At 41.0% G+C, this 139,079-nt stretch overlaps 15 protein-coding genes and 1 non-coding gene across 20 annotated transcripts in view; 5 read left to right on the top strand and 11 right to left on the bottom strand.

The window, feature by feature from the left end:
• The window catches only part of adnp2b (ADNP homeobox 2b), a 10,551-nt gene extending 3,470 nt beyond the window's left edge, over positions 1-7,081 (top strand). The window contains exons 3-4 of the mRNA XM_006787810.3: positions 3,022-3,126; positions 3,252-7,081. Coding sequence (XP_006787873.2) covers positions 3,022-3,126; positions 3,252-6,023 — 2,877 coding nt within the window. The 3' untranslated portion in view covers positions 6,024-7,081. The remainder of the gene's footprint in view (positions 1-3,021; positions 3,127-3,251) is intronic.
• Positions 7,082-7,258: 177 nt separating this feature from the next.
• ggcta (gamma-glutamylcyclotransferase a) lies at positions 7,259-11,479 on the bottom strand. The gene is made up of 4 exons (XM_006787811.3): positions 11,190-11,479; positions 9,015-9,160; positions 8,780-8,912; positions 7,259-7,746 (listed from the first exon to the last, which is right to left on the bottom strand). Exons 1-4 carry the CDS (start codon positions 11,454-11,456, stop codon positions 7,567-7,569), a joined length of 726 nt encoding a protein of 241 aa, XP_006787874.1. The 5' UTR covers positions 11,457-11,479; the 3' UTR covers positions 7,259-7,566.
• A 1,024-nt stretch (positions 11,480-12,503) lies between these two features.
• Positions 12,504-13,342, top strand: LOC148096743 (uncharacterized). Its single transcript, XM_087835362.1, has one exon. The coding sequence runs from the start codon at positions 12,556-12,558 to the stop codon at positions 13,255-13,257; it is 702 nt and encodes a 233-aa protein (XP_087691488.1). The 5' UTR covers positions 12,504-12,555; the 3' UTR covers positions 13,258-13,342.
• A 10,125-nt stretch (positions 13,343-23,467) lies between these two features.
• snrpd1 (small nuclear ribonucleoprotein D1 polypeptide) lies at positions 23,468-27,961 on the bottom strand. The gene is made up of 4 exons (XM_006787812.3): positions 27,825-27,961; positions 27,188-27,264; positions 25,265-25,456; positions 23,468-23,702 (listed from the first exon to the last, which is right to left on the bottom strand). Exons 1-4 carry the CDS (start codon positions 27,836-27,838, stop codon positions 23,626-23,628), a joined length of 360 nt encoding a protein of 119 aa, XP_006787875.1. The 5' UTR covers positions 27,839-27,961; the 3' UTR covers positions 23,468-23,625.
• A 204-nt stretch (positions 27,962-28,165) lies between these two features.
• Positions 28,166-51,506, bottom strand: LOC102793047 (ankyrin repeat and IBR domain-containing protein 1-like). 2 transcript variants are annotated; one of them, XM_006787813.2, is made up of 21 exons: positions 51,319-51,506; positions 47,408-47,743; positions 43,239-43,410; positions 42,982-43,113; positions 41,912-42,103; positions 39,696-39,813; positions 39,366-39,586; positions 38,693-38,781; positions 38,434-38,578; positions 38,100-38,260; positions 37,516-37,604; positions 37,140-37,270; positions 36,869-37,003; positions 35,478-35,564; positions 35,265-35,331; positions 34,888-35,033; positions 34,282-34,460; positions 34,029-34,080; positions 33,784-33,837; positions 33,512-33,635; positions 28,166-33,178 (listed from the first exon to the last, which is right to left on the bottom strand). In XM_006787813.2, the coding sequence occupies exons 2-21, from the start codon at positions 47,593-47,595 to the stop codon at positions 31,737-31,739; spliced, it is 3,924 nt and encodes a 1,307-aa protein (XP_006787876.1). In that variant the 5' UTR covers positions 47,596-47,743; positions 51,319-51,506; the 3' UTR covers positions 28,166-31,736. The 2 variants fall into 2 exon arrangements, with proteins under 2 accessions (XP_006787876.1, XP_006787877.1); XM_006787814.2 differs by having other exon boundaries at positions 28,166-33,175.
• A 2,396-nt stretch (positions 51,507-53,902) lies between these two features.
• On the bottom strand, positions 53,903-55,193 carry LOC148096742 (receptor-transporting protein 3-like). The gene is made up of 3 exons (XM_087835075.1): positions 55,117-55,193; positions 54,750-54,921; positions 53,903-54,281 (listed from the first exon to the last, which is right to left on the bottom strand). The coding sequence occupies exons 1-3, from the start codon at positions 55,190-55,192 to the stop codon at positions 53,933-53,935; spliced, it is 597 nt and encodes a 198-aa protein (XP_087691201.1). The 5' UTR covers position 55,193; the 3' UTR covers positions 53,903-53,932.
• A 1,732-nt stretch (positions 55,194-56,925) lies between these two features.
• LOC102793549 (receptor-transporting protein 3-like) lies at positions 56,926-58,207 on the bottom strand. The gene is made up of 3 exons (XM_035906599.2): positions 58,192-58,207; positions 57,832-58,003; positions 56,926-57,361 (listed from the first exon to the last, which is right to left on the bottom strand). Exons 1-3 carry the CDS (start codon positions 58,205-58,207, stop codon positions 57,001-57,003), a joined length of 549 nt encoding a protein of 182 aa, XP_035762492.2. The 3' UTR covers positions 56,926-57,000.
• A 300-nt stretch (positions 58,208-58,507) lies between these two features.
• Positions 58,508-59,700, bottom strand: LOC102793834 (receptor-transporting protein 4-like). The gene is made up of 3 exons (XM_006787816.3): positions 59,631-59,700; positions 59,338-59,509; positions 58,508-59,140 (listed from the first exon to the last, which is right to left on the bottom strand). Exons 1-3 carry the CDS (start codon positions 59,638-59,640, stop codon positions 58,786-58,788), a joined length of 537 nt encoding a protein of 178 aa, XP_006787879.2. The 5' UTR covers positions 59,641-59,700; the 3' UTR covers positions 58,508-58,785.
• Positions 59,701-62,865: 3,165 nt separating this feature from the next.
• Positions 62,866-64,779, bottom strand: LOC102794121 (receptor-transporting protein 3-like). The gene is made up of 3 exons (XM_006787817.3): positions 64,671-64,779; positions 64,166-64,337; positions 62,866-63,466 (listed from the first exon to the last, which is right to left on the bottom strand). The coding sequence occupies exons 1-3, from the start codon at positions 64,684-64,686 to the stop codon at positions 63,127-63,129; spliced, it is 528 nt and encodes a 175-aa protein (XP_006787880.1). The 5' UTR covers positions 64,687-64,779; the 3' UTR covers positions 62,866-63,126.
• An 8,765-nt stretch (positions 64,780-73,544) lies between these two features.
• sack1hb (scaffolding CK1 anchoring protein Hb) lies at positions 73,545-86,586 on the top strand. Of its 2 annotated transcripts, XM_006787819.3 has the most exons (8): positions 73,545-73,812; positions 79,419-79,610; positions 79,692-80,018; positions 80,897-81,061; positions 81,197-81,321; positions 81,405-81,962; positions 82,096-84,430; positions 84,906-86,586. In XM_006787819.3, exons 2-8 carry the CDS (start codon positions 79,488-79,490, stop codon positions 84,924-84,926), a joined length of 3,654 nt encoding a protein of 1,217 aa, XP_006787882.2. In that variant the 5' UTR covers positions 73,545-73,812; positions 79,419-79,487; the 3' UTR covers positions 84,927-86,586. The 2 variants fall into 2 exon arrangements, with proteins under 2 accessions (XP_006787882.2, XP_006787881.2); XM_006787818.3 differs by having other exon boundaries at positions 82,096-86,586.
• A 203-nt stretch (positions 86,587-86,789) lies between these two features.
• On the bottom strand, positions 86,790-90,202 carry si:ch211-199g17.9 (synaptonemal complex central element protein 1). Its single transcript, XM_006787820.3, has 9 exons — positions 90,062-90,202; positions 89,429-89,611; positions 88,103-88,177; positions 87,981-88,028; positions 87,814-87,868; positions 87,494-87,583; positions 87,347-87,410; positions 87,190-87,256; positions 86,790-87,079 (listed from the first exon to the last, which is right to left on the bottom strand). The coding sequence occupies exons 1-9, from the start codon at positions 90,075-90,077 to the stop codon at positions 86,979-86,981; spliced, it is 699 nt and encodes a 232-aa protein (XP_006787883.1). The 5' UTR covers positions 90,078-90,202; the 3' UTR covers positions 86,790-86,978.
• LOC118454011 (U8 small nucleolar RNA) lies at positions 88,306-88,438 on the bottom strand. The gene has a single exon (XR_004843541.2). It is a non-coding gene; the product is annotated as a U8 small nucleolar RNA (small nucleolar RNA).
• Positions 90,203-91,158: 956 nt separating the features above from the next.
• grinaa (glutamate receptor, ionotropic, N-methyl D-aspartate-associated protein 1a (glutamate binding)) lies at positions 91,159-106,657 on the bottom strand. Its single transcript, XM_087834689.1, has 7 exons — positions 106,511-106,657; positions 95,845-96,183; positions 95,496-95,614; positions 95,184-95,384; positions 94,662-94,790; positions 94,259-94,402; positions 91,159-92,908 (listed from the first exon to the last, which is right to left on the bottom strand). The coding sequence occupies exons 2-7, from the start codon at positions 96,146-96,148 to the stop codon at positions 92,759-92,761; spliced, it is 1,047 nt and encodes a 348-aa protein (XP_087690815.1). The 5' UTR covers positions 96,149-96,183; positions 106,511-106,657; the 3' UTR covers positions 91,159-92,758.
• Positions 106,658-107,276: 619 nt separating this feature from the next.
• Positions 107,277-116,481, bottom strand: mapk15 (mitogen-activated protein kinase 15). 2 transcript variants are annotated; one of them, XM_006787821.3, is made up of 15 exons: positions 116,233-116,481; positions 115,971-116,122; positions 114,340-114,438; positions 113,672-113,701; positions 113,081-113,171; positions 112,507-112,637; positions 111,975-112,138; positions 111,724-111,863; positions 111,577-111,634; positions 111,039-111,176; positions 110,725-110,830; positions 109,044-109,371; positions 108,735-108,865; positions 108,463-108,615; positions 107,278-108,260 (listed from the first exon to the last, which is right to left on the bottom strand). In XM_006787821.3, exons 2-15 carry the CDS (start codon positions 116,067-116,069, stop codon positions 108,066-108,068), a joined length of 1,863 nt encoding a protein of 620 aa, XP_006787884.1. In that variant the 5' UTR covers positions 116,070-116,122; positions 116,233-116,481; the 3' UTR covers positions 107,278-108,065. The 2 variants fall into 2 exon arrangements, with proteins under 2 accessions (XP_035762424.1, XP_006787884.1); XM_035906531.2 differs by lacking the exons at positions 115,971-116,122; positions 116,233-116,481 and having other exon boundaries at positions 107,277-108,260; positions 114,319-114,382.
• Positions 116,482-118,910: 2,429 nt separating this feature from the next.
• On the top strand, positions 118,911-123,514 carry stmnd1 (stathmin domain containing 1). Of its 2 annotated transcripts, none has more exons than XM_006787822.3 (5): positions 118,911-119,124; positions 120,072-120,231; positions 121,724-121,863; positions 122,584-122,715; positions 122,851-123,514. In XM_006787822.3, exons 1-5 carry the CDS (start codon positions 119,074-119,076, stop codon positions 123,232-123,234), a joined length of 867 nt encoding a protein of 288 aa, XP_006787885.2. In that variant the 5' UTR covers positions 118,911-119,073; the 3' UTR covers positions 123,235-123,514. The 2 variants fall into 2 exon arrangements, with proteins under 2 accessions (XP_006787885.2, XP_087691221.1); XM_087835095.1 differs by having other exon boundaries at positions 118,922-119,067.
• Positions 123,515-125,572: 2,058 nt separating this feature from the next.
• Positions 125,573-136,913, top strand: rbm24a (RNA binding motif protein 24a). The gene is made up of 4 exons (XM_006787823.2): positions 125,573-126,011; positions 127,184-127,307; positions 127,424-127,478; positions 134,321-136,913. Exons 1-4 carry the CDS (start codon positions 125,844-125,846, stop codon positions 134,676-134,678), a joined length of 705 nt encoding a protein of 234 aa, XP_006787886.1. The 5' UTR covers positions 125,573-125,843; the 3' UTR covers positions 134,679-136,913.
• Positions 136,914-139,079: the final 2,166 nt, after the last annotated feature.

Raw genomic sequence — 139,079 nt, 5'->3', positions numbered from 1 at the left:
CATGCAGCCTAGAGGCGCTGCACAGCCTAAAATCCTTTCATTTTCTCAAAAGTTGACAGCGCGCCTTATGTATGAATTCTGGTTGTGCTTGATGGCCGCGAACCGATTTTATGTGGTACACAGCGCTCAGCAATCTGTCAAAAAATGTTTTAGTACGACTTTGGTAAGCTACGGTGCTGCACCGCTTGATGGATTGTCAGAGCATTACGGCTACCGAGGAGCCTCGCGGAGTGATACGTGCTGTGCTTCAACGTAATATTACCGTATTGTGTATAAGGACCATAAATGGCACCTGTTAAGAGACGTGGTTACGAAGAGGATTTCAAACTCAATGCTGTCAGTCACACAGTAGAAGTTGGGAACAGAGCAGCTGTGAAATCTGTCTTTGTTACTATGCTCTGCGTCTTTTAGTTTACATTTTGACTGCACAATTGTGAGCTTTTTGTTATGCACAAAAACAACATTGCTTTCTTTTATTTATGGAGCATTAATATTTAATAAATGCTCATAATTTATTTTTGAGTAAATTTTATGTACATCTATGCTCTATGTTAATAAAAGTGCCTGTGTGACATCTGGGACACAGCTTTGACTAAGTACTCTGTTTTTGTTCTTACTTTATGGCTTTAAAAAAAATATCGAGATATATATCTTATATCGCCGTCCAGATAAAAAATATCGAGATATGAATTTTGGGTCATATCGCCCAGCCCTAGTTACAGCTATAGTTTCATATCCTCTTCACATAAGGAAGTACTGTCAACACGCAACTAGGCTGACCTTGTTGCTTATCAGAGAGCCAAAACAAACGGCAGACAGTACAAAAGGTTTGGGTTACAGCATTTTTCAGAGAACTTCATGCTTATTTCTCTAAGATGATGCCAACCTACATTAGGTATATATTCCAACAGCATGACTCTGCAGTATGAGTTCAGGAGCTAAAATGGCCTGCCTGCGCTCCAGAAATGTCACCCACTGCAGAGATCTTGTTGAAAAAGAGGTGGTAATATTGCATCAAGCAAGAATGAGGAAAATATGAAGCTGTTTGCCTCCTAAGTTCTCACATGTTTACAGGGTGTTGTGTAGTCCCAACTTCTCAAAATATTTTGCAAATGGGTTTTTTAATCCCAAACACTCATCCCATTCTGCTGCATCCACACAAACTCATCACTGATTCTGCTTTACAGCTTTACACTGTAAAGTGCAAATGGATCCAATCGTCATGATCTCACGTTTACATAAGAGTAGCACTCACAGGGAGACTGTATGATGCTTTGTTAAATACTAAACAAGTTGGCCATTTTTCACTGACTAGGCTAGACAGTTAAAAATCAAGATACTTTATTAACTATTAATTGCATCCATTATTGCAGTAACAGTTTACAAAACTAGCTTCAGCTGCTCCCTTGACACAAGGAATCATTTGTAATTCAGTAGTTCTGCTTGTCTCTGCTCTGACGATGGTGGTGCCTGGGCGTGACACAGTGGGACCACCTCATGAACATTAACATCCGAAAGCGGGCATCGCACCAATCATGGAGAAGAGCAAGGAGCGCGATTGCGATGGTATGGGCGCGTGGTCGGAAGTGACAAAAACTCGTTCCCAAGAACAGCACTGCGACTCGGCGACCAAGGGGCAGACCAAAAAGGTGATGGATGGACCGAATTAAAGACTATGTGAAGAAGATCGGCGCCAACCTGAACGATGCCCTTGACAGTGTCAAATGGAGGTGGCTTTGCAGAAAAGCGGACCCCGCAGAGCGGGAATAATGCTAGGAGGAAGAAAAAGAAGCTATTAGCTGTTTACTGTTAGCTTGCCAAGTCTGCAGCTTTTCCATCTTTTTTTTTTTTTGGCTCCAGAGAAACACTTCTGTTATGTTTTGTGTTCTTTTGCAGCGTTTTTCTATTTGCTGGTGGGTTTTTTTGTTTGTTTGTTTGTTTGTTTTTAAGTTGCAGTGTGTTTGGCCCCTCAGGGCACCGTATCTTCTGACACAAACTCGGATATAATTTTTGGTTCCTGGTGTAATTCTATAAATTAGGTTTTAACTATTAAAAAGTAATGACAGCTGCTTTAGGACAGAGAAGCTCTTAAAGAGTTTTTAGGCCTCAGAAACTGCTGCAGCTGGTGGCAGTGGCCTGGCTGGAGGTGTCATGTTTTCAGGTTTCCGTCTGCCCATCGGTCCTATTCTTGTGAACACGATACCTCAGACATGTCTTCAGGGAACTGCCTCTAAAATGAGTTGAAAGGATTCGCTTGAACTCGAGAACAAACTTTGTAAAAAAGGTCTTTGAGGATGCAAATGAGCATGATTGGTCTGCTTATAGATGAGGAAAAAGAGTTTGAGTTTTAACCTTAAAAACAAATCCGTTCATTTTGCTGTTTTTAGCAATTTGATGAGTAAAATATTTAAGTAATAAAAGCCTGCTTTAAAAAAATAAAAAAAGTCAGTTGAAAAAATATTTATATGACCGTTCTTGTGGTTTTCCTCTGGAGGGAAGGCCAAAACCCTCTCAGTGAGAGGCCCTGAACCTACATTTCACACTTCAGATGCTCAGTTTGTGACAATGATCTTTATCACCTTAAACCTCGAGTGACTGTAAAGATTGTCTTTGTTGCTGGGAGGAAGATGTGTAGAACATGAGGCTTACAATCTGTCATAGCTGTTTTCTGTCTGCTTTTTAAAAAAAAAAAAAAAAATACAGTTAAATCTCTTTAAAGTCTGTATTACTTTGTTTTACATGAGATGCAGGCTGAAGTGAAGGGTTGGTGGTTGGGGACACCATATCTAGGTTATTCTGTTGTTGTCATGGCAACAGGTGGGGTTGGGTGATGTGAGGTGGCCTGATAACTGTCAAGAGATGTCTGTGGTGTTGGGTAAGTGAGCAGGGTAATAATGAATTGGCATAAGTGCATTAGACTGAATTAACCTTCGCTAAACACAGCTGTAAATGGAAGTTGGTAAGCTGGAGTTTCACACAGTGCTTTTATTTTTATTTAAAATGTGTGTGTGTTCTGTGCAGGAAATAAATGAAAACTCTGAGAAAAACTCGGATGAAGATGATGCTTTTCAGGAAACTGAGTGGATGGATTTTGCGGAAGGATACTACAGCAGAATGCAAAAGAAGGTAAACCTGATATTTAAAAAAAAAAAAAAAAAAAAAAAAAAAAAAAAAAATTCTCATGCTGTGGATTCTTTAAAAGCACTTTTTTGCTTCCTCTTACGCTTTCATTGCCTTTTCTCCATCTTCAGTGGCCGTATCGGTCTCGATCTCTGTGCTGCAGCCTGTGCAAGTATTCTTCACAAAACATCTACAACTTCAGGAGCCATGTCTCCCGCTGCCACGGTTACGTCCAGTCCTTCTGTGCGCTGACACCCTGCTCACAGTGCGTCTTCATCGGCCACCCCAAGGTTGTGAAGAAGCACATGCTGTTCTTCCACGCCAAACTCCCTGTGTCAAACACCCAGATACCGCTGCAGAGGGAAACATCTTTACCCACCCATCGTGGAAACGAGAGGTATCAGTGTCGAAGATGTGCATTTCCCACCTCTTCTATCTTTGCAATGAAGAAGCACATTATTCTGAAGCACATGGAGAGTTTGGCAGAGCAGTACATCGGTTACAGGTTGCACCTTCAGGGGAATTCATCCGTCAAAGTGTATTGCTGCAAGATGTGCAAGGTGAACACTGGAACTCTAGACCAAATGTTGCATCACATGCTCATCGAGCCATCACATTATACAGTAAGCACACAAGTGCAGGTTCTGATTTATGAGAATAAGAACTACATTGTTAAACCGACTCCTAATGGGAATGGTTTGTTTGTGACATTCCCAAGTATTGCTCCCAAACCACAGCAACCTCAAATGCTCAATAGTAAATCTTTGGTCTTGCCAAGTAACGGCCAAGCTGCTGGGACTGTAGTGACATTACAGCAAGTACAAGGGACTGCAAACAGTACCACTCTGATCTGTGCCCCTGGAACAAACCAAGCTTTCCTGCCACCTCAGGCCTCAGCGCTAGTGCAGCTAGCTAGTGCTGAGGCTAAAGGTTTGCTTCAGCCCGGTGCCACGATAGCCCTCCGAAGTGCTTTGCCCCAAGGACCGCCTATGGTCCAGCTTCCCACAGTTTCTAATCTTGCTCTAAAACAGGTGCCAGTGACCTTATCTCCCGCTTCAGCGCCTCCTTCAGCTCCTGCTCATGCACAACAGACCCCACAAGCGCAGCAGATCCTCCTTCCGTCGGGACTGCAGGCGAACGTAGCAGCTGGACCTGGGACTGTACCCAAGCCTGCTGCAGTTACACACAGTTTAGCAACAAACCAAATCGGCCTACAAGGTACTATGTTGACTTCACAGTCTCTGCTGAGTCACCTGATCCCGACTGGCAACAAGGTGAACGGCATGCCCACCTACACTTTTGCTCCCCTGCAAGTAGCAGTGCCAGTCTCTCACAGCACAAGTACTGCCCTCAAGTCAGTTGAACAAATAAATTCCACGCCACAAACTAAGAAATGGATAACCTGTCCCCTCTGCAATGAACTCTTCCCTTCCAATGTCTTTGACATGCACACCGAGGTCGCCCACCAGACAAAATCTTCCTCGTCCAAGTCAGAAAGTGTAGCTGCGCGAGCTGCATTCCTGAAAAAAATGCCTGACAAAACTGTGAAATGTCTAACCTGCAAAATTCTACTATCAGAAAAGAGCGTCTTCCAGCACCTGCTGCATGGCTTGAATTGTTTGTACTGCTCAGCCTTGTTCTTCTCAATCAAACAGCTCATCGAACATGTAAAGCAGCACAATCCTACGAGCAAGGCATACTGTGATTTCCTGAGGCAGAAGTACAGAGTCTACTCAAAGGGTGCTGGAGGGATCCTGTTCCCTTATTTTGACGTTCACACCTCTGCGCCAAGAGAGATCCTTGGTGACGCAGAGGTCAAGCTCGCCTTGGTCACAAGTTCCCTAGATCTGATTTTCTTTAAGTTGCAGCCCAGCAACCACCCGGAAATCTGCTCCGTACCCGTCAAAGTCAACAGCTCCTACTGTCCCTTTTGTGATGAAAAGTTTCAGCAGGAGTCAGACTACTTGCAGCACCTGAAACAGAAGCACTTTGTAGCACCCACTATCCACGCTATTCTCAAGACGGAGGCTTTCAAGTGCATATACTGCAACGGCGTGTACACAGGAAAGGTCACCCAGCAGGCTGTGATGCTCCACATTCAGCGATGTCGTTGTTCACCCAAGCCACAACAACCACCCACACCTGCTGCAGCACCCCAGCCGCCACCAAAACCAGCTCAGCAGGTCAATCAGGCTTCCGGTCTCTACTTCCTTCAAGTACCACAAGGGCTGACTATGAAACAGACATTGACTCCAGCTCGTGTGACTCAAGCTCGCGTGGCTCCAGCTCGGGTTGCTCCAGCTCGCTTGATTCCTATCGTGCGCCCCACAGAGCCTCCGGAAACCGAAGCAGAGCTGCAGTCGAAGAGGAGACTGGAAGCTGCGTGGCGGGAGGTCCTCGAGGCCAACAAACGAGAGCGAGAGCAGAGGGCAGCCATGCGCAAGAAGCGAGAGCAGGAGAAGTTGTTGCCTCCACCAGAACCCGAAGTTCAGAGCGACACGACGGTCAAGCTGCTGCTGGAGCCCACCCCAACGGAGCGCCGCTGCAGCGAGGAGCGTAGAGACTTCATATCCAAATACTTCAACGTGAACCCGTACGCGACCAAAGCAGAGACCGAAGAGCTGTGCAAGAGGCTGTCTCTCACCAAGGCGGAGCTGGCGGCGCTCTTCAGCAAGAAACGCAGCAAGTGCATGAAGAGTCTCAAGAGGAACACTGCAGGCATCCTCCTCGGCTTCAACATGGCCGAACTGAGCAAACTCAAGCACAACCTGGTCATCCCGGAGCCGCAGCCTGCCGAATCAGCAGCTGACACGACAGAGGAGATGGAAAGCGGCGAAGACGCTCCAGAACCGATGGACGAAAGTGGAAATGAAAAAGTCACAGATGGGGAGCAGATGGAATGAGCTCAGAAGTGCGTGAAAGTGGAACCTGAAAAAGTGCAAATAAAAAATAAAATAATGCATTTAAAAGAAGAAAATAAGCTCATTAATAATGACCACGTTTGTGTTAACAGTCATCTGAGAGGTTGATCATGCATTGTAAATGGATGATGTATAACCTTACATAGAAGCTTACCTGTAACAGAGGGTGGTTTATTAATGTAGCCTTCATTATTAGTGCTTCGTTTGACTTCAGTACATCGTCAGTGGTCCATATTTTTCCACAGAAGTGCAAAGCCTTGTGGGAAAGCAGGTCCAAGTGTATTGTCTGATACATTGCATTTAGCTAGATACGATATCTCTTTCCACAATGGTTTCAACTTAAGTGCTTCTGCCTCTTTTTGCTGCTTTTTGCAATCATTATTTTTGTTCATTTGTATTTGGTGCACACCACAACACAAACAAGCTGATCAAACCAAGTTTTCCCTTTTCATGTTTATTTGTTTGCTTTAACCGGTTCTCACCTTTGCCTTTTGATTTTTGCCACTGGATCTTTTAAGATTACTCACTCCACTTGTCCCTCAACATTTATACAGTTTAAGGAGATTACTATCTTTTTTATTTTTTTTTCTCGCCCAGCTCACCAGCTCATGTGGACCTACTGAGATGAATGCTCATCTCACAGTGTGGAAGTTAATCTTTTAAAGAATGTATAAGTGTTTTGAGTTCTGAACTTGCTGTTGGCCATGTTCCCTGCATGAGCCTTTGTTTTACTTTCAGATTAAATTATAATTTGTGCCATTGTGAAGTCTGCGCATTTCCTCAGATTTGAGGAAATTGCTCGGGAGATTCAGCAGAACCTAGAACGTGTTAGTGGGTGTTCCCCACATCGGTTTTCTGTTTTGTTTTCTATATACTTGTATTTTCTATAAGTCCAAGAGTATAAATATATTGAAATATTGGGAGGCGTTAAAATAAATACATTGTCCAAAGCCACTGTGGTGTAAACAAAATAACACGGTTTCCTTTTACACGAATGGTCCATTTTTATTTTCATTTTGTAATAAAAATGTAATTTTTAATTAAGCTGTGTTAAAGCATCCCAAGGTATGTTTTTATTTTCCTTTTTTCCCCTGTGTGTAATTATAAACTGCAGGCCCCTCTTTCTTTTCCTTTTCTCACAGAAGTGAACAAACTGGTTTAAAGTCATAATACAGGCAGTGCATTATGTGTAATAAAAGGCGGACAAGTGTAGAGTCTTAAGGGTGTGTCATCAGTGTTTAATATACCCCAGAGGAACACTGTGGTAACAAGTGTCTGCGCTGCATATTTTTAGTCTTTGAAATGAAACACATTTTTCAACACAATCTATTTGCTCAGCGGTGATTAAGATGTTGTTTGTGCTGGGCTCAGCCAAACGTCTCGTTATTAAATTGCATGCATTATTGAGTTCTGTCCACACAGTGGTGCCACTTTCATAACATGAGAGAGTTATTTGTGAAACAAAAAACATTTTTCCCTGTCCTGTTAATTATATCTTAGTCTCAATCTTGTTATATAATGGTAATCATTTATAATCATGTTTGAGGTTAAAAGGTCCATAATCTGGACTGTTTAATCTCCGGTTCATGATCGTTGGAATTTGGTCCAGGATCGAGGGGCCGCTGTAGTTGTTGGTTTGAATGGCCTCCAGGCTCTTCTTGTACTCTACGGGGAGTCCGTTCTGCTCCGCGCCCAGACACACCACCTTACGTGAGACACAGAGCGTGATGCATACATGAGCAGATATTATGTTAAATATTATGTTTTCTTAAAAAAAAAAAGAAGAGAGAGAGTGTTGCATTGTGTTGCAATGTACAGTAGTTCTAACACTCCCTGGCCACTTTATTAGGTACACAAGTTCAGCTGCTAGTTAGTGCAAATCTCTAATCGCCCACCAATCTCATGGAAGCAACTCTGTGCTTTTACAGATGTAGACATGGTTGAAGATCAGAACAAGAAATATAAGTGATTTAAGTGACCCTGAACGTGTCGTGTTGGTGACAGATGGTCTGCTGATCTGGGATTTTCCCACATAAGCATCTCTACAGTTTACAGAGCATATTCTGCAAAAGAAGAAATTGAGACTGGGTGAAAATATCTTGTAGAGGTCAGAGGAGAATGAGGAAAATTAAACGTAATGAGTTGAACAACAGAATGCTGGGAAAACTGGCTTGGTCTGATCAGTCTGGAGTTCTGCTGCAGTGTTCAGATGGTAGGGTCAAAAATTAATGTAAAGAACATGAAAGCATGGATCCATCCACCCTTGTTTCAACAGTTCACGCTGGTACTAAGGGAGTGGGGGCTATTTTCTTTACACAGTTTGGCCTCTACTGAGCATTGTGTAATGCTACAGCCTACCTGAGTATTGCTGCCTAAGTACGTCGCCTTTATAACCACACTGTAGCCATCTTCTGATGGCAGCTTCCAGTAGGATAAGACACCACGTCACAAAGCTCAAATCATGTGCACTCAAATGACATCCACAGTCACCAGATCTCAGTCCAGTAATGCACTTTTTGGATGTGCAGCAACTGTCTGATGCTGTCATGTCAATATAGAGTAAAATCTCTGATGAATGTTTGCAGCACCTTGTTGAATCTGTGCTATGAATAATTAAAGCAGCTCTGAAGAAAAAAGGATGGTCCAACCTGGCACTAGTAAGGTGTACCTAATAAAGTGGTGGGTGAGTGTATCTTATTGCATTGCATACTCTAAGAATCAAGGTGTTTTCCTCGCACCTGTTTGTATTGAGGCGAGGGAGGACAGGCGTGGAAGTTGTTCATCTGATATGTCCTGCAGAGCACAGTCCCGTTATCAGTCTCCACTGAGACCTCCAGTGGAGAGTATACACCAGCATTCACTGATTCCTGGCTAAAGAAGAACAAAAATGTAAAAAAACAAAACAGTTGGTTAAAAGTACACAAATTAACTCAGAAATGGACCAATAGCTGCGTGTTCATGTGTGGCTCTCACTCATCAAGGCTTGAGAGGTGTTCGTTGTTCAAAGTCCAGATGACCCCCCACACTTCTGCGCCTGGATACGACTCAATGGTTGCCACGCCACCGTGCCAAGCATTGTCTATGTGTTCTTTCCACAGGCCAAAGTTCAGTTTGTAGTCCTATACACACACACACAGAACAATGCCCAGTCATTATGTGGAGATTTGCTACTTCTAATGCTCTTCATCTGAGTGGGAAACACTTTTCTTACCTTTAACATTATCTGCAGCTGGATACAAAGTAACAGCAATTCAACCAAGTCTCTTTGTTTTACTGTGATAATGTAAGAAGGGTGTTGTTTGTGATTTCAGCAGTGTCCCCCCCTCCCCGTGAGCTTGTTTTGCTGTTATACCAGAGTCAAACTGCAGTACACCCGAGTCCTGTTATTACAGCTGGCACATCAGAGGAGGAGGTAGAGCAGCAACCTTTATTGGGCCGATCTAAGATGCTAATGCAGGAGGGGGCTGACTCAGTTGTTTTCCATATCCTTCATTCCTTCAAGACTTTTGAGAAATAATAAATCGTCATTCAAACCGCTCGTTGACAAAGGAGGGTTGAAAATAACTAGTAAATATCTCCCTCTTGGTACAAACGTGGTTAATGTTTCAATTTGTTTTTGCTAGCTAATGATCTGACACACAAACAGGGGAGGTGCAACTCTCAGATGAACTCTGCTTCATCGGCAACCAGTCAAATCAATTATATAAACCACATTTAAAATTTTGGTATGATTTACGATAACTGTACTGTTTAATTTTCCATATAAACAAAAAGGAAGAAGGACTGCTACTGTTTACAGCTAAAGTATATAGTTTTTGATTTTATTATGAGCTCATCAGATTTCCTATAGTTTTGAATTTTCTAATTAATTTGAATTTTTATTCAGTTTAGTTTGGTTTTTTATTAGTTTCAGTGTCAGTTTTAGTCCTCCAGCATATGAAGGGTATGTGCTGGAGAAACAGAATAAAAACAGAACTTTTTCAAAGCAGTTGACTCACAGTCTTGTTGACATCCAAAGTCTCATCGGGCAAGGTGTAAATATAGATTTTTACTAAACTACAAACTACTCAAACTAGGGATATTTTCCTCTACGCTCTCTGTATTATTACTTATTATTATTTTGTTTGTTTTCCAAGTTAAACTTCAGTTTATTAATTTTTTCTACTTTTTATTATTGCTGAGCCAAAAAGTGATTTCCAATGTTTCTTTGTCTTTATTACATGTAATATTTTTGCTTATGTTGATAAATGCCCTTATGACTCAGCATTATTGTACCTACTCTGCGTCCTACATTATAATCAATCTAGTTCTTTTTTATCACTTAAAATATCTTTATTAAGCTGTTATACTACACTTATTGCAATTTCCGATTCCCTTGTGTCCATATCTCTTTAAAAAATAATGTAAAAAAGACTGATTAAACTGATAAATTAAGGCTATATTAACGTCACACTGAAAAACACCTGATTGTACCTTCTACCTAATAATGACTCGATATCATTCGTGAAACATTTTGGACAGGTTATAGACGCACAAATCACTTTTTGGACGACACCTCTGGCTAAAATACCCGAGGCCCTGCTGCGTTCACGTTGCCAGGGAACGAAGGTGATGTCAAAATCACTACACTGGAGGTGTTTGTATTAACCACGAGAACAGTTAAGACAGAGATTAATACGTTAACAATTTAACACACCGGCGATCGTGGCTCAAGAGTTGGGAGTTCGCCTTGTAATCGGAAGGTTGCCGGTTCGAGCCCCGGCTCGGACAGTCTCAGTCGTTGTGTCCTTGGGCAAGACACTTCACCACCTACCGCCTACTGGTGTAGTACTGGCGCAATATGGCAGCCTCGCTTCTGTCAGTCTGGCTACAACTGTAGCTTGCCTCCACCAGTGTGTGGATGACTGGGTGTGTAAAACTAGAGGGGACTAGTAAAAGCGCTATACAAATACAGGCCATTTACCATTTACAACCAAGCTAAAAATATGTTTATATTTGATGCAACCAAACAAGCCGCTTCATGGTCCCCGAATCTCTCATAATTTCTAAATGTTACAACCTCGACACAAACATTGCCAATAGGTGGTTTACAGAAGCAATAATTAAGACTAAATACAATAATAATAAAGCTGTTTTTATTGTACACACCTTCAGGCGACCGGTCTTATAAAATGTCGCCGACGGGTTAGCCAGCTGTAGTCTTTCTTTCAATAAGTTGCTTCCGAAGGCGAAATACAGGAAGAAACCAGCGGCTCCCGACATCTCCATCTTATTTCTTCTTGCAACCAATGTTGGTGTACCGGAGGTGTCCGTTGCACCTGCTTGCCCGGTGGACCCGCGCAGAGAATTACGTACGTAATTACATAATATATATTTTAAATGTAATCTTATTCCCAGTTTAACAATCTCATACATAAACTCTATATGCTTATGTTATATTATGAATGCATTATTCGCGCGTTCTTTATTTATATTTTAGAGTCATTTTATTACTTCCGGTTCAAGTAACCCCTCTCAGACACACAAACAACCACGCCACTATATTTAATGTTAATGCAGGTTTGTTATTGTCCATATTTAAGGGAGTTTTCTTTACGATGGGTATGATAAATGTTTTTTTATGATAAATTTGTTAATACTTTTAGCTAAATTTTTTATCCATAAATGTAAGTTTACTAACAAAACACCATATTTCTGTCATTTTTTTTAAGGATGTGGAAATGTACATTCAATCAATATCAGACTCCACCAACAAAAAGGCTCTCAAAACAATATATGTATGTGAATTTCTGCGTGTATTCTTATAATTGTTACCTTTTTCTTTTACCCCTGGCTTTTTGTGTTCATGTTCTGTTGTTTTGTATACTTCATCTGCTCGTATGTTGTATACTCATTGTTTGTTAAATAAAGTTAAAAATATATATATATATTTAATGTTAATTAATTGCATTAATTATTTTATTAATAGAGATTGACAGACCACGTGACTTTCGCGCATTGCATGCCGGGAACTCGTGGCAAAACAATCCAAGGGCCTTTCTCAATATGCGAACTTGTGCGTACTTGCGTTCTCGTGTACTCGTGATACGTCATCAGTCGGAGACCAAGTACTGTTCCAATTCAAAGTAGGCATCAAGCCGAGAACGGGTGGACTTCTGGAAGATGGCGGAGTGAGCAGTTCAACTTGAGTGGGCTCCGAGACGTTTCCTGAAAAGAACCTCCTTTATGTCTTGACCGCAATCAAGTGAACCGGAATTAGAAGCAGACTAGTTATACTTCATCTCTAAAACTCAAAAACTTCCTCCTTGTATTTCTCTCCGTCATTCTCGGCCACCTTCTCCGAAGCGGCGAAATGGCTAACATTAACAACGATCATGGTTACCACCTAGCGGCTCTTCGACAGGCGTGCGATGAAGAAGATATTGAATGGATGGAACAGCAACACGACTTATCACAAGACAGACCGCAAGATGATCGTCACCACACACCGGTTAAAAGTCCAAATCCTAAGAAAATGAAGGCTAACGAATCACAGACGCAAAACGAAGTTTCAAACACAGTTCTCCTGAACGCTATCCAAAAACTGGTATGTAAATTCGACGCCCAAAGTGAACATTTAAAGAATTATGAATTCCAGCTGCAAGAAAACACCGACGCTGTAAGAAAAGTAAAGGAGTCCGTGGATGCTAATACGGAAGCTGTTAAATCTGTGGTGGAAGATGTGAAATGTGTTAAAACGCAAATGGCGACGCTGAAAAAAGAGAATGAGGCTCTTCGTGAAATGTGTCTGGAGCATGCTAGATACAAACGGAGATGGTCTTTGCTGCTAACTGGCGTTCCCGAAAAGGAGGGGGAGAACACAAGAGAAGAGATAATCAGAATTCTGACCAAGATAATTCCTGCGAACGCCGAGCAGCTGTACAACACAGTGGATACAGTGCACCGGTTGGGTCAGAAGGGACGAGTTGGTGACAAACCCAGGCTGATCGTCATACAGTTTGCCATGAGAACCGTTCGAGACCTAGTGTGGAAGATGTCCAAGGACGCGAAGTTCTGCAAGGAGATGAAGATTCGGTTTAGAGAGGACTTTTGTAAAGAAGACAGAGACGCCCGCAAACGTCTGTGGCCGAGGGTGGAGGAGGCAAGAAGCAGAGGGCTCAAAGCTTTCCTGAAGGATGGATATGCTGTCATCGATGGTCGTCAAATCAAAGAATGAAAGAACTTTATAACGACCTAATTAAGAAGGTATGACTGTTCAACTAAATTTAAGCCGGTAACTTGTTCAATGGTCCTTAACTTTGACTGGGTTTATTAGTTAATAGGAGGTAAAACGTTCAATTGCCCTACTCTAGTTATTAAAGCACTCTTAAGCTATATTCAATGGTTCTTTCAATATTTTCTTTAAATGTTCGAGGTTTAAGAAATAACATAAAGCGTAAAGCGATTTTTCTTTTTTGTAAGGAACAGCCTAACACTAATTGTTTTTTATTTCAAGAGACACACAGCAGTAAAGATGATCATATATTTTGGAGAAAGCAGTGGGGAAGCGGTGATATTTATTTATCTCACGGTACCTCTCATTCAGCAGGAGTGGCTATTTTTCTACATCGTTTTAATGGAAGAGTTATTGATCATAAAGGTGATGAGGAAGGTCATTGGTTAATGGTTAACATAGAGTTGGATGATACTAAGTACATTTTAGTAAATGTTTATGGGTTCAACAATAGAGCTAAAAACCGGAAATTAATTTCTGATTTGAAAAAAATGATAGAAGAATGGAAAATCATTTATTCAATTGAAAAAGTTGTTGTTGCAGGTGATTTTAATATGGTACCAGATGAAAACCTGGATAGATTTCCAACTAAATATAACTCTTCTCATTTTAACCAAATAATAATGGATTTCTCCTGCACCCTCAACCTAATCGATATCTGGCGTAACTTAAACCCAGAAAAACTGCATTACACCTGGAGTAATTCTGAGCGCTCTCAATGCTCAAGACTAGATTATTGCTTAATAACTGGTAGTCTCTTCCCCCTATCATCCAACTGTAAGATTCTTCACTCCCCTGTTACTGATCATTGTGCCATAACACTTTCAATCTCCCCGGATAATGGATTATCAGAACCGAAGAACTCTCACTGGAAGTTTAACAGTAACCTCTTAAGAAGCTCATCTTTTTGTATAAAAATTAAATCCTTAATAGGAGAGGTTAAAGCAATGGAGGAGTTTTCCTCTATTAGTAAATGGGAATGGTTGAAGTTTAATGTCAGAAAAATTGCCAGTGAAGAAGGAAAATTAATGGCGAATAAAAGGAGACAGAAACAGGCAGAAATCACTGCAAAAATAAGTTCATTGTGCAATTTATCACATCTAACAGAGGAAAACTCTATAGAACTAAACCAGTTGCAGTACAAACTAGATGAACTTTATATAGACAAAGCAAAAGGTGCCTTCATTCGTTCAAGGGCTAAATGGATTGAGGAGGGGGAAAAGAATTCTTCTTATTTCTTTAACCTGGAGAAAACTAGACAAACAAAAAAAACTATAATGAAGTTACAAATTAACAATACCCTGACTGAAGACCAACAGACTATAAACAACTATATTACAGAGTTCTATTCAGCCCTCTACACTACAAATTATTCCAGTTCGGAGACTAATTCTTTTTTTAGCTCTATCCATGAAAAAATTCCTCAAATTGACACACACTTTAAAAATCTCAATGAGTCTGAAATCACTTTAGCTGAATTGGATACTGCTGTTTCCCAGATGGCGAGTGGTAAATCACCAGGTCCCGATGGAATCACGATTGAATTTTACAGATATTTCTGGAGTGACATTAAAGATTTATTACTAGAGGTATTTCATGAATGCATAAATGATCAGATGCTATCTCCAACTATGAAACGAGGAATCATTTCTTTACTTCCTAAACCAAACAAGGATTCTATCTTTTTGGATAACTGGAGACCTATCACACTTCTTTGTTGTGATTATAAATTATTAGCTCACGTCTATGCCAACAGATTAAAAACAGGAATAACTCAAATAATAGATGAGACACAGTCAGCCTTTATAAAAGGACGTCATATCCATCATCATACCCGTTTAGTATTAGATATGTTGGATTACAATCATTTAATTCCTCATGATAGCCTTATTTTATTTCTTGATTTCTTTAAAGCTTTTGATTCTTTGGAGCATAATTTTTTATTTAAAGCTCTGGAGGCTGTGGGTTTTGGTCCCAGATTTGTTAGTGTAGTGAAAATGTTGTACAGAGATATAACAAGTAGTATTGCTCTCAATCAAGGGTTTTCTAATAGTTTTAAAATTAACCGTGGCATTCGGCAGGGATGCCCTATTAGCCCGTTATTGTTTATTGTTGCAGCAGAAATGCTTGCCATTTATATCAAACTCTCTTCAGATCTGGAAGGCATAAACATTCTTGATAAAGAATTTAAAATTAGTCAATTTGCTGATGACACTGCCTTATTTCTAAGGAATGTAAATATGGTCTCTACTGCAATTAATAAAATCCTTTCATTCTCAAAAGCATCCGGCTTAACACTAAACCTTAAAAAATGTGAAATCCTAGCTGTGCACAGCTGTAATCAAAGTATTATTAACAATATTCCAGTAAAAGAGGAGGTAAAATACCTTGGTTTAATAATCAGTAAAAATACTAATGATCAAGAGAATAATAACATAACTCCTAGATTAAATGTAGTTAAAAAAATATTTAATCATTGGTTAACACGTGATTTATCCATATTAGGCCGTATCTTACTGTCTAAAGCAGAAGGACTTTCAAGACTCATATACCCCTGTTATTCAATTTTTACATCTCCTAAAATGATTAAACTGTCAAATTCTACTATATTCAGCTTTATCTGGAAGAATAAAACACATTATATACGCAAATCACAATTAGTTAAAGACTATGAAAATGGGGGCTTGAAAGCTTTAGACTTTGAATCCATTATTGCTGCATTCAGGCTCAGATGGATAAAAGACTGCATTTCCTATCCTCAATCTATGTGGTACCATATTCCAAACAAGCTCTTTAATAAGGTCGGGGGTTTAGATTTTTTGCTCAGATGTGATTATGAAATATCTAAGATTCCTCTTAAGTTGTCTAGTTTCTATAAGCAAGCTTTGAATTTTGGGAAACTAATTTTCACCCACAATTTTTCACCTCACAATTCTGTGTTGTGGAATAATAGGGTTATAGTCATCAATAAGAAGTCCTTATTTAAATCAGACTGGTATGATAGCGGTGTATGTTTTGTTGTTGATCTGCTTGATACAAACGGAAACTTGCTATCTTATGAAGAATTTATTGATAAGTATAAAATAGACGTTTCATCTAATAATTATAATAAGGTTTGTAAAGCACTACCCACACCGTTGTTAAATCTTATCGTAAATACTTTAAAGTATTCATTAATAAGAACATGCTTACCTTCACTGACGATAGGTAATACCTCAATAAAGGACAAACAATTTAATAATAAGTTAATCTCTAATACCTTTAAGCAAATAGTATTCTGCAACTACAATGTCAATGTCAGACATGATCTTGATAGCATGTTGAAAGAAAAGTCATTTTCTTTTTACCTAAAATACCCACTTGCGCCTAAAATGAAAGAAACACACTTCAGAATCATATCTGGCATTTATCCAGTTGGAGAATTCCTGTACAAAAGATTTAATTTTGAGGCCGACTCTTGTGCTTTCTGTTCTTCCAATCCAGAAACACTAGAGCATCTATTTTTCACTTGTCAGTATGTTACTGCTTTTTGGTTTGAAATACACTGTTGGGTTTCACTCAGAATTTCCAATATACCTTCCTTCACATCTAAGGATGTTCTTTACTTTATGGACAATCTGGATTCTGAAATCTCAGATGTTGTCAATTTTGTAATAGTGCTATGTAAATTTTTTATTCATTTATGTAAGTGGAAGAATGCCTCTCCTATGTTTGCCGTCTTCTTGAATTACTTTTGTCAGTATTTTAAGTCACTTAAGCTTATTTTGAATATGAATAAAAAAACTGCTGTACTATACTGTAAAATCACAAAATACTTGCTATTCTAATTTTCCTGCCTGTGTCAAATGGTCTATGTTCCTTACTACTTTATTTACCTTATTTAATTTTTATTTTCTTTTTATAAGTTTTCCTGTAAAGTTACAATGACTTGCTTCACCATCTTTATAATGTAAATTGTTACAATCCTGGTCTGTTTCCTTAACTTGTTTTGTATATGAAAATTTATTTCAATAAAAAAAAAAAAAAAAAAAAAAAAAAATCAAGCCGAGAACGCGAAAAAGTCCCGGATGTGTTCTCGCTCCGCCCATTTTATCGAGCATGCATCGGTGGTGACTTGTGTGGACTTGGTACAGCTAAATATCCCAGAATGCATTTCGTCCAAAACTCAAACGCGGCAATGGCGGACGAGCGGGTCTAAAAACTTTTAAATATTACTCTTTCTGGGTCACAAAATAAACTTTTAAGTTCTTTTCAAGCGAGAATGTAGCTGTGTAAACTTCGAATATCTGCTCAGTTTATCAAGATATCATATATTTCCAAACGAGGTCCGACGTTTTCGGAGATGTCTGTGACCCGCCAGCTCCATAGCAGACAGCGAGGTCGAGGATTATTACAGCCGGCGAGAACAGCCGACTCCCGGCAGATCGTTTTCAACCCCCCCGCGGTCTTTTCGCTACTCAGGTTAAACAAACCCCAAACCCCAGTAGTTGTCTATTGTATTGAGTGTCCACTAAAATAAAAATAATAATTAATAGAGATTTCACTACTGAGGTTAAACATGATATATAAGTCACTTAGATCACTTCTAAATGTTAATGTTTGGCTTATTTCGGCTTTTTATTTGTTCCTGAGTAAACCGGTTTGGCTGTGATTAAAGTTAAGCTTCATAACATATTACTCACAGTTAAATTAAGGACGGCAGTAAAAACTCCGGACCTGTGACATCATCAAGTACGCTGGTGTTCCAATTGTACAAATCGCGAGTCCGTGCTCGCATTCTCGGCGAGTCCGTACTCCCGTGCGTTCTCGGCGAGTACGTACCCGCCGAGAACGCGAGTACGTACTCGTGTACTTGAGAATTGAGAAAGGGCCCAAGTACCGCTGTCACTACCCGATCCGTACCGGAAACCCGATCGGTACCCCGCATGCGCGAAAGATGTCTACTTCCGGTCGTAGCGTTTTACGATAGTTATGGGTCAGAGTATCTGTTAAGATGTTAAGAATAATAAGTATATCTTAAAATGTTTGCAATAATGAAGCATTTCAGTACAATGTAGACAAAAACGAAAAATAAAAAGATAGTTACGGATCGGGACTCCCCGATCCTTACTGAGCATGTGCAAAGTCGGACCGTACAAATCGGGTCTACCCGATCCGTACGGCGCATGTGCAGGGGTTTTCTTCTTCTTCTGTTCGTTTAATAGCAGTTTACTCCACAGTGTACAAGGATACTGCCACCTGCTGACTGAGCGAATGAACCCTATTGTAAACTGAATTAGCGTCATTACAAACGTGTGTTTAATTTGATTTAGTGATAATCGAGTGTGTTTATGCTTGTCTGTGTGGAGAGGATTGTTGGAATAGTGATGATGATGTCCGCTATCACTGTCAGTTGTCAGTAAACACTTCATCTGGCTGCTGAATCTTCACGTGACATATTACAAAGTCTGTATTATTAACTCTGTAATTAGGCGCCATTCTTCTTATTTTACGGCGCTGTTATTCAATCGGGAAACGCTCTCTGTTCAGGAGAAAAGCATGAATTTGTTTGTATACGGATTATCCATTGTTTAAATGTCCCGGTAGTCGGAAAGGAGGCAGAGCTGCTGAGAAATGCTAGGAGCTAACTGGGCGCTAACCGTATCATTCAAATATATTGAATGTCGCAATGTTGGCAAAGAGAGGAAGTGACGTAAGATTTGCGCATGCGGGGTACCGATCGGGTTTCCGGTACGGATCGGGTAGTGACAACCGCATCAAATGCAAGCATTTGCAGCACCGCAAAACGTTCATCGCAATGTTTGTGTAACCTCTTACGTACAATTAGGTGTCTGGAAAGCCGGTTTATCCTGAAATGGGTCAAAGGTCAACTATTATCAAATTTATTTATTTATTTTTTCACAGAAATGTACAACAATTATGGCAATCTCTACAAAGATTCTATTTTCCCAACATGAAATAGTATCAGAACAGGCTGAATTCCAACATATAGAAGATAGATAATGAACAGGAAGTACAAACAACAACAAATAAATAAATAAAAACAAACCCCAAACAGAATAAAAGCAAACAAACAAAAAAACAAAACAAAAAAAACCCGCTATACCTTAGGGGTTTTCTAGCAGATCTAGTTCAATAATCACATGATTCAGAACCAGAGCTCGTTTTTTGTCCATAAATTTAACAGATGAGAGGAAGAGGCAGAGTTCTTTGTGAAAAGTAAATAAGGATGGCTTTGTTTTCAGAAAACGACATTTGTGAATGAAGAATTTGCCCATAATAATTATTACATTTAGAACATTTTCAAGCTTCTTTTCTTTTCTTAGAGAACCAAAGATAATATCATTTTTAGAAAATTCAAGTAAGTTTGGAATCTTTGGAAAGAGCCAGTAGTGCACATCGTTCCACAGGGCTTTACAGCAGGCACGTGCAGAGGGGGGGGCTAGAGGGGCTTGAGCACCCGCCCCTTTCCTGATGGGTGCCCAAAGTGCCCTTTTGTTGAGGAAACTTTAAAAAAAAAAAAAAAAAAGTATTTATTTTTTTTAATGTGTGTGTGCGTGCGGAGTCCTGTCTGTGCCCTCAACAATAATATTTAACTATTAATCACAGTTTTGCTGAATAAAAGGATCTGGCTTGCATCAGTCACATGATCACATTTAACCAATGATCGCCCTTGATGGCAGAACGCGCTGGTTACGAGCCGGGAACGAGCTCACAAAGAGCACGCGCATTTTTTGCGGTCCAGAGCTGTAGGAGAAACACAAGTTTACTCAGAGACACAGACTGACGCGACAAAACCAGTAAGTAGGTGTACAGCGTACACTGTAGTCTGTAGCACAGGAGTATTAGCTTATTATGTACACGTTGGTATGTTGAAACAAACAAGCGTGCTGCGTGTGCAACAGCGTGACAAACATTACCTGTCCTTTTATTAACTGCACAGGTAGTGCTGGTCATAGCTGCTGGCTATCTGTGTAAGGCTGTCATGGGTCTGTAGCTCTGCCCACCGTTTTAGGAAACATATTTAGTTTTAAAGTAAGTTTCCGGGCTTTTCCTGCCTTTCTGGAGGGATTATATTTCACTAAAAAACGATCTAATATGCATGTCCACATAATTATGCATTATTATAATTATAATATATTAAACACACGCTGTATTTTAAAGAACATACATTAAGAAGCAGATTATATTAGATTTATATTTTAAATAAGACAAAATTTGGTTCTTACAGCAGTAAAATTATTGTATCTCTACAGTTTAAAAATGTAATAAGCTTTCTGCCTGCACAGAGTGGATAGTGAAACAAATGGAATCATCATAATGACATTATTTCATATTTATTACTTCTCACTCCTCATTGCTTTATTATTGTAGCTCTAGTAATAAATAATAATGTAAGGATTCTGGATCAGCACCATGATGGCATGATAGTATATACAGTATTCTAAAGAAGGTCTAAAATGTCACTGTGTGTGCGTGCATGTGTGTGTTTTATTTAGATGGATTTAAAAAAATATATGTTACTCATGATATAACATTGTCCAGACATGCCTGGTAAGGACATGAGTAGGAAACAGTAGGAGCTGTGTGAGGCTACTAAAGGCAGTGCTATAACATTTTTCTGTCATCATTAAGTGCAAGAGTTGTTAGGTGTGTATAATTAAATTATAGTTTATTGCAATAGCAAGTTGTGTCTTGTTCTCAGATAGACAGCAAGTGGAGAGTGATATATGAAATAATGGGATGGAAGGAAGAAGAGAAGCAAAGAGTGATTCACAGGCAGAGCCTAAATTATTTCTCACAGTTTTTTGTTGCCTTATGGTTCCAAGCGCTGTCACCAATCTTTGCATTTTGTTATTATCTCATGACACTTGTTTAATCAGCTACCATCTCTCCTATGGACTTTTTAATGTCTACAGTCTCAGATCAACACAGCCCTGCCCTCCAGCACTATCCACAGCAACCCCTCTACAGCAACATTGTACCCATCAGGTAAAACATCGGCTACGTTTGCTTTGCCTTGTTGCCCATATTAGATTCTTGATGAATGTGTGTTGTTGTTATTCAGCCTGGTTCAATGTGCCCCTTTTTAACTTTGAGCACCCGCCCCTTTAAACCTCTCTGCATGGCCCTGAATGATGTTGTGTAGCAAGCAGGACAGACAGCGCACAATGTGCTTGGAAATAGCAGCCAATAAAGGTGTAGTTTATGTCTATGAACAGTGAACACCCGTGTGCACACCTCTGTGGATCAGCGCGCTTGTATTCAAAAGGTTTCCCCATGTAATGGTCTACTAGAGGATGTCGAGAGCCATAGCCCCGTCCCCCAGGGCATGAAGCAGGCATGGAGGAGATCCAGGCTCCAGACATCCAGAGGCCCCAGAGTGCGAGAGCCCAAGGAGGACCACCGGAGGGGCATTGTGCCACCCTCCTGAGAAGAGCTGAGGAGAGCCCCAGATGAGGGGTCACCCTGGCCAACAACAGCTTGTATGTTTAAGTTTTCAGATGTCGCAAAGTGCAACTTTTAGTGCTTATCTGATTTTGTCATCCACAGTCTATGACACCTCTCTGTTTTTTTTAGCTCAACTATGTTCTGGACATCAGCAGACCCAAAGATGAGCTGATTGTTGAAACGTCTTCTGGATGCCTCACGCGGGCAGATTTTTGGACACTGGGTTTAAACAAACAAATGGAATCGACTGTAAGTATTTTGTTTCTATGAATATGAAATAATAAAGTGTACATTCATTTTTTTGATTTTTTTCTGTTTCAGATTGGAAATGGCTGTTTTGAGCTTATCACTAAAATTGTTCAGTCAAAGGTACTGTATGATGTATATGAGGATTGTCAAGCTTTAATTTAAAGAGTTGTTTTAAATGTGCTGTTTTTACATTCTAGGGGATAAGCATTTACATAGAAAATCTGTATGTCACCCGGACTTGGCTTGCACCCTATGGCTGTGATCCATTGCAGTCCTTTCCTGTAAGTGTACCGTCCTTTAAAGAAACAAGCAAGTAATCAAAATGATTTTTTTTATAACTTTGGTGAGAGTTCATATACAGAATACTTAAAAATAAAATTCTGTTTCAGACTGATGCTCAGAGGATGGACATCATAGTTCTCCCTCTCTGGACACCTGGTCATTTCCAGTTGTGTGTAAGTCTTGTTTTTTGACACATACAAACTGTTAGAATTTTGCTGTGCCTGAGATGTATTCAAGCTTTTATGACGCAGTTTCAAAAGTCTTTGATTGTGATCGCTTGCAATGACATTGTTTTCAGGTTTGAAGTCATGGCTAACTGTCTCTTAGGTACTGAAGCCACCTAAAAGAGAAATCCTCTTTCTTGACCCATTATACACAAAGGCAGGATTTGGTGGCCAACAATATGTTTCACTTTTGAGGTCACATTTTTATAAGCATTTTTGGTTTGTTCCAGAGTTTTCAGGAACCTGTTCAGTGTTCCAGGTTAAGTGCATCCCAGATCATGTTCTGCTGATCTTGAGTGTTCACACATACAGTACACTCACATGCTTTTTTAAATAAACTATATCAGCATGATGCTTCAACATTTTATTCTATTTCTCATCTTCACATTCTGATCAAGTCAGTGATGCTGTCTTTAGATGAGTCAAAGGAGCTTGCAAAGAAAAGCGTCGGGACTTCTTGAAGTTGCTTGAAGACGTTTCACCTCTCATCCGAGAAGCTTCTTCAGTTCTAAGGTCAAATGGTGGGGAGTCCCAGATTTAAACTTAGTGGGAGTTTCCCCCCACAGAGGGACAAAAGGACCCCCTGATGATCCTCTAATCGCGTGAACCAAGGTGTGAAACTGGGTGTGGGTCCCAATCAGCCAGGGTTTCGGGTGAGCTCTTTGTGAAACCTGGCCCCACCTTATCATGCGAATTCCTGAGTTCAGATAGCCCAGGATGTGAGTGGGCGCAAACACGCTCAGACAAAAACTGGTTCACCCAAAAGACAAAACTGGTTTCGTTCCTCTCACAACATAACCTGTTGTGTTTTGAGTGCTTCAAATTAATGATCATGATTTTAACAGAAAATTAACAAAGTACAAAGAAACTTTATTCAACCTTGTAAATAAAGAACAAAAGTTTAACCTGAACCCCTGTCACACAGGTATCGTAATAATGCACTGGAGTCAAGTTTATCCTCTTAATGAGGAACATTTTTAATGTACAAAATAATGAAAAACACACTGAAATTCACAAATGGTTTCCTTTGAGCAAATTGTAGGGAAAAAAAAAAAAATTCCTGTACAAACAGTGGATGGTGAGATGCAGCTTTAAGGCCTTTGGATCATCTCCTTGGTCCACCCCGTCCTCTTCCTCTTCCTCTGCCACGTCCTCGTCCTCTGCCTCGCCCCCGTCCAGCCACTGAGGGGAGAGCAACAGATTTGTCACAAACATTCACCTACATGTGTTGAGTTGCTATGTTACTATAAACATAAGACAGGCTGTTCTATGTGCAGCTTAAAAATCGAATCTGTGCTACCCTATTCAATGTAAATCTGAGCATTAATCCTGATTTACTTCTGGTTTGAGTAATGTTTAATATATTTAATAGAAAGTGTAAACACATTGCTTTGAACAGGAGTAAGATTTCTTTGAGCAGCAGCATCATTTCAGGGTCTCACATTGCAACTAAACACTGTAGCATGGCTCTAAAGTACAGTAAGAGGAGTAAATATGAAGAACAAAACCAGGAGAACCAGTTTTCTGTCACATGTTTAAAGATGCACATGTATGTTGTTTAGTGTGGTAAATGGAAGATATTAGAGACTGAATAAAGGCCACATGTCTGTGGTGAGTATAAACTCAGCCATACTGACCGGTGTTTGGTGTTTAACCCCCAATAAATCCATCATCCTTATATCTCCAATCTAATTTTATAAGTTTATCAGTATCAACTTTGTGTCTGGTCATCTCATGCTGTGAAGACAAACTCACACAAACCCTGCTGAAACTCACACCAGCGATAACTCAGCACAAATCAATTTCCATTTCTTAAGGTGACTGTATAACAGCCTGTATCTGACTTTTTCTGGGCTTGATGCTCACGTAACTACAGCAGGACAGAGTGCACAACAGGCCTGAGTACAAAAAGCCCTGTTAAAGATCACTTAGATACCACTATTTAAAACTGCATCAACTCTGAAAAACTTCCTGTACACAAATTTAAAAAACACAGGCCCTGAAAATATAAACTTAATACTGCAGAAGTGAACAAATGTGATCACTGAAACAACCCTGAGCACCCAAGTGATTTCTAAGTGGGCTGTTTAACCACATGCTGATGTGGAAGAGACCAGGCAGAGGGACTAAAAAAAATCTGATAGTACAATTTGCACTACACAGATTTTAAAAAGACGCAGAAAGAGCTGTGAGCAATTAAAAACCTGCTGGAAACAGGTTGTGGGTGAGTGAGAGCTTCAGACGTGACAGAGGACATCAGTGGAAATGCTTCTGAGGCATTTTATATTTTATGTTATTGTTACGATAGATGCACCAGTCATTGCTCGCACCAACTGTGACGTCAGCGCAGCACTGTTTTCATTTATGCTCACACTTTAGATGCGCATGAATAGCTACAATGTGTTCCTATACAACAACTCAGGGGGAAAAACAAACAAAAAAAAAAAAAACAACACACCACAGCTTCAGCAGCGGTATGGAAGAACTGTAAACATCCAACACAGCGATCGTGCATAAGGCCCCTACGCTCCCACAGCCCTCGTTTGCTTTTCTGCACAAAGCTTCTAGATTTAACTTTTCCAAAGGACATGAAAAGCTGCCGTACGGATACTAGTTCATGTGACGTGTGACCCTTTGTCCACATGAGACAAGCACCATGCATGTAAAAGTGTTGGGAAGTGACATTTATAAACCAGCCTGTGGGTACAAAAAACAAGCCAGGTGCACAGCAAACACGTCCTCACCTGCTTCTCGCTTCTTGGACTTGATCTTTGGCTCGATGTCGACCAACAAGGTGTCCAACGGGAGGCTGTCCGGCAGGATAAAATAGCGGATGTTGTTGCCACGGATACTCAGCGACTCCAGCTGAGTGGGTTCCCGGTTTTTCAGGGTCATTTTCACCGCCTTCAGGTGGGTGTTCATGCTCACGTCGACACCTACGGAAAGGAAAGGAAAGGAAAATCTGAAAACTGAATACAGTAGATGGAAGTAAGACTCCGAGTGAGTCCAAATGAGTGTAGAAACATCTGTTCCCGACTGTTCTGACTTCCACCCTCCACCTGTGTGCTCCAGTGTGGACAACTACAACTAAACTCTACTATATGAACGTCCTTTATTATTTTACCTGCAATGTAACTGCTGCCTTGTTTTTTTTGCTCAGTTGGTCTGACAAGCAGATAAAGAAAAAAATGCAGTTGTAAGTCTTTCAGCTCAGATGCCCACTTTCTGTGTTCTGCACTGCATTTTTTGTCAGCCATTCTCACGTCCCTCATCATTGTACATCATGCAAGCACTTGTCTAAAGTCTGTTTTTTATCCAGTGGCTGTGAAGGAAGAAGGGAAGACTGTCATCACTGACACGGTTTAGACTAATGCTGAAATTATGGTTCAGACGTGGTGTGTTGGTTTTCCGTGGACAGCTCATCTACCTGCAGAGTGTCTTGTCAGATGTGTCAAAGAAGGGTGTCTGTGGACCACATGTGCTGATGATCAACCAGCCGACCGTGGAGAAGGGCGAAGTTATGACATAAACACCTGAAGTGTTAAAACTATGGAAAGTATAATCTCACACCCTACCGTCCCAGCACACACTGAGCTTCCCAGAGCACGCCTTCTTCCAACTATTAGATACGTTTACAGAATCAACTGACTGTCTTTGCAAAATTGTATTGATATCATTCACACAAACCCTCCTTACAATCAGCACGATTATCAACACATTGTTTTGCTGACTCCTCTTCCACCACTAGATGTCACTGAAACAAAGTTTTGAATGAATGAACCCACTTTCAAGTGGGTCAGTACTGGTTCTCTGCTTCATTTGCGCATCACTACTTTGTGTTTCTCCCATTCCTGGTGAACGCCGCTGTTACTTCCTTCCCTGTTCGAACCCACACAGCATCAGCTATGTTGACCACTGTACAGTCTGGATTATGGAGGGCTGCACTGGAGCACATTTAATAGTGATAATGACATGATGTCACACAGTAAATCTTTCTAGGTCCTACAACATTTATGCTGTGTGTGGTGCAGTATGTGTTAATTACAGCGCAGTCATGTCCCAACGTTTCATACGCAGTGCCAGCTGATAGAAACAAATAAAATATCTTCGATTACATCTCTTTACTGAGGTTTACTGATGCTATGATTATTCTTTTATTAAGAAATTAAAAAACAGCAGCAAAAAAGTACAATGCACAGGAGGACTTGATTGTGCTTTCCCACTGAAGTATCACTGGGACATTAAAGGGAATACACAAGCATATGAAGACTATGGAACAAACTTCACTTTTTATGATGCTCACTGTATTTACTAACAGAGGGAGCTGGGAAAGTTGCATTCAGCTAAAACCAGTTTATTGATCTTTAAAATTCTTAATTGCAAACCTGGGACCTGCATACTTCGTTTATATTTATATTTAAGCAAGCTATATATAAACATTTCCCAGCCTTTCCGCAGGACTCTAGCTTTAGGGAGAATTGGGTGCTGGCTTGAAAATGAGCCTTACTGGCCACCGTTACATTAAAATTCTGAGCATTACTTTGAAACGCCTGAACTACAGCATTGTTAGTGGAATGAATTGGCTTAGAGGGGCAGCACAACTAATGAAAGCGGTAAGGAGGTGAGCCCAACACCTGTTTAATAAATCACCTCTAGCTGAGTCTTACCTGTGATGGTGCCGTGGACCTGAGTGCCGTTCTTCAGCTCGATGGTAACAGTCTCATGGCTGAGCTTCATCAAAAACCTGTGGGCATCGTGGAAGAAGATGAACATCTATGTTTGAGTTCAGCCTGGAAATGAACCAAAAACTAGCCTCAAGCTAGCTACTAGCTGCATAGCTTTCACCTGCAAAACAAAACCACCCCCGGAGTGAGACAACCTTATGAAAACCCGCTGAAACCCTCCAGAGTTAACCGCCATAACCAAAATAAATACTGGACTAGCTTTATGCTCCTGCTACTATACATTTAGGTTATGTTTATTTCGTTCGCTGAGTAGCAGCTTAACCGAGGCCGGACCTGTGAGTCTGCTAACGTCCACGAACCAAAGTACTTTTAAAAATCGTCGATGCATACAGCTAATTCCAACTACCGAGCATCAGAGTTAACACTACAGGTGTAGTTTAACTGTGAATGCGATCATTCTAACTCCGGACAACCTCCATTCATTCGGCCCGACGCTTCCCGCTCATATCTTATCCTCCTCTTCTCCGCTTTCCATCTAAACCCATCCAGCCGCAGCGCCTTCACTTCATCATCCCACGTTCACTCGTTCGTTAAATGGCGCATTCCAGACTCCGCTTACCTGACTAGTTTCATGATGGTGATGGACTGTAGAGACAAATCCTCCACCAAAGAGAAAAATTGCAGCGATCGAGTGAAAACACACACAGGCCGCTGTGGTAACAATTACGTTTGACTCGCGCACTTACGACGTCATTAAAGGAGCGACGGCGATGAAGAAGAAGAAGACACGCTGCACGACAACACTGCCGCCTACCGGTGGAAGAATAAGCAGCGTTTTGAACTTATGCCCCGAATCTAACAAATATTTGGATTTATTGAACTTTACAGAAGAAAATATTTAATAGAAGAAATGCGTATATACATTTTTATTGTAATATAATATATGTTGTCAAAGTGTCAACATTAGTAAACTATAACAACAGTAAAAACTTACTGTGTGTAAACTAAATAACAAATAATCAGAAAACGCTACAATATAGTGCAAACGTCTTGAGATATCCTTTATACTTTGCTAGGAAAATGGATCTTCTTGACAGACATCCTTCCAGTGAAAAAGATTTCTGATAAGACCGACCAGTAGGTGTATGAACTGAAGAGCCAGATGCATTCCTGAGGTGTAAATAAAAACTGAAAGACCTTCAGAAAGCCTCAAGAACAGAGATCAAGAAGTTTGGCTGCTTAAAAGCAAAATATAAAGAAAGCAAGGGGTGACTCAAGTTTTTTGCACAGTGCTGTGTCTTGTTTAAGTCTTTGGCAGTTTGGTCATACTTAGTGAGGCTGAGATGCCGCATTGGATTTGTGCTGTAATAGCTGCATATCTAAAAATGTTCCTCCTGACAGATTACAGAAATAAATCGTGAAACTAATCAAACTGAACATTTTACACAATGAAAACAAATTAAAATAAAGAAAGCCTTCCCAAACCCCAAATCAATTTTTAAAAAAAGTAATAGAAACAAATGAAAAAAATCTAACACTTCTGTTCTCCTGAGGTGCAGCTGTGTTAAGTTTTTCAAATAAATGCAGTCTAAACCTAAAGATAATGGGTTTACTTATCATTTCCATGTACATGCTAAGAGCTGTTGCGGATTTGACAGCAGCATGAAGTGAAAAGACGTCAGTCTACCATGTACATTACGATAAATAGGAGACTAATCAGGGAACATGTTCCCTTTTCTTGCTGATGGAAGTTCAGAAATCAAAGCACTAAAACAAAAAAATAAAAATGTCACTGCAGTGCACTTTCAGTTCTTTTTATTGAGAGTAAACTTTGCACTGACACTTTCATTTTTAGTTTTGGCCACACATCAAACCCTTTCTTTTGACCAGCTGGGAATGTATCAAGTATAATCTGTGAGAGTGCAATTTTAATCTCTTAAACTCTGAAGATGTCAGATGAGGGAGCATTAAATCATAAACACTAATGCAACCGCTTGCGTGACGCCATCAATGCCACACACACAAAAAAAGGGAATATTTAGCCGCTGTCCCTCCACAGCCCCACCACACATCCGACACTCGGCAGCATGTTCCTGCAAAACAAAGACGCAGCGTGTGCCCAAACACTGACGTGAATCCCCTCCATCCTCAGGGAGCGGAGCCTGAAATGTCACAACTGCCCTCACATCTCAGCGGGCTTTGTGCAATGCTATGAGCCAACCACCTTCACAGTTCTCACTTTATCACTTCAGGTTTCAGAAAATGCTTAAAAATCAGTTTTAAGTGAGTCAGTTTGAGTTTTACAAAGGGTGTCTTTGTATTTGTCTGACATGCCATCAAAGGACATTTAAAATCCCCACATTTATTCTCATTTCACTCCCCAGAGCACCAAATCAGTCCTCATCACAGCAGGCAGTGTTTAGTTCCCTTGTAAACATTGTATTTGGGCAATAAAGTTTAAAGATTTGAGGCTTGATGACATCCCAGCAGTTACATTTCCGAGGCGGCGTCAAATCAAAGTTCAACATTCACATAAAGTGTTTTTGATCATCGTGGAAAAGCAGCGGATTCCTTCAGAGAGGCTCAAAGAGGTTTTTCATTCAGGGCTGAAAATGTGGGCGCTGCGACTCACCCGTGAGGGGGAATTAAACAAAATCAGTGTATTAAAGTGTTTTCATCATCATCTTTCATTATGAAGCATGTTTAAAAAGCAATGACACTAATAAATAGCAACAGATAAATACAATCAGAACAAAACAAAACAAAGAAAAAGGCACACAGATCCAACAACTCTGGTCTCAACAGAATAAAACATCTTCTCTATAATTAAAGGAATAAAAAGAATCAAATACAGCAGAAACCCAAACCCACATCCCATCGATTAGAGCACACTGCAGGGCGCTATAAGTAGTGGAAAAGATATGATAAAAAGTTACATAAAACCATAAAATGTGCTCACATTTACAGTATTTGTTATGCCTGCTTTGGCTCAGAAACCGCACGACTCAAAGAACCAGCTCACACGAGCACCAAACAAACAGATTCATGAATCAGTGCAGCAGCATTTTAACAATATATTCTCATTTATTTATTTTACAGTCGTATAAACACCGTTTACAGCAGCTTCTGTGAAGACAAAACTTGTGAAAGTGGCTGAAATCTCACTTTTTATGAAAAATCAGCTTGTTTAAATGTGCTGCAGTGTAAAGTCAAACTTTAAAACACATTGTGTATAATCCAAAGTGATAAAGCATATCTTAGTTTACCATCTGCTAACTGTTTACTCTTTTAATTGGTTTAACATTTAATAATTTTGATTGGACGACTTGTTTGAAGCACTTTAAACCTGTTGACTGTATTTTATTTATCAGGTTTAATAAAGTAAAGGATCATTCTGAAGTCAGTCTTCAGCTTAAAATGCCAAATTATTTCCTCCGTGATATTTGTAGTTTTTTTAAAATCAAAGCAAGTATGAATGATCCGAGGAGGTTAAATACTGGATATCATTATTCTCAGATTAATTTGATTGGTTGATGCATTACCTCATTTAATACCCACTGTATTTTGTGTGCTACGTGAGATCTGGTGCACTAACACTGAGCCAAAGTGGCAGAAAAACACTGTAAATCTCTGCAGATTAAACATGAAGATGCATCTTTGATACAAAACATTTGAAATGTGCAGCGAGTAGCAAAAAAACCAAACAAAAACAAAACAACACCCCCCCAGAACAAAAAACAGAGAACTCAATCTGCTCTGCAAACAAGCACCCACTGAACTTCCAGCTTTATGGGCGCTGCTCTGCAGCTGGGGCTGACCCCTGACCTTCACATGCAGAGAGGTGCTGTAATAGTGTGACGTTTACGCAGCAGACTGTGCCAGCCTGCTGAAAAGAAAGATCAGGACTGTATTGGCACTAACACAAACAGGCACAGTGTGCATGAAGGTCCAGAAATCAGAATTAGGCCCTCTGATTGTACAGCACGCTATAAACAGACTCCAAAGTTACAGTTATCTTCATATTTGGCTCTTGGAGCTCTGAACTGGCTTGTGGTTGGGTTAGTGTAAGAATCAAGTGTAGTTAAATGAGGCAAGTTTGGATTTCAGCATGAACAGCACCAAAACGTCACCCTGAACAAACTTAGGAGACAAACAGAAGAGGTGGGGAATTAAATTAAAATAAGAAAAGAACTAAACTAAACTAAAACATGGAGCATTTTGTTGTGTTATGATATCAGTAGCTCTCCGTTCATGGTTTAAACACTTCAAAGAATAATTTGTCTGTTTTTAGAGCAGACAAAAAGCACTTAAAAATAATCAAAACGTGTATGACATCATCTTTACTGGACAGAGTCCGCGGGTCTTTAAGTCCTCTCTAAATACAGTATAATACATACAGTAAACACTCCACCCCCCCAAACACAGGCACCACCATCACACATCTTACATCATCCATCAGTGCTTCTCTCTGATTGGTTTTCTTTCTCTTTATCTCGGCTCTACCTTCTCTTTCTCTCTACATCTGTCACTTTCACACTAGGTGTTCCTGCTCCATCCACTCTTCAGGTGACCGGTCCTCCTCTAACTGAAGGACGAGGTCTGAGTCTCTCTCCATTGCCGGGGCAGTGTGTGCGGGACTGTTTCCATGTTGGGAGTGTGAATGCGGGTGTGTGTGCGCTTCGTCCAGCGACAGGTCAGCCACACACCCTGCGTCCACACCCTCTTCTCCAGCGTCTCTTTTTTCCAGCTCCAGAGTGTTCGGCCTTGACGTCTTCACACCCTCGGCTCCCGGTGGGCCGGTTGCCGACCCTATGCCTACTTCCGACTCGCCCTCCAGGGGCTGCCGGATGGGGGCGGAGGTCTGGCTCTCAGTCTCGGTGTGTGTGTCGGGAGAGGAGTCTGTCTCTGTGGTGGGCGGGGAGGGGATGAGAGCCAGGCTCTGCGGGTTATTCTGGGGGTTTATGTTGTTGTTAAACCAGGCCATGATGTTATCCAGCAGCTGAGCGCTGGCTGTGGGGTCCAAGGGCTCCAGGCTCTGAGGGTCACTGGGGGTGAAAGGGCCCCCTGGGGGAATCACTGGTGAGAGCAGCAGCTCTGGCTCAAGCTCTGGAGATGGGAGGCACAACTGGGTAGGGGGCTGGGGGTCTGATTTAGGGGGGCGTTCGACGGCGTAGGCAGCAGGGCGCTCTGCGGTGTAAGAGCTGCTGTGTTCGGGGCAGGGGTTGTAGGAGCTGTCCGGTTTAGGGTTGCTGTTGTACGTGGCTGTATGTTCCCGGTTATAGGAACTAGGATGTGCGGGGTTTGGAGCGGGGAGGCAGGAGGCGGCGTGCTCAGCCTTGGCTAAATATGCACTCGAATGGCAGGAAGTCTGCTCTTTGCTGTCATAACGAGGGTCTGTGATGGTGATATGATCGAGCACATATGGGGCAGTCAGTGCACTCTGATCCTGTCTGTGGCTGCTGGGGTTGCTGCAGGCAGGTTCAGTGGTGTAAGGAGCAGCATGTGTACTTTGTATGTATGTGTGGTGTGAGCTGAGCTGCTCCTGCGTGTTTGTGTCCAGGTCGTAAGGAGTGGTTATGCTCCCCAGTTTCATAAGGCTGTCTCCCAGCTCCAGCAGCTCTGCGCTGAGGGAGGGAGGAGGCGGAGGGAGGGGGAGGGAGCTGGATACAGAAGGCTGGGAGGTGGAGTCTGTCCTGTTAGGCGGATGAGGAGGATCCAGGATGGACGCGGGGAAGGATGAGCCTCTGGCTCCTGGAGGACCCTCTGTGTTGAGAGAGTGTAAAACAGCATCGACCAGGTCTCCCACTGGAGCCGCTCTTCTCTCCTGATCCACCCTCCCCTCCATCCCTCCCTCCAGCCCTCGCTCTCGGCGCGACTCCTGCAGCGACAGCTGGATGGCCAGAAGGATGTTGGGATCGTCTTCGTCGAGCGAGCCGAGCGCTCTCCTGCGACCCTCGCCCCTCTCCGTGCCTTCTGAAACACGAAATGTCACATTAAAGCACGGACTGCTGTGCGTGGCTTGATTACAAATTGATCCCAGTGATCGATGGCTCTGGGTGCTTCGACTGGAACAGACTGATGGAGCAATAAAGTAAAATCCCATTTACTGGTTGTCTTGTGCACTGACAAGACAATTTATTAATATAGGCAGGGTCCAGAACAGAGTGTTTGCCAATATACTGCCTGTACCGGCTGAATACAGAACAATAAATTAATGAACACTATGCTGTATTAATCTGAAAATCTTTTTTTTGTTAAATACTTTATATAAGCCAGTTATACGGTGTATTAAAATGCTTGACACACCTGTGTTGTCACTCCTCCTGCTGGTCTCTGGTGTGTTACTGCTGCTTCTAAGGCTGTGCAAACTCAGCATGTCTCCTCTGCGCCGTGGTCTGTGTCTGCGACGGTACTGGATGTCAGCATAATCCTGCAAAGAGTTATTCGAGTTCTGTTATAAGAAAAAGACAACTTGCGGGAGCTATTTTGTGTCAGGCAGCATCAAAATCTCAAGCACAGAAAACAACATTCAGCCCATCATGCTTGTCCCTAAATATGCCAAAAAACTGGTGAATTACCTGCGACTGTCTCTCTCTCTGATCTGCTCCCAGTACGGAGTGCCGACTTCCCATCTTAACACACATAAGCAAACTATGTCAGCTGCTGCCGCCGCAGTCATGCATTAATACAACCTCATACACAAGTAGGTCACTAAAGCGGAGGTTTAGGAAGTAGCATTAGCGAGGCATGAGCCAAGATATTAGCAGAACAAAGAGAAGTTGGTGTTTGTGAGTGTGGTGTGACAGAAGGCGTTTGTGTTTACCTCAGGAGAAGCAAAGCCAAGGTACTCCCAATCCCACGATCCTCCAGGGTAACTGAAATGAATGTTAGCACACAATTACTTTTTTTTAAAGCACATTTGAAGCAAACTAAACAACACTCAGCTTCAGTTTAAGTTCTTATGCCACTTCTTTATCCCCTGAATCCCTCTAAGTGGCTCTATGTAGTGAATTTGTTAACTTGAGCCAAAGGAGAACCATATTGTCTCTCTGTGCGTTGTGTGTGTGCTTTCTTACTTCCTGCGAGGAGGCTCTGGAGAGTCATTGGGAGCGACGCCACGGGCCACTGATGCCAAGAACTCCTGCCTCTTCTGCTGCACCAGGCGGGCCGCGCTGATGATCTTATGGCACGGCGTCCTTAGGTACGGACGGTTGACCTTCTGGGCCAGATCCTCTACGACCATCTCTAAGTCAGTCTGGGAGGACAAACAGAAGAAAGTGTTGAACACTGTCTTCCCTCCGTCAGACTGTGTAATCGTCTTGCAATCAACAGTGGTAGGTTGATCGTGCTGCTCAACTTCTGCATGACCACTTGGTTGCATCAAGTACTTACACTTGCAAAAATAGCGCAATCACTAATTTTTCCTAATAAGAGGTTTCCATTTCTAATCTAGTGTGACTAAAATGCAAAAAAACCCAAAAAACATTAAACTGACTCTTTTGCATGTAAATTTTAACGGATGTACCCAGTCCTCTGTCCACCAAGGCCATAATACACCCCAGAATTTGTTTATGTTCTACACAGTTCACCCCTACAGAGTCCAGGAATCCCTGTAGGCACTTCAGGGGAGTTAGTCCTGTTCATGCAGAGGATGCACACTTGTTGGATATATATTAAATTACCTGCATTAACTCAAATATCTCTTTCTGGGTGCTGCCTTGCTGGAGGAAGAAGCCGTATGGGTAAGAGCACTTCAGCACGCGCCGCGTCTTCAGCAGCTCAGTCACGCCGTCCTCAATGAAGCGCGTGTCTGGGGGAGTGCCTTCACCTGCAGAAGAAAAGACACGCATTTTACAGCTAGCCATGACTTTAATGAGCACAGGATTAATGTCTTATGACCTGGATGCACCAAAGCTTGGGTGTGAGTCTGAAAGGCATGATCTATTTGCGCTTTGGCAAAAACAAATATGCTATTCTCTGGCAAACGGCTTGCAGCTGACAAGCAGTTTACTCAGACTTCTTTTGAATCCTTTTCATGAGATCAGTGCAGGACACTTACGGCTAATGAAGGCCCTGCTCAGCTGCTCCATCTTCTCTTTAGCCGTTTTTAGCAGCTTTTGTTCCAACTAACACACACACACACACACACACACACACCAACACACAGAAGAGAGAATACACACACCAAATGATCACATATGTTTCTCTGGAAGCATTTTAAATTTTTGGGCGAGGTTTGCATCGTTATGAACGTATCTGTCGAGTGTATTACCTTGTAACTGTGTTCATGGTTCTTGAAGCGAGTGTAGTAGTGCATGAAACGGTCCAGCTCCTGGAAACTTTTGTGCTTCTTTTCTGCCTGTAAAAAAGAAAAACTCTTACTCCTCTGTGTGTGTGTGTGTGTGTGTGTGTGTGTGTGTGTGTGTGTGTGTGTGTGTGTGTGTGTGTTCACTCACTGTACTCAGTGAAAGAGACTGAACAACTTGTATATTTGTGTGAATATAGACTCACTCAGCTATACCTATTTAGCTGCTCATTAATACATATATCTAATCAGCCAATCACATGGCAACAACTCACTGCATGTGGACGGGGTCCAGACAACCCTTTGAAGTTCAAATTGAGCATAAGAGCGAGGAAGAAAGGTGATTAAAGGGATTTGGAATGTGGTGTTGTTGATGGTCTGAGTATTTAAGAAACTGCTGATCTACTCTAAGGTTTACAGAAAGTAAGAAGAGAAAATATCCAGTGAGCAGCAGTTCTCTATGTGAAAATGCCCTGTAGATGCCAGAGGTCAGAGGAAAAAGGGCACACTGCCATGAGCTGATAGGAACACAAGAGTAACTCAAACAACAACATTACAACTACGACATGCAGAAGAGCTAAGAACAGGAAACAGTGAAATTTGACAGAGGATTGAAAAAATGTTGCCTGGTCTGATGTGTTCCAATTTCTGCTGCCAATGACAAAGTCAAAAATAACATGATAGCTTACTTATTTAGGTATATAAATGTGTACGTATAGACATAGATATATGATTGTTTATATAATGGTAATTATATTTTATGTAAAAAGGAGAGGGAGAGGAAGGAAGGGAAGGGGAAAGAGAAGAAAAAAAACTATGTCACTGTAAATGAGATACATACTTTGTTGCTTGATTTGAATAAAAAAAGAAAAAGAAAAAAAAAATAACATGATAGCATGGATCCATCCTGGCTTGTATCAGCAATTCAGGCTGGTGTTGGTCATTTAATGGTGTGGAGGCCCCCTAGTACCAAATAACCATCGTCTAAACACCACAGCCGCTCCATCCCTATATGGCCACAATGTAAGAGTCTTCTGATTGCCACTTCCAGCAGGTTAATGCACCTTGTGACCTCTGTGGCCTCCACAGTCACCAGATCTCAATCCAATCGAGCATCTTTGGGATGCGGTGAAACACGAGATTCACATCACAGCTGGGCAGGCAACTGTGTGACCCTATTATGTCAATATGGGCCAAAATCGAAGAGCAATGTTTTCAGGGGGAAAGGGGGTCCAACCAGGTACTAACAAACTGGACCAAAAAAAAAGTGTCCAGCAAGTGTTTTTACATCAGTGGAAGCTTATATGGGATAAAGTGTGTGTGTATTCTCCATTTTATGAGTGAGTAAGTGTTTATACCTCTACAGTCATCTCTTTGGACTGCTCTTCAAGCTGCTGGATGACCTCATAGCGAGTACAGCGATAGTAGCCACCTGTTGATGAGCTGTGTTTCTTCCACTCCTCCAGACAGATCCAACAGAAGTCATACTTACACTACACAGAGAGAAAAACATCAAGGTTAATTTATTAGGAATAAAATTAAATAAAGAAAAAAAAAAATTATTACACCGAGCAATCAACATTCATGCCTTTAAACGAAGACACACAGCAGACAGAGTTTAGTGTTTACCTTGGCACACTGCATGTGGTTGCAGCCCTCATTCTTCTGAATGGGAGACTTGCAGTTGGCACACGGTTTGGAGTTGGTCAGCAGCCACAGGCAGTTAGCAGCATCCTCATAGGCCTCGCTCACACCTGCCACTGTGGGAAAGCACACACAAACACACAGGTGGACGCACACACATTAGCAACATCTCTGCAGTCTAACACCTGGCCTGCAGACACATTCCGGCACATTACGCAAATATTAGTGACTTAAACACCTGCCAGCATCACATAAAATACAGCAGGCACATCCAGATAAGACGTCCTGACAGCTGCTCTTAACTACCATATTGCTGGGCAGCTAAAGTTACAGTAAAACAAACAAAACAGCACAGGCATACACTCTTCAGGCTTCATCTCTGTGACTTTCTGGAGCCAGTTCCTCCACATCTGACAATCACATGGCTCGTGGGCCTCGCCAAGGCACTCCCTGCAGACACCGGGAGATAAAGAGAGAAGTTAATAAAGTCAAATCCAGCTGACCAAGACTACATAAGCATAAGAGCAAACACTGAATCCTAAGAGTTTCTGGGAATAAAGAAAACAGAGAAGGGAACACAAAGAGAGAAAGAAGTAAAAGTTTCTGATAAAACAGATTTGGCTGGCGTGGTTTCAGATTAAACAGTAATAACTCTTTTTTGCGTAGTAAGTTAGAAAATGTGTATGCACATTTCATAAAACAATATTTATTCATGCCATTATAATCTGCGTGCACAATGCTGACGTTACTGCTCACACAGCAGCCTTTGTCCAGCTGCATGTACATAAAATGACGATAATATTTAGGTGTTCGGGTTAAATAACACACTAGCCTGTAATGTAACAGATCCAGACTTGTGTCCGGCTTTGCTAAATTACAGGCATACACTCAGTGACAGTGTCAATAAAACATGGCCATGTCTGAATCATAAATCCTGCAGCTTACCAGCAGAAGAGGTGACCCTTTCCACAATCAACAGCAGGTGAGGGCAGAAGGGGGAAGCTTGACGGGTCAGTGTCCCCCGGGCCCGGTCGGGTCAGCCTCACCGCCCGCTCGCAACGAGCTGCAGGACACCAACGGATGGATGGATTGTTCTCCACAAATGCCTGCAAACGGGGATGTTGGAAACAATGTCAGAGAACAGACAGGGAACTTGAAGAGAAGAAGTGAATCAGAGAACCTTGAAGAAACAAAGAAAATGTTACTAAATAGTGCAACAAGAAGCAGAACAAAGGCCCAGTCTTGAAGAGAAGGTGCAAACGATTATTTTGACTTCTACCTTGATGTCAAACTGCAGATAGCGCTGGTCCATCTCTCTGGAAACCACGCTCTCTATCACATGCACAGGCACAAGCTGGTAGCACTCATACGCCGGACAGAAGATATTATGAGCATCTCCCTCCTGAATCTTTACATTGAGGAACCTGAGAAACACACACACACAGAGAACTGAGCTAAAAACACATCTGCTTCAATTAAAAAAAAAAAAAAAAAAAACCCCACACACACGCTTACACACTGAATGTTCATGCGCGTACCCTTCCCAGCAGGCTCTGCAGAACTCGTGGCCACAGGACATGTCCACTGGGTCCTCAAAGACTGAGATGGAGCAGAGACAGATTCCACACTGCAGGGGGGACGGAGCAAATCAGTCACATGATTTCAAATTATTTTTATTCTGTTGATAAGATTACTTCTCTTTGACATGTCATTTCCATCCTCATACACAGAGGAGAAATACAATAGCAGAACCAGTTCAGGATGTTCCGTCTTTGATTAACTCTGTACTTTTGAGGCCACAGATTGCTGGACTGTTGTACTTTAGCCATATCAGACTCTCTGGCATTTCTTCTACGGCCCAAACAGCTTTTATCTTATTCTGCAAATGTTCCACCTCACAGGTCAAACATTCTGAAAACCTAACAGAAAACCTCAACGTTGATTTTCTGGCAGACTTCTTTAAGACTGACAGTAAACCAGAGGCTAATGTTTATATGGAATGACAAAGAATTACTGCTGATGGCCTTGAACCTCTTTTTAGTAGGATTAGACATTAACCTTCAACCATTAGATAAATGAGACATCTTTTTCTGCCTTCAAAAAGAAAGAGCACAAAGAGTCTACCCTGTACTAAATATGCCTTCATACATGATCTATTTTTCATCATGAATGACTGATGTTCTTATATTAACATATATCACCACTGCTCACCATGGCCAGGCCCTCCTCTCCAGGCGTGAGGCAGCTGTCGGTGGTAGAAGTGAGAGTGAGAGTGAGGGGAGAGCGTGGGGTCCTAGGAGTGCGGGGGGAGGGCAGGGTGTCCCAGGCGTTGTACCCGCTAGGCGGTGGGGTCGGCATGGTGACACCTGAGCGCTGGCAGCAGCCCTCAGCGTCGGACATCCAGGCTTCCAGAAGCTTTTCTCTGTCCCAGTCTGAGCAAGTCAAACGTTATTAGAAAGACTGAGACAATCGCATGCATCGTGACAACAGCACTGCGAGGGTTAGTTAAGGTCACATATGAACGTCAACTTTATGACAAACCATGTGCTCGAAGCAGGGCCTCTGCAGTGAAGAGGGGGGCTTGCAGCATGTCGGCTGTCTCTACAATCAACATGTCCTTCAGCCTGCGCAGATCCTGAATCTTCAACCCCTCATAAGGCTGAGAGGATACAGAGGGGGAGAAATGTTAAGAAGAGAAAGAGAAAAACCCGCAGTCAGAGGGAAGGTAAAAGATGGAAACAGAAAACAAAAACAGAATATAAAATATAAGACTGAAAAATGTTAAAAGAAGTGAAAAAGATAATGTGGAAACGATAAAAAGGACTGGGATGTGGGGCAGTCGGGGTTGGGGGTGGAGGTGGGTGAGACAGATTAAGCATTAGCATGGATTTGGCTGCAGGAAGGAAGATCAAAATGCTATCAGCTGGCAGCAGCCGCAGCTATACAGCGGTGCTGGTGACCTCGGTTTAACTGGGACTCAGAGACGTGGTGTGTGTATCTGTGTATCTGTGTATTACTATATACATGTAAGAACCACTGTAAATTGTGGATTGTGAAGAGAGAACATCAACAAGGGACAATCTGGCCAAGAAGCTGGAGACCCGAGTAGAAATATTCTGAAAATCTATAAGCAGTGTCTGCGCAAATGCAGAACACAAAACACTAAGTACAGTTCAGGTTAGACACAGTGTTGAAACAAAATCAGATACATGACCTTCAAAATACAGACAGCACATTTCGCCCCCAGATTGTTTTAATCTACACAGATTAGCAATGGTGACCTCACTGTCCTAAGATATATAGTCGTGAATCTGAAAAATAAACACACTGTACGAGTTCATGAGGGCAACCATCTACCTCTTTATCTTCACATGATTTAAATTTGACCAGATATGCTTACACTTCTTATTTTCTATCATATTCATGTTACAATGATAAACGCTTATGTTGATGTCCAAAGTTTCAAATAATGAGGTCAACGTGCGTGTAAGTAATCCGTGTAAGCCTAAAGCTCAGGATTCAGAGCGCCATAAACGCTCTGCTTCACGGACAGAGCGCCTAATCTTGGATCTTTATGATATCAGTGGAAACTGATAACAATTCTCAATATGGTCATCTGAGGCACACAGCTCCGACTGTGAGACAGAAGCTCCTTGCCGTTTCGGTTTTTTAGTCATGATGGGCGACCACTCTGAAGAAAGCTGTCTTAAAGAGAGAGGAGCTAAAACAGCTTGTTCCAGGCAGTAGCTGAGCTTAAGTGCTGCACAAACATAAAATAAATACAGATTATTCTATACTGTGAATTAAGCAAAGCTATCCTTGATTAGAGCTGTGCCATATCATATAATGGCAATAATGCCGGTATAAATTCTGGGCTTGTCTCATTGTGCAACAACACAGACAAGCAGACACATCTGAGAGCGAAAGCTACGTGTCATTCTCTGATAACAATTCAGTATCTAAAAAAGGAGCCACTACAGTACTTTGCAAAATATGCAAGAAACATTAAATTGGTTTCACCACTTGAGGCAAAACAAACCATTGAGTACAACCAGGCTATCAAGAAATGCGAGGAGCAGATACTAGCAATCAAAACTTAAATGACTGCACCGAGTCCCGCTGGAGCGCTCACTAGCTGCACTCCATATGACAAGAAGACCAAGCTGTGGATGGAAATTTCTGATGCATTTATATGGTGGTAAATGAGGGCTTTAAGCAACTGGTTAAAAAGCTTGACCTGCTATTGTACGTTCATGCTGCTGCTGCTCTGAATCAATGTCAGTAACTTAATGAAAAAGAAGAATGGAAATGCTGTTCATTTCATTTGCACTAATAAATGCTGCTACCTGCAAGCTGCAATCACAGATAATCTGCTATTAGTAGTATTTTTTTTTCTCCATTATCACCAAACCCTAGCATAGATATAGTCCAAAAGTGAAAATAGGGAGCTGGAAATGCTCCACTTAAAGAGTAATCTGGTGTAATAACATTATTGCCATACATTTACCGGTCCTCATTATCTTCATAAAACAAAAAGTCGAACCTTAAATCTGATAAATATTTCAATTCTTGTTTGAATTTGTACACAAGAGTGTTTTCTATTCAAAAATGTAATCATAAGATCTAAATGAACATGCTTGTGCACAGTAAGGATACTCCTTGTCAAGCAAATGTTTTAAAGACGCAACAGTGACTAAAAAGCTTAAAAATAACTTAGGCCAGCAGGGAAACCCTACATCGGGTAACCACGGTCTCACCTCCTTGTACTGCAGCAGGTTGGTTTCACCGTGTGCGTCTGTGTTTGACTGCTGAGCTGAAGAGGAGGAGAAAACCATCTGCGACTCCAGGCTGAGGGCCAGCTCGGTGTGGTGGTGCCGCTCGGCGTGATCGCATGGCGTCAGCTTGTCTTCGTCCTCCACAAAAAGGTCCGCCTCACTCTGGATCAGCAGCTAGAGGAGGGACGAGGCAACAAAAGGAAGGGGAGAAAGAGGGGAGAAATAGATAATAGAGAGAAACAAGAAATTAAGGCACTTTCAACAAATGACGCAGAGGAAGGAAGAGGCCAAGACAATGGGAGCAAACAGCAGGAACACAAAGGGGAAGATGAGAAAACAACAGGACAGGAAAGCAAAAATATGGGAAAGGGGAAGAGATGAAAAAAATTACAAGAGGAGCAAAGGCAGACAGTGAAAGAGATTAAAATCAACAGGAGTCAAAAGACAGTTTTTGGTAAGTATAGATCAAGAAAGGTTGAAGGAAGGATGGAGAAGCCAACGGAAAAGTGTTAAAACTTTTTATCTTAAAAAAAAATCGAATTTCTGATTTTCACAGGGTCATACATGTGAAATTTATGCAAACTTTTATTCCAGAAGAGGTTATTTTTCTGCCTAAGTGCTCGTTTGAGCTGGTAAAATACAAAGCAGATCTACGAGGAGTTGGCATAATTCAAAATCATTGGATTGTAGATTATTTGACTGTTCCAGTTACATAAAATACAGATCACCCGCAGAGAAAATAGAATTTGAACTTAAATTGACCTTTGGGTAGTGACTACACATGCAAGCATTCATACAGGGTTAAAAGAGTCTGTTACTTAACAGAAGTATCTGTATTTTACTGTCATTACAACCACTTCATATTCAAAAAGTGTATTTTAACTTTGAATCAAGTAAATCCCATTTTTAAAAAAGGGTTAAATTATTGTTTTGTAAGCACTGCCCTGCTTTTTGACCTTTGGTTGAAGGTCAAACCTCTTTGTTGGACTCCAAACATTTTCATATGCATGAAAAACCCTGGAGTTTGAATAGCGTCCAAGACTTTGTCTCACCTCCACACAGCTCTTCATGCCTGCAGCGGCAGCATAGTGCAGACAGGTGCTGTGGTGGTTGTCGGTGGCGTTAACATTAGCTTTCTCGTACTGGCCTCCCTCTAGCCTGGCCCCAGTCCAGTTCAGGATCATCTGGTAATGGAAAGACACACCACATGCTTTGTTATCAGCTGTGGCTTCATAGAATGCAGTTTATTCCCACTGCCATGCAAGCGTATACACTAATCTATATTTGCCCCCCCCTTGTGCGTCTGTACCTGCAGGCAGTCTGCACGGCGCTGCTCGTCCCTCTGTGGTCTGGCCAGTCGTGGTGACAGCGCTCCCTCTGGCAGCAGCAGGATCTGTGGGCCTTGGCACAGCACATGCAGGCAAGTCTCATTGTGCACATTGCGCTTGTTGGGGTTTCCTTCTTTGCTGAACAGGAAGGACCTAAATGATGCAGACAAGAATGAAGAGATTAGATAAAAGAGGGTAAAACCGGTTCAGAGGTATTCACATGTGAGGAAAGGCCTGACAGTAACTTGAAACAGAGTCAAAGAGAAGAGGAAGATGAATTATGGAAGTAAAATGGACAGTGAAATGAAGAGACACGGTAAAGATGGCATAATATCGACTATTTCTGTTAACATCTCTGAGATAATGGACATGCTGGCTGACGGGTGTGAGCGCAAACACACGCACACAAACACACACACTTAGCGGGTGATGGATGTGCCAGTTGCTCTGGGAGTAAGACTGTAGCTGCAGTTCTGTTTAGTAAAATAGTTTTCCCTGCTTTATGTCTGTGGAAACCTCCATTTACTGATTACCTCTCCACTCTTTTATATGCCTCAGCACATTTCCCTTTTCAAGTTTCTTTTTACATTTTAAAAACCAAAGTCTTTTTGTTTTTTTTTCCCCCCACACCTTCCTATTTGCGATAAAGCGAGCGAGGAAAAACAGATTCTTTTTCATCAGCGGCACAGCACAAATAGTATTGCACATGAAATGACTCTCTCTAATGCAAATCCAATAAAAGGAGAAGAAAAAAATTGGATGTCACAGGATTTACAATTGTAAGGACACCAGCTGAAAAGAATTTGTAAAGCCTCGCCCTCTCTTGCACAATTTGGACACGGCAGTCGATGCTTCTGAATTTGAAGTTTCTCAGTGTGTAGTCCTTCAGTTTATTCCTCCACTGCTGCCCTGCTTTTCCACTTTTGACCCTCTTATCCTGTCAGCCACAAGCCCCTGCAGCTTCTCTCTAATGACAGTGCACTGCCGATTCATCCGCACAGCAATAATCACTAATTATTCCCTCCCAACTCCAACCCAATACCCCCTCCACACACATATACATGCACAAATCCCGATGTTCAGGATGGATGGCCCTAATATAAGCAGGCTGTGGGGAGGTCACATGTTTTGTGTTGTTGCTGTGAAGTTATTAGTGGAGGGCAGGAAACCTCAGCGGAGCGTTAAAACTAACTACTTTGTCGTACACATGGCTGAAAAGCAAATCAGCTTGAGGAGACTCAATGCGTCCAAGATATAAATAAAAAAATGAATAAATGAAGTCGGCAGATGAAATGTACTCTTTTGATTCTTTCAACAAAAGAAAAACAAGCTGTTCACAATGACGTCCGAGTTGTTATTTACATATTTTTTCCTGTGACTTGTCGTGGAGGAAGGGTTACACTTCCTGAACTACACCCAGTTTTCCAGTAATAGGTCTACTTGAGATTTTCCAGTTTGCACTTCTCACGGGATTACTTGCCAATTCGACCCACAGAGACGACTAGCAGAGAGCGAATAAACACGAAGCAGATACGTGTTAAAAATAATCTGAAACAGACTCTCCATCCAGCAGCCCACGCTCGTCCTCTGTGAGTCTTTATTTTGTCTGAGATTTCTCGGTCGTCTCTCTATTGCCACTGTCCAACTGAACTGCTGGAACAAAGAAGCCTTTCCTCTGATGCTTATCAGGAGCAGAGCGCTGCGTTCAGCACGCCTCTCTGGCCCATTATAGGTTAGTAGGAAGGAACACAAATAGCACATGGATTGATTCACTGTGTTATATTCTCAGACGCATTAAGCAGTTGCAGAGTCTCAGTTTTTTTCCACCTCCTTTAAACACACACGGCCGTGTGCACACATGCAGATACACAGATAATGCACCCCCGCCCCCCCGACCCCCCATAATCATGGTAAGAAAGGCTAAGAGAGAGAGGACAAATGTGAGCAGGAGGAGGAGGAGAGGAAGACTACTGAGTCACTGAATGAGCTGTCATGGTCAAGGCCAGCAGCTTGATTATCTCTGCAGGAGGTAACAAAGGCCCACTGGTGTGCTGCTTGCTATATTTTTCTATAGTTTGACCCCTTTTCTTAAGGCTGTGTTTGACTTAGTGACTCTGGTTTTTGTCAGTCTGTTGACTTGATTGCTGTTGATGGTGCTGTCTGTCTATTTCTGCAAACTCTTGTTTTGAGAAAGTGTGCAGGCGGTGAAACTCCTCACAGCACAATAGCCATGCAATGAATTCAAATCTTTTAATACTCTTAAAGAGGAACTGTAGTGATTTAGCACCGCACTTCATTAAGCAGAGAGACTCACAAGAAAGAGCTTTAAAGGAATGCACACAAAAGCGGATGGAATTTCCCAGTAAGACTTGCATAGTACTGGAAACACACTATTCCCAGAAAGCCTTAGATCAGATCTGCCTCTCCAGCATCCTTATCAACTTCTCAAAATTGTAATACAAGCTTAGTCCACATACTCTGTGAAGTCTATGAAGCTTTACATGAGATGACCTTAACAGCTGTATTTTCAGACATTAGGAAGCTTCGTGCTGATGCAAAAATATTCTAACAAGAAGCAAGAAATGTGCCAGTGAAGCTAAAAAAACTGAAATGTTTTAGTTACTTTATTTACCAGGATGTTGTGTTTGTCTTTGACTTCACTACAGTGTGAATGTCTTGCTAGTTTCTCTGTAATTTCTCTCACCAGATTTCAGTTTGCAGCTATTACTGCGTGTGTGCGTGTGTGCGTGCGTGCGAGAGAGCAAGCAGGCGGGGCACAGTAGAGCAAGCAGCATGGTAGCAGAGCAGGAGTGCTACTTGAGTTTATGACAACTTGTTAGCCTGCAGCAAACATCCAAGAGGTGTTAATTTGTCGAACAACCAAAGGCGGACAGATGCTGGAAGCTACTTAGACCACAAGTAGCTCAGTGTCTGATTTATAGAGGAACCACCTAAGGCCTCAATCACACAGGCCTAGAGATTGGTCAGTGACCATCTGGTCAACCACCGTTCACAAAGGAAAAATTTATTGGCAAGCGGTAGTTTGAAGCTGCTGGTTTTTGATAGGTGAAATTTGTCACAAGCCACTTTTCAACTGCTTTGGTTGCTAGCAGGTTCGTGTGATTGCTTGTAGTTTGTATGAAAGATGCCGACTTGTCTGCAAATGCTTGCAAAGTGACAGTGAAACTCTGGAGACCAGAGACTCTCCGATCCCCACCATCCACTGCTCTTTCTGTATATTTAGGGCTGTGCAGTTTCTATGTCTGGAATGGTGATTGTACAACTTTTACACAGAAGGCTACATTCTCCACTTCTGGTTTGTGAAGCATTCTCAAGTGTCACTACAGCTCTTAAGAGTAAATACCAAGTGTTTACAGACAAGTCGGCATCTTCCACGCAAACTACAGGCAATCTGCTATCAACCAGAGTAATCACAAAGAAGTTTTCAATGCAGCACTCTCTTTACGATCAATTTCCAGCAACCATTCACCAACCAGTCAGGGAATAACATTTTTCCCCAGCGACCAGCAGGGAGCAGCAATCACTCTCGAGGTCTGCGTGACTGAGGCCTAACAAATCCAGGAGGACCAGCTCGTTTTAAAGACAGCAATACTTAAGCCAAGTTTTCTTCTGTGCTGAATAAAACAAAACAAAACAGAATGACAGAGAAAACAGCCGTTGTGTGCACGGTCAGCCTAGAAATAGCAGTTCTGATAACAGGTCCCGTGAACTCATCGCGTATTAAAACAACAACAAAAAAAATAAAAATCAGAACCTTTAACGAGACTCTCAGAAGTGCTCATTCAAGCCATTCGTCATTTTTGAGATGGTGGCTTGCAGTTTTATATCTTACAAAGTAAGTGCCTTTAAGGGTCTAACTACATTTTATTTCCACAGCTCCTCATGGCTAATGCACTTTCCCCGCTCCCTGTAACATCATTTACATAATCTTACAGTATATATGCGACTGGCGTCTTTGGGCCTCCGCACATTAAGTGGCCTTTCTTGCCATCAAAGGCAATTACAGATATGGTGATTCTCAGAAATGTCTTAAATCTGACATGCTGCTAATTGTTATTCAATTTAACATGACTCACTGCCCTCCTAACTGCACTGGATAACTGCTGCATTGCATGAGACTGACTTTTACCTGAGCAGACGTGTCATGGCGTGGCGGCACACATAGTGCATGGGTGTGTTGTGCTGGTACTGCTCTCCATACGATGCGTTTGGGTCCAGACCGTCCCTGAACTGAGGGTTGCCCTCGTACAGCTGCCAGGCCAGGGCCTCGTCACCGTTCACAAGGGACTTGCGGAACTTGGTGGCTGTGTTTCCCATCGCTTCGGGCTCGCAAACGGCCACCTAAAACGAAGCTGTGGCCAATGCCTCACTACTCCTCTCTTCCTCCTCCTCCTCCTCCTCTTTCTCCACCCCCCCGTACTCCACAGGTCACGACTTAGAGCAACATGGTTCAGCGTTTCCTTCCCTGCAAAGAAGAGAAAGGTCGGAATTGATTAGAGAGAAAATGAAGGTGGAAAGAAGGAATAAGAGCAGATGAAAAAAAGGCAAACAATCGATTGAGTCCATTCATTGATTAGCTGTGTGTTAGATGGACAGATGCCATTTTATAGAAAATAGAAAAGAAAACCGAGGGACAGAAAAAAAAAGACCGTTGTAAAGAAGCCAGGCCAGAGGGGAAGGTTGATGATATCCAAGCCATTGATTTGTTAGTTGGTTGATGAAAGACACAGTCGATATTACCACAGCTGACCATTCTGGACCATTGTGTCCAGTTAGGTCACTGTTGTAAGATAAAAATAAAAAAAAATAGAATCTGCATGTCTTCCACTGTTTACATGCTCTTCTGCTACTGAGACTCTGAGAGTGTGTTAAACCATGCAGCACTAACATGCTGGACCCAAACCAGTTTTACTTTGCCCCTCAGCCGCTAAACCAAAGAATCACAAGCGTCACAGCTATGGCTGCCCCAGCAGAGCTTACTCTCCCAGCAACAGCTTATAGACCTACTGCAGATTCACAGATTATCAAAATATAACCGTTGGATTCCCACCATTTCCTTAAAAAGAAAAAAAAAAAAGATATTTTACTGGCCTGGAAAGCTTTTTTTTTTTTAAATTATATATCTCTCTATATCTCTCTCTCTCTATATATATATATATATATATATATATATATATATATATATATATATATATATATATATATATATCTCTCTCTCTCTCTCTCTCTCTCTCTCTCTCTCTCTCTCTCTCTCTCTCTCTCTCTCTCTCTCTCTCTCTCTCTCTCTCTCTCTCTCTCTCTCTCTCTCTCTCTCTCTCTCTCTCTCTATATATCTATATATATATATATATATATATATATATATATATATATATATATATCTCAAGCAATATAAGAGATGAGAGATATGGGACACAAACAAACACTCTCTGTCCTTTCACATATTGTACATTATCTCTGCTTGATGTACTCGTCTTCTCCACCTCTCCTTCTTTCTCTCTCTTACTCACAAACACTTACACAGTTTGGTGTGCCTTTAACACACGGTATTACATGCTGTAATGAGTGGACTGTGTAATGAGTGCATGGGCCTCTGTGTGTATTGCGCTGTTGAGGGTATCATTACAGTCTTCATTCTATAGCCATCTGTCTGGCCTTCACAAAGAGCCTCTTTTTAGCCCGGCTACAGTTGGCCGCTGGCTGGCCGGGCTCTGGAACATTTGAATAACATGGCTGACTGCCTCCCCTTTCTTTGCTGTGACAGAAAGGGACACAGACAGGAAAAATACACACTGACAGACCGGTGAATAATAGCCACTGCAAGTTCTCTCGTGATGCACACAGCAGACCGGATCTTGTGTGCGTTTGTGTATATCTGGAGGGAGGTCGTGGAGGGGGTCGTGGGGGGTGGTGGTGGTGGGGACTGTAGTTAATAGGTCAGTCTGTCTGTTTGGCTCTGTTTTGTGCATGCTGGTTTACTTCCAGTTCACTTCACATCTCCACGTACCTCCCTCTCTGTCTCTCATACTAAATAAGGACAGGAAGTTTGGACATGAAGGAATTTTGGAATTCCAGCGATCACAAGTGCCGCTGTTCACAGTGGGAGCGCAGCTATTGACTTTATTGCACGTCATTCGATGGTGGGGTGGAACTGAGGCACAGTAAGTGTTCCACTGCTTGTTAACTTGGCACTCATCTGCTAGGCTGAATTTCAGAGGCATGTTTTATGAATCACGCTTGAAAGTCAACAATATTTAGTTAGCCTCATAACACAGAGCTACTCAGAACAGGCCTCTGATACATATGGTCTTCCCCATTTTAGGCAATGCGATAGTTGTGACGTAATGACTCATGAGCTCAAGAATCCTAAACACATGAATCCCGTCAGATGACTCCCACTAACAAGGACTCAGTCATGGTGCTCGAGCTTCTCGGAAATCCAGTCAGCAAAACACCCCCATTTAGACCAAATCATGCAAAAAAAGCAATTTATGGTGAAAGTTTGGAAAGAGTCTGCAACTATTGCAACAAAACAAGTAATGGATTGCTCTTTGCTTTCTTTTTTTATAGACGAATGAATCACTTAATATCAAACAAGATTTAATGTCATTAGAATTTTGACCAGCAGTTATTTTTTACTTATTTATTAGTAAAAAATACTAGTCTCATCCTTAGTCAATAAAATGACAGAAAAGTGAAAAACTGTTGTTTCAGTGTCATAAATTGTAAGATGACACAAAAAGGACTGTCCTTACTGACCAGTGATTTATAATAGCATTCATACCAGCAAATCTGAATTTTAGAGAAGACAGAATATGGCAGTGTGTGGCTGAGTGACCAGGTTGTGGATTATTTTTCTGCTGATCCAATAACTGACTAATCATTTGAGATCTGATTACAAAACAGGCATTCAATGCTGGGTTTCAGTCAGTCCTGTTAGGCAACAGCTTAAAAGGAAAAACCATACCCTCTTTCCCCTATAGTATGGGGATCAAGTTGCTTGGTTATGTTGGTGGTGGGTTGGATGACAATGCAACCATTTGTAGGGCACACTGGGTCACTGAACAGTTTAATATGCATGAAAATGATAATAATATTATTTAAGTCCAACTGAAACACCTATTAGGAGAAATTTTGGACTGATGCAACAAATTTAGCATTGTCGTGTTTATCAAAGCTTACGTTCCTCTGATTTTTACGTTTTACCAGTTATGATGTGCTGCAAACTATTCTGAAAGTAAATTCAAAGAGGATCAAAGCATTTACGTTCAACCTGTCACCGTGTCACTAGCCTAATTAAAAGCGATCGCTTTAAATGAAAAACAAAAAACAATCAAACACACATAAAACATGACAGCCACTGGAGTGTTGCTGCTGTTATCAAAAGTTGCTGTCAGCTGTAACACGTCAGTGGTAAAACCTCAGCCAAACTCTGGGCAATCAAGCCACTCTATAAACTGCTGCGGGACAATGTATGGTCGTTAAAAGGGGCATAAAAATTGTGAGTCAACGGCAGAAGCTGCGTTACAACATTAATAATAATAAAAATAATACGATAATACAGCGCGACTGACTTCACTAGCAGCTGGGCATTTTACCAAAATTAGCTGGGTCGCCGTATATCGGCTAAATATTCAGGTCAGACCTCGTGTGGGTGTCTCCGAAGTGTGTCAGTATGAAATGGAGCACAAAACAAACAGTGGCCGACTTCTCTCTGCATGTTTGTGTCCATGCGGCCCCTCGGTTAAAGCTCCTTTGTTCAACACCCGTACAGTCTGCTTGAATTACTACCCCAACTGGGAAGCGAGTGGTAGGTGTGTAGTTTCTGTAATGCTGCCGAACAAAACGCTTTGCCGGTAGTTTTAACGTTTTCGCAGGCTGTGGCGGCGCCGCTGGGAAGCGTTAACACCCAGTGCAGCTTACCTTTCTGCCGTTACCGACGCTAGCAAAGCGTCTCTTTTCCTGTGTCAGGTTAACGTTAGCGAGATATGTTAGCCTCAACTACCTACAGCCGGGCAGCATCTCCGTCGCTCTACTTACACGGTCGTCTCACTTGGTCACTACTTCATTCGGAAACTTGCATACATCCAGGGACATTATCCTGTGGCTGTCATTCGCATCCCCGGCTGCGGTTCCGCTGGACCATCCTCTCTGCCACCGGACCCGGTGGGGACAATGATGCTGTTGCCGACAGCGGAGGGGCGAGACTGACTTGTTCGTTCTCTGTGTTGTTGTTGCTGCCAAAGGGAAAAGCGTGTTGCGCATGCGCAGCACTTACTGTCATGCAGAGAGCTTTCACCGGATTGGTCAGCTGTCTGCGCTCACTGGTTGGTTGGATAAGGTCAATATCAGTTAAGAAAATAAAAATAATAATAATAATAATATTTTTAAAATGTAATTAAACTTTAAAAATCCGAGAAGAAAAATTAAAAAGAAAAAAGAGAAACAGTAACAACATTTATGATGACGTTAATTGAAGGCATGAGTAATACTTTATTTGTCCCATATTTGGGAAATTCTTTTTGTTATAGCAGTAACGAAAACAAGAGACCTAGCTGGAGGTGCCAGAGCTGGAAATCCTAAGCCCAAAAGAACATTCATGGGTGTAGTGAAAGAGGACGTGCGAAGGAGTGGTATGAAGGCAGATGATGCTACAGTGACCCCTACAGGAAGCAGCTGAAATGATGATGATCGTCATCATCATCGTCATCATTTGTGTATGTTATTGGTTGCATGTAAATGCCTTTTATCTCTCTGATTTTGTTTATTGACCTACACCACAATTCCAAATGTCTTTTAGTCACTCAGTCTTTTGGTGTCACCAGCTCCAACAGTGCTCTGCCAGCAGACCAACAAACTACACTGCATTCTCAGCAACTGAGTGATAGCCAAGCGCCATCATTTTGTTGAACGTGAGTTTTGGATACAGCCTCTGCATTTGGCCTTCCAGTTCAACCTGTAGATGTGGATGCCTAGGTATTGGACTGCTCCATCAAGTCAACATCTTGTCCCAGGACAGAAACAGGGAATATAGCCATCCTCTTTCAGAAGCAGATGATTACTTCCAGACCACCCCACAAAATCACCCACCAGTGCGCTGTACTAGTAAAAACAACTGAACTGTTATGTTATTTGCCACAAACACTTTGGGGTTAATTCCTTGTGTGAGTTTGTTAAATTACCAGTGTGATATATATGAACATAAATGATCATAGGCCTGGAAAGCATTTTTATATCTTTGTCCCCTTACCCTGCACCCTGAGACAATGCACCACATTTTGATTGGCTCAACTTTACAAGTCATCACATGTGAGAAAACCATGTGGCTGAAAAAGAGAAGTGCATCTATCCCTAGTAACACCTCAAAAAGGAACAGGAAATGCACAAGTGTATAAAGAGTTTAATATAAGAGCATAAAATGAAATTTCAACTTCAGTTTTGATACTGAGATATATGATCACACAGTCAAACCTTCAGCCTTTACAGCTTGTGCACATTTATCTATTTAGTTACAAAATGAATATCAAAGATTCCCCCACAGATTTTGGTGGGATGTGATAACCACAGTTGCAATTTGGGAAATGAACCAGGCGAAACGTATTTATTTGCTTGTTTAATAAAACCTCTCCATAAACATCATAACTTCAGTGTGATACAATATAGAATTATATGCATAGATTGTAACACAAAGTGCAACTAACAAGAAAAAAACTAGATCAAAGTACTGTTTGATGTAACCACTCTGTGTTTTTGAGCATGCAATGTAGGTACACATGCAGACATATAGTTTGCACACCTCTGTAATTAGTTTGTTATGTTGTGAGAATTTGGGGCCAATCAGAAATCTGCTTGTAAGTGTCTGAGTCATTCTGACCCATGAGCAGTGAAACGGTATCACGGCATCGTTAAAACTCCTGTTTTAATATATCAGCATCACATGTTTCACGTTTTTCATGTGAAACCTTTGTCTGCTAAACGTAACAAATACATGTGGTGAGAAAAAAAAGCATCAGATGAGTGGAATGATGACGCAATACCGATAAACCACCCATCCATCCATCCATCCACCCATCCATCCATCCATACATCTTCTTTCGCTTATCCTGGGCTGGGTGGCAGCAGCAGCCAAAGCAAAGACGCCCAGACCTCCCTCTCCCCAACCACCTCCTCCAGCTTATCCGGGGGAACACCAAGGCGTTCCCAGGCCAGCCGAGAGATATATTCTCTCCAGCGTGTCCTGGGTTTGCCCCAGCCTCCTCCCTCCTGATAAACCAATTCAAGTAAAAGTACAGTAACTACAATTTTTGGATTATGCCTCAAGACATCACACCAAACAAACCAAGAAAATAATCAGGACACACCTTCAGGTTGCACAAAGCCCAAAATAAACACACAACAGTGATGAAATCTTATTATTACTAATGAAGGTTTTCATATTCCTTATTATTATCAATAACTTAGATAATGATGAATAAACCAGCTCATTAAGGAAACTTTTGTGTGTAAACTAGAAAAGAAAGATCTCAAGGAAACAGCAAACAACCAGACTGCTACTCTCTTTACACCTTGCTGTTGCACACACACACACACACACACACACACACACACACACACACACACACACACACACACACACACACACACACACTACTTATCACTTATCATTCTGATCATCCTGACAGCACAAGCCAAAACAACAGGCCTCACACAGGGTTTTTTCGTGGGGTTTGGACCTCCGTCTTGTAGCGCCTGAGTCACCTTCTTCATTCTCATCCTCCTCTCCATAGCAGTTCTTCCGGATTTCAGAAAACAATCTGAGCAGAGCCTCTTTCGCCTCTTCCTTGTAAAAACCGGGGAGATGAAAATTATCGTCTTGGCATCGCCGGCAGGCTTGTCCAAAAGGCCGCATGGTCACCGCCCCCTTACCGCCTCTCAGCCGATAACGGAACAAAAGCACCACACGCACCGAAGGCCAGATCCTCCTGCAGGATGCACACTGAAAACTGTGGGAGAAATTATGACTATAGACTCTGGTCAATGGTGATTTTTCAGGTTAGTAACTCTGCCTGTGTCCCATCAATGCTTTGAACTGATGTTTTTCAGTTTCAGATTGCCATGTCAGCGGAAAGCTTTATAATGATTCGCTGGAATCGAATCGTCAGAGTCATAATAAAGCAAGATAACTGTTCAATTACTGCTGTAACTAAATTGCAGAACCTGTTTTTCCCACAGAATAGCATTGTTTTAATACCGTCCACTGCTGCTCCCTGTCACACAATAACCTCGACAGGTGACCCACCTGCTCCCGTGAACATGAATAAGGTGGAGACGGAAAAAGCACAAGACAATCTTTCTATTTATACCCACTACCTGAAAAATGATTGATGCCTTTTTCTTTCCAGCATAGTTTCTACTATTATTATTATTACATACAGTGTAAGGTAAATATGATTTTATTAAATTAAACATACTTTCCATAAGCGCAGTGGGAGAAGACTTTCCAACCTCTCTTATTTTCCTTCTTGGATAATTTGTCTGTCTGTTTGTAGCTGAAGGTGAGCGACCATGGCTCTCCATAGTCCAGCGCATTATCCCCACAGAAGAGCTCCTCAAAGATGTGTGTCCACAAGGAAGGAGCCCAAGCTGGACAAAGAGGAGAGGGAAGGACGTTAGGCTTATGCTATAGGCAAAACACTCTTTTATTTGTCATTACAAGAACACAGGAAACGCTTTTAAACGCTTTAAGTACTTGATCAAAACAAATATGCAATGCATTAATTACAAATCAATCAGCCATATACGCGTTTAAAAGAAACAAATAGTAGGCTGGTGTGTTACCTGTATATCTTGATGGTCTGATACATAAGGTCTGATATTTGGAGACCTTCTGGGAGACGAAATGAAACGTTGACATGAGACAGAGTTTGACTTGTGAATGCTGCTCTGCAGACAGCCTCTGTTTATTTATGCGTGACGTGTGGAAAACGAAACTTACAATTCACGTTCAGTCTAGCGACTTGTGGTGCTAGTGTGCGACAGTGCACATCTTGGTACTGAACTCATACCAACTAAATACACGGCCAGTATTGCAGATACCAAACTTATAAAGGCTTATGTTAGGGAGAGCAGTGTGATCGTGATCTATGAGATGAATCATCAGCGGTTTTCCAAATTCTGAACACATTTTAATGATCTCTAAATCACAACTTTGACTTTCATACTATATGAGCTACAGGTTATTTCTTGAGTCTATGAAAGGGCTGTGACAGTGGGCTCTGTCTCTGTGCCGAGAGTCTGGGCCATGTCTGGGGGATTTCCTTCCTCCTCTCTGCATTTATTTTTGCTGCTTGTTCCGGGTGAAAAGTCTCTTTTTCGTGCTCTTTCATATCTTTATATAAGTTGGTGTTTTTGCCACGGTAGAGAATTTCCTTCCAACACCCATTATTGTTTGCAGTGTTTTAATCTACAGCTGTAAACCAGCTCAACGCGTCACTATTGCTCTGCTCAGTGCCGCTGAGTGACCGCAGGGCAACAACAACAGTAGGGAGTAGAGTGCGCCTGCACGAGAGGAGAGGGGTCTCCTCTGATGAATGGGAGCAATGTACTGAAACTAAAGAAGGGAAACAAACTAAAGTATCAATCCTATCACCTTATCGATTCGATATCAGTGTTGTATCGATATTATATCAGAATATATTTACCCACAGCTACCAGCGATGAGAAGGAACAGCTTGTGTTTTTTGTTTTATTTAATTTCTCTTTTTTTCTTTTTTTTTCTTTTTCTTTTTTACAATAGTCAACACCTAGGAGTCGTAAAAGAACCCGATTATGCGCTGAACTGCATGCATCCCTGCTGAAACCCAAAGATGTTTAGTAGCGAGAAATAAAAGTATTAACAGTCTTTTTAAAAGCAACAGGAAATAAACAAGTGTCACACAAGATGATCAAGATAAACTGTAGCTTCCCTTTATTCTTATAAAGCATTCAGATGTGACAGGCCTCAAACCAACACCATGTTACATTCATGTAAAGCAGAAAAAAACTAGATCAAATACTGTCTGATGCAGTTACTCCTTGTTTAAACGTGTAGGTACACTGTTGCACACGTTTTAGAGGTACTTTGCATGCAGTTACTTTATCTGAGAGAATTTCCAAGACTGACTCTATAGCCTGCAGTTTAGTATGACTCCAGCTGCACCTTGGTTTGCTATGCTGTTAGAATTTGGGAGCATTCATAAGCTTCCCTGACAGCTAAAACTGACCATTGTTACTTCTATGGCATGTACGTTTTAGTATAATACCAGCATTTCTGGTTTCATGTTTTTACTTGTATCTGGTATGACTATCAAATAAATGGGGTGGAAAAAAGATCTGATCTATAGATGAATGCGAAGTACAGCAATTTCTAGCACGTCTGCCACACAAAACAAATCCATAAAAAACCAAACACCATAAACAAGACTTGATCAGACTTTAGTAATAGCCACAAAATACAATGAACGCACACAAAAGTGATATGATCATATACTGCACCATGAATGTGGATTGTAGTCTTAAAACTGTTAACTTCATGTGCAAAACAGATAGAATATCCCAGGAACCAGTAAACAAGAAAAGAGTTTCTCTGAGCACTTTTAGCACACACACACACACACACACACACACACACACACACACACACACACACACACACACACACACACACACACACACACACACACTCTAGTTATCATCCTTGTCATCCAGACAGCAATGGCCCACATGGCATGCCTGGCACAGGTGGTTCTTGTGGGGTTTGGTCTTTGCTTCAGACTCTGATGATGGTCTTCCATTGTCTTCAGCCTTCTCCTCATCCTCTTCGTGGTAGCAGTTTTTCCGAATTTTGTAAAACTGCCTGAGGAGGGCTTGTTCCACCTCTTTCTTGTCAAAACCGGGGAGATTGAACTTGTCACCTCTACAGCGAACACAGGCCTGACCAAAAGGACGCATAATCACTGTCCCTTGGCCCCCCAGCAGCCGGTACCGGAACACCAACCTCACCTGCGCTGAATCCCAGGTCTTTTTGCAGGATACACACTGAAATCTGTGGAGAAATGATTACATGCTGTGAGGTACACATTTATTTTTATGTACTTACATTTATAGCTTGCTTTTTCCACATGTAGTAACTGAGCCTCCCTATGAGTCTGTGGCTCAAACAGTATTGTGTGGTTCTCTGAGTCACCATAAAGAAATTACATGTAGCAGCAGAACCAGTTTTTTAATCACAGAATGACATTGTTTTGATTCTGTGTACAACCTCCTCCCAGTCACACGGTCATTTGTCAGAGAACCTGCACACTCATGTGATCAGAGAGAAGGTGGAGATGGAAAACTACAACTACACCCACAGTCTGAAACATGTTGCCTCCTTTTTTTCTTCTGGTTTTGCTATGCTGTTGCTATGAATTTATATATTTTTTATATTTTTATGTTGTCTTGCTGTTGTTTCACATTTTCAGTAACTATTACTTTACATATGTTTAAGTTTTTATTGTTTATAAGTTAACATACTTTCCGTTTGCTTGGTGAGTGGAGATCTTCCAGCCTTTCCTCCTCTCCTCATAAGTGATTTCATCTGTCTTGTTGTAGTTAACCTTAAGAGTCCACCGGTCTCCATAGTCCAGCTCACTGTCATCATCCAGCAGTTCATTGAAGGTGTCATACCACAAAGAAGGAGTCCATTCTGGACAGGAGAGGGAAATAAGTTAGGCTGATGATCTCAGTGAATCATACACTTTTACAGAGATCAGTGTTATTTAATGTTGTGTAAAAGCAGAAGAAATGGTGTGCTGTGATGTGCAAGTGATGCACACCTAATCAAAAGAAATGTTTCACTGCTGCAAAATAAAAAAAATACATTTAAAAAGTTACCTGTCGATGTAGCCATGTTTTTTAAATTTTCCATGCAGTCATGGCCGACCTAAACAAACGGGTTACAACAGAGCATGCTGTTATTAAACTGGCTACAAGGCACATTTCATTATTTTAAAGATTAATTTTGGTGGGTGTGTTCTTTTCATGTCTAATCATGTGTACTAGTAATCACTTATAAATCATGTGTAGTTTCAACGTTAACCACATTTGAACTTCATCTAAAGTGTAGATGAGTGCGTCATGTAAAAGTGCAGTAATTTCTGCCTCACAAAACAAATCCAGAAAGTAATAAAATCCATAAAAGAAGACTTGATCAGACTTAAGACTTTATTAGTAGCCACAAATACAATGAAAACCACACAAAAGTAATAGAATCACATACTGTACAATTAATGTGTATCATATAAAGACTGGTAACTTTAAAATATGAAGGAAAGGTTTGTGTGCAAAATGCATTAAAAAATCCCAAAAGAACACCCAACACACCCACGCACGCACGCACGCACACGCACACACACACACGCACACACACACACACACACACACACACACACACACACACACACACACACACACACACACACACACATATTAATCATCATCTTCATCATCCACACAGCAAATGCCCATGCGGCATGCCTGGCACAGGTTCTTCTCGTGGGGTTTGGTCTTCGCTTCAGACTCTGATGATGATCTCCCACTATCTTCATCATCATCCTCCTCATGGTAGCAGTTTTTCCGAATTTTGTAAAACTGCCTGAGGAGGGCTTGTTCCACCTCTTTTTCCGCGAAACCGGGGAGATTGAATTTGTTGCCTCTGCAGCGAAGACAGGCCTGACCAAAAGGACGCATGATCACCGTCCCCTGGCCCCTCAGCAGCCGGTACCGGAACACCAACACTACCCGCGCTGAAGCCCAGGTTCTTGTGCAGGATGCACACTCAAAACTGTGGAGAAACGATTAGACTGTGTTAGGTCCAAATATATTTTACGTACTTGCATCTATAACTTGCTCTTTCCACTTGAATATCTACGACTCTGGTTGAAATAATACTGTGAGCGCCACATAAAGCGAATAAACACTCATGTATTCATATGACCTGCATATTTGAAAGTTTATAAATGCAGGACATGCGGCACATACTTTCCACGGGCGCAATATGTGGAGACCTTCCAGCCTCTCCTCCTCTCCTCCTCGGTGACTCTGTCTGTCTGATTGTAGTTGAAATTGAGAGTCCACCGGTCTCCATAGTCCAGCTCATTGTCCTCATTCAGCAGTTCGTTAAATGTGTCCAACCATAAAGAAGCGGTCCATTCTGGACAAGAGAAGACGATAAGTTAAGCTGATGCTGTCACAAAGCAAAGCGGTCTGTTTTACAGTACACCAAAGATCCAAGCAACCAGCACAGGTGCAAATTCTAAACTAAACCATGTTACCTGTGTCCATGTTGATCGTTTGTCTGTTAACTGAAGAGCTTCCAGCTGATGCGATGAGTCGCTGATGTTGTTCGAGTGGTGAAGGTGGCTCTGCAGCTGGAGGGTCTCTGTTTATATCCTGAGAGCAGCTGTGCGTTTGGAAAACGAAACTTAACATCGCTTTCATTTTCCATGCAGCCATGTCCGACCTAAACAAGCCGGTTGCAACACAGTGTGCTCTTATTTAACTGGCTACAAGGCACGTTTAATTATTTTGTAGATTTTTGGCGGCTGTGGGTGAAAACTGAATTGGCTAAAAGGGTATCAGTGTATGATCGCCGCCTAACATCACGGGCAAAAGTCAGTCGGTCACCTTTGTGCTTTAGTCAAGAACAGTCAAGAACCCCTTTTGCTTTTCATGTCTAATAATGTGTACTAATCACTTATAAATCATGTGTAGTTTCAACGTTAACCACATTTGAACTTCATCTAAAATGTAGATAAGTGCGATAAACTGAGATTATTCATGTAAAAGTGCAGTAATTTCTGTCTCACAAAACAAATCCGGAAAGTAATAAAAGCCATAAAAGAAGACTTGATCAGACTTAAGACTTTATTAGCAGCCACAAAATACAAAGAAAACCACAAAAGTAATAGAATCACATAAAATACAAATCTCAACACGCACACACACACACACACACACACACACACATTTCTGGTTTCATGTTTTTACTTGTATCTGGTATGACTATCAAATAAATGGGGTGGAAAAAAGATCTGATCTATAGATGAATGCGAAGTACAGCAATTTCTAGCACGTCTGCCACACAAAACAAATCCATAAAAAACCAAACACCATAAACAAGACTTGATCAGACTTTAGTAATAGCCACAAAATACAATGAACGCACACAAAAGTGATATGATCATATACTGCACCATGAATGTGGATTGTAGTCTTAAAACTGTTAACTTCATGTGCAAAACAGATAGAATATCCCAGGAACCAGTAAACAAGAAAAGAGTTTCTCTGAGCACTTTTAGCACACACACACACACACACACACACACACACACACACACACACACCTACACACACACACACACACATTAGTCATCATTTTCATCATCCACACAGCAAATGCCCATGCGGCATGCCTGGTTCTCGTGGGGTTTGGTCCTCGCTTCAGGCTCTGATGATGACCTCCCACTATCTGCATCGTCATCCTCCTGGTGGTAGCAGTTTTTGTTTGTTCTTCTCAGGTGTGTGTTTGGAAAACAAAACTTAACATCGCTTTCATTTTCCATGCAGTCTCCGCTATTGCATCATTTACTTGGACTTTTTCCTCTCGATTCAGTGTAGTTTCAGTTCATATCCAGAGTGTTTGCTCTTTTCAGTTTAGTTTTTATTGTTTGCAAATGTTTCAGTTTCAGTTTTAGTTTTTATCTTTCATGCACGGAGGACATATGTCAGAGGCAAGAACATCTGTACAGGTACAACAATAAAAACAAGCAGCGACTCTTAGTCCTGTAGACAGCCATAGTCTCAACAAATACCTCACCAGGCAAGTTTTTATTATTAATATTACTCATTTATTTACGTATTCATTTATTTCAATAAACTAACAGATACTGAAACTCAGGATATTTCATGTTCCTATTCTGGGCTTCTCTGCTCGGGCTGCTGCCCCTGCAACCCGGAAGTCTCAGCTGACTGCAGGTTGATCAGTGGTTGTTAATCAATGGTCATGAAAAATTGCATAATTATGATGAAGGAACTGACCTCACAGCCCTTTGTTCCTTCAGTGGGCTGGTTTCAGTCATTGTGCAAATGTACTGTTTATAAGGTTGGGAAACCTGCAGTCAGCTGAGACTGAGGAAGTCACTTGGATGAGTGACGAAACGTTTCTCCCACTGAAAACGCTACGTCCAGATGAACAGAATCAACTTCTGGACAGATAGGATAAACTGAATCAAATGATAGTGCACTGTCACTGCTGCTCATATCAGGAAGTGCATCCAGTGCAAAACCTGTGCCAGGTCAAAAGATGTAGATATGGGAAATAAATGAGCTCCTGCAGGAGCCAGGAGAGTGTCCTGAAGTGTTACTCATTACCTGACATAAACAACTGCTTAAATATGAAGTTGAGTTTTCTCATGTGTTCTTGATTCTCCTGTGACTTTCCTCCTGTGGCATTCTTATCTGAAAGCATTTCACACCCGTGGGGAATTTTCTCCTGTGTATTTTGTAAAAACACCCCGGAGCACAGTCACCTTCAGCAAAACTGCTGCATGTCTGTCCTGATAAGCTCTGTGATAATTATAATCTTTGGCTCATTCCTGAATGTTTGGATGAAGAAGAAAGCTTATCAAACTTTTCTAATTGTTTTTACCCAGTTTTAGAGGGTTTTTTTATTTATTTTTTTACAGTTGTCTATTAATTTCTAGTAAATTAAGGGGAAATAATATATATTTAGTATTATGTCTGTATTAATCATGCTTTGGATGCATTTTATACTTGTGCCTCTGTGTTCTGTGGTTACATAATATTTGTGCAAAAAAATAATGAATGAAAATAATTGAAATGTTTGTAAATTATTCTTTGAAAGTGAAAATATGCTCTAAACTTTCGCTGTTAAATATTTTTCGCTGCTCTCCCTTTTTGACTTTACACGGTAACAACAATAGAAAATTGAAATAAATGAAAACAATGCGAGGTGCTCAGAATAGGAAGCCTGAAGTCATCGAACCAGTATTCGTGAACACGTATGTCAGTTTAGTAGTTCCGGTTTTAACATTATTGTGGACTCGAGCTTCCTGTGGTGTTTTATATTTTAATGTGTAGTTGAAGTTTATTATCACGTTCCCATAAAAAAATCAAGGCCTGCAGAAAATATAATAATAATTTCAGAAAATTATACCTGTTATGATTTATAATGTGAGTTAATGTGAGTTACAAAAATATTATATTATCATAAAATATTATCACAATGACAGTGCTGGATTTTTCCATATTTGACTCAGGTTACTCTAAATATGTGCAAATAAATCCTTCCTGAACCAAATCTTTCCTCTCGTCAGACATCTTGAAACATCTGCAGGAACTTTTTTGGGCGGTTCTTTTGAAGGATGATCTAAATTAATTTCAGCTTCTATAAAATCCCATCCCATAAATCCCATTTATTCTCATGTCTATTACAGTAAAAGATCAATTCAAGAAAAATAAAAAATAGATCAGAGAAACCCAACTTGATCACAATTTCACAAAATTTTATTACTTAATTAGTACGAATACAATACAATAAAAAATATAGAAAATTTATCATATCTGGTGATTGGTCCTGTTTTTTTGTTGTTGTTTTTTACCGGACCAAGAACCTTCATAACAATAAAAAGCCTTTAAACTTCAAATTGCTGAAGAAAATTTCATGTGCAAACTGGAAAAGGAGGCTGTCATGGCACTCACACTTTGATAGACACACACACACACAAACAAACACGCATGCACACACTTCTAGCTGTCATCCTGACAGCAAATGCCCATACAGCATGCCTCACACAGGCTGTCCTCGTGGGGTCTGGTCCGCACTACGGTGGACTCTGTGGATGACACATCGTCGTCATCATCATCCTCGCCGTAGCAGTTCTTCCTGATTTTGGCAAACACCCTCAGCAGAGCATGTTCCACCTCATTCTCGGAAAATCCACCCAGCTCATAACCATCTTGGCACCGACGACAGGCCTGACCGAAGGGCCGCATGATCACCGTCCCGCGGCCCCTCTGAAGCCGGTATCGGAACAACACCACCACTCGTGCTGAGGGCCAGGTCTTTCTGCAGGACGCACACTGAAATCTGTGGAGAAGTGATTAGATACAGAGCACAGAGTTATTTTCAGCCTTGTAGTTATCGCTAACCTTGCTATGTCAGTGCAGGCGTTCACTTTTCCCATATCGCAGCTGCTTTATCATATTGCTCTTCTAAATCGTATGACTTTCCAGCCAGATGACTTTATAGGGGAGGGTGGATGGGGCCAGTATGGGTGCCACGTAGAGATAAACCACAAGGAATAAGAAATGATAAGACTTTTTGTGCAATCCTCAGTTCTGTTTCTAGAAAATGAACTGCTTCTTTCCCCCCTTGTTCTTCATTAATTAAATGACTGTTGTTCTTCCTTTGAGTGGAAAACAGACTTAGAGACACACAAGGCTTTAGTGGGCAGTCTGGCAACTTGTGGGTCCAACTTTCTTTCTGATTTTAGGTTAGAAGAAGAAACTTGCTCAGGTTACTTATTTAACCAGGTGGCAGAACAAGTTTCTCTCCATTTGAGTAGACAGCTTTGTGAGACAGCTGTCACGCAGACATGTCATCAGATCAGCTGTTTGCTCATGTGGACAGGAATGGGTGGAGACTGTGTAACCATAGCAAGGAAATGTTTGTATCTATGTCTCCTTTGCAGCATATGTATTAATATTGTCAGTGACTGTTACCTCACATAGGCTCTATTTGAAGGAAATTAACACAAGAAATTTTGACAGTATTCAGGGAACATACTTTCCACGGGCACAGTGGGCATAAACCTTCCAGCCTCTCTTCCTCTCGTCCTTGGTGACTGTGTCTGTCTGGCTGTAGCTAAAGTTGAGAGTCCACTGGTCTTCATAATCAAGCTGATTGTCATCATACAGCAGCTCATTAAAGACGTCCAACCATAAAGCAGGAATCCATTCTGCACAAAGGAGTAAAAAAAGAAAAAGAAAAACTAAGAACACAAAAACAAACTAAACTACACAACATCACTGTCATTTGGATAGAAAAAAGCAAAAAAAAAAAAAAAAGTTTTAAAATGCAGACAGTGAAAAATAAATGTAAAAAAATCATCAAGCTCATCAAAAAGCTGTTTTCCCTCCTCTGTTTTAAATTAAGTCTGACTCTTTAACACTGCTACTTAAATGCTGACGCCGCAGCCATGGTGATCAAAACAAACACTGCAAGAAATTTAAAAAAAAAATTTTCCCACCTCATATTAATAAAATACTTAATGAAATAAATTATGTCTTACCTGTGGATCTGCTCATGCTGTTCGGTTGTGGATTAACTCTGTCCGCTGAGGTGAAACGCCGACGTGAAATAAGTAGCGTTTGATTCGTGAATGTTGACCTGCAGGCTGCTTCTGTATATACGCTCTAATATCAGCTTTGGCGTGGAATCGAAACTTAACATCAGTTTCATTTTCCCTTCAGACTGTGCGAAAATATGACGCAGAGCTCGCGAAATATCAACAACAAAGTGTTTGCGCCACAGTTTGATCCCAGTTTTGCTGACGTTTGAATATGCGTACCTTATTTTAGAAGTGGATTTTATGAATAATCTACAGCACTGAATCATGCACAGAGTCGTCAAAACATTAAAAAGGGCAGCACAATAATGTGAGACTCGGTTAAAAACACGATTTCATTTATTGCAATATCATTGAAAGTGTAACAATAAACCTCAGAATTACAAGATGGGAGTTAACATCATTTTCCATAATTGATCAATTATTTTACCCTTTTCAAGAGCTCCTTTTGTATTTCTTATTTTTATTGCTATCAATTCTAAGAAAAAACACGTTTAGTCGCCTTCGTCAGTGGATTGCGTTTATTATTCGAGGTTTTGTTACATTTTGAAGAGATTTGCAAACTATTTTAAACTTCAGCTAAGAACACGTTCAAGTTCCGCCCAGTAGAGGGCAGTATAACACAGATAGCTAACACCATGCTCCACTGCTGATGATCCTCTGGAGCTCAGTGGAAACAACTCTTTTAAGGACTCTGGACTCCAGTCATAAGATGGTTTCTTCTAAGCAGGATCAACTTTCCATTACGATACGTAAGCGTGGTTACATATAACATAGTTAGTATGGCTGGAAAGCTGGGGAGAGGAACCACATAAGGTCGTACTGATGACTCTAAATGACCCCCACAAAAGTCATCTGCTAAAAACGTCCACAGATATTTTCTGTCTTCAGTGATCAGGGTACATTTCTCTAAATCCAGTCATAGGTCGAACTGTCTCGTCAGCTTGTTTTGTGGCAGACAGCCATCATTACATCGCTGCATGTTTACACCTTTAACATTCTTAGTCACCTGCTGATCTGCAGTTTCATCCTGCAGCCCACATATGACACTTTGGCAGAGTTCAAGTCAGAGTTATTAGTACAAACAGAACCTCTTGAGATTTGCAGTTGTGGTCAGAAGTTTGTATCCACTCATTAGTGACTTAAATCTTAATGTGATTTTGAGCTTTTGATGAATTCTTTGAACTGTTCTTTTTCCAAGGTCGAATGACTGTATATCACACATCTTTAATAACTTTAAAAAACAATAATTGGGTGCACAAGTAGTAATTTGTTTTGGATTTTCTCTAATCCACACAGGATCAAAATTATATATACACTCACTTTGGTCCTGAAGGCTCTATAGTGTACTTTAATTTAAAATAGCCAAGAGCTGTAAACATCACTTGACTGACTACAACTGGCAGTTTCTCTTTGCAATCATAAAAAGGATTTGCGTAACTGCACTCACTGGATTGCCTGATACTCAGAAGAATGGGAAAGTTCAAGATCCATTTCCAAACAAGTACTGATTCCAAGATCATCAGTTCATACATTTGCAAGTACAAGTTTATTCAGATGTGTCACTAATTTGCCAAAGTCTCTGGGAAGACCCAATCTGTCACCCTCAGTGACAGGAAATTGATTTGGAAAAGCTATTGCTCCAAGATTGACCATGAAGGAGCCTGTCAAGCACGGTGGTGGTAGCATCATGCTGCAGGGCTGTTTTATTGCTAGTGGTACAGGTACAGTGCACAAAGTGGACGCACTTCTTCAGCTTCTTTTCAAATCTAAGGTAGGTGTTGGGTGTACCAACAAAACTGGTTTTGGATTGGATAAAGCAGATTAACCTTAAGCTTTTGGCTTTTCAAAACACCAACCTCAACCCTACTGAAAATTCGTGGACTAGGCTGAACAGCCATGTACGTGCCAGTAAACTAACCTATCTAAATGAACCCTCCTGCCAAGAAGAGAAGTCAAATATCAAGCCAGAATAGAACCAGAAGCTTGTTGTTGAAGTGCAACTTTCAAAGGCGCAGAGAAATGACAAAATATTAGTGGGGCTGTATGTATGGATACTTCTGACTCTGTATGGATTAGAGAAAATCCAAAATAAATTCAAAGTTGTGCAACAAATTCTTGTCTTTTAAAGTTATTAACGATGTTCACGGTACAATCATTCCACTTTGGAAAAAGAACAGTGCAAAGAAATTATTAAAAGCCTTAAAATTACCATGGCATTCAAGTTCAAGGTGAGTGTCTCTAAACTTCTGACCACAACTGTGAATCTGAAGCACGTTTCATGTCTAATAAGGTTCATCCAAAACCACATTATAAAGGTCTGAACTTCACGTAGGAGTCAGCAGTGATCCGTGAGGTCCTGGAACAAATCTGTCTTGTTTGGTGACATTCATGTCCAAAGGTGGACCAAGCCCTCTAAAATGTGTCATATTACCTGATGTAAAACTATATTTAAAATCCCCCCAGAAATAGTTGTTAAAGGGAAGGCCTCGGGTGTTCTTGTTTTCCCTTCCTTTTTGATTGACTGAGCAGCAGCAGGTCACAGCAGGCTTTCAGTCGAAAGGCATCTAGCTTTGATAAATCAGCCCCTTGTTTGCTCAGACTTTGTGTCCGTCTGTCTGTGAAGTTATGCACATTGTTTCATAAATAATCATTACCATCACGTGTGACAGGTGGTAATAATAGCGTTAAAACGACAACACCTGCCCAAAGTATGCAGTGGCGCTGGTCTGTCATTTATCTGCATCGCACCAAGAACACATACTTTAAATGAAAACGCTGCACTCTCATTGGGGACTTTCCTTCTACCTGAGCTGTTTACAGTTCATAACAAGTGCCCGCCCAGTACTAAAAATAAACAGAGTCTCCTTGGAAGGCTTTAGGCGTCAGGCTTCAGGCTCTGGATGAAGCAGAAATGCACACAGTCACACGCCAGTTTGTCAAGCTCATTAAATTAATTTTAGATCCAATTAACAGGGATTATGCAGGTGTCATCTTTTGCAACAACATAAAAAAATATAATCAGGTCATTAAACACTCGGATGCACCAATATTTATCAGTATTTATCATCAGACCCTGGGTAGTAATGGTGAATGCAGTGTTGTATTGTTAGCATTAGACTCCACGTTTACTCAAACTCCACAGAAACACAGCTCCCCCCCACCACAGCCACCTACAGTACAGTGCACTGTACAGCGTTGGACACCTTTCCTCTCGGCACAGTGGTGTAAAGATGACCTCAAAGCCTCTGGCTCCAGGGAGTCACCTTATACTCCGGTGTGACATTACATGGTGAGAAAAGCATGCTGGGAAAGCTCACAGAGAGCAGTGTGGAGACAGACAAAGAAGGGCACACTCAAAGAGCAACCTCCTCTTATTGTTGCTCCTAGAAAATGGTGATTAAGTCTGCACTGGAAGCTGCAGCAGACATGGACACACGCGGTGATAAGACATGAAGTCAGATACAGATACTCCTGATTTTGACTCATATCACTCTGTTCTGCACTCTGAGACTGAAGGAAAAATGTGACTATGAAACGGTCACAAAAAGAAAAATGCCATGGTTTATTAGGGTCTCCTAGCAACACAACAGTTAATATTCAGTTCTTGTTTGTTTGACTGATCACATGACGGGAACTTTGCGGTGGTTTTGGGGCTTGTGGTGCTTTTGAATTGCTTCGTATTATACACACAAGTACAGCACCATGAACATAAATGGGGTGGACAAAAATGAGAAACGCCTCCTATAATGGCATAAACACAACTGTGACAATCATCCCCGAACTGCATTAATCAACAAGAGAGTTTATATCACACCATCCATACTAATACTCACCTTTTATGAGCTGTTATAGCATTACATGATAGTATTTGATATAAATGGATCAGCATCTGTTGTTACCTCATATACTGATAAAATAATTAAGAATTTATGGCTATTATTTCTATCACATCTAGTTATACTTCATTTAATAGCATATCGGTTCACCTCTGCTGTAATAAGTGCAAAAGTCTTGAGCCACACCCAATTTCTTTACCTTTTGCTCCCAGGACGGCCAACCAGTCGTGAGCAATGGTTCTCTGTGCTTTCTGAAGGTTTTTCAAAGTTTTTCCTTGGACATTGGCTGCCTTTTCTCTTATTTTCAGTCCAGTCCTTGTAATTGGCCATTTTCAATTCAATTCAATTCAATTCAATTTTATTTATATAGCGCCAAATCACAACAAAAGTCGCCTCAAGGCGCTTCATAGATACAGAGAAAAACCCAACAATCATATGACCCCCTATGAGCAAGCACTTTGGCAACAGTGGGAAGGAAAAATTCCCTTTTAACAGGAAGAAACCTCCAGCAGAACCAGGCTCAGGGAGGGGCGGCCATCTGCTGAGACCGGTTGGGGTGAGAGAAGGAAGACAGGATAAAAGACATTTTCAGAGAGTCTTGTTTGTGTTTTTACTTATTATACTTCTTAAAACCGACGTATGAATCAGCATCGGCGTAAAAAGGCATCCCTAACTCAAGGGATGAACCTGTGTTGTGTTTACACTTAACAGAGAATCAAGGAATCAATTCTACATTTTCTTTAGACATTTTATTTGGAGAGGTATTCTCAAAAACTAATTAACGAAAAAAAAAGTTTATCTGGCAAATATTCACTTTCAAGATCGATCTATCTATCTGTCTATCTATCTATCTATCTATCTATCTATCTATCTATCTATCTATCTATCTATCTATAAAAATGTCACAGGATTTCTTCATCTTCATCTAATTCTACTGTCAATATTGAAGAAGCCTTGTCAATAAAGGTTTTTTGAATTCAAATATACCTGACACAGCCTACTAAGCCAGCCCTGCTAAGGTGCAAGCTTGGATTTAGCTCCTGTCTGGACCTGCATACCTGTTCCAAGCCGGCTGGGTGACTCAAGAGAGGGAGGAGATCAGGGGGGAAGAGAGGGGTTGAGCAAGGAAGAGAGAGTGTGTAAAAAAGAGAGAGGGAGCGAGAAAGCGAGAGAGAGGTTGGGTGTGGTGAGATGCCTTGAGCACATTCCTGGCAGCTGCCGCGCCCTGTGTTTCAGCGTCTTTGTACCTGCTAGTGTTTGTTATCAGAAGTCGATCATACTTTCTCTCATGGCCCTCACTTTGATTTCACAAACATGCATATAGTATGGTACAGCTGTATGCACACACTTCTTAAGTCCATTGTGCTTAAAGCGCGAGCTCGGGAATATGGCCACTGCAGCGTATGTGAGTACATGAGTACATTACAGATTAGGACATGGATGAACAGGCAGACACTCAAACAGGAGACACACCCTCAGGAACAGGACTGAACATAAGCCATAACGCTGTGTGTGTGTGTGTGTGTGTGTGTGTGTGTGCGTGCGTGCGTGCTATCAGGGGCCAATCAAAGAAGGTGTGTTCTTTATGATAGATGATAGATGATTTAGGACAAAGGACAGCCAAAGTACACACCAACACCAACACACACACACACATTTCTACCTGCACAGCACTTTGTTTAATGTTATCACTACTGGTGCATTCGAGTACAGGTGGAGAGCCCAGAGAGAGTGAAAAGGCAAACAAAAACAGACAAAAGAAAAGTTAAACTGATAAAAGACTGAAACTGAATGCATTTACTTTGTATCAGGAGGAAACACGTCACAATAATAATTCATGTTTTCAAGTTTCAGAAAAATCCAAATCCAACCTCATCTCCAGATGATGGGTGGCAGAAATGACCCTGGATCCGTGTGGGATTTGAGGGGGACAAACTGTTGGCAGTGCCTGCAGAAACGACTTTGTTACAGTGGACTCTTATAGAAATGAGAACTCTGGAAGTCTGCTGAGTCAGCACTGGTGTTTTGCCATGGAGAAAAACAGCACACTGACTCATTTACAAGGATTCAGACAGGAACATGTTCTCCAAAGAAACCACTTTTTCCTTTAAAGCAGCCAATGTAGCATTTGCAGAAGACAAACTTCTCCCTAACTGCCCATTTGGTGTATTTTTGTAAAATGAGGAATCCCCAATTTAAGGGGATGCTGTGGTTTTAGCAGTTACAGTAAAATGCATTAAAGGTAGCGAGGAATAACTATGAAAGATCTTAAACACAGCAGCATAACATCTGATCGTGACAAAGCAAATGAAGCTGTACACAGCAGAATTGTCTTTACTTGAAAAATGCTTCACATTTTGCCTCAAAGAAATGAAAAAGGATCAATTTAATTTTTGGTTTTAATGTGCAGTGGACTAGGATGTGTTACAGGAACTTAACATGGTATAACAAAATAAAAGAGCAACATTTAATATAAGTTAAAAGCACTTTACTTAATTTAATACCTGAAATGAGTAAAGAAAATCAACAGTCTATTTATGCAAGATAATTCATAATTGTATTGGGGGGGGTTATATTGGTTGGGTCTTATGATTGCGGGGGCCATAACCCCCCTAATCCCTCTGGAAATTACGCCCCTGCTAGGCACAATTGGGCAACATTTATGTTTTAAACACTTGTAACAGATGGATAGCAGCACCAGTGAAAGGCAAGGTTGATCTGCTATAATGTATGGTTTGGAGATTGTGGCACTGACAAAAATACAATAGGCAGGGGTGAAGATGTTGGGATTTTCATTGGAGTGATTCAGGTTCAGGAGTTTGGAGCTAAAGACAGGGCAGGCTAAGATTGTCTGGACATGTGCAGAGGAGAGATCTTTGATGCACTGGACAAAGGATGTTAAATATGTAGCTGCCAGGCAGCAGGAAAACAGGAAGTGAAGAAGGACATGCAGAGGTATGGTGTTACAGAAGAAGATGTCAGAGATAGGGTGAGATGGAGGCAGATGATCCCTAAAGCAATCCGTAAAGGGAGCAGCAGATCAGAAAAACAGTCACCCCAAGACACCATGTTGTTAGGTAATAACCCTACAATAATACAGAGGAAACCCCAAATGTCAAATGACCCCAAATGCCTAGCACTTGGCAGCAGTGGGAGGGAAAAACTTCCTTTTAACAGGAAAGAAACCTCAGCTGTTGACTAAGCAGACCTGGGTGGTTTTGAATTTTTGTTTTGTTTCTCTTTCTTCTTCCTTTCTCTCTGACATTTTCTCAGGTGAAGTTGCGGGTCTAGTTCTGGTCTCTCTGCCTGAGGCTGGTGTCTGTCAGTGTTATTAGTAACTGAGGTATCAGGCTTCAAGTATAAGATGGACAGATGCTTGCTATGGTTAATCTCAGGCTCCCTCAGTTTGTGTCATCTGGCTCAAGAATCAACTTACCTGCAATCTGGTAACAACTCAAGTTGTTGTGGTTCATGTTTGCACCTCCAAATGTCTGTGACCCACTCTCAGGATGTCTGCCCACTTCACAGTCTCAAGAAATGAGTTGATCTGGTTCTATTCACACATCATCCTGCTTTATTCACCTCCTGGACAGCCAATTAACTCTCATTCAAGCCGTTCTTCTTTCCCAGCTACAGTCCTTCATCTGCTCAGTTTCTTTGCAATAAAGCTTACTTAATCAAAAGCCACTGCTTGTTGAGTCTGCTCTTTTACATTATGACTCCAGCAGAACGAAGCTTGGGGAGGGGCAGCCATCTGCCGCACCGTTTGGGAGTGAGGGGAGGGAGACAGGACAAAGACACATTGTGGAAGAGAGCCAGAGTGAACAGAGGTGAGTGAAGGAGACTCGGTGCATTATGGGAATCTCCCAGCAGCCTAGGCCTATTGCAGCATAAGTAAGAGAGGATTCAAGGTCACCTGATCTAGCCCTAACTATAAACTTTATCAAAAGTCAAGTTTTAGGTCTAATCTTAAAAGCAGAGAGGGTGTCTGTCTCTTGAATCCAAACTGGGAGCTGGTTCCACAGACAAGGGGCCTGAAAGCTGAAGGCTCTGCCTCCCATTCTACTTTTAAATACCACAAGTAAGCCACCGAGTTAGAGCGGAGTCCTTCACAGTGGTGATATGGCACTATCAGTTCTTTAAGATATGATGGAAAGAAGATTAAACAGGTGGTGATCTCATCTCTGTCATAATCCTCTGACGTAGTACACGTTGCAATTACAGGTTCACTGGTTTTATTAACATTTAAACAGCAACAACCTGCAGTATGAACCCTGACCAGCATCCCTTGAGGGGTCTCAGTCAGGGTGGCCTGTTGCTATCACTATATCTCTCCTCCATAAAATTTAAAGACTAGACAACTAAAACATTGATTAAAATACTACTAATTACAGATTTGAGGTAAAATATTAACACTGATTATTTGCACTTCTTTGGTATATGTGCAAAAAGCATAGATAACTACATTCAGGGACATAATTTTTTATTTTTATTTTTTAAATGTTAGTGAGTTTAAGGCTGTAGTTTAAATTAAATAAAGTCTTGCTTGTGTTTATAATGTAGCATTAAAATCCCTGATATGATGCATTTTATTGATGGAGAGTTTCAAATTGGTTGTTTTACTGACAAAACATTTCGCAGTGCAAACAACACGAGAGCAAGCAAAAAGGAGCAAACATCGGACAAACATGTCAAAGAGTCAAGTGCAAGGATGAATAAAGCATTCATTGTACGGACCGCCAGTTGGGCCAAACTCCTGCACGGGCACGGAAAAAGTTTGCGAGTTCGGAGAAACTTCCTCTTTTGCTTGAAAGTCAGCAGCCATGACATAAAAGCTACTTTTGAAACGTGCCCGGGGGAGAGAACTTCCAATAGTCTTCCACTCCCAGCAATCAACTGGTCTGGGAGGAGTCTCACCGGTGGGAAAGCCCTGCCTCGCAGGAGTCGCCCCGCCGCTTCCGCCTCCGTTTATTGTGACAGCGGCTGCTGCAGGGTCACACACCGCCGGGACGACACTGAACCCGGGCCTGGAGTCCGCGCCGAGTCCGCTCTGTTTGCCCATCGGCGGTGGAGGGTGCACGCAGCTGGAGACGGGGGGGAGGCTTGGGTGGAGTTTTTTGTCCGATCCGAGGAATGTGACGCGCGGACGGGAAGGAGACTCGCATCAACGGTTTCACCGGGAGGAGATAAAGCCGTCGGTGCACAGAGAAAAAGAGAGGAGGCGAGTTCAGCAGCAAAGTGAGGAGGTACGAAGTTAAAACGAGGGCAAGCTGAGGGACAAAAGAGCCATTGTCTCGTCCTGCTCTGTTGCGATCTGTCCAGTTTTATATTAACCTCTAACTTATTATCTCCTGTCTTCAAAAAGCGTCCTATTTATCTTCTCCCCTGTCCATAAGCGTGAAATGTGGACTCTGCGGATTAATAAAAAGTGAAATGCAGCCTACTTTCCTCATTTCCTCATAAGCCGCTGGAGGTTTACGCAGAGTTAAGTCATCCAGGTAGCTACAGTGCAACAGCGATGTTATTACAGCCCGCGTACACAGAGGGCTCAGTGCTGGGAGGCTGGAAGAGACAAACTGTGCTGCTCTTTTTCCAGCCCTGTGAAGACTTTCATTAAAGAGCATGCTTACAACCTGTTTAGTGCTTTGTCTGCGTGGCATTGTAGGAACTACAGCTAATAAATAATGCTTGAGAGGGCAGGGACACTTTTACAAGTGTGCCTAATGCACTGGTTGCACAACAGCATGCACGCACTGCCAGTCACTGTCATTAAAACCAACCTGAAATCCTTGCAGTAACACAAAGGCATTAGCCTGTAATCGTAAAAACTTGTTTGTTGAGGAAAGAAACAAACACTTCAGGGAGAATATTTTTAAAGGTTTTAACCTAAAAAAAAAAAAAAAGAAGCAAAATTAAATGTGATGCATGCAAGAACAACTCACTTTATGTTCAAACTATTTAGTCCAAACATTCAGAGTGCATCTCTCTTTCACACTTACTCCCTACCTAAGGCTTTGGTTTAAGGTTTTTTTTACTGTGTCTTTATTACAGGCACTTTGGCACTTTTGTTTTGACTCGAGTGTGTATTGATTTTAAACTTCACCATCGCATGCTTTTTCCCTCGCTTCGTTCAAAGTGAGTCACTGTTCAGAAATAGCACGACATGTGGTTATAATTTGAAGAGTAGTGGGAATGTTAGTGCCATTTTTTCCCCTGCGCTGGGTCTGTGCATGTGTGCTTCTTATTATAGGTTTAATCTTGTCACACACTGGCCTTAAGGCCAAGGCTGTGTGCCATTCATTAATTTGTTTGCACTGCTGTGTGTGGTATAGAAAACGGGGGTCTGGTTACAGAGGTGTTGTTATGTATGCGTGAGGTTTAGTGTGTGTGAAGTGGAAATATTTTGATGCCATCGCTTCTGGGTTTTCCATACAGGATGGCTGCAGGCCTTTAAGGCGGTTGGAAAGATGGCGGGGATCTCAGTGGACCAGTTTTTCTAGCAGTACTGCTGCATTAAAACCCCAGCTACACACACAACACAAAGGGGAGGATGCAAGCCGCCGTGTGTTCTCACATACTGTATGAATTCATTTAAGCTGTCTTTTGTGCAGCGTTCAACAGCCACGCTGAGGTGTGATGATATACAGGGAGACAACCAGCGCTGTGTGTGTGTGTGTGTGCACTTATCTACATCTCTGTAGGTTCATCTGACAAAAAAATGTCACTGAAAGGTTCTGACGGGAGCATCTGGAGATTACTGGCTCATCTCTCCAAACCTGTTTTTAAGTATTGTTTTCTCAACCTAGGTTCACACACCGAATTATCACACAGCACGAACCAGCCAATGGTATGCCGGATCAATTGGAGTGTTTGTTTAGTGAGGTGTGTTCGGATGCGAACGAGAGAAAACAGACAGAAAGAGGTGGCGAGGATGTAGTTTGTGTTTTTTTTCTTGATAGTTTGTGTCCTCGGGCTCGCTTCTAACGTGTCTCATGATTCACATGTCAGGACAGATGTAATTTACACTCCCTCTGCTCTTCACCTTCCAGTTTCTCTCTGCATTTGCGCAGGAATGCCGAGAATGGGCCGTTTGTACGCTTCGTGAGCAGACGCTGTGCACGTCTGAATATTTGGTTTATCGGCTCAGAGATGCTGAAGTCTTGCTGCTGCCTTCATGTCCTGTCTGCCAGGGTTTAGTGTTTCAGACCGGCCTTTGTTTATATGGTACATTTAGGGCAGCCTCGTCCTCCTGTGAGCCTCTGAAAGCTTCACAACAAAGGTAGTAAAGACAGGGATCCTGATCATCATGGGACACTTTCTGCAGTTTGATGCTCGCTGCAGTTGCTATAACAGCAAACAAAGCAGCAGTATTTGTTTGAATATCCTACAAGTCGGCCAGGTGAGGCGGGGAAAGTCTGTCATGCTTCTGACATTGTGTTATTCATCTGTTGCCACACTCTACGGTGACACAGCGATGACGAGGATGCAAAGTAAACCCCCATCCCCCTCTACCCGCCTTGGCTCTTTTTAATGCCACCATGCTTCTGAATTAACCGATTAGGTCATTTCCTCCCCAGGCTGCCTTCCTCCAAGCTGCTGTCAACGCTTTTGATAATCACTTGATTACAAAAACAGTAACACTACCAAAAATACTTCTTGTTAGTTATTTTTGCTACATTTCTTTCTCAAACGTGACAGTGAACTTATTGTTTGTTCCTACAGATTAGGTTTGTTCAGCTTGCAGTCTATAATACAACTTTCCATTCACGAGGGAATTAACTCTGACTTTTGGACTGTTGTGTTGCTACATGTGAGTTTTTCTCTTATTTTGCGTCTGTCATCGGTTATGCACTTCATTTGCAGCTTCAGTGCAGTACACCCATGTACACAATGGGCACCGTGGTGCTGCAAATGACTTGGATACAAAGAGCAAAACTAAGCAAATCAAATGACTTGGAATTCAGGGGCAAAATAATTCCATGCAACAAGCATGTGTGCCCCGGCATTCCTCCCTGACCACCGTGGAGCATGGAAAGCCAACGGCTTGCCACAAAGCCCTAATTTCAATGGCTCCACATGAATAGGGAAACAGGATGTCAGCCATTTTGTCAGCAGATGAATCACCATCTCGGCAGTCTGTTGCAAGTTATCCCCAGGCCACGCCAACCAGGCTACTCGATGACTCACCAGGTCGCTGAGTAAACCGGGTTGTCCCACTGATTGTGGGTTAGGACTTTCGGCCCTTAGCTATCACCGTCATTAATCTCTCAAGTGTGCTTGGAAGTTTGCAGAGAACATGTCAAACACACACTTGTAAAGCAGATACAGCCTCACTAAATACTTACCCACCCTACCTCTCAGACCCCGGGTTACACACACGCCCTAATTTGCTCAGACTGTAGGTGTATCCACTTCCTCTTTCGACCACATGCTACATAAGAAAATAAGTTCACTCTTTTCTCCACCAGAATGCAAACCCTCCAGCATGCAGCTGTCAGGACCACATCAAACATCGCTCAGTGGGTGCTCTGGTTGGCTCAGTGATGGTTCATAATATGCAAGTGTGCTGTGGGTTGGAATCAAGCCTGGGATTTTCATTGTTTCTTTATCTAATGCCAAAAAAATCCCCCTCAAAAGCCAAATTAGGTTTTAAGTAAAGTATCTACTTTACCTTTTGAAAGCAGGTACATGGATGTACAAAAGTGGCCAACTAAATACTCCACTGTTTTATTTGGACATCATTTACAATCAGCAGTAATAGATGAAAAGTAAATGGGTTTGTTTGTTTGCTGGACGACACTGTGGTCGAGTGGCTGTCTCATTATCAGCTATTTACCAACATACAGGTATCATTAATTACAACAGCTGAAAAATGAAAACTTAAAAGTAAAGAAGAGATGGGAGAGACCATCAACCACAGTGTGAGTGTTGATGTTGGGTAGTTGGTCCATTCTGTTACTTCATTGTTGGGAGCTCGTGTTTGGAACTCCACAAGCAACCAGCTGATCCAAGCAGAGTTGGACCTAGCATAAACGACTATGACAATGAAACAAGATTATTTTTAAATCACCCTTAATGGTGAGTTTTGACATCTTGGTATATATTAATAAGGATGGTTTGATGACCTTATAGTTTTGATGACCTATAGTTTGGTAGTGGCCACCATGACTAACTAATGCAAATCCAGTTATTTGTTTTATAAGCAGGCCTGAAATACGACAGAAATCACTCAGCTCAGACTTCAAGGGCTTTTCTTAGAAAGCTGTCATGTGTTAAAGAGTTTAACTGACAAATATCAGTATTGGTTGGGCTCCAGTTAGCATTGTTGACTCACTGCAAGAAGTTTCCTGGTTTCAGTCCCGTGGGGACTTTTCTGTGGGGAGTTTATATGTTTTCCCTGTGCCTTTGGTAGGTTTCCTCCAGGAACTACAGCTTCCTCCAACAGTTCAAACACATCTATGTGATTCTAAACTGCTTGTGTGCAGGATGTCAGGCAGAAAACGTGCCGTAAGAAAGGATGGTTTGCTTGATAAGATTAGAAAAGTGCTATATATTACATTTTACAGCTCAAATTATGTGAACATTTATGTTGGTTTTTGGTGCTTCTTTAGCTGATGTGGTTTAGCTGTTTTTAGCCTCTCACCAGCTGCTTTTCCTAACCTTGTTTTATCTGATGACTGTATTCATCCGCGTATGAAACTAGAAGGCCACACGGAGAAATAACACTTAGGCTAAACCTTTGTTTTATCTTGTTTTTTTTTTTTAGAAAGAGCTCGAGATCACCATCACAATCATTCATTTTCACATTTTTGAAAGCTTCATGAGATTGTTTGTGTGTTTGTGCAGGTGTGTTACCCTTGCTGATAGATGAACAATCAAACCTGCGTCTTAGTCACGCCAAAGTCACCTCTTAAAGTTTGGCATGTGAATCATAAATGTCACTATCTCGTTCTCGTTGAAACAGGCGTATATTCACACAGTGTTATGTAACAGCGGACCTGTGACTTCTTTAAGTTAAGTCATGGCCTGCTCATCATGCCCATCTAAATAAGTTTGGTTGCCATGACCGGCAGATTTTTCAGGATAAGGTCTAAGCAGCAACATGAATTATGACGCACCAGCGTGGCAAGTTTACTGTGATATGAAAGAACCTGTCTCTACAACTCCTCACGCCTTTCCCACCTCTCCTCTTGCTCTCTTTAATCTCGTCTCCTCCCTTTGCTTTTTCTGTATCCAGCTGTTCCACTTTGTTCTCACCTTTATATACAGTCTTTCAATAAGCCACACTGAAGGTTGATTAATCGCTGGTATTATTAGAGTGAAGTCTTTTCATTTAATTCAATTAATCATACTTGAAAAATATGATACTTTTACCTGTTCTACCTTTAAATTGAAGGAGTTGCTCTCTCATAGCACCATTCTTTTATGCATGCTTTCTTGAGTATTAATCATTACTACCTGCAATCCCACACAATGTCAAAAAGTATTGTTAGTTTCGTAAAAGTGTTCCGCTAATTGTGTAGGCAAGCAATAAATATCTGTTACAGCTGTTAACATTGTGACAAATTTGCCTGTTAAACTGTTACTTGCTGCTAAGCCGACGTTGACTCAGCGACAATAGTTGCTTTGTGTGCGTGGTTAAAGGTAACGTCTGTTTGTGTGTCCAGACACAAAGGTCTTTTCCTCTCAACACCCAAGGGGATATTTTGTTGAATCATAAGTATTGTGTCTCATGGATGGGGGAGTGGTGTCATATTTACAGTATGTGCAAATAGAGTACAAAACCAGCTGTGATGACGTTAATTATTAATTATTGTGGGACCTCATTTTATATTTTTCCTTTTCCTTGCAGGTTTAAATTCCCCCTTCCTCACCTTTTCTTACTCCTGAGCCTTAAACTTTGACCTGACCCCCTCCAACCATGCCGCACCGGTCTCAGAGTTCATCGATAGGCGATAACCCTCTCGACCCAAATTACCTTGCTCCGCACTACCGTGAGGAGTATCGTCTAGCCATTGATGCTCTGATAGAAAACGACACTCAGGTAAGCGTTGCTCTAATGCATGAAAACACATACACACTGCTTTTATGATCTCCTAAACTTTTCTCTCTCTTCGCACACCAGGGCTACTATGAATTCCTCCAGAGGGCAGATACGGCCGGTTTTCTGGCACAGCCAGAAATTGAACACATCAAGTCGACAATCCAGGGGCCTAGCCAGCCCACCGGCGTCCCGGAGCTGACGTACCACGAGGGAGGCGTCGAGGCCGATGGGTCTTCGGACACCTACTGGCCAGTTCAGTCGGACCTGGCTGCCCCGGGGCTGGATCTGGGCTGGCCGCAGCACAGTTTTGTTGATCCCACAGAGGTCACAACTCTAGTCAACCCCTCTGATCCTGACATGCCGAGCATAAAGGAGCAGGCGAGGAGACTCATCAAGAACGCACGCCAAGTAAGCAGAAGAGGATGAGAATGTGTTAAAACATGCAGAAGTGGTTTTGTTTCACCAGACAATAGAAAGAAAAATCAACCAAAAAATTCAGTGTTTATAAATTCATATATTTAAGGTGCCGACTCAGAGCATGGCACATATCCAGTTTCACAGATAAAACACGAGGAGCTTTTATTTATTTATAGGTAATACTGCAGTACAAGTCGTATTACATCAGAGTGTTATTACCTTAGAAGATAGCGAGAAGAAGCGAGATAGAGAGCTGCCAGGGACATGGTGTGAACGACGGTTATGTTATCTTGATGCTGAGTTCATCTCACTTTTTATGCTCTCTGCCAAGTCTGCCACCACGCCCTTTCAGAAACATTTATAACTGGCTGGCCTTTAGTTAAATAAAATACCTGATTAATGGAAGCGAGAATGCCAAATCCAGTGAGCAGTCAAACCTGTTGGTGTGGTGGGTCGTGTGTGTAACTGTCCTCCATTTCTTGATGATGTGTTTATGAAATACATGTCTGTATCCTGCCAGAACTCAGAGTTAACTGTCAACAAGCACACAGAGGACACTCAACAACACCCTCTTACTGCATTTTATTCATAAATCTTATATAAGCCTTTTTTTAATGGTTTTTCTTCGTTAGTGTCATATCTGTTGCTTCCACTGGTCTGTGCTGAGTTCTTGTGGCTGATCTTCCCACCATGCTTTCCACATGTGGGTGTGAAAGGGCAAAGAGGTCCCAGAATAGCCAAATATAAATATTAATTACTACAGATCAAAATACCAGACTTCCTTTTGACTACAGTTATCCTGACTGAACTGAAATAGACTTTTGTTGATTAAAAAGAAAAACGTTTTTGTGTGTTTGCTCCTGCTCCAGGTTATCGCTGTGGTGATGGACATGTTCACAGATATTGACATCTTTAGTGACCTCTTGGACGCAGCAGCACGACACGTTCCTGTTTATATTTTACTGGATCAGCTGGAGGCTCATCACTTTGTCTCTATGGTCCTCAACTGCAAAGTCAACCTGGAGTTTATTCCGGTCAGTTTGAATTTTATGATATTATCTGAAAACAACATTAAAAAGAAAAAGGCGCTAACAGCTGGGTCTTGTTATGCATTTGCTTATAATTATCAGATATGCATCTGTAACAGAGTTGAAATTCTGATTTCATAGATGATACGTGTCCGGACTGTGGCGGGAATACCTTATTACACCCGGACAGGGAAATCGTTTAAGGGGCAGGTGAAAGATCGTTTCCTATTGGCTGACTGCAGAGCTGTACTCAGTGGGAACTACAGGTGACTAATTTAATAGTATTAATAACATCAGCACTCAGTTATTCTTTAAATAATCTTTGCCTCTACTGTTCTTTATGCTATAGTTTCATGTGGTCCTATGAGAAGATCCACCGCTGCATCGCCCATCTCTTCCTTGGGGAGCTTGTTGCCACCTTCGATGAAGAGTTTCGCATTCTGTACGCTCAGTCAGAGCCTCTGGTTATTGACCCAAACAATACAGCGCTTACTGTCTCTGATCCCAGCAGCACCGGCAACTATTTAGGCAGCCAGTTTGGATTAAAGAGGTCCCAGTCTTTGCGTAACCCAGTAGGTTACCGAAGGCAGCCTGAAATTCCCCCTGCCTTCCCCTATGGTGACACTGATCGTAACCCCGTGCTTCCTTTCCGGAGAAATGACGCGTTTCGTCAAACCCTGGAGCCCGGGACAGGAATTACTATTGGAAAGTATTCACAGCAGCAGTTTCGTCTTCAGCAGTCATTCCTGGAACAGGGGCGGTCCATCGTGTCCCGGCAGATGGAGATGAGCGCCAGTGCCTTCAAGAGGCACAGCTATGCAGAAGGAACCCAGGAAACCTACGCGTCTTCAAGACAGTTTATGCAGCAAAGAGTCATGAACAATCTGGACGAGACAGACTTCCACAGGTAGGAAAACCTTTAAAACCTCCTGCTGTGATCAGAATAATGCAGAATTATCACATGGACCATAAACATAAAATGTATGGTTTATTATTAAGTTATTAAGCAATAAACAATATGTGCTGCACTTTCGTTACAGAGAACAGATTCAAAGCAGCCATTTTTACAGTGAAGGGCCCGGGCCAGGTTCTGGCCACGGACACTTCGACAGACTTCGGGGCCGTCCTCCGCACCTCTCCATTGACCAGTATTCAGACTCAAGTTATCGCTCAGACCAGGAGCCTCCACCTGGGCAGTATGGCAGAGACTACTTTTCATCTGAGGACCTGAGAGGACCCGAGGGCCACAACGCCCCTCCGTTAGCTGGGAGGTATGGGGGAGGATCTTCCCATAAGAGGCCAACCATAGGACAGGCGTATGCTTGTCAGAGCTCACCAACACACCCCCACCCACCTGAGAAGAAACACTTTAACAAACAATTTGATCAAGAGCATGAGGAGGACTCAAGTGCAAAGCAAGGCCTGAGAAGCTGGAGAATCCACTCCTATCTAAATACTTATGAGGATACTGGAGAAGAAGGCCTGGCTCAGCCTATGGGTCCTGATGCTTTTGATGAACCTTCTCAAGCTGTGCAACCAACTGAAACTGAAAGTTCAGCTCCACGCTATGGAATAAAAGAGCCACCAAATGTTCCTCCCAAGCCCAGACCTGATATCCTGAGGCCACGTTTTGGAAAGCCTAAACTACCTGAGAGCAGCAATAAAGACTCTGGCCTACCAACGTCCAAGGATCTACTTCCTTCCCGCCTTATACTGGACAGAAAAGAGAGGGAGGAGGAGAAGGAAAGAGAGCCAGAGAGGAGTACAGCAAGGGAGGGGGGCACAGATGTGGAGGCGAAAGGTGGTCCAGAACTCCTTCTATCCAAACACGAGTCATTCCGGTCGCGTGTTAACCCGCTCCTTCAGCGCAGCTCTCGACTGCGCTCCTCACTTATATTCTCATCTTCTAAAGCAGAGATACACAGTGGTAGCTTAGGTCTAAAACCAGCGACGGAAGAAGATGAGGAGTTAGATTCAGTGCGCACTTCATCCATTGTGGCCCAGATCCTAGAAAAGAGGAGGTCATTATCTCGTGAGCCTTTCGATTGGCGAAGGAAGACCGAGGAGAAGAAGGAGAAAGAAGAAAAACAGGAGAAGCTAGAGAAAAAGGAGATACGGTTAAAAGATGAGATTAAACCTAAAGAGGAACCTAAAGAAACTAATGAAAAAGTAAAGACAACATTTACACTTGAAAAACCTAAAGTCACAGATTCATCATCTCTGAACATGAATGATCCGGCCAGCCGTTTGCAGTACTTCAAAGACCTAGCTGCCAAGACAAAAGTCTCGAAAACAGAGACAGAGCCATCGTTAAAAGCCTTAGAGCCCGCTGAAAAAAGGCAAGATCTTTCTGATAAACCTCCCAACATTACAACAACTTTGAAGACCCCAGCTGTCACACTCAGTACAGCAGAGCCTGAGCAGACAAAACCAGACATCTCAGCGAAACTGGCTGAGCTCAATAATCGCAGACCTTCAGTCAGTTCATCAAGGCCACCACTAATCTTTCCCAAGCCTTTTATAAGCTCACAGAAGCCTTCAGAGATCGTGCAGTCTCAGAAAGAGGAGAATGCATCAGAAGGTCAAAAGAAAGATCTATTCAAGTCTCTAAAGCCTCTGCATTCACCTAAGATCTTCAAGAAGGAGCCGGTGAAACTTAAAGGGATAAATCCTCGTCGCATCTCCTGCGGGGAGGAAATTTTGACCACAGATGCTACAGACGCAGAGAAGACTGAAATGAAAAAGAGTCGCTCTCACAGTTCTTCAATTCTGTCACATGAAGACTCTAAGGAAGGGCTGCAAAGGGTTATGGGCTCTACCACGTCCATCAATACAATTGGTGAGGGAAAGGGTGAGGGTAAGACACTTGACTTCCTAAAGAAACAGACTCAGAGGCTAAAGGGATTCCTGGGACCCAAGGACAAAGAAAAGAAAACCTCGGGAGAGGATAGGGGCATGAGCACCGTCATAGAGGTCACTGACAATTCGAGCAAAAAACAGAGCTCATCGTCTAAAGATACAGCGTCTACGGCTGCTGATCAATCCACCACCAATCATAAAACATCAACAACCGGAACATCTGTCACGTCCCGATACCAGCCCGCGGGCGGCTCTGTTCTGTACAGCAGCAACTTACGAGACGACACCAAAGTCATTCTGGAGCAAATCTCCGCCAACAGCCAAAAGAACCGCCAGGAGCGGGAGGAGACGGGAGGGAACAAAGATGGAGATGCTGGAGATAAAGGAACGGAGAAACAGAACTCCTTAAAAAGGAACCGATTTCTGCGACCGCAGGGCAACAACCAGGAGCGGGAGGGACTGCTGAGGAGGATAGAGAGCCTGAGGAAGGAGAAGAAGGTCTACAGCCGTTTTGAGGTAGTCTATCACAGTAAGGGAGATGTTTGCAGCGTAGATGGGAAAGCAATATGAGGAAAAACAACAACACAAAAATGTTTAGGTGTAAACCACCAAGAGGGGAGGGAAAGGAATCCAAGAGGGGAACCAGGGTTTTAGCTTAAAAATGATATATTTTGAAATGTTTAAAAATAGTGTTTGTTCTCAAAAAGCAGCAGATGAATGTTATAAATTAGCTTTTGAGCAGTGACTGGCTAAATGTGATTGTCTTATATGTACAGTAAGAGACTGGCAAAACCACAGTTCATCACTGTTATGGATTTTTATACTACTTTAAAGAGAATCTGCTTTCAGAAAAAATAATTAACAGATTAAGCTGAACAAATGCAAGTGTGATTATGGCGCAAAGAGCACGGTACGTCCTGCTGAAGGCCAGCGAGGAGGAAAGGCAGGAGGTAAAGAGATTTCACTGTTATCCCTGTTGTTCTGTTAACAGATGGGGAATAACCTGGGATAACGAAAGATGGAGGAGCGACCTTTTACACGGAAACTTATTTAATGCAAGACTATCAAAAAACCTCCACTGTCCACGTTTGTGCCAACGACACTGTGAGAGTTCCTCTGGGCCTTAACACTACAGCGTTTTCTGGATTTTCCACAAGAAGTAATAAAACTTTAAAGGACGACTTATAAAATGGTGAAAACAAACTAAAGTCATTGAGTCTGGAATGTGCGTTTTTGCCAAGACCTTGTTCTATTTTTTTTGCCTTATATGGTGACTGAGAGAAACAAGACTCTACTTGGATACTGGCTTAATGGGCCGGTACGTGTCTCAAAAAAAAACAACAGAAAGGTAGCACAGGTTTACCTGTAAATGAGCTTTTGTGAACAGGACTAAAAGACAAAAAGGGAAATGTTGCATCTGAGAATCAAAAACATATAATGTGCCAGTCACAAAACACGGCACACGTGTAGTACCAGTGTTGTGTGCAGGCCACTTTGTAGCTGGAGCTTGCTTGAAACTGAATGGGAGAAAGTGTCTTTGTGGATTCACCATGTGCCAGTGGCCCATTGAGGGTTTTGCCAAAGTTCTGGTGGGGGGTCATTATTATTATTATTATTATTAACCTGGACAAATAACCAAAACATAGGAATAAAAAGACAGCTGATGAAGAGTAAAGGGTAGAGAAGAGTGAGATCAGAGGGTAGAGTCAGTGAGATTTTATAGAGTGTGAAAAGTATGGGAGGAAAAAACTGAATCAGAAGGTGAAAATGATGGGGGACTACAGTTTGGATGGATGGTAGCGGCTGTGGTGAACGTAACACACTCGACTTCTTTCTAATAAGTCATATACCCACTTCTCAGGGTTGAAAATAAAGAAATAACAATTCCTAGGAGACCTAGACGCTTCCATGGAAAGGGGAGTGGTGTTTATGTATATTAGTGTTCGCCTCATGTAGCGTAAATAAATATGCAAGATTTCCAGTTGGCCTGAATCAGAGTAAATAATAAAACAAAAAACTGACCTCCGTTTTCCTTCTTGAAAACCAAGAATTACCTCTGCAAGAAGGTATACAAGGAAGAACGGGTATATTACACAGTACTGGAGCAGCACCACGCTTCCTTACATAACTCATTTAACTCCTGAGACCTACGCCCTGCACAGGATTCCTAACTCCTTTGTTGGTCGGCACAAACTATTAAACCAAAGACTTACTGGCCCCGTGCTGCCTGATAGCTCGACAGGGCATCAAACCACTTACGGTTCACTGTGTTTTTGCTGAGTACGTCAAAAAAGTATATGTTGTATGGCTGTAAAGACACTTCTGGGTGAGGGTGGGGTGACACTTGTTTTCTACACAGGATTATGCTGTAAATGTTTATGTTTAAAAAAAGGGGGATTGTTTATATTTTAAGTGATGAACTAGATTGTGATCGCCCTCACTGCGCTCTGAACGTGCCTTGTGTTTATTTTGGATTATTTTAATTGAAATGTGAGAATGTGGTTTGTCTGTAAAATAGAAAAAAGAAGTAAAAAAAAAAAAGCAATTGGCATTAATTCGGGGAAGTCATTGTTGCACAGGTTTAATGTGTTCTTTTTTAAACCTCAGATAGTATTACATTTTGTTTGAAATACTGCAACAAAGTCTTGCATTAAATCTCTTTTAAAATTGAACGCGACTGTGTCTCTGTGCATAAACATGAATGAATATATATATATATATATATATATATATATATATATATATATATATATATATATATATATATGTGTGTGTGTGTGTGTGTGTGTGTGTGTGTGTGTACACAACAGGTGTGCATGTAAACTGCAGGGAAGGGTTGTGCTACTTCTAGGATTTCAGAGTGATGAAAACAATGTTACAACAATTCAAACAGGCTTTATAGTTTTTAAATATATGAACACAATAAATAACCTAGTATCAAACAGATGACAGTATATAGCATGTCTCTATGTGAAAAACACTAAGAGATCAACCAGAATTTATCCGTACAGAACATATATTATATGATATGAGAAAAAACATCAGAAATACCCAGAATTCAAATTTACTCCTGAGTCTCTGCAGCTGCTTCCTGAGCCTGCTTCTGGTTCTTTATCTTTTCCAGCTCCTCATCGAGGTTGTGCAGCTGAGTGAGCTTTAGTTTTTCTGTCAAAACACAGAACAAATTCAGTGACAGTGCTGGAAAGTGAAAACAAACGCTGTATTCACACACATACAACATTTGTGCTGAGAGAAGAGTGTGCGGAGATGCTTACCAGCTGCCAACAGCTGGCTCTTTGTATTCTCAACACTCTTTAATTCATCTGGGAGTCTCTCTGGAGTCTGAGTAAAGTCATAATAATAATATAATAATAAAGTCACATCTTTATCTTCTCACAAGAGTTGTGGAGAGAATTTAACACAAACACTTACAAAGACATAGTGCAGATTCTTGTGCTGGTCTATCAGTTGATGAAGCAGGTTTTCAAATCTCATCCTGCAGAAACATGAGTTTCTAAATGTGTAACAACAGCCAGAGGTTTTTCACAGAAAACGAGTCGTTGCACTATTAAACAGTACCGCAGTTTCCGGTGTTTAAGCTTGACATCCTGCATTTCATATCTATACTGCTCCAGCAGCTCCTCAGTTTTCTTATTCAGTTGTAAATGTCTGAAACACACACACAGCAGTATCGGGCTGTACAACATTTTCTAACTATATAAAGATATAAAATAAAAATTTTAAAAAAGTATCCAGGATGTTAAAAAAAGACAGATTACTGCCATCTAGTGTTCAACATCAAAAAACACCAATGAAGCCCATTGATGGTTCAGCAAAGAATGCTCCTTATGACTGAGCAGATCCAGTAAATCTCTTCAAACTTTCAGCACGGAGCTCACCTGGTAGCGTCCTGCTCAGACTCTTCACACTGAAACTGCAGCTTATTGCACACCTCTGAAGAAACAGATGAGCAACTATGTTCATCAGTGGGCTCACATTTAATGCCTGGACACTTATAAATGATGAACTATACGTGTACAACTGTTTGCCACTAGCACTTGCATACCTTCCTTTTCTTTGTGGATTGCCTCCAGTTGGAAGACTTTAGTTTGTACTGTGAATCAAGGACAGTATCTCAGCTGCTGGTTTAGTAAAGACTGTGTGAAGATCATTAACTTTGTGTCTTACAGTTTTCCAGCTCCTTCTCCAGTGAGTCACTGACTGACTTTATCTTCTCAATTTCTTCTTCCAGGGCTCTTTTACCTTAAATTGAGAACAACAGTGCCTTATACACACACGGCACAACAACATTACAAAACACAGATCTCCAAACAAACAACACAAAGACAGGATAAACTTTGCAAAATACTAAAATTATATTTCACAGGTTAATCAGAATGGCTCTTAAGGGGTGTTGCTGTTCCCCAAAAGAGGGAGATACTAATCATATCTCATAGCTCTCCATTCATCATATTCTGCAACTCCATAAATGGAGTAACAGGTAAGGATATACCTCACTGACGATACCCAACCATAGTTCACAGAGACATTATCAACAACGCACATGCATGCTTTACTCACGGTTTTAAATTTCTGTGTAAATATTTAGCACTTACATTCTGCCTATAGCGCTATAAACAGCACGGATGTTATGTAAATTTGTAAAGAAATTGAGCTATATTCTATAATATTTCTGTTAAAGTAAACAAGGGAGCGCGTGTTCATTAGCATATCGCTATATACTGCGCTCTCATTGGTGCGCATAAATAACGTTTCTATCCCTCCGTAAGAAAATTGTTAACGTGTTTTTCACGTTGTATGCGTGTCTCATCACTTGAGGAAACGTGAAAACGTTACAAATTCGCATGCTATCGCGATTTTTGTCTAATATAAGGAAAATTATACGGGGCTTGCTACCGGAAGCGGAACACGTGATCACCTCCCATTTGGATAGAGACACATTATGAGCTGACAGACGGACTGCTTTGTACTAAACACATACTACTTAGTTAGATGCTTAGTGCTCCTACAGATCAAGCGAATAAGCTCATTATTCGACAGATAAAAATGACGCCAACGGCGGATTTATTAGTTATCTACAGGCCTTTGTATAACGACACGCATGCGCGTCGCTATCGCAGGTCAACACGAGACGGAAAGACACGACAACGAGTTCGCTTGCTTTACACGAATCCTTTGATTAAGCCAAATTTACTGCAAACACAGCAAAACCAGGCCCACAAGGCTTCCGATAAAACTCAGAGTTGTTTATCATTATTATTATTTATTATTAGTAGTAGTAGTAGTAGTATCATCATTATTATTATAGGTGAAACATTGTTCGTCTCCCTAAAAAGTCGTCTGAAAAAACCGGGGAGAAAAGGATCACCGGCAGATGCCGCTATTTAGTCTGAACAGTCTTACCGTAAACGTTATATATCTGCCGCCCTGTTAAGTAATATATTTAGCAGCTATTCAAAAAACATCTGATAGAACAGATCAATCATACATTACCCTGTTTAAGCTTCCCGAGTTTTCCGATCAGCTGTTCAACCTTTGGCTCGTGCATTTGTCCACCTGAAGTGCACGGAACCGTATCAGGCTCGAGGTTTTGAAGTTTATCAGTGTGCAGTGAAACGTCAGCTGGTTTACCTCCTCTCAACGGTTTCACATTAATCATGTCCTCGATGCTGAACCCTGTCACGTAATAAAGTGAAACGTTAGAGTCATGAAAACTTGTAATAACTTTACCTTTCTATAATATTCTTACTTACTCTGGTTATAATCTGGTAATAAGTACAAAATAAATAAATAAAGAGTTACTTTTATAAATCATCTTTAACCTGAGGTTAAACTTAAGCAGGTAAGGTTTTCTGGCTAGCTGCCCGATAGTTAGCCAAGTGGAAACGCTAGCTTAGTTTTAGGCTAACCTAAATAAAGACTTATTTAGGCTAATATGAGAGCCTTTAATGTTTAAATTAAGATGATGGTAGAATATTTCACAAAAAGGTTATACTTAAGGGGTAAAATACTGAACATTTACTTTAAAACCTTTGGCAAATATGAAACCAACGGTTGCTTTTTTTTCAGGTTATTTTTTTAGATCAGTGTAAATTTCTCTCTCCAGCTTAATGTACATCGCTTTACCTTCGAAATCACTCATCTCTATCCTGACACCACCTTGTTTTCTTTAACTAACCACAAGAGCAACTGACAGCTTAACTGACGCGCTAAGTTTCTCCTCCTTGCTCCTCATTGGTGGGGCGGCAGCACGAGCAGCAGTACTGACGGGCGCGTGCACAGCACTGCATGATATTTAGCCCTTTTGCTTATTTATAGCGTAAAACTTAATATTACAATAAATAAGTCACAGCTGAAAAACAGGGTGGTATGTGCTTTACCTGGTAATTACAGTTTCACTATAAATGTTTTTAATTAGCATAAATCAGGAGCAAGACAGGCTGTGCTGATGGAATTCATCTCTTTAATGTGATGCGGGAAACATATGTTCGTGTCCGAGTGCATAATTCATGTTTAAAATAATGTATTCAATCATGACTGTTGGAATTTTTTCAATACCCTCCCCCCCAATGCAACTGTCTAAATAAACTGACCAAGAAGACTATTAAAAGGGTGATTATAATATGTTATCATCATTATTATGTACATAATACACTTATTTTTAATAATTTTTATTTTTTAAATTTTTGCTAAAATACTAAAAAAATGTCCTGAAATGTGATGTTTCTAGGATGTCAGGGTAGCACAAAGGTTTTTATTCATCAATTTTTTGAGTGAAGTTAACCAGAGCAATATGGAAGCTCGTTTCCATCACTGAAAAATGGATTTAATAAATTCAGTGACTAAACGAAAGGGTAAAAAAAAGAAAGAAGGAAAAAAGAAAGACCATTTCAGTAAAATTTGATTACTCAAAAATGTTTTCATTTTCTCACCATTTCCAGTACTAAGGCTCAGCTCTAATTTGTAAAGACTTTGTGATACCAACACTGAAATTTTAATATAACAAAATGTTTTTCCTTCCAAAAGGCAAATCGAATTTGGGGTTTATATTTTCCTCCCTTTAGTGGCAGAACCAGTCTTCCACAGAGCCAACCTACTGCACTGGCTGTGCTTTGTTTTTTTTATTTAAAACAGAGAAGTGTTATTAATAAGGCCCAGAATTTTGTATTTCCTTTACATGATCATTTTATCACAACTGAAACACAAAAATCAACACACAGAGCTCAAACTTGTTAATCACTGTATCCATTTTAATGAAAAGCCAAACAGCTGTGTAGGGGGGTTTAGTTCAAGTTTGATTTGATGCAAATATACAATGCGAACAGACCTACAAAGCCCAAAACTTACTTTACCTATACACACCACTAAGGAGCTCTATATACAGACATGTTAGTTAAATACAAACACAGGAATTTTAAAAATAGTCTAATTGGGGTTCAATACACCAATGTGTCCCCAAAACAAGAACAGCTGTACTGTGTACATTTTTCACACATGCAGACGAGGAAAGGGTCATGCAAGGGGTGAAAAAAATCAAAACAAGTTAGAGAATAACAATATTGTTTCATTCAACTTCAATGTCCTTGCATGTACTTTGGCTTCCAGTGCATTAAGATTTATTCTGTGAGTTTCACTTTAAAAAACAAAAAAACAAAAACAAAACTGCAGTCAGTAAGTAATGGTTTCAAAATGCTATTGTGTGATGACGTTACAGTCTCCAAGTTTCCTCTAAACCTTGCGCCAAATTCAAAGAAACCCCAGTATCTACCACAAATTCAAAGTTTCATGTCTTTAAAGCCCAGTACCTGTCTACATTAGTTTTTAAACATGGACAAAAACTGCAAAACCAAAAATAATATTAGTTATCATGACAAAGAAACCCACACAAAGAGTAATTTTTAATTCACATTAATGACCCCCCCAAAAAAGGAGTAAATTAAAGAAACGGGGAAATTAAGAGAACATTTCAGGTTTAGAACAAGAAAAAAGAAAAATCCTAATTTTGAAAAGATATTCTGTAATAATACAATAATTTATGTTCATTTATGTTACACATCCAACAACAAGCTTCATTCTTATGCCATTCAAAACAGCTTTTACTCGTTGCTGGACACATCCATATAAATTACTCCAGCACATCTTTCAGAGGTAGGGGGGATACTGGCATCATATACAGTAAAACACATTAACTATTTACAGCTGTGACAAGCAAGCTAGAGGCATTCCTCTTATAGTTGTAGATAACCATACCATGTCTTTAGTTGTGTTTCCAGTTTGCCATGCAGAGTTACTTTACACCAGCAGGCTGAAAGGGAGAGACAAAGTTTGTGAAAACAGACAGTCGAAGGAAGATGGCATTTCTAACACTAACTTCTCTTTAGGCAAAGCTGGTTTCATCTGTGTCGGCATAATCATTCCTGCTCTTTTTCTATTCAACTTCTGCAGCAGAGCCTGAATGTTTAATTCTGCCATACGAGAAGTCGAGGTGTAGGTATAGACATAGCCATCTGTGTTAATAGAAGCAGAGGACAGTTAGAGCAAGCACAATGGTCAAAGGTGAGGACAGATGATTATGCTCTGTCATTAATTGCAATATTTTTATTCCACTAAATAAATAGTGCCCCTCTCAGCTGACTGTCAAGACCAGCTGCATCATCTCCTCAGCACCTACTACCTCTTAAAAATAGAACTCTGTGTGATGGGAGAGGAAACAAAAGGGGATCAAATAAAGTAATGAAGTCAACGAGAAGGGGCATTTTAGCAACATTTCAAAATAAAGGGAGGCGTTCCTCATCTCCCAGCTGTTCTCCTCTAGGTGCTGCCTCACTCGCGGGAGCGTCCCACGATTGCCAAGATGTAGAGGAAAATGTTGATGATGTCAGTGTAGAGGTTAAGTGCAGCAAAAATGTATTCCTCTGGACTCAGGGCCAGCTTCTTGTTTCCCAGGAGAAGCTGAGTATCAACAGCCAAAAACTGCACAGACAAAAGATGGAATTAGTACACTTTGTATACAATCTATTTGGTCGTCAACTGTTACTTCACATACTGTGGCCATACACTGATAAGGCATTGCATTGTGACCACCTGCCTAATATTATATTGAACCCCTTTGTGTGGCGATATCTGGCACCAAGATGTTAGCAACAGATCCTGTGAGGTGGGGCCTCACATCCCACACATGCTTGATTGGATTGAGATCTGGGCGATTTGGAAGCCAAGTCAAACTCGTTGTTGTTCTCCTCAAACTTTTGCTAAACCGTTTTTGTTTTGTGGCAGGGTACATTATTGTGCCAAAAGAGGCCCCCACCATCAGGCAATACCGTTTCCATGAAAGGGTGTCAATGGTCTGCTACATTACTGAGAAAGGTGTTATGTGTCAAAGTAACATCCACATCGATGGCAGGACCCAAGGGTTCTCAGCAGAACATTGCCCAAGGCATCACATCGCCTCCACCTGCCAGGTAAGTGGCGCACATGCACCCGGCCATCCACACGAGGTCGAAGAAAACACGATTCATCAGACCAGGGCAGTTCTGATGCATGTGCGCCCTGACTGATCAGTGGCTATGCAGCCCTATATGCAACAAACTGTGATGCTCTGTGTATTCTGACACCTTTCTGTCAGAACCAGCATCAACTTTTTCAGCTGTTTGAGTTACAGTAGCTCGTCTGTGGGATCGAACCACACGAGCCAAGCTTTGTTCCACATGTAGATCAATGTCCCTGTCACTGGATCAACACCGTTTCTTCATTGGACTGTTTTTGATACAGTGACTACTGTGGACCGGGAACACGCCACAAGAGCTGCAGCTTTGGAGATGCTGTGAAACAGCTGTCTAGCCATCACAATTTGTTCCTTGTCAAACTTGGTCAAATCCTTACAATTGCTGATTTTTCCTGCTTTTAATGCATCAACTTTGAAGAGATTAGCATTCCCTTGTTCCCTAATATATCCCACCCAATAACAGGTGCCATGACGAAGAGTTAGTTAGTGTTACTCATTTCACCTGTCTATGGTCATTATGTTATGCCTCATCAGTGTATGCTACCTTAAACTGCCATTTGCACAGTGAACATGATAATGTAAGGTATATCGTTTTGCTTTAGTTAATACTGTCATATATATTTAAAAGTGACCTCAGTTTTGTAAAAGTTTACTTTGTAACCCTTGCAAGCCAAATATTTCTCACCATTTAGCAGGGCACAAGAAATGCAAAAAGCTGACAGATAAACCACCTGGATGCGTAACAATCCTTCAAACTCACAAGTATTTGTTTTTCCTTTTTTTGTATATAGAAGACAAGATATATGTGCGGCACTTACGCAAGTGAAGAGTAGCGCTCCCAGTGAGGCATAGACGATGTGCAGGATCTTGTGGCGGATGAAGATGCACAGGATGGAGAAGAGCAACAGCACGATCAGACACACGAACAGCACGCCCCGACAGGAAGTAAAGTCATACTTGCTCTATGAAAGAAAAAGAAAATAGAACAGAAGAAAATTAAAAGCAAGACGTTTAAAAATGGGAGACACGGCACTCTACGGTTAAAGGAATGTAATTCTGAAGTAGCTTTTATCCACAGTCTGAGTATTTGCTTGTTATTGACTGGGTAAAACACCACAGTGCGAACAAAAACAAACAAATGATCTCTTAAGAGAATGATGTTTGGATGCTTTTATGGACACTCAAACATATTTACAGAAGCAGCTATCTGCGCGTGCTGACCTGTAGCGAGAAGAGGACGACGGTGAAACAGACCACCGCGGTGATGCCCACAGCCATGATGACGCTGTCTGTGTCATAGAAGCTAGCGATCATACCCACCATGTAGGAGAGACTCAATGTCAGGATGGACTGTACGAAAGAAAACAGACAAATTACTTATAAAACTGTTTACAAAGAAACATTCCGCTTTCAGAGTGAGAGAGGTCACCTCTTATTATTACTATAAAATCAATCTTAACAGGACAACCTTGTGTGATTTCCATCTGGCCTGTTTTGATGTTTATTCATCTAGATTAATTTGATGTGAGATGTCCAGTTTTGGCAGTATCAGCTATATGATGGCACTTACTTAATGGGTCTTAAAAATGCATTTGAAAAGCTCAGCAGCAAGCAGCCCATTTCCAGAAATCAAGGCCTGCAGCTAGCCAAAAATACAGCTGCAGAATGGAATGTATACATAGCACTGCTTTCACAACTGTCTAAGCTGTAAAAGGAGTGGAAGGAGTTTGGAAAAGTTCTCACCAGAGCAACCAAATTCCAGGGGTGCTTGCGGCGGAAGTCACCACAGCAGCTGAGGACAATCAAAGACACGAAGAAGACTGCGTAGGACACGTAGTACGTCCACGTATTCTTACGCACAAATAACTTGGCTTCATCGACAAAGGTGAAGACAGCAACGAAGGAGAAAGTGATCAGCAGCTGCACAGTGAGAACCATGAAGACCTGGAAATAAGGAGGAATTAAATTACTTTGATTAGGTGTCTTGTTTTGGTTGGATTGTGTGTTCACGTCAGTTATGTTCTATATTCATCTGGTAGAAACAGAGGAACCTACTTTTCTGATGAAGGCTTGTCGGATGTTCTTGTCCTCGAATCCGGAGTTGGTGAACTCATCGTTGTCGTAATAAGATGGAGGCCCGTCACCATGGTAACCAGGGCTCCCTACAGGTGGTGCTACGAAAACATTAGAGTATGATAATTTGGGATTAAAAAGGGCAGAACAAATGATGTTTTAGCACATTTTGACTGTCATGTGTCATTTTGTTAGCTAAGTACGAGCAGAGTGAATATTTAGATCTGTGGACTGGCATTTATATACTACTTTTTGACTCTTATTGCTCATTAAGAGCTCTTTACGCAGATACACTATTAGTTTTCTAATGATCTTTAGTGTAACCACTCACCCATGGGGTCTCCAGGAAAGCCTGGCTGTGCAGGTCCTTGCTGATATGGCCCCTGAGGGTACGGTCCCTGTGGATAGGGCATCTGAGGGTAGGGACCGGGAGCGAAGCCTGGGCCTGCCTGGGGAAAGCCAGGCTGTCCGTATCCAGGCTGCCCATATCCGGCTGCTGGTGGGTAGGGCCCCCCTGGGGCTTGGCTGTAGTTTGGGGGGGGCACACCGAACCCTAGCTGAGGGGGTCCATAGACATCATTATGAAGTGGGTTGGTCTCACCCATTATGGGGTACCTACTCTTGTCCTGGGACATGATGTAGAGAAAAGCTCACTCTGCTTCAACAATCTCTGAAAAGCAGAAAAGCAAAAATATAATGTAACTACTTACAAATATCAGGGCTCGCAAAATCGCTAGCCCGACGTCCCGGGGCAAGCGATTTTTCCAGTCGGGCTACCAAAATCTATCTCTGCCCTGCCCGTTGGGCTATCGTAGGAAGGAAAAATATATGTCAATGCTTTTGCATTCTTTCGGAAATGTAGCTGGGTAATTATGTCATTGGCATTGGTGAGCCACTGTCAATATGTGACATATTGAAATCGCGTTTGAATTTGCGCTTGTTTTTTGCTTTCACTTTGCAATCGCGCAAACTGTGTATAGAGAGCGACAGTACTGATTGGCGAGTGACGATAATTTGCCCACCAATTCCTCTGACATCGTCTTATCAATCGTTAGCTTACTATGCAAACATGACAAGTGAAATCTCCCGCAGCTTAAACATGTGAGAGGTTGATCGCGCAGAGAATCGCTGAGCGTTATGTGAGTGCGTATGTAAAAGCAGCAGGATATATATTTTAGTTCTGCTGAGCCAAATAAGACAGGTCAGGGTGAAGAAGGGACAGCCAAAGAAAAGCTAACCACAAAACGGAAAAGTTATGACAAATCAGACTATAAGGCAAAAAGAAAGTGCAGCTTTATGGTTTCATGGACAACAGAATTTCTGTGGCTGCAATATGACGAGCTAAATAACCAGGGGTGCACATAAGTGGTCCGCAGGTGCGCATTCGCTGTCAAAATACAAAACGCGCACAAGATAAGAAGTTGCAACGCGTGTTTGCGTACATAAGATTTTCTGGAGGAGGACAGACATTTGTTTAGAACTCTTAAAGATGTCGAAGAAGCAAGCTCCTTTAACCAATTACTTTGGTTTTCCTCCATCTCCAAAGAAATGTCAGAAGGAGTCCGAACCACAAAAGAAGCGCGTATTCTCGGAAAAGTGGTTGCAGGAGGTGAGCTGGCTTCAAACAAATGATGAACGCACAGATGTGGTGCAGAATGTGCCGTAAAAATCCCACTCTAGCGGACAAAAACAGTTCCTTTTATATGGACGCAAACGCGCGTTGCAACTTCTTATGTGGTGCGCGTCTTTTATTTTGACAGCGAAAGCGCACATGCGGACCACTTATGTGCACCCGTGTAAATAACATAATGTTCTGCCGGGTGTGTTGTTGGTTTTTCCACGATTTCTGAGTCGACAAGCGCCTTTGTTACTGGGACCAGTCATTTTAAGAAAGGCCCCCATTAGAACCCATGAGAAATGCAAGAAATGCATTATTGCTCAGTCTGCAATATCTTTCCCGGAACAAACACCAATTGCAAATAACATACTCAAAATAAACCTGAGAAATCTGTTTAGAACAGCGTACTATGTTGCAAAGAGTGAACTACCACTGGCAAAATTTAGCAGTCTTTGCAAACTTCAAAAAGCAAATGGCCTCGATCTTGGTTCCACTTGCCTCTTACCCGTGACTTCAGTGAAAATTTCAAATTCAGGATCTGACACAGACTGATTCATGTTCTACACAGTTCTTACAAGTTCATAGAAATTTCTGTTCAATTAGAACCAAGTATTTGAGTTGATGATTGTAATTTTTATACGATGTTGTAATTTGTGTTTCAACAATTTTTTGATTAATGTTTTGTTTCTGTTACAATATTATACTTTAATGTATAATATTGTAAAGGAAACAAAACAGGAAACAAAACATCAATCAAAAAATTGCTCTCTTTTTTATTCGGGCTACTTAAATTTATTTTGGGCTACCAAAATCTGAAGAGTCCCTGCCCGAAGGGCTACCAGGGATTTTGAAATTTTGCGAGCCCTGAATATGTACAGAATAAAAGCACATAATGTAACACCAACATTTCAGCCAAACTGGCAAAGACACAAACACCGCATCTGTTTGATTAAAAGGAGAGAGGTGAGTAAACAAATTCAACAGAGGGAAAGGCAAAGGCACTAGGCAGACCAACAGGATGTTCAAGTTTTGTTTCACAAGCAAAAAGTCAGCTATTTTATCATTACCCGGAGCAAGAGCAGGCCTAGAATTAGTGTTAGCTTGCATTATTCAGGGAGCTGAATGTCTGCCTCTGGGTGCCATCACATGAAGATCTGGTTCTTGAGACAGTTACATCAGTGGTAAATACTACAAACATACTGTTTTATGTTGTTGTAACTAGGGCTGGGCCATATCAAACCGTTCACGGTAATATCAGTGTAATGTTGGGCAACGATAAGAAAATGAAATATCGTGATAGAATATGGGTAAAACGCGCATGTGCAGTGCCTTTGTTTACATACGCACATGGCGGCGATGCAGAATGAGAAGAGCGAAAGTGGATTGTTGAATGAAACGGATGAACCAGAATTGGTTTGTAAAAATGCTGCAACTTCAGTGGTGTGGAACTGGTTTGGCTTTCATCCATCAGATACACAACAAAGCACTATTTTTGGTAGCGCATGCTAGCGGACTGTCGTTATTACCGTGTTTTTTGGAAAATACGGCACACTTAAAATCAATCCTTTGTTTTTTCTGAAAATCGACAGTGCCCCTTATAATCCCGTGTGCCTTATGTATGAATTCTGGTTGTGTTTACTGACCTAGAAACGATTTTATGTGGTACACGGCGCTCGGAAATCTGTCAAATGTTTTAGTACGACTTTGCTAAGCTACGAACCCGCACTGCTTGATGGACTGTCGGAGCATTACGGCTATCGTAGGCAGGAGCCTCGCGGAGTGATACGTACTGTGCTTCAACATAATATTACCGTATTGTGTGTGTATAACCTCTTTTTAAGTTTTGTGGATATTATACATGGTTATGCTGAGGATATGTCAACCAATTTTCACTGGAAATGCCTTTTGGTTAAACTGTCAGCAAGGAGTCAGTTAATTTTTTATATAACTTTAATGCACTTAAAAAAAGCTGCTTGTTTAATTGAAAATACATTGATTTTTTTTTTTTTTGCACTAATAAAGTTGAGGCGTTGTAAAGTATTTTGTCTAGTGTCAATTATATCGTCAGTTATATCATTATCGCAAATTTTCAAATGTATATCGTGATAAATATTTTTGGTCATATCTCCCTGCTCTAGTTGTAAATGTGAAAGAGGCACTCACAGCTTCACGGGTGTGTAGCTGGTCTCTAAGTGAGCTGGGTGTGGTCCAACCACTAAGTACACAAGGGTGTTTGAAGCAGGTGTTGCACACTCAGTAACATCATGTCTATAGGGTGAACTTCTTTTTCTTTCAGCTGTAAATTTGTTTGAATTTAATGTTTCAATCTGTTTAAATCTACTCTTTGCCTCTGTCAGAGCACTTTGTAAATCGTAAAGGTAAATAAAAATCACAGTATTAAAAGCCAGGCTAAGTCTATAAATAGATGTGGTGACAAGCACATGTCTTCTGTTAAGGCTGTTTGTGCCACTGAAGCACAGCAGAGGTGGAAGAGACCAAAGGGTATGACCTCAGACTGTGGTATTTCAGTGTGAACCACTGTAGTGCAGCATGAGTTAATGTCAGGAAAAAAAATGGCCAAAGGTTACTGTCCGAACACTAGACAAGACACTTGCAACACACTCCTCTGTGAAGAAAGATAAGGGGAGGAGTGTCTGATAGTCCTAAATATACAGAAGTACAAACCAACATAGAGGGAAAAAAAAACAGGAATATGTCACAATGTTACACAAGTTGGTGGCAAAGACTGCAGACCCTAGAAAGACAATTTGACAATACACATATTTAGCCAGATAATGACAGTACACTAACATTGTTTGAGTGGCCCCACTACTACTCTTAAAGGGATAGTGTATTATTGTTACCAAGACATCTGAAGTAGGTAAAATAAAGGAGTTTTTCTTTTCTTTTCTTTACACAAACAACAGATGAATCTTTGCTACTACAGATGTATGAGGTTTTGTCAATAAATCCGATCTGAGCGAAAACTTTCAGAAGAATGACTGCCTACCCTGATATCTACTTAAAGCTGTCATGGATGTGAGAGGAAAAAGGAAAATAAACTACAGCACAAACATTGCTCAAACACTGGTGCTGACAGTGTTTCCATGGATGCAGGTGCCGCCTTGGTAACTGTATGTATTATTAATCTGCTTCAGGAGGCAACCTGACATATTGGCCATTACTGCAGTGACCCTCCTCCCACCTGGGCTGCCCGCACACTTTGGGTCAACAGGTTTATATCCTGTAATCTGTAATCTATAATGCTAACAAGGCATCTAAAAGCACAGAGCTCCACAACAGAAAACAAAATTACTCTACAGAGAGGTGCACAAGGCAAGCAGTCGCCATCTTACAAATGTGCTGTGCAGGTTTCATAATAAGGCCTGAAGTCCCCAGAGGAGAACTTGCTCAAAGGGCAGGAAGCCAAAAAGCCACTGAGTCAATTGCTGACTTCAAAAGAACACCCGGGGTGCTATTAATTATGTTAACGTTTGCCTCATGTCCTCTCCTTAAATTGGGAAAATGTTCTCTCTTCCCCATAATAAATTACTTTCTAATCTGTTAATTTGACCTTAAGCAAACAAGGAGAGTGGAGGCTTCTAGAGGAGCTTAGAGAGAGGAAACCTTTTTTTTTTTTTTAAATCAAGTGCATGACATTTAAAAGCCACTGCTTAGAAATTAATATTTCTTCCATCTTTGGATCTTATCCTTGCATCACTTAAACCATTTTACACATCCAATCAATGAGAATCAAGATGAGATATCCTCCACATTTGCCTTCGGCCACACATGTAGTAAACAGCAGGAGATAGCCAGCTTCAGATACAATGTCCTTTTCTGGAAATACTGCATCGGGTTTATTTTTAGGGTGACACTGTGGTAGTGTGTACAAGAGAAGAAAATCACCCTTTGTTAGGACTATAGCTCTATTCTTACAAAGCTACAACTGGGTTATGGAGGACCAGAAGAGTCATACACATTGACATAAGTCTTTTCATGAATGAATGGATATCTAAATTGTGCAATAAAATATTAATTAGTAAATTAAGTTGCAAATTAACTGTTAATGTATTCTATTTATTTAGACATTCAAGTAATGCATTATTTGAATATTTAATGGACAATAAAAAGAGTAGTTATAAATACATTTTTCAAACTACTAATCCATTAATAAATAGTTCAAATACAAAAAGGATTTACAAAAAAGTCAGTAAAAACATTTTCAGGTTCAAAAAGTAAAATAAAATTAAATAGTATTTTCAAAATCTTTTAACGTAAATGGATGAAAAAAAAAATCAAATTAGGAATACAGTTTTTAAATTCTATTTCTTTTCCTGGTAGCTATTGGACTAGTTTCTCCATTTAGCATTTCCATGGCTCTTTTTCTCCTTTTGAAAGTCAGAAAAAAAAACCCACGTGGTGTGATGTAAGAAGCTCTTCAATAGGATGTGACCTCCTGGATGTTTAAATCGATGAATTTTACTCTGATAGCTTTGCACGGCTAAGGCATTTTTTAGAAGTGTTTGTGCATGCTCAGGCTGATGTTAGAGTGTGAAAATATTACATCCCAGCAGTAATAGCTAGCTGACATTTTTTAATAAACTAATGTGCTTGTCACAAGAAGCTTAAACAGCTAAAACTGTTAGAACCAGGAAGGAGCCCTGTTACAATTCTACACAGAATTACAGCAATGACTGAAACCTACAACCTTAAAAATGAATAAAAAGCTGTCTCTAAACACTCATCAGTTCAGATGTTTTTACACTACTTTCTGACAGTTAAGAGTTAAAAGAATTGAAATAATGATACAAGTCAGTCCAAGTAAGTCACTGAAAACAGATGACATGTACCGTTTTTAGTTGTTACATGATGGCTGTTCAGGCCCACTTTTCAACTTTTAGTTTCACTTTTCAGTCAGCATACTACTGGCACGTAAAAGGTTGGGCTATGTGCTGCTACTTTATTGAAGGACTGCACACAGGCACTTCTGCGTAGGTTTCATATTCTTCACTGTTTACAGCCAAATATAAATGCATACAAAAATGCACAATGAGAAGCAATGGTGGAGCAGACTGCAGGTTACCTTTATAATAATAGACATGGCACACTACATGTACAAAACTGTAAACAGTACAAATACACTGAGTACTGAAAAAAAAATACAGAGGTGGATGGAAGTATCCATTCATTTCCAGATCAGTCTAGTAAAAGTTGTTTACTCTTTCACCTTCCTCTCTTTTCAGAGCACACCGAATTAACGGTGAGTGTTATGCAACACTGCTCCATTTCACTCTGGCAAATGCATCCGGACTCCAGTGTGCATCCTCATGATCCCTATCTGTCCATCAGTAGGACAGTGCAGTGAGACACTGCAGACAAACAAGCTGGCAGTGCTTCACAGTGACAGTCTGCATTAAGATCATAACAGATTACAATCATTATCTGAGGAGTCAAATCCCTCCCCGAACAACAATGGTTGCATAAGAGGGATGCAGTATACACCCAGTAGCATATTTTTGTTAGATTTCTTGAAGAATACAATATGTGGTCAATGTTAGCTTACATAAAAAGATTACCCTCCCCTTGTATAGACAGAAATATTAGTCAATTAAAGTAGCCCTGGTGAAACTATATAACCAAAGAGGCCTTAACTAATTATGTGAGTCACCCAAAGCATGTGATATCCACCCCGTCCAATGTTTACAAAAAGTGTGAGTGTGCAACTCACGGACACTTCATGTACACTTTTCAAAGCTATACACATCTCCATTTTATTAGTTACTGGTTTTAACTACTTAGGGTTTTTTTTTTGTTTGTTTGTTTAAAAGGGAGCTTGTTAGGCTTTGAAGTCCATCATTAAAGATAACTTTAAAAACTGAGAACATGAAAGAAAATTTTGAACTTCACAAAAAAGCAGCTTCAAAGTCCTTGTAGCTGACTGCTCGCTTGCTTCTCTTGAGTAAAGCTAAAACTTCAGGATCTTTTTCTATTAATTTGTAACAGCTTAATGTAAATGATTACCTATATAAAACTTTGGTAAAACTTATCTTTCCCAGTTGCATAAATTCAAAAAACATCAGCTGTTTTTATATTCATGTTACATTTAACAGCCGTGACATCGCACTGTGTTTTTGATGCTGAATTTATCTGCACTGCTCTGTTTGTGGCTATGTAGAATGGATTACCTCCTATAATCCAAAGTAACAACACAGAGTTCAAAGAACACGACAATAATGTCAGAAATACACATTAACCCTCAAGTTCAAAAGTTCAATTCAGCAACCAGTAACCACAACAGTTTCACTTCACCGTCTGGGAAAGAGGTTGGTATAGTCAGAGTTTTTTTTTTTTTTTTAAGAGTGAGTTTGAGGCATGGTTTGTACAGCTTTACAAGCATTACGTGAGAGATTTCAAATCCTCTTAGGACAGACGCTCCATCGCCGTGGATAAAGACAGTGCTGCTATCCCTGGCTTCTGCTGATAGCTATCGCTAGTGGAATTAGGTTGAACGGAGGAACTCAGTGGGCTAGACAGAGAGCCAAGTTAACACAATTAGGCTACCACAATACATCGACAAAACCACATTCAAAACGTCACGTACATGCCTGAGCCACACAAGAAGACAAAGTGACAAAACAGGAACAGCTGCACAAAGCAGTGGGGCCAGTATGGAGGTGAAATATCTGGCACTGCAACAACTTCAAATGAGAAGTGCTACACTTGAAAGTCCAACATATTTAAAAACAAAGCATACAACACTACAATAAAACTGTTCAACACTTCCTAAAAATCAGAAAACCAAAAAGCTTTTCAGTTATAGTTTGGGTTAGTTTTCAACTCAAAGATGTAACTGTCTGAGCAGGAACCCTTTGCTTTTCTTTTAGTCGCTGTAGCATGACTAAGTGATATCATCAAAATAAATGCTGTTTCACAGTCACATGGTGTGCATGTAACTCTGCTGCAAGCCTGTTTTGCAACATAAAAAGACCCCACATGCTTTAAAACCACTACAGAGACAGCTGTGCTTTAAACCAAACCCCTCAGCTGACACTGTTCATGTCCTATTAACGAACAGTTAACTGGACCACTTGGCTGAGAGAAGCCTACACTGAGTTGCTTCCTACCAGCCAGCCAGGGTAGCAGTATGATACTGTCATCCTGACATACCATGTCAGCAGCAGCTTTGACTTTGTCAAGCCTGCAGACACCTTGCCTTGTGGCAGATGGATACACTTTAGGTTGGTAGGTTAGCACAGAATAGCAACAGACTGCCGCCACTGTGACATAAAAAAATCTACTCAGTTTCTTCTGAAAGTAGAAAAATTACATCATTATAATGATATTTATTTTGTTCTCATAGTTCTATATTAAGAGTTACATATTTCAGCCATTTTCTCATTTGACATAATACTCTCTCATTGCCGTGTGAAAGTTAATATTGTATCAACATAATAATGAGATACTGAGTTTGTAAGCTCACAAAATTAATGTAACTTAGACAATAGAGTGCTGTAGCAAAACTGCAACTACAAGAAAGCTATTTATTACTAGCTCAGAGTTAAAAATCAAATATTCACTCTCTGCGGGGTTGCCAGTTTCAGGAGGTGGTGCTGGCAAGAGAGATGAACTGTTGGTTGTGTGTCCAAATCTTATGCATCTCCAAATGTTTGATGCAACTCCTCTACAATATTTCATCATCATCAGTAAAACACTACAGCCATATAGAATTCAGTAATCAAGGTATAAGATAAGATAGATAAGACAGATAAGATAGATCTTTATTGTCACTGTTACCAGAACAATGAAACGCAGTTTGGCATCTCTCCATTTGTGGCTGTAAGTTCTTACATTCAACATTCAAGCAAGTTAACTTACTAAGCAAGTTAACCTACAACTGTACAATATTTTTCTCCACATATCACAGGATCATGGTTTTGTCTTTCACTGTACTTTATCATTACTCCTGTCAAATGAAGAATTGACAACTAAAACTGTCAATAATTTATTTGGAGGTTTGTAATTACAAAAACAACCAAAGATGTCGCTTCTTTACCAAACTGGGTATATTTTAAAGGTGTGTGAACTACTCGTGGAGGTTAGAAACAGGACATGAGTAATATAACACAGTCATAGTTTCTGTTAAGGTTGTAGAGCACATATCTCAAAGTCTAGGCCAAATCTAGCACCCCATATCAGGATAACCTAGTTTTTATTGTAGCCTCTCCTTTTTTTCCACATTGTATTTTTCCATGTTCAGCCCTCTGAAATTTTTTGTTCAACACCTGTTACATATATGTGCAAGAACAGTGGTTTACACATACACATAACTAGCAAAAGAGCCTTGGTGTACGGCGACTGTAGGATACAGCAGTATATCCTTACAGTTTGAGCTGGAGGGAGCCAGAAGTCAGAGTTTCTTTCTTCCAAAAAACATAAACAAAAAAAAACCCCACCTTAATATTTGTCAAGGTGTGCACAACCACTAAAAACTAAAAGTATAATTTAGTATATATATATATATATATATATAACTATGATGACACAGAAAGATAGCGATTTCATGTGACTCAGCCCGGATTCTACCTTCTGAATCCTAGTGATTAAATAATAAAGCCACTGCTATGAATACTGCGATATCTGCTCAGTCTCACACTGAGAAACACCACAAATACTGGTAAATACGACGCAAACTCACTGATAAAAGCACCGAAATGTCAGAAAGACTAAACACAAACAGAAATCCGGACTAAAAGTGGAGCAACGCGACATGTTTAGATGAGGTGAGCGACTCTAAACCAAAAACGAAAGCATGCATCGAGCGGTCTCTCTTTTTTTTTCTTTTTTTTAAAATGCTGCACCTGTATTTAGGCGCATCCCATGCAGGCCTCACCAGCGCTGATAAGTGCGACACTGCTACCATCTACTACATGGCATTCACGAATGTTACGCCCAAGCTGCCGAGACCACCATTAATGTCGGAGCGTGGACAAACTACGAGCTTGTGGGCCACAGACACCCGACAGCACAGAGCTAGCCTCGCCATGATGAATCCAATCTGGGTTAGCTACGTTTTTTGGACGCTGACCACACGCCTCGCCCCCAAGCTGAGGACACCGAGAGCTCCTTTTAAAGCCAAACTGCAGTTACACAGACCTTTTGGTATCTGGGTACAAAATGATTAACTAATAACCCTAAATAACAGCATGTGTTTTTGGAATTTACTGCTTTCTATTCCTCTGACAGTTGGCGATAGGCAAGATGCTGACGATTGCTAACAAAAAAGAAAAAGGCGCTCATCATCCATACGTGTTTAATAAAGGGGAAAAACTACTAATAAAACACAAAATACTCATTAATAAACATTACAGCTATTTACCTGAGGTAAGTTTACTCCGAAGTAACTGCCGAAATGTACTCTCGCCGTCTCCTCCTCCTCCTCTCTGCTCGCGCTGGGTTCTGGACAACGGCCCCCGACGTTTTCGACACAGCGTGGTCACGTGTTGTGTGGGAATCACCAGTCATTACAGAAAAACGACACAAATGACTTCACAAACTGCCACATGACATGCTTTTCCCTTCCCCCCCATAACGTCATCTGGATAAAGACAAAACAGAGCCGCTCAATTAAATATGCAAACAAAATGCTTCTGTGGAAAGATCCAGATTAATCTGGAAATTACTGCAGGACTCCTGCTGGTCTTAAGTCACGTGGTTTATTATCGGTCGCGTTTACGGGTTTTTCTCTTTAACCGAATATATTCACCTGCTTTTACTTTGTCATTCTCAGATAGAAATTTATAAAAACAAACACAGTTTCAAGATTAACTGCTTTGTAAGTTTGGCTTGTGCTTCCTTTGGGCTTTTTAATTAAGTGAAAAGAGCAAGGTTTTCCGACAGCGATTCACTGATAAATACATTATGTTTAAATATGTCATTAATTTCAGTATGTGATGTAGTCTGAACCGTTAACATACAGTAGGACGAGTCCATGCTTTCATATTTATGTCAAATTCTGATCCTACAGTTTGAATGTTGGGGCAGAAATTGAGACTCATCAGACCAGGCAACATTTTTCCACTCTTCCACTCTAGCCTATGTGAACTGTAGCTTCAGTTTCTAAGGACCTTGGAAAGAAAAGCGACTGGACTTCTTAGGTTTCTTGAAGATGTTTCGCAGTCAGTTTTAGCAACAAAACTGTTGGAGGAGAAGAAATGTGTAAAAACAATGTTTACTTTGTTTTTTCTTTACATGGCTGTTCTTTTACAGAGACACAGAGTCTGAGTTCTTCCACCTGAAATTGTTCATAGACATTTAAGTGATTCAGTGTTAAACATTATAAAATTCTGTACAAGTAGAATTCTTGCTGGCATGTTCACAAATGAAAAATAATCACTTATTAGATATAATGAATTCACCAAACCATCTATTTGCATATTTTACATGTATCTGCAAGTATTCTGCACCCAAACCACTGGTTCAATGTTCCTAATGTAGTATTAAAACATTAAGCCTCTAGACCAGAGTCAACATGAGACCAGGGCTTATTTTAAACCGACAGACGCTCCTGAGACAAATGCTCAAACTTATTATTTAGCATATGCACTTTAATACAGAGCCTCTACAGACAGACAGGCTAATCCAGCCTTCTAAGAAAAGGTTTTCAAGTTTTTTTAAAAAAAAATACACACATTTACATATATTCATACATTGGTATTAATGCCTAGAATTCATATATATATATATATATATATATATATATATATATACAGTGAATAAATCCATGGGTAAAATCTAAAGGTAACATAAGAGGTGTTTGATCTGCCTGTCAGAATCGTTTCTAGTCCTAGTCTGAAGGAGATCAAAGCAAACTTTGTTGCGTGTTTAAACACATGTGGCACCGGACCCCTATGTAACTGCAGGTATGGCAGCAGTCACTGGTTGCAAGGGCGGCCCCGAAGAAGACTGTCCAGTCCAGTCTTGTTGATGGTGCCATAGGCCTGCGAATAGCTGCCTAGTTTGGCTCGTGGGTCGCCAGCTGCTGCCACGTTACAGTTAGTCTGAAACACTTTCTTGCTGAACCGCGGTGGTGGCCGGGCCTCATGCACCTGAGTGGTGGAGCGCTGGTTCTGCATGAGAAGAAAAAAAAATTAAACCTGGTCAGACACACGTGACAGTCACCAAGTTTCTTTTCTTGCCCCTGAAGCCACCAAGTTTCAAAATAATCACCATCTATTAAATCCTCAAAAATGTTTTAAAAGTCACTTAATTTTTTTTTAAAATTGCATCTGTTCTTTCATATAATATTTTACATGGATGTAGTGGACTGACCAGACGTGCTGATGTGATGTAAAGCCCAGAAGACAAGGATGTCTCATCTTTGCGTACTAACGGGTTATTCTGGGTGTGGTTTAGGGACGAGGAAAAGGAATGGTTATGGGCCACGGGGGCTGAGCGACCTCGCTGGAGAATCTGGTCCATCGACTAGCAGAAGTAGGGTGAGGAGACAGAGAAAAGTACAAATGGTAAGAACTACAAAAAGAAACAAGGCTTACATCACTAAAGGAAAAGAAAGCCGAAGTGGACTGAGGTCTGATGCTTACTACACCAGCGCTGGTGCCCTCTGTTGGTGATGCAACTGCATTACTGTAGCTGCTCTGTCCCACTGGTTTCCTGCTGGCTGCAGTGGATTGGTAGGAATGAGGAGGACCACCTGGACTCCGAACAAAGACATCTGAATGAAGAAAACAAGAGTTTGAGGAAGTATAAAGACAGCTGTTGTACTGTGCTCATTAAATACCTGACATTCTGATGACTTAATAATTATGCTTTTCAGGAATTTTCAAACCCCATCATTTTTTAAACAAAAAGACAGGTTTCATATTTTACACCAAAAAAATAAACTCTCATACTTGGGGCATGTGTGATGGGGTTATATGTACGTTTTCCTATGCCAGGGCCAGCTAGAGGGCTCGTCTTCTCTGCTGCAGGTGGGGTGCATGCATTCACCGCCTCGGTTTTGCCAACTCCTGTACATGGAGGCGCATGGGTCGTCTCGTCAGTTTTTTCAGGTTTTGGTTTTCTTTCATCATCACCATCTCTGATGCTGTTTGCAGCCACTTGGCTCTTCACTCCTTTATCACACTTCACACTGGGCTTCTCACTGCTGCTGACACAGCTTCCTTCCTTTGGCTGGATCAACCTCAACATCCCTTGGTTAGTTCTCCTCTCCAGTATCATCTGCAGGTTACAAAAAGATACAGACTCTAGCATTTTTAACTAGTTTGATTAACTTCCAGTTGTCCCATTTATATAGAAAATTCAGAGACCATGAATGTTCAAGCATGATCACACAGGTCTTGTTTTAAAGCTACCTTGTGTGTCCCACGAAGCACTGAAAAGCCACCTTTTGTTTTTAAACTGTGGAACAGTCTGGCTTTTGTTATCAAATGATGACTTCTTGAAACAGATAAGCACAGTGAAGCCAATTCAACGCATTCTTTATAATGACCAACAGAGACCAGAACATTGGAATAATTGTATAATTGCAGTAGATGTATGGAATTATACTGAAACTGAAGTAAAGCCAGATGTTTCAGAAGTTGCCTTGGAATCCTTCGGTTTTCAAAATGTCTTCAGCATTAAAGTAATGCAGTGAAAATGCAGTGAAAACAAATATAACCTGAACCTGACCATCACAGAGGTTGAGGCAGCACTCCTTTGAAAGTGTTTTTCTGTGACGCGTTCAAAACTGTCAAAAGTCAGTTTATTAAAGTGAGTAGATTCGAGCTTTGAGAGCAGAGTTACCCCTGAGAGCATGAACCTGCTGCATCGCTCACACACCAGAAACTCTCCTGTGTGTGAAAGCTTCTTGTGCTGTTGAATTTACATGTGAGTAAATTCATTTTGCAAGTGGCAATGAACACCTCCGCTTGCGAAAGTAAATTATTTCCTCCTGATTACATTTTTTTTTACTGGATGCAGCTTTTGACATAAATATAATTCCATAGTTGTGTCTTAAGGCCATGAACCATGAATAAGAGATCCAAATTCAATGTGCCACAAAGTTCTCTGTACATTTCATCAGCTGCATTTGTTTACATGCAGCAATGTTAATATGTATCATGCCTGCTTTATAAATAAATATAATACAACTCATGATCCGTCCCTCCCTGTCTGGTTTCAAAACACCAAGAGGGTCACACTGAAGGATTTCGCTTGGGACTAAATTCACTAATTGTGTGATGGCACGGTAACCATGTCCATCTTTTATATACAGTCTATGTCTTAATATTTCTAAAAGCAAGCTGAAAGCCCTAAATTCTTAATTTGGAACAACGTTACAGCACATTCTTATGCTGTGAGGGATTTCATTTGTTCTTGACTAATTTTTTGAAATGTATTTGTAAATTTTGAAACTGTATTGTTTTCTTACATTTGCTTCTTTCGGTCTTGCTATGTGAAGCAGGCAGAGTTGCATGTTTGTGTGAAGGGTCCTACAGCCTACAGAGCTTTTTCAGTAGTTTTTTGTAGTATACCTCAAAGTAATCTAATGTACTCAGTACTCAAACTCAGTTATAAGTTACACTGTACCTCATATAGTTTGTTGCGGTATTGAACCACAGATAGCTGGATGTCATCATCCACTGGCAGCACTACGTCGTAGTTCAGTGTTGGCTCTTTGGCTGGATTGTGAAATCTTCAGAAATGGATAGCACACTTATAAACATATGACAGCACACATGAACATATAATGACAGTAAAATCATAAAAACATTTACAGATTACAGATTTACCACAAGGGGAATAACACACACGTCTATTCAATCTGACCAACTGAGCAACAAGAAAACAGAATAAAATTTGACCACAGCTCCTAATCCAGGAGCCAGTCTGATCCTTAATACCTGGCTAAGTATGGGTGTTGGAGGGCTTGCTCTGCAGTTAGCCGCTTGTCTGGGTTGAAAACCAGGAAACCCTTCAACAGGTCGAGAGCATCGGGAGGCACAGAAGGCTGAAGAAGATCCTCCAAAGGCACCTGTGGTCTGGTGAAGGATGAACAGAACAAGACGAAGAATTAACAAGGGTTTATTATAGTGATGTCTTTCAGTTTCTGTGGCCTATTTCACCTGCTGTTGCTCAGTTTACTGTTCTGCTGCATCAGTGCTTCTGCTCCTTAAGTATTTAATCAGCCTTACTTCCACTTGTAAGCTCTAATTCTAGTTTTTATGCTGGAGTGGAGGAAATTTGTTAACCTAGCTCTGTGTTAAGAGTGACAAGGTCAGCTGAGGCCACGCATTAACTGTACACACTGTGTACTCACATAAAAATAAAGGGAAAAAAAACGCGGGGTTAGTATTTAAGATTACCAGATTCAAATAGACATTTGATGAATAATTTTATGATTTTCACAACATAAATTGCAAACATAAAATATTGTCTTACTTTAGTAACATTCTCTGTATGACAGAGGATCCATATTCTGACTTGATTGCGAGAATATCTGAAAATTAAGGCATATTTAATCAATCCAAAGTAAAAGTAAAATGTCAAGCAGTTAAATACATTTAATCTGGACTTTTGTGAAGCCACCTTCTGGGCTGGGGTGTGGAATGGCACTCATGATCTTCTCTATTTGGTTGATGGTGGATGTCCCAGGGAACAGGGCTTTTCCCAGCAGCATCTCTCCCAGGATACAGCCGAGGCTCCACATGTCCACGCCTTTAGTGTACCTTTGGAAAATACGCTGATTATTCAGAAGCACTGCCTAAATTTAACGTTTAGACTCATTTCTGTCAGTGTAAAACAAGCGATAGCAGCAGACGGTCAACACAGTCGGGTACCTTGTGGATCCCAGCAGGATCTCGGGAGCTCGATACCACCGTGTGGCCACGTACTCCGTCAGTGTAGGATTCCCACTGTCCTCTTGGATCTGGTTGAGCGATCTGGCCAAGCCGAAGTCACACAGCTTGACAACACAGTCAGAGTCCAAGAGCACATTGGACGGCTGTGGGAAACAGACAAGAAAAAACATTCTTACCAAAGAGAATTTTCTCAGGTTTCCAGTGCTTGCTTAAGAGATGAAAATGTGAATATGAATGTTCAGTGAGCAGAAAATGTGGGATGAAAAACTATTTTGTGATGCCAAGGACCATTTTGTGAGGTCAACTCAGCAGAGTTTACTGCACAAACCTGCATAGGATAAGGAAATGCCACAGTTTTACACAGGCCACAAAGAACAAATAATTAGATCATTAACATGTGACAAGAGCAAAAGTGCACTGTACATGCATGATACAGGCATTTATTTGGGATTTTTCTAATCCAAATAAAAGCATGCTTCACACATTCTCACATCTGTTCCATCTGCTGTACCTTTTGGTCCCGGTGGATAACAGTTCCTGAATGCAGGTATTTCGTGGCTTTGAGGAGCTGGTACATCACGTAACGTTTATGAATGTCTTTCAGTAGGGTGCCTTTCTTTATCACTGCATGCAGGTCAGTATCTGGTACAAAAGCAGAAACGGGAAAAAACCTGTTATGGGTGTTTAAGTAATGATCCAATTCTAAATAATCATTAGTTATAAAGATAACCATCTACGGTGTTGTTGAACATACAAATCATCTATGAAATCACACACGCTAATTTTAATGCAACAGCATGGCTGAAATCAAATGAAATGTAAGCAGTGGGAGTCTGCACTGTAATGCTGCAGTACTGTCAAGGATTAGACTGCATAGACAGGGAGGGCAGTCTGTGGACTCAGCAGTAAGACAGCGCAGCCGGCCAAGAGAAGCAGAAGCCCACACACACACACACACACACACACACACACACACACACACACACACACCTTTTCAGTGCCAGGTTAAGCTACTAAGAGCCCCCGGGGCCTTCCTCATGCTGCTGTGTTACAAGTTCAGATGATGAGCTGGGCTTTACACTCACCCATATATTCAAAGATGAGGTAAATGTCTTTATCGTTCTGTGCTCTGATGACATTTAGAAGCTTAACGATGTTGGGGTGGCCTCCAAACTCCTGCACACACACAAAAAAAAAGGTAAACATACTTACTTTCAAACACAAAACTCACACTCTGGCTACTGTTTGACCAGTAATAACTGGCAATGGTTTTGTGACAAGGTTGTGCAAACAGCAGGGGAAGGTCACATGAAGGTAGGTCAGCAGATAAGGAGGAAAACATTTATGTGATTTATAAAAACAACATGTGGAAAAACACATTCCCTGTTTACTTATTTTGATATTTCAAAAAGAATTCATAAGGATTCTTAAGAATATTATATATATGCAACAGTTTTGTGGAGTACTAACAGACTGAACATGTCACTGGTCGAGTTATAGAATATTATTAAATTCAACTAAAGATAATTTACATGTAGAGAGATCCAGTACAGTTGGTGAGACTGAGACTGACATTATCGTTGTTTCAGTCTTCATAAATGGAACTAAAAGACATGGCAGTGATTTGGAAAAGTGTTAAGATTATTTGACAGGAACATAATAAATACTTTGGTTACCTGGAGGAACATGATTTCTCTGAACGTTCGCTGTAAAAAGAAAAAAGAAGACACTGAGGTCATGATCAGGAAATATGCAGCTGTAAATCAGGTGCAAACAAGCCACCTGTCCTATGCAAACATTTACTAAACTTGTCTTTAAACAGATAAAGGAGGAAATTAATACCACGTAATACCCAGGATGAGATACAAGCAAAATCTAAGAAGTGGCATGATAATCGTGAAGCAAGTAGAGCTGCTTCTACTTTTGCTTTAACAATTTATTCAAATGATCGCTTTTCAGTCAAAATGAAGTGGACATTTGAAAGACTGCAAGCAGGAAATTCTTAATTTCAAGTACTTAAACAGAAAATTATGGAAAAATAAGAAGCCGCTTTTAGGCCCAAGGGGTCGTGCTGACAGAGTTCTTTCATTTGTTACAGCAGCATTTTTTTTATTGTATCCTGAAAACGAGATTATTGAAATTCCACTTCTTTTTCTTATATTAACATATCTCAGGGATTAAATGTGTAGCTACACTTCTTACACGCACAAAAAGGGGAGTCTCACTGTTTAGGCCACTCGGGATCAAAGTGAGCTGTATCTGGCCCATGGTGTAAAATGAACTTGACATCACTGCTTTAGAACAACAGCATTGTTCCACTTACTGCAGATCACATGGTACACACCTGGGCATCTGTCCTGTTTCTGAAGGCATCAAAGATCTTTTTCACAGCCACAATCTCGCCAGTCTGTCTGTCAACTGCTTTCCAGACAATGCCGTAGGCCTGAGGCAAACACAAAACGCAAGTAACACGTCACCGGGATGCTTCTTGTACCTACAGGATTGGGCTTATATCCTGTGCAAGATTTTAACTATAAAAATCAAAATATGAGAATACTGGCATCTGAGTTCAGTTAGGACCACTGTAAGTCAAAATGATAACTTATTCCTGCACATTTAAGTAACTATAAATTATTCCCATCTGCACTGTGGACTTGCTCTCCCCACAGCTCCATGTGCATACATGGAAAAAAGACGGAAAGAGCATCAGCAAGAACCCAGCAAGAAAGAAGGATTCCGAGTGGATGTGGTTTGCAAAGCAGTTTGCAGATGTGCAGCTATAGTGGGCAGGGTAATACAGCTTTAATAGTACTGAGTCTTACCAGTAGGATACAGCGAACTAACGCTGCCTGACATCATACATTCAAGTAGCTCTTCTACCAGCAGCTAATCCTATATTCATTAATAATTTTGATTTTTGCATGTATTTAAAACCAGCTAATATGCTATTTATGTAGAGTCACAAGCTGTGTATTATTCCTGCTGGACTAATCTTCACTCCATCAGGAATACAAATCCACTATATGAACCATGTATATGAATAAAACATGGATGACATGAGCTCTTTGACTTCAGTGATAGCAGGGTGTGAGCAGCGTAGTGAAGCCAAGCATAACAGAGGCAGCAGTGAGGCAGGAGATTATAATACACTCTACTGTAGTGATACGTGGAGGAAAGAGCACTGGGGACGTGTTTTCTTTTTCTTCTTCTTCTTCTTCTTCTTCTTCCTCTTCTTCTTTTTAAATCAAACAGCTGCAGAAAAACAGACCTATATAATACACTGGTATTTGAAGCTATATTTAAAATAAAATAAAATACATCCACATTATGATTTTTTGAATGCATCTGAAGTCATCTGATCAGAGCTGTTCAGCATCACAGTGCAGGTGTAGGATGCTGCCTAGGTGCAACAGGTTGAACAGCTGTGGGTAACATGAGTCACAGCCACCCTCAGCATGTCCAGCCAGTTATGTGGTTTCTACGTGGCAGCTATCAGCTGGCTATTTAGAAGCAGAGCAACAACTTGATAATCTCCAGGGGCAAACGGTGGAAAGAAACCGGGCTGTTTTTAGAACTGTGGAAACTACTGGAGACAAAGAAAAACAAAAACAAAAGGGATCTGGACTCTAAAGAGAACAAGTGTCCTCACACACCAGCTGATCTGCAAAGAAAGAGTTTATTTTCTTGCTGCCAAAGTAAATAAACCTCTTGTTTAAAACACTGGTATCCACTGAGAACTGTAAGTCTGGAGAATTTCAGGAATTTAAAGGCTTAAGTGCAGAGGAAACTTTAACTGAATTACTGCACATGAAGGCAGAAGAGTTAGAGACTGCAAAAGAAAAAGAAGACTGCAGTGAAACTGTTTTTTTTTTCCCGGTTTGCTCAAACAGCAACTTGGAGTTTCGTTAGTAACTGTACAGCCTGAGCAAACAAGTTCATTTCCACTAAATTAAAAAGAGAGAAAAAGTTGCTCACCCCTTTTCCAAGTCTCTTCTTGATGTCATACTTCAGAGAAATGTGCTCTTCCACATCGGAGATGTTTGCTGATTCATATTTTTTGCTCATTTTTTCCATTCACTTCGTGCTCGTGCTCATTCAGTAATCATCACCACGCTCTTTGATCACTCCTGGAAGAGATCAGGAGACTCTGAAAGCTGGCAGCCTGGTGGCGATGGCCGAACGAATCAGGAGTGCATCGTGCAATATTTTCATAACAATCAATAAGAAAGAATCTTACGTTAACAGGCGGATCTCTCTGCAGTGCAGGATCTTGGATCTCACCTGGCAACCCTCATGCGACCATATGAGTCATACTCCGCGTCACTTATCAGTCGAGAGGCGGAACAGTTTTTACCTCCATTTAGCGCCTGAAAATTACACCTGATTCAGCCTGTGCTGTGCAGTATCTCTTGTTATTTATCAAGGTGAGCTCCCACTGCTCTCTGCCTCTACTCTCAAAGGTCCTGCGGGAAACACACGGGCCAGTTTTGTCTTTATTTGTTGTCCTGACAACGAATACGCTACTGCTCGCAGGTCTTAAAGGGACCGCCGCACATGCGCCGCCTGCATCGCTGCTGTCAATGTGCTGTGAGATAATCAAATTGTGCAATCGATTACCAATTACCAAAACCAATACGATACTTTTAACGGCAGCTTATGTAGGGGAGAACAGGGCCTCACAATTTATGAGATGACTGAGTCATTTATTGCCATTGAGTTCCCCGACCAGGCCGATATGGTGAAAGAGCTGAACCACCAGACACTGTAAAAGCATGGTTCTCACTTTGCAACATGATTAGTTAACACAACAAAGCACACCTTTAGGCTTTTCATGTATTTTGACCGTAAATGTGTCTTTCTCGAAGGCACTTTGGGTCCACTTCTGTTTTTTAAATGTGCAGGTGACCCTGAATCCACCCTCATTATGATGGAATCAGGCATCACCACCGTGTTTATATACCACTCTCCATTGAATTCTGAGTTATTATTCATCTCTGGCTCTGCATGTCTTTGTCTGTCTCCCGCCCCTCACCCCCAACCCGTGACGGTAGATCGTTGCCCTTCCCTTAGCCTGGTTCTGCCACAGGGTTCTTGATGAAAGGGAGTTTTTCCTTCCTATTGTTGCTAAAGAACTTGCTCATCGGGGGTCGTATATTATTGGAGCTTTATATTATTGAAAGGTCTTTATCTTACGATATTAAGCACCTTGAAGCAACCGTCGTTGTGATTTGGTGCTATATAAATAAAATTTAATTGAAAAAAAAAAAACCATCATCAGAACCCGGCACAGAATATAACAGACTAAATGAGAGACAGGATGTGGGGAGGAGTTTGCAGATGTGCATCTACAGTGGCAGGCTAAAATAGCAACTTAAATAACACTGCCTATATTATTCTCACCTGTTGGATACAGAGAAGCTGATCTGCAGTTGAGCCTGACTTCATGGCCTGTCTGAACTACACTGCCTGGCTGCCTACCCCTCCCTGAGTCTTATTCTGTCAGAGGTTTCTTCATGTTAAAAGGGAGTTTTTCCTTCCTACTGTCACCAAGTTTCCTCATTTAGATCTGAAATGACTAGCGGTAGCTGTAGGAATCACTCATTTCTATGCGGCCACCCTTTGTAGTCACCTGGAGCTCCTAAACAGCTGATAATCCTGGAACATAAATTGGACAAAGATTCTCACATCATGGAGGTGGAGCAGGAGTTCCAGGCTTTTCTGTCTGACCACGATACCACTGTGGTCCTCACAAACAAGGCCAGACTTCAAAAAGAGACGGGCAGCTCCAGCTCTCCACAGTTAGGTAGAGTGCATTAGACTCTACTGCCACCTGTGGTCTTTACCAAGTGGCGTTTCATTTTGCTTCTGAGCAAACTGATGTTGACTTGTCTGAATTTTCTATTTTCTTATTTATTTATTTTTTGTTTAGATTAAACGTCTTGGAAATTTTTTCATGATCAAAACAAACTTAGACCACATTAGTTTTGATATTTTTGCACAATAGAGTTATATTCCTGCACAAATTGGACTCAAGCATTTAAGGTATTCATGAAAAACGAAATGAAGAAATTAAATAAATTAAATTAAATGTATGTATAGTAATTGATTTTTTTTAATCAAAGAGACATCCAATAATAATTTAAAATGTTTTAAATGTCTTTGATTCATGTTGACATTATTTGCATGCATATGTTACCTCTTCTACAAATGGCTATTGTACCACAATTGACCAAGCCTATCCGTTATATCAGCAGACAAAATAGTTAAACTGAAAGATGCTTTCCCCCCCTCGCTTTTCAGGAGGATATCAAATTACCTGTCCAATATTATATAACCCTCATTAAGCCCATACTTAGGCAACTGCGTTGATGAATTTTGTGGTTTTTGTTCAGAACTGGAAAAAAACAGAAAGTTGCATGTTACCTTCTCCCCAAGAAAGAAGAACAGTTATTTTAATCTTGCTTATTAAAAGCGTATCTTATTTGTTGATATTTGTCACTGTCCGTTTGTCTTATATTCATTTTATTTTCATGTTGTTGTTGTTTTAGGAAACGAAGGTCACACGCACTGAAACTTGGTATCTGAGTAAAAATTAATGGTAAGCGGAACAGTGTGTTCTGTTTTATGTGTCAGGGTCATGTTTTATATAATTATTTTTGGCACACTGACTCCTGGCTGAATTATTTAGCAAGCTGCTCTGTTTGTGGTAATCTGGTAACATGCACGTCTAGTGATTTCTGGCACTATTATACTTTTATAGTCGACTCTACTCCCAAACACAAGTCCGACAACAAATTTGTCATAAGAGTTCATTTAAGGACGATGCAAGCACAAATTTGATCAGAAATTAACGAATTTGATCATTGTACGTAGACTTTGCAGTATCACCTCTTTGACCAGGTCAGATTTATTGTAGCAACGGCCCCTAGCAACGCGCGGGACCCATGGAGACTGCAGTGTCTGAGTGAAGGAATGCAAATCTACAACAGTCGATAACACATAGACAACAACAAGAAATCCACAGCTGGTGGTTTATGAATTTCAAGGATTGACTTCACATCGTTGCTTTAAGGTGAAAATGGGATGCATGAACTCCGCGGTCCAAACGCTGACAGTGAATGGAGACGAGGTAGGCTGGGTGTCCCACCACCCACTAGTAAAACTGGGGACAGGACGCTAGAGCTGGTGTTTGTTTGTGACAGTTTTTAAAGAAAATTCATAGAAAGTTGTAAGGGAAGTGAAATTTTCCTTATAGACCTATTGAACATAGATATTTATTATTAAGTCCTCTCTCTAGCAGGAAAAAAAAAACATTTTGTTCCTTTTATTTGAAAAACAGCAAGCTGAAAGACTGGTATAGCCCAACTCTCTCACATAAACTATAAAGTTAAGGCAACAAGGGCAGGTGCCTTCACAATGCTTCTTCTTCTGTGGTACGAACCTGAGTAATGATGGTTAAGTCCTATCAGACCAGCTTCAGATGTGTCAAGGCAAAAAAAAAAGAAGTTTGGCAATATCAGTGTTAATATATCGTACTTTTTATAAAGACTAAAAGTTTAGACTTGCTTATTATAATCCGATTATAATAAAGAAAAGAAGAGACAAATGAAAAGACACATTTTTGGTCATGTCAATTGCAACAGATTTTATAACAGTGGTTTCCCCTCTAAATCTCATGAATGAATTTATATTTCACACGAACCTCATAGTTTATACCATAGTTGAAAAGCATTCCTTAAAAATATGGGGCTCAAAGAAATAAACTTTTTTATGTAGGTTTATTTCACACTGGACTTGTGAACTTGCGCAGTAAACTGTAGTTGTGTTTTATGCTGTTAGTTTAATCAGTACCAGTGTACACTATAAGAAAATAAAAGGTGAATATGTATTTCGGTGTACTTTTTTTTTTTGTAAAATGTAGTTGATTGAGACTGTGAAGTAAACCTATATGACAAATTGATAATACATTAACACAGATGTTACCACGACAAATTCATGTCTGTGGTACCACAGGAATGATGTCAGGATTTAATAATGTCCCCTTTCTGCATTTATTTTCTGTGTCTGTGCTGTCAGGATGACACAGGAAGTAAGGTCAGTGGTCGTGGAGACTCAGCTGTGTCAAAGGGCACAGCAGACAGCGGGGTGGTGATGGAGAACAGAGAAATACCTGGTGACATACCTGGAGCAGTGCCCCGAACACTCCCTCTTCTAACATCAGAGAGCATCAGAGAAAGTGAGTGGACAGAATTACACAGGACAGTGAGTGTGTAGTCTGACTCATCAGGCTGTAGAGAAACAGCTATTTATTACTTTTCCAACTAACACTAAAGGCCATATTCTTGATCTTATCTAGTGTTCTGGTGTTACTCCTCAGAACTATATAGCATCTGACCTTCCCATACCTGAACTGGTATCTTACTGCAGTAATAGATTCCACAGTGTTATGGATATTTTTGTTCCTTTGACTGTCTCCTTTATCCACTCTGCTCCCTGGTTCACCTCAGAATTGCCTAAGCTTGAAAATACACGTTGTCGTCTGGAACGCTTTCATACAAAGACTGGTCTTATTGTTCATAAAACTATGTATCAGGAACAAATGGACCACTTTAAGGGTGCCATGTCTACAGCTAATATTTATGGAATATATGTATGGAACATTAATCAAGTCTGGTGAATGGAATATTAGGATTTCCATGGCCTTTTTTTCAATACCAAGATGAGTAATGTCCATCAGCAGCTGGGTCTAGATAATTCCACATGTTGCACACTATGATCTGCCTTCCTCTTTCCCAGTTTCAGTCTCTCAACTGTTGAGAAAATATCTGGATTTGCTGATAAATCTTAACCTTCTACCTGTTGCCTTGACCCACTTTCCACTCAGGCAGTTATATCCTGTTTATTTTGTTCCTCTCTCACTCATTGGATAACTGACATTATCAATTTCTCCCTAATCTCTGCCTTTTTCCTTTACCTCTAGCTGTGATAATTCCAACTCTTAAGAAATCGAGTGTAGACCCATCCAATCTAAATCGTTTTTGTCCAGTTGCTAATTCACCTTTTCGTTCAAAAATTCTGGAAAACAACGGTTGCTGTTTAGATATACTGTCACCTTACTAACAATCATCTCTATGAGCATATTGAATCTGTTTTTTTTTCACTGAGTCCACAGATCTCAAACTCAAAGGGAGTGAGTTCCAGAGTCTGGGAGCCACTGATACAAAAACTCTGTCACCTTTTGTTTTTAACCTTGTATGCGGGACAGCCAGCAACCCCTGGTCACAAGACCTCAGGGACCTGCTGGTTCTTTAAGCCCTTTAAGTCTCTCTATCTCTCCATCTCTCACCTCCAGGTCTCTCTGATCTTTTGCACATCACCACTCCATCCTGTTCTCTGAGATCCTCATCCTCTGTTATTCTCATTATACCTTCTGCACTCCTGACGACCATGGGCGTTAGAGCTGGCAACCGAGTGGCTCCTCATCTTTGGAACTCGCTCCCAAATCACATTCGGAACACTGATTCTCTCCCTCTCTCTATAACCACTGTTAAAACACATCTGTTTAAGCTTGCCTATTCCGTTTTATTTTAATTCTGTGATGTATTGACTTTTTTTTCCGATGATGTCTTCAACTGTTATTTTATCCATACTGTGATTTTGTTATTTATTTGCTTGTAAGATGTCCTTGATGTATAATATGTGTTTGTTTGTTTGGTTTGTTTTTCCAGACGTACTTCTGTGGGATAATGAAATAACTGAACGCCAGAAGTCCCACAAGATCCTGGAGGAACTGCTGAATCAGGGCATCATCCCAAAGGAACAGCACAGAGAAAAGAGCAGCAGGGTTGGAGAAGCTTACAGCATCATGGTGAGTACCTGGTGTGCACAGCATGGTACGACCTTACAGGCCAGTTATCTGACAGCTTTACTGCAAATGGAGCTTTACTTTTAGTAGAAAGAGAAAGCACAGTGATATAAACAGGGTACATATTCTAAAAGATGCATTTTTTTCTCAACACATCTGACAAAGGGAAATAAAAACAACACTTTTTCCATAGCCTGACTGCTACCGTCCCTGAATCTGTGGCATCCACAATAATGCTGCAGTTCAACAAACTTTTACTAAAGAAAAAGAAAATAAGGAAGAACACCATGAACCAAGCACAAAATGGGCTGCCTGATTCCATCTTTGCCCCTAAACTGATACTCATAAGCTAAACTATCCATCCATTCCATTCTGCATATTAAATTCAGGGTCACGAGTGTGGGGGGTTGGGGGCTGGAGCTTATCCCGTCTGCCATAGGGCGTGAGACGTGGTACAGACAGGTTGCCTGTCTAAAAAGATGCATGAAGTGTTTTCTGTCATTCCTGTTTTACTTCTGTTGCGTCCTGTGTTTCTAATTAAAATAAAGTGTTAGTATTTGATGGAAGAATTTATATTTGTTTGTAAAATGAGCTGCTGTGAAGAAAACAAGTGTTTAAATGTAAAATTTAGGACTTGTTTTAAAGTTAGGGATAAAGTTATAGTTGGAGAAGTAGTAGTAATGGTTTTATGTCTAAACAACTTTGTGTGTTTGTATGCATCAGCTGGACGACAATGAAGGTGCCCGGCGCAGGCCTCCTGCCAGACTGGAGTCTCTGAAGGTGAAGAAAGCTAAGAAGCTACACACCAGAGAAGAGTTGGAAGAGAAGATCCGGCTGGCTGAAGAGAGACGCAAGGTGCCGTGTCTGCGTGACCATTTTCCCCAGCACCTCAGCTCTGTCATGTCTTTTGGTTTGGTTTGTTTTGTTTTGTTTTTTACCAGAGTTTTCTAAAAAGAAACAAATTATCTTGCACTCTCCACTCTTTTTCAGTTAAAAGAAGATAAGCTCAAGATGCGTTTAAGGAGCAAGTCTGCACGTGTCCGTGTCCGTGTCCCCGCCATCATCTCCAGCACCGAGAAAGACAAAGACACGTCCATCACCCCTGTGAAGACGCTAGCGGCACCACATCCCAGCCAGGTGATGCGTGAGGCTGCAGAGGGAGGAGAGTGGGTGAGAGAGGATGGAGATGGCAAAAGGGAGTGCGAGGAAGAGGCGAAGAAGGCAGGGAAGAGAGAAAAGAGAGAGGAGGGAGGAGAGAGTAGAGAAAAGGAAGAAGAAGAAGAGATGACCCAGGTGCAAGAGTTCACAGCCTCAGGGGAGCTGGAGTGTGATTCTAGCTTCCAACATGCAGACGACAAAGAAGAAGTATTTTAAACTATTGCACAAATCAGCCATCAATCAGCACAAGGGGGTACGGGAAGAGGAACTAAGCCAAAAATACATTCATTTTGCACAGTTGAGAGTTGTTTAAACTTGTAAAATAAATGTATTAGCAATGTGTATATATATAATTGAACTTAATGTTGAAGCTGTGAAGGTTTGCAGAAGAAAAACATGAAAGCACATTGGAACATGAGGGTTTTCCATTAAATTCAACGCATTTTACCTCACTGAACACTTTAATAAAGATTAATTGATGCACTTCATACCAAAAGACCAAATCGATTTTTGTGAGTGCTTTTGGTTGTTTGGTGTTTGTTTGTTTTTTTCACTATAACTGAGAGAAATTGCTGTGTTATCCTCTCACGTTGCTGTGAAGGTTGTACTCTGTGCAGCTGTTCTGTTGGACATAAGGTGGCGCTGTTTCAGTGGGTTAAATGTGTGTTGCAGCTTGTCTTATAGAAGAGTTAGCGTGCCTCTTCTATAAGACAAGCCATGAGTGCTTTTGGCAACATGTGGGGAAGGGCTTGGTGTAAAAAGATGTGTTTAAGGCAAAGTAGGAAATCCCCATTTTCTCGTTTTTTATGGTTCAGAGAGTGTGTGAAAAACAAGTGTGTGATCAGTCATTTATTACAATCCATAAAATGTAAAAGCTTTAGAGGTTAGCCACAAAAAACCCAGAACATCAAGACATATTTTTGAATGAGAGGTTAGGGCTGAAACCCAAGTGTGACTGCTGTGGCCATTCAGCTGTTTCCTTGACCTTTGACCTTCAACTTTCCTTTGCCTGACTGGCAAATGATTGAAAGATGTTTTAAGTTTTAATTTCTCTAAAAACAGCCAATATGGAAACAGCATTTACAAAGTGGACTTAATGTTTGCAGCGGTTCAAGGTTCCTGGTGATAAAGAATAAATGAAGCTTTCATTGGGGGGCGGCATATTGTTAGAGGATTCAGACTAGTCAGCATGCTGCAGAGACAATAAGAGCATGCAACCTAACCGGATCCCCATTGTTGAGCTTGAGAAACCTGATATCAATCCCCCTTTATTCTGACTTTTAAGGGCGTGTGGCTGCATTAATAAAACAGCAAGTGAACGGAGACACGGCAGAAAGGCGCTTTATCAGGTTGCATTTCATTGTGATGTGACGTCCTGCAGGCGGAGGTGACAGCAACACTGGCTCTTGTCATTCTTTTAGCTGGAAGAAGACAGATTTTGGTTGGAGGTGAATAAAAATGCGATTAGTAATCTTTACTGATCTGTGTTTCATAAAGTTTAGACTGGTCATCAGTGGCTTCCCACACAGGAATGAACAGCACTTGGTAATGCTCCCACCGTAAATGTATCTGCTCACTGTAGGATAGATGTACGTATGTAGGCCAGCTCGCAGAAGTGAGGCACCATGAATGATTAACAGCAGAGTTCACTCTCACATTACCGGAGTTAAATTAGCTCTTCTGGGCTGTTCAGGAGGATATTGAGAGATGCATCAGTATGTCCTCATCGGACACTGACACCTCTGTTTCAAACTTTTTACACTGGACTAATGACCTTTCTACTCAAGAAGCAACACAATTAAGACTCTCTAAAGACATACACCTCACGTATTGTGCATGACTTCTTTCTTTACTTATTTATTCAACAGGGACAGGCATGCCATTAAACAGCAATACTGATTATACCAAACTACTAATTCACATCTGTAGTCCCAGCCATTCAAGCTGGACTGTGAATCTTCTCAAAGGTGTTGATCTGTTGTTTATAAAAGGGCTGAACTCTTTTTCCCCCATTCTATTTGTGAATAAATAAATGAAGTTTATTCTATAAATGTAAAATATCTAAAACTTTATTTGCAATAAACTGTCAAAACGTAAAGAATGCCAGTAGAAAGTGAGTACGGTTTACTTGAGTTTAAAGTTAGTGCTATTTGTTCATTGTGAGTCCAAAGTACTTAAAATAACTTTATTTTTCTGAGAGATCACTACTTAATTAATCAGTTCAGCTCACATATTAGTTGACATTAGTTCAACTGAGAACTAAAACACTGTGGAGGGTGAAAAAACCCCTCAAACATCCAAATTATTTTTCACTTGAGCTGTTCCTGAGTCACAGGTACTTTTTGTGCCAAACGTATCATCAGTAGAATCGGGTTTTGTTGGGCCCTGATGGTTCATTAAACGCGGATCTTTGTGGTGAAGGAGCTCCAATGTTTCACACTGAGCCGCACTTCCCAGCTGTTTGTGCACGCTGGTGGGAGGAACTAAAAAGTGGGTGGAGTTAGAGGCAACGCATTTAGGAATGGGTCCCAAACCTATTTAGTTAGACGGCAGAGTTACCAAGAAGAGCTGGAAACACCTGCTGGTATCTTTGGGACAATCCGCTCCATATTTCTACCCTCTTACTGTCGAACTTAAATCTACCTCCAGGCTTCTTTTGTCTTCTTTTCTCCTCTGAAAAACTTTAGAGCCAACTGATCTCTCACTTTCTCTCTCTCTTTCTCTATCTCTCTAGTCATCCAAAGTATTATCGATAAGGAGACATTGCACTACTACTATTATTTTTTTATAGTTTCTATTTATTGAATTTTTTTTTTGCACTAACGATGCACACCACGCAAAAGGACACGACCTATACGAAGATCTTTGTTGGGGGTCTTCCCTACCACACCACGGATTCCAGTCTCAGGAAATATTTTGAAGTTTTTGGTGAGATTGAAGAAGCAGTGGTCATTACCGACAGACAGACCGGCAAGTCTAGAGGTTATGGATTTGTAAGTATCACTCAGTAACACCACAGCTTTCCACGGGAGTTTATTTGCGTCTATTCGCGCAAGTTCCAGAAATTCGTGTCACCACGTTTCTTCTGTTAAGGCTCGCTTCTGTTGCTGTCTTGCACAACACCATGACTAGCATTGATATATCTGTGGGTCACGGGTTGTTTATGTTTTGATAAGCAGCTCCTGCTTAAATTTGTCACTGGCTTCTGTTGCAATCTCGCACCCACCAACTTGTTGCGCGCTGGTATGCGCCCTGACACGCATTTTTTAAAGGAGCTGTTCACACGGTGGCAGCTGCGGTGGGCTGAAAGAAAACTCTCGATTATGTCTTGATATTGTAGAGCAGGTTTTTTGAAACGGTCACAGTTTCTTCCTCTTAGGGTAGTTTACACAGTCTTGCTAAGACTTGCCATCAAACCGGAGAACCAAAGTGTTTAATGTTTTTGGTTTGTTTTTTTTTGTTTTTTTTTGGGGGGGGGGGGGGGGGGGGGGGTTGGAGACGAGCAACCATCTACTCACGGTTATTCAATAATAAATCTTTTTATTTGTACATATACATATAGTTTGACTAAGCTAACCTTCATATACATGTAAGAAAATTATCCAAAAAGAGAAATATGGAAGCCAAGCCTGAGCCTTTATTTAAGTAACCTAATTTTTTTCTTATCTACCCTTGATTTAATGAAATATTTACGTTTGTGTGCTGGGATCAACGTTTAACTTCACGTTTGCTTAGATCCTGTCTTTACTGCTCTTTCTAAATCATATTTATTTTATTATTTACCTTTACTTTATTGTCTCCCAAATAATGCTTATGGTCAAGCTCACATGAATCCCTCTGATTAGAATTAAAGGCTGTAAAAGGAGAACTGAGGGCTTTGGTTTGGTTGTGGTGGTCAGCCTGGCTACCGTTCACTGCTGATAAGTTTCATCACATCCACATGAGGGTGATAAATGTGTGTGTGCTGTCAAATACCTGCCACTGTCAGTGATGGCCACACAGGCGCACACAGAAGGAGGCCACACACACACACACACACACACACACACACACTTATACTTCTTTGAAACATGTGGTTTCCCTCTTTCTTACAAGCTCCAATCATTATTGAACCCTCAACTGCCTTTAAAAACGTCCTTCAGCTCTTCGTTTATCCTCCTCTCAGGTGACGATGGCAGACCGTGCAGCCGCAGATCGGGCCTGCAAGGACCCCAACCCGATCATCGATGGCAGGAAGGCCAACGTCAACCTGGCATACCTGGGTGCCAAGCCTCGGGTGATGCAGCCAGGTAAGACCAGCCAGTAGGATGTTTGTTTGTACCTCAGGGTTTGAATCTTAAATATAATTTCAAGTTGTTGCTAGAAGTCAGTTTTTGTCTGTATTTGAAGTTATTTTGTCTTGCAGGTTTTACCTTCGGTGTTCCCCAGATTCACCCAGCATTCATCCAAAGGCCTTATGGGTAAGGACTAACGAGTCGACATGTATTCATTTCCTTGAATAAATGATGACTAATCATCAGAGTTGGAATGTAAGCTATAAATACACCTTTTCTTCCCCAATGATTGTCCACCCAAAAAAAAAACCTCCAGTCAAAACTGCTTTTCCTAAGTTCGACTGTTTGCAGAAATACGTGTGAGTGTAAATACATTCTTGTGTGAGTGTGCTGAGTGGACAGTGATGGAAACTTTACAGCCTCACTCAATGTTATCTATCTTTCTCTGGTTCGACAGGCTCGCTCTCGGTTAAGCTAACTGTGCTGGTTTGTGGAATAGTTCTGATCAGAGAAAAGGAATTACCTGTAGACTCAAACGCACACAAACAAGCTCTCAAAATGGTGATTACAGATGCATGTACGTGGGTTTCGTTTGGACTTCTTTTTCATTTTATTTAAATAGAACTTAGCTTTGTGTGCCGTCATGAAGTGGTGTTGTTAGCTAAACCGTGTGCTTTCTTTACTTTAGTGATAAAAAAAAAAAGAAAAAGAAAAGAAAAAAAAAACTGGACTGATTGTTGTTTTTGTGGGGTGTTCTTTTTCCTTTTTGTGGAAGCGTGTCTACTTTGCAGAGGAGAAGATTTTTTTAAAATTATTATTATTATCATTGCTTTTAGCTTGTGGTTGATCTGTTTTGTTTAACAGGATCTGCTGTTACATGTTTCTTTCTCCTCCTTCTGGCTGTCTTGTTTGAGTGAGTGGTGACGTTTCTGTGTGGAGTTTCTTTCTTTCACCCTTCCCCCCCCCACCCCACACTTTCCCCTCAAAATAACAAAGCCTATCACTGCTTGCGTGTGCTCAGTGCATCTTCCTGCTGTTTCTTACATTAACACAACACGGCAGAGACCAACTCACTGTGAAATTACCTCTTGTGGTCTCTCAGCCTCCTTTTCTTCGCACTATTGGGAGATGCGAATGTCTTATGAATGAACCGAAAGCATCCCAGTTAAAATGTGAGCTTATATGTGTCTGACTACACCTGAACATACGGGGGTTATGGGGTCTCACTGTGCATCTGCACACGTCCACATGCACCCAGCTCAAGTCAGTCAGCACCAAAGTCTCCACTGTGACACAAACAAATGTCTGGATGTCTCTCTCTCTCTATCTCTTATTCTCTCAGAGCGAGCTTTCGTCACATGGGCTCGTGGTGTTAAGGAAAACAAGCGCACCCATTGTGCCACACAAAGCCCTGAATGCTGACAATGCAGTCGCATGAAGCTGAGCTGTGTGTGTGTCTGTGTTAGGGGGTCCAGTGAGGGTGCACGAGCTGTCGTTGTGTGTCATGTAAGAGCAGGGAAGAGTCCATTTAAACAGGGTCATGTGAGTGTGTTAGGGGCCGGCCTAACATATAGCCTTTAACTCTTTATCCCCATTAAGTCGACTTTTGACGTCTCCTCTGTACACTTAATGACAGGTTTTTGCACATCAGTATATTTCAATAAAGGCATGGTTTGACAACCATTAGAGTAGGTTCTGAGTTTTTCCAAGGGTAGCCATCATGAGCTGAGGCAGAGAACATCTAAAGCAAACCCAGTCACTTTGTTCTATAAGCAGACCTGAAATATGACAGAAACCACTCAGTTCAAAAAACTAGGACCTGGCGTCCAAATATGTGGACATCACATTTTCGGTTATTTAGACCAAAATACTAAATTTTGCTCTACAAGGGCCTGATGTCCACTTACACGGACATTATGCTGCTACTGTTCTATCAAATTTTTAAACAAATATCCTCATATGTGGCTCCTATTTTTCTTAAAAACAAAAATAAGGTAAAAAAAAATAAAATCTGGCAATTCTTTGTTTTTACATTCATCAGGCCCCAATCAGCCCAAATATCAAAGAGAAATTAAAAATGCACGCCGTGGAAGAGTTCGGGTCTTAGGACGTTAATGTGAATTTGTACAAGTTATGAATCATACATGACTCATATCTGAACAAATGTAAGCACACTGTTAATCTATGAAAGCAAATTACGGACAGAAGTCTTTTTCCATGTACATTAGAATTAAGTCCAGATTTTAGTGAAGAAAATTTACTTAATTAAATGGTATTTTCCCCACAGTGGCTTTCCAAATCCAAAAAGGATGTCAATGTGGCTGTCCTCTGATAGTCCTGTGAGCAGATAGGCTTGCATAACCTTTGCGGCAGTGTTGTCTTTTTTCCTTTTTTTCACATACCTGGTGAGGTTGGGAGGTGAATTCCAAATGGGAATTTAGCATGACCCACTCCAGGGACAGCGGCTGGTGGGGAGAATTCACGAACACGTGTCAGGCTCCAACCCTGTCACTTCACCTTCAGTTTGAACATGGTGCAGAGAAAGTTAAGAGCTAGCCAATCAAATCATCTTTACAGTCGACCCCCACCTGCGGTTTTTCTGGATTTTCTGTGGAACTAACTGATTTTATTTTCACGACAAAATACATTTTTTATGATTAAAAAAGAAGGTGTGTTTCTCAACATGGGGAAATGGCATCAGCAGACACGGGCGCGGCGACAAAATATCCCAAGACCTTCAAATGTTTTAGGATGATAGTTTAAGGTATATATGGTGTTTGAACTATTTAAATAGGCAGTTATAAGCATTTTTAGAGAGGTCTCAAGTATTTGGTATTTGCAGCTGGTTGTGGCCCTTAACCCCAGCGAGGTCAGCTGTATTAAAATGATCCACCAAAGCATTAACTGAGAGAACAACTTGGTTGCCTGTGCAGTTCAGTATTACATAAAAGAAGTTGCTATCAAAAATCAGCCTGGTGTATATATACAAAGAAGCTAGTGTGGCTAATGCTAATCGCTAACTGATGCTTGGCCAGATTTCCTTGTAATGATTAGCTATTATTGCTATGGCGATCGCACCAGCAAAGATATCGCCCCAGCTGAGGAAATGTATCTGTGTGAATAGGGTTGTCATGGTATTAAAATTTCAAACTTGGGAAGATTTTGACCACATCCTGCAACAGCAGAAGTAATGGCTCAAAAACTGTTTAATGCTTAAGTGTTGTTGAAAATGAAGATTCGGTGACCTCTTTAAAACGTGCTGTTCAGTGTTATGAATGTTAACTACTTCAGCTGTTAGTAACGGTAGGAGCTAGTTCAGTGCCTGCCTGGAGACCACTGTTGTTGTGATTTGTTGTGACTATATAAATAAAACTGGATTGAATACAAGCATCACAAAGCGAGCTCAGGGGAGGCAGAAACCTGCTGTGGAGCAGAAGACCTCGTAAACAGATTAGAAGAAAAACTGCAACGAGTAAACAATTAAACCTCATGACTTTCTGGCTGCATTCTTCCTACACATGCCCCACTTTGCGTTCCTTCTGTCCTTGTCCCCACAAATATGTGGAGACGTACACTTCTACTCTATCCACAAGGGACTCTGCAGAGAGTCTGTTTTTAACACAATAACAGTAACTATACAGATATCCATCTTCTTCAGGGAGCTCCAGAGATGTAAGGCAGCCATTGAGGAAAATTTACATTCATAACCTTTGAGAACATCACACTGCTCGGATTAAGTTCTAATATCCACATAAACACCAGGCCTTAATAAATTATCTTCCATGTAAACAGCTGACCCGAAGTCTTCAGTCTGATTTAGAGAAACACTAGTGTGTAACTGCAGCCACGATCTCCACAGCAGGGAATAAATTTGTTAGAAGTAAACTCAAAGTGAGAGAGGCTTAGGATGAAAGCTCCGGTGAAAGATACAATTCGCAAATCACAAAACGTGGCAAACAGCGTCCTCTCTTCCTTTTGAAATGAATCAAAGAACCTCTTTTGATTGATGCCCCCTTGAAGTTTGCATTTTCACAATTTTTTTTTTAAGAGACAAACGATCACAGCTGATCATCCTTTTACATCCAGCAGCTCAAAAACTGAAGTTCTTCTCTGCACGCTCAGAAGATGTATCTGTGCTGCTGCTGTTGCTGTTAATACGTCCACACAGAGTGACTGGTGAAGGTTTCGCACAGTAACTTTATCCAGGTAGCCATCTGTGTTTGGATTATGACTATGTTACAAATACTTAAGTGCATCAGAATCACAGTCAGCTTGGTCGTAACAACTCTTTAAATTAGGAAATGTTCGTGACGTCAACCTCTCGCACTTTGATAACGAACAAGTCCACATGGCAGACAGCATGCAGGCTGGAAGACAACCTTTATTTAGCCTTGAACTTTATTGACTACTGGGGCTTTCCAATAAAGAAACACACACACAGGAACAGTCAGACCAGCATACCTGCACAAATCAGCTACATATACTGGGAATAGACTGGGATAACTTAAATGCTCTTGTTTTATGACCATCTGCACAGAGAAAAGCCGTTTTTAGTTTGTTTATTTTAATGAGGCAGAGCTTCGCTTCCTATGGCCGAAAACACCGCTTATGCTATGTGTATATCTGTGTGTGTTATTCAGTCTATACCAACTTATACAGCTCAGCACCACCAGTATCTTGTAATACAGATTTAATAATGTAACTGCAATAAGATCTAGGAGTCAGACAAATATTAGAAAGTGTGCGCAAAGATGCGAATATCACATTATGAGATTATTAGATTTGCTGTCTTGCACAATGCATTTTCAGAGCACAGCACTCTATGCATGCATAGTGCTTAGATTATCGAATTATATTATTATAGATCTAGTACTAACATGAGATCTGAAGTCCTGTTAGGGGCTTATTTGCTGTGCTTTTCACACAGTGCACCTGTGGGTCAGCTGCTGCCTTTTTAATTGATTAATTCAAATCCTGGCATCAACTGTGCAAACAGAGTTACAATGTGTTTGTTGATCGGTACACTCAAACCGCCCCCCCAAAAACCAAACTCAATAAACATAAAGTAGTAACTTTGAATAAAATGCAACTGAAATATATAAGAGGTTTCTTTATTAAAATAGTTAACAATTAAGTATAATTTGCTTAGTATAAACTGAATGAATGCCAATTAAGTAAATTTCATTGGACCAGAATCCCTTAATTATACTCATGTAACAAAATTAAATGGAAAACTTACACTTAATTAATTAGTTGATTTGTTTTTTGGGGGTTTTTTTTGAGTGTGTTAGACCAGCAAATACTTGCACAATTGAGGAGTCGAGCAGTGGGCGAATCTTCCACGCCTGCCATATGACGTCTTTCCTCTCTGTTGATAATTCAGTGATTTCACACGAGATAACAGCCTGTAAACATCTCTCTGCACCAGTGCTGCTATATTTTTTTTTATTTATTAGGCCAGTAAAATATCTAAAGCCTTACTGAGCCCACTGAGTTTCTTTAGTGCCATTTTCAAAGTGAGTTTTTTGAATCACATGATACTGAAAATGCTGCCTCAGAAGGTTTTCTAATTAGTTTAACTCTGAAAAAAACAAAGAATCTTTTCAGGATAGAAATTGTCTTACTGGCCTTCAAAAATGCTCTTATGTGGGTATCTTTAGTAACAGCAACACCATCCCTTCACATTTCCACCCCTTTGCTTTTCATGTCTTTTTTCAGTTGAGTGATTGTGCTGTGCCCTCGTCATGGTTGTTGCTTTTGTGAAATGTTTTTTTTCCTATATATCCTCCTCTCTGACACTTTGCTCTTTATGCTCTCTCCTGTTTTTCCTGGTCCACTGTTTTCGGTTGGGATGTGGATTGGATTTGGATAATGGAGTGCTCACAATAGGGTTGCCACGATAGATCCCACTTTTTTTTTTAACTTTCTGATTGTTTTCTCTCTCAATCCAGACGATAAAGTGACCACCTGATATCCACTGATTGTGCAGATTTTTCTTCAACAGATTTAACAGCAATCGTTATTTAAAGTTAGATGCGCGGCTGTTACTGGAATTCTGTTTTCTCACTTCGTTTGAGTTCAATTCAAGGAGAGGGGATATCAAAAAGGGAACATTTCTTATTTTTGCTTCTTACTAAAAAAGTTGATTTTTCACTTCTCTCATTCAGAATGGTGTCAATTATAAAAACTCCCTTCCTGCTTGCTGTGCAGCTGAGTTTCCAGACCTTATAGAGACTGGGGGCTGGGATATGGCTATGTCATGGAGGGCAGAATGTGCTCATTGTTCAGAATTGTTTATTTAATCGAAACATCCCTCTCAGTGCAGAGCCTAGTCCCAACTCCCCCCACAGCCTCCGTGGCTCATTGTCCCGACACAGAGGGGGAAATGGCCAGCAGCGTCCCTTTTTAAAACTGTCCAGCTGTCAAAGTGGCAGTGACATTTTCACAAAGCTTCCCTGGGCTCATCTACTCTGTTCACACACACACACCCCACCCCCTGCCACTGTAAGCCACCCGAACCCCGCTGCCCCTGCTCTCCCTCCAGTAGGCAGGGGACAGCACAGGAGTTAATGTACAAATTGACCATCGATGAGCTGCAAGGCTACAAATCTCAACCCTCTTCTTTCTGTTTTGTCTCCACAACGCAAACTCAAACATGCCCCTCGTGCTCTGCCTCATAGAGAAGATGATGTCAGTACTTCATCTAGATGTAATCATACAAAAGTAATTTTTTTTAATTAAGAAGGGAAACAAAGAAAAGAAAGTCTGGGTGTTGAAAGATTTTCTCACGTTCTAGTCTTATTTTCTAGTCAAACTTTTTCTATTTTGGCAACCCTATATTGTTCTAATCCTTACTAGCAGGCATTTCCTTGCTCTTCTTGACTGGTGAACTGGACTGGGTCTGGGTGGTGGGAGGGCGCTTGGCCGCAGTGTGGTGGAGTTGGGTTTTTGGGGGGTTGGGTCTTACTGTCTTTTTAATGTTTGGCACTGAATCAAACAACTGTCACATCTGTGTGTTTCTCCCACAGCATCCCGGCCCACTATGTGTATCCTCAGGCCTTCGTTCAGCCTAGTGTGGTCATCCCTCATGTGCAGCCTGCAGCCGCTGCGCCTCCCACTGCCTCATCCCCCTACATCGACTACACCGGAGCCGCCTATGCACAGTATTCTGCTGCAGCAGCCAACGCTGCCGCCGCTGCCGCCGCCGCTTACGAGCAATATCCTTACACCGCCTCCCCAGCGGCCACAGGCTACGTGGCCACTGCCGGATACGGCTATGCTGTCCAGCAACCTTTGGCCACCGCTGCCCCGGGCTCAGCCGCTGCTGCAGCCGCAGCCTTTGGCCAGTACCAGCCTCAGCAATTGCAAGCTGACCGCATGCAATAGCAGGTCCTGCAAGTGCTGGACATGCAGAGCAAGGAGGAGGCCCACCCCAGCTACAGCTGATCTGTTAAAAAAAAAAGAAAAAAAAGAGAGGGAGTGGCGTTAAGGGTGTGGCGTGTCAACAGCTCAGAAGCAGAGTTGCTTTAAAAAGGTGATGATGATGATGATGATGATGATGGTGATGATGGTGAGGTGGGAACTTTTTACAGTAACTTTTCAACTTGCTGTGCTTCAACCAAAAAAAATGAAAAAACAGAAAACGAAAAAAAGCCGCAGGACAAATAATGAAAATGGTTTTCTATTATTATTATCATTATTGTTGTTGTTGTTATTATTACCATGATTATTATTATCATTACTATTATCATTGTAGTACAGTACTTATTTTTAGAGATCCAGGAACTAATCCCTGTGGTTGGTATAGGTCCTATTGCTGTCTTTAACGTTAGTTTTTAGGAAAATACTCCTTTTTTTCCTCTTGTTAGGTTATTTAATGCCCTCATAACATTTATATTTATTATTTGTTATTATTAAACACTGAGGGCTCTGCTTGTTCTTTTTGTCTTTTCAAGTGCATTTTTGGAAGTTGATATTTTCTGATAATCAGGGAAATGGAACGGTTTCCACTGTGTTAGCTATTATTTTGTGTGACTCGCCGTGTCACAAACATTTGAAGAACTACCTTATTATCTTCCTGATGCTGAATGTCCCTTTTTTTTAAAAACTCTGTGTCTCTCAACCTCTTGACCTATGCAAAGCAAACAAATCACTATGAGACAAAGAAACAAAGAAAAGAAACTGAAAATGTCATCAACTCTGACTTGACTCTTGGACTGAAAAAAAGGGGGGACTTGGCAAATAAAACAAAGGCACTGACAAAAGGAAAGAGACTGAAAAATGGCTTCGGACAATGAGAAACACTAAATCTGTTGCTTTTCCACGTTTCGCTCATATGTAAACTGACAACATACATCCAGAGCTGCACACATAGCAGTCAAAGACAAAGGCAAGCGCAGTCGTGCTTCTCTCTGGCTCCGCTTTTGAGAGAAGCAGAAAGAGGGAGAGCAGCAGCAGCTGCTGGTGGGGGTGGGGGGGTTGGACAGAGCCAGCTCCAGCGCCACACAGACGGATCACTCTGGAAAGAACGCTTCACTTGTGCTCGTTTGTTGAGTTGTCACATTTTAATCCCCGGCCGAGCCCTTTGGGAACCAACTTTAACCCCCACCCCCACCCCACTCGACTCGTCCTCCACCCCGGTCATTCAGCACTGCCCCCGTCAGCATTTCCACCTCTGTGCTGCTGTAGTCAGGTACGCACTCACAAACACTTTCACCAAAGCCACCCCGACAACTGGCCTGCCTCATGTCTGTCAAGAACACCAGGTGGGGTGGGAGGATGTGGGTTTCCTCTTTGACGTTGTGTTGATCTCTCTTAAATGTGCCTTACATTTTTACTGCTATTTAACAGAGAAAAAAATGTAAAAAAAAAAAAAAAAAAAGAAAAAAAAAAAGAGAGAGAGATAAATCTACTATTTAAGATATTTATTTTTGAGGGTTGACTATGTTGACACTCTGAGAGTAGAGACTTAGTGGCGGTACTGTATTAATAATATGATGTACTCATCTCAAGGCATATATAAGTTATTGATTAGTTTTATTATCATTATTATCATTATTATTATTATTAATAATAACATAATCAACCAAAATGTTGATGTAGGAGTTATTTAAAAATGTGCACTGTACTTCTATTTTTTATCTTTTTTGATTCTTCAGAACATGACATTAAATATCAGCTTCATGCCTTTTTGTATGGAAGAACTTTATTTAAATGCAGGCCTCCTTGAATGCAGACAGTACTCTGCCTCTTCTATGTTTAGAGAAGAGGAAAAACTAATCTTTTTTTTTCTTTTTGGTAAAAAGAAGCAAAAAAAAAGCTGCTTTTCTCTACTAGAATGTATAGCTGTTGTCGAGGTTTCAGTAGCTGTGCTCTTTTTTTGCTTCATATTCATCAGATGGGCAATTTTACACTGTTGGGAATTTTTATACTTGAACTCTTTCTTACAAGGGAAATAAAATAAACAACAAAAAAAAGTTTAATGAAGCTTTTCATTGTCACTGGATGAGGGCATGTAAAGTGTTATTATTAAATGCAAAGGTCCTGTTGATATTAAAACCTTTACTTCAGAATATCAACTTAATTTTCTCAAATTGGAATAAAATGTTCGATATTTAAGAAGGCTGCTTGTCTTTTGTTTACAGAAACACATGCTGTGGTTACTGGTCTTTCTCCACAAATACACCTCAGTCTACTGTTAACAGATTTCTGCTTTGATATGTATGAAAATCCAGAGTTTGTTATAAACAAAAGAATATGATTGGCGTGCATGCCGGGGGGAGTGGTCAGGGAGTGTGACTACAGGCTGCTTAGTAAACAATTAAACCGTCAATAACAGTAGCAAGTAAAATGCTAATGCTAATGCAAATTTGCTATCATTTAATTGTGATGGGAAGTAAATGTACACTTTTTAATTAATGGTGTTGAACAGCTACCCCTGTTCTACAGTGTGATTTGACCACACATAAACCTATTAACTTCTCATTTTTGATGGAGATTGACAACAGTTGGTAGTTTCTCTTTGCCAGAAACAAAAGAATTTGTTTGACAGTGCTCACTGGACTGACCAATACTCTATGTGAAAGACCCCAGTTTGGGTTCAAACCATTAACTCTATTTCTGGGAGCTTAAGCTGCCCAATAACCCTTTAGCCTGAACCATGAAATAATTGCCACAGAATTCTATTTTTTGAAAATGGATTGTTTATTTATCCTTTTGACAAATAAAATAAAAATAATTCAATATTAATTACATTAGATATTATATATCTTATATTTTAGTATTGATTGTATTTTATTTAGCATGTAATTGTATTGTAATCTATTTCTTAAAAATGAAATATACAATTTATTTTGGTTTATGGGCCCCTTTTCCATTAGTACCTACTTGGATCGACTCAGACCTGCTCAACACAGCTTTCCAACACAGCTTTCCGGGGCGATCGTGGCTCAAGAGTTGGCAGTTCATCTTGTAATTGGAAGGTTGCCGGTTCGAGCCCCGGCTCCGACAGTCTCGGTCGTTGTGTCCTTGGGCAAGACACTTCACCTGTTGCCTACTGGTGGTGGTCAGAGGGCCCGGTGGCGCCAGTGTCCGGCAGCCTCGCCTCTGTCAGTACGCCCCAGGGCAGCTGTGGCTTACCATCACCAGTGTGTGAATGGGTGTATGACTGAATGTAGTGTAAAGTGCTTTGGGGTCCTTAGCGACTAAGTAAAAGCTCAATACAAATACAGGCCTCACTGTCGCCAAGTGCTTGCTAATAGGGGTCATTGGATTATTGGGGTTTCCTCTGTATTATTGTAGGGTCTTTACAATATAAAGCACCCTGAGGTGACTGTTGTTGTGATTTCGTGCTATATAAATAAAACTTAATTAAATTAAGATGGGTTAGTGAAGAGCACCCTTGTCAAACTAAATAGAAGCAGCTGTGTCCGTGTCCAAACCAAGAAGGTCTTTCAAATGAGGCCACTGCCATGAAAGGTTATGAAATGAAAACAAAGTTGACCATGGATATTAAAAAAAAAACCTGTTATAAACATAAGAATAGCAAAATTATATTTTTAACAGGTTTTCATAATTTCTGAAATGATTGTGAAAAATTGTGTTTATTTATGTTTGAACATAAATATGTGACTCTGTAAGTCTGAGTGTGCGTGGTCCCATATGAAACCACGTTATGAAACACTGGAGTTAGTCACGCCCAGATTGAGTAACCATGGATACTAATCAAGTCGAGGCCTATCAATGATTAATCCCTGCTCTAATCAATAAGTCATGTTAGGAAGAGTTAGCTGCTCGCTTTCTGACGTCTTTCATTCTACTCAGAGGAGCATTTTGGTCGCCACTGAAACATGAAACTGGGTCACATTACTGTGAGTGTTGACCGTGACACAGCATGGACGCAGCAAGGCCTTATGGGTGAAATTAACAGCAGCCAAAGCACCTGACATCATGCCGTAACAAGATTAAAGCTGTTACTTTATTAAAAAAGGATGATCCACAGCTGCAACCCTCCTCTAGCTGGAGTTTGAAATGGCCTCAGAGTTTAGGATGACAGAAGGGACTGCTCTGTGAAAACAGGTGGAGGTTTTATATCTTGTGGGTGGAGGTGCTCCTTAAAGTGGTAATGCTTTCTTATTAGAAACTTGTTATAAATACCTACACTGGAAAAAAAAAACTAAAGAAAGAGTCACAGAAGGAGTGGCAAGCTTTCAAAGGATTAAAGAAATCTGTAGTTTTTGCTTGTGGAGAATGTTGTGTAGTCTGGCAATGCATTACATGTAATGTTGC

This window comes from Neolamprologus brichardi, chromosome 22 (genome assembly GCF_056152115.1).
Source record: "Neolamprologus brichardi isolate AB-2024 chromosome 22, ASM5615211v1, whole genome shotgun sequence".
NCBI lineage: Eukaryota > Metazoa > Chordata > Actinopteri > Cichliformes > Cichlidae > Neolamprologus > Neolamprologus brichardi.
The sequence above is the reverse complement of the archived record's forward strand: the minus strand, read 5'-3'. Positions and strand labels throughout refer to the sequence as shown.

Excerpts from the sequence above, each read along its gene's own strand:
- mapk15 (XM_006787821.3), bottom strand. The coding sequence starts at position 116,069 with ATGGAAAAAATGAGCAAAAAATATGAATCAGCAAACATCTCCGATGTG. Across the intron at positions 113,172-113,671 it reads GAGAAATCATGTTCCTCCAG|GAGTTTGGAGGCCACCCCAA; the intron begins GTAACCAAAGTA and ends GTGTGTGTGCAG. Across the intron at positions 110,831-111,038 it reads CAACACCCATACTTAGCCAG|ATTTCACAATCCAGCCAAAG; the intron begins GTATTAAGGATC and ends CCATTTCTGAAG.
- LOC102793047 (XM_006787813.2), bottom strand. The coding sequence starts at position 47,595 with ATGGGAAACACAGCCACCAAGTTCCGCAAGTCCCTTGTGAACGGTGAC. Across the intron at positions 39,814-41,911 it reads ACCTGCTGCAGTACAAGGAG|CCTTATGAGGGGTTGAAGAT; the intron begins GTGAGACCGTGG and ends GTATCCTCTCAG. Across the intron at positions 37,004-37,139 it reads ACCACATGCAGTGTGCCAAG|TGTAAGTATGACTTCTGTTG; the intron begins GTAAACACTAAA and ends CTCTCTGTGTAG.
- rbm24a (XM_006787823.2), top strand. The coding sequence starts at position 125,844 with ATGCACACCACGCAAAAGGACACGACCTATACGAAGATCTTTGTTGGG. Across the intron at positions 126,012-127,183 it reads AGTCTAGAGGTTATGGATTT|GTGACGATGGCAGACCGTGC; the intron begins GTAAGTATCACT and ends TCCTCCTCTCAG. Across the intron at positions 127,479-134,320 it reads TTCATCCAAAGGCCTTATGG|CATCCCGGCCCACTATGTGT; the intron begins GTAAGGACTAAC and ends TTTCTCCCACAG.
- ggcta (XM_006787811.3), bottom strand. The coding sequence starts at position 11,456 with ATGTATGAGATTGTTAAACTGGGAATAAGATTACATTTAAAATATATA. Across the intron at positions 8,913-9,014 it reads CACCTCTCAAGCCTTGATGA|CCAGGAATCAGTGAATGCTG; the intron begins GTGAGAGCCACA and ends GTTCTTCTTTAG. Across the intron at positions 7,747-8,779 it reads CCTCGCCTCAATACAAACAG|GTGGTGTGTCTGGGCGCGGA; the intron begins GTGCGAGGAAAA and ends GTCTCACGTAAG.
- si:ch211-199g17.9 (XM_006787820.3), bottom strand. Across the intron at positions 88,029-88,102 it reads GGAGAAGGAGCTGGAAAACT|TACAAACTAAAGTCTTCCAA; the intron begins GTAAGACACAAA and ends CTTGATTCACAG. Across the intron at positions 87,411-87,493 it reads CTTAAACACCGGAAACTGCG|GATGAGATTTGAAAACCTGC; the intron begins GTACTGTTTAAT and ends ATGTTTCTGCAG.
- LOC148096742 (XM_087835075.1), bottom strand. The coding sequence starts at position 55,192 with ATGTCAACGTTTCATTTCGTCTCCCAGAAGGTCTCCAAATATCAGACC. Across the intron at positions 54,922-55,116 it reads CAGACCATCAAGATATACAG|CTTGGGCTCCTTCCTTGTGG; the intron begins GTAACACACCAG and ends CTCTTTGTCCAG. Across the intron at positions 54,282-54,749 it reads TCCCACTGCGCTTATGGAAA|TTTTCAGTGTGCATCCTGCA; the intron begins GTATGTTTAATT and ends TTTCTCCCACAG.
- LOC102793834 (XM_006787816.3), bottom strand. Across the intron at positions 59,141-59,337 it reads ACATATTGCGCCCGTGGAAA|TTTTGAGTGTGCATCCTGCA; the intron begins GTATGTGCCGCA and ends GTTTCTCCACAG.
- grinaa (XM_087834689.1), bottom strand. The coding sequence starts at position 96,148 with ATGTCCCAGGACAAGAGTAGGTACCCCATAATGGGTGAGACCAACCCA. Across the intron at positions 95,615-95,844 it reads CTTTCCTGGAGACCCCATGG|CACCACCTGTAGGGAGCCCT; the intron begins GTGAGTGGTTAC and ends ATGTTTTCGTAG. Across the intron at positions 95,385-95,495 it reads GACAAGCCTTCATCAGAAAA|GTCTTCATGGTTCTCACTGT; the intron begins GTAGGTTCCTCT and ends CCTTATTTCCAG.
- LOC102794121 (XM_006787817.3), bottom strand. Across the intron at positions 63,467-64,165 it reads GCCCACTGTGCCCGTGGAAA|ATTTCAGTGTGCGTCCTGCA; the intron begins GTATGTTCCCTG and ends ACTTCTCCACAG.
- stmnd1 (XM_006787822.3), top strand. The coding sequence starts at position 119,074 with ATGGGATGCATGAACTCCGCGGTCCAAACGCTGACAGTGAATGGAGAC. Across the intron at positions 120,232-121,723 it reads ATCAGAGAGCATCAGAGAAA|ACGTACTTCTGTGGGATAAT; the intron begins GTGAGTGGACAG and ends TTGTTTTTCCAG. Across the intron at positions 121,864-122,583 it reads GAGAAGCTTACAGCATCATG|CTGGACGACAATGAAGGTGC; the intron begins GTGAGTACCTGG and ends TGTATGCATCAG.
- LOC148096743 (XM_087835362.1), top strand. The coding sequence starts at position 12,556 with ATGAAGGCTAACGAATCACAGACGCAAAACGAAGTTTCAAACACAGTT.
- snrpd1 (XM_006787812.3), bottom strand. Across the intron at positions 25,457-27,187 it reads GGTCCACGGCACCATCACAG|GTGTCGACGTGAGCATGAAC; the intron begins GTAAGACTCAGC and ends TCCTTTCCGTAG. Across the intron at positions 23,703-25,264 it reads GTCCAAGAAGCGAGAAGCAG|TGGCTGGACGGGGGCGAGGC; the intron begins GTGAGGACGTGT and ends CTCTCCCCTCAG.
- LOC102793549 (XM_035906599.2), bottom strand. Across the intron at positions 57,362-57,831 it reads ACTCACCAAGCAAACGGAAA|ATTTCAGTGTGTATCCTGCA; the intron begins GTATGTTAACTT and ends ATTTCTCCACAG.
- sack1hb (XM_006787818.3), top strand. The coding sequence starts at position 79,488 with ATGCCGCACCGGTCTCAGAGTTCATCGATAGGCGATAACCCTCTCGAC. Across the intron at positions 79,611-79,691 it reads TGATAGAAAACGACACTCAG|GGCTACTATGAATTCCTCCA; the intron begins GTAAGCGTTGCT and ends TTCGCACACCAG. Across the intron at positions 80,019-80,896 it reads TCATCAAGAACGCACGCCAA|GTTATCGCTGTGGTGATGGA; the intron begins GTAAGCAGAAGA and ends CTCCTGCTCCAG.